General features: G+C 33.7%; 1 protein-coding gene across 1 annotated transcript; it reads left to right on the plus strand.

Annotated features, from left to right (window-relative positions):
• Positions 1 to 17,082: 17,082 nt before the first annotated feature.
• Positions 17,083 to 99,609, plus strand: FSIP2 (fibrous sheath interacting protein 2; the record flags this gene model as incomplete). Its single annotated transcript, XM_081261732.1, has 25 exons — positions 17,083 to 17,333; positions 17,643 to 17,768; positions 21,437 to 21,598; positions 22,534 to 22,623; positions 23,569 to 23,711; positions 24,814 to 24,955; positions 26,302 to 26,412; positions 29,995 to 30,134; positions 41,428 to 41,644; positions 44,319 to 44,394; positions 44,944 to 45,056; positions 48,487 to 48,544; positions 48,723 to 48,835; positions 50,994 to 51,060; positions 61,893 to 61,950; positions 62,966 to 63,002; positions 65,270 to 74,258; positions 75,520 to 82,319; positions 82,464 to 84,989; positions 87,556 to 88,053; positions 89,317 to 89,414; positions 92,269 to 92,315; positions 95,624 to 95,667; positions 97,949 to 98,018; positions 99,473 to 99,609. The coding sequence occupies exons 1-25, from the start codon at positions 17,235 to 17,237 to the stop codon at positions 99,607 to 99,609; spliced, it is 20,961 nt and encodes a 6,986-aa protein (XP_081117858.1). The 5' UTR covers positions 17,083 to 17,234.
• Between the last annotated feature and the right edge of the window lie 44,570 nt (positions 99,610 to 144,179).

Raw genomic sequence — 144,179 nt, forward strand, 5'->3', positions numbered from 1 at the left:
TTGGATTAGGGCCCATCCTAATGACCTTATTTTATGTTATTGTGTGTTTACAGAACCTGTTCTTCCAAACAGTAGCATTCTGAGATATGGTAGAGGTAGGAGAGCTAAACTTTAACTTATGAATGTTGGCAGCCCAGAACAGACTCCAGGGTTTCTAAAGATCTGATCATATATGCACTTGTTTCTAGGACATACCAAAATGCCAAGCTCCTAGAAAGAAGGCAGGTGATCAGCATAAACCACATCATTTCACAGATAGTTTAGACACAATGAACTGGTCTTATCAGTTTATAAATAATTCAACTGCCACATTCCCAGAAGCCAGCCAAGGAGAAAATTTGCAAGCCTGCCTTTCTACAATATAGCAGTCTTCAGCCTATTGTGTTAAACCATTTGAACAGTTAGGTTGACAAATAAAACGCTATTCAATTTGTAGTATATTTTAATTGCAATCATATATATCATGTTTATTGTGATTACTTAATTTTGATTTGATTATTAAAAGATACAAAAATTATAAAATGTTGAAAATTATTTCATAATAAAAAACTGGACTTTTACTAATCTTTTGTCCTTTCATTTATCATCTAAACATATAATTTAAAAAATATCCAAAAAAATTTCCAGAGGTTTTCCTTGAATTTTGACATGAGTAAAAATTTCACAAAAAATATAAGAAGTGAAAATTGGGGGAAAGAAAAAATGAATCTTCTTATCTCTAAAAGTAGATAAAGATTTAGATAGGGATAGAGAGATCCTTATCTATTACCTGAAACCACAATTTAAGAGGTAGGTCTATTCAATATGGAAAGAGGATGCTAACCCCATACACATACATTCTCTGATTTCCATTTGTAGGAGGTCAAATTAGTGTAACAGCTTTAATGAAATGCTGACCACATCTGAAAAAAATAAATATTGAAAAGGATATACACTTTAATCTAGCAAGCTGTTTTAAAAGGATGCTTACTATAAACTTTTGTAATATAAAATAATCTAAAAATTCATAAACACAAAACTAATTAAAAAATGAATTATAACACTACGTACCACATATGATTAAAAACTAAATTAAATCCCAGTATGCTCATAAGAAATCTTTGTCAAGGTATATTACACAGTGAAAAATGTAACATGTAGAACTCTGAATGTTGAATATTTTGCAAGATATGTTTGCATGTGTGTAATAATACACAATCTACTGTTGATTGCTCCTGGGTTGAAAACCTTAAGGTCAAGGATTAATGAGTAAAATATATTTCTCCTTACAGATTGGATTTTTGCCCAACATGTATATTATTTCACCAATATAAAACTGTACCTCCTTTACCTCTAAGGAATACAAAAATGACTGACTCAATCAATAGAAGAGTGAAATTTTAGAAGAGCCAACACAAAAATCAATATTGGAATTTTAGACAGCATAAAAGATCAGATTGATAATTGAGATCCAAAAGACTCAGAGATCTTATCTAGTATCAAGCTTTACTAACAATTTCAAGGACATTTGAAATTATGCTGTAAGCATAAGAAAAGCAAAGCAAGGTCCAGCTCCTCTGGTACAGTTCCCCAAGTACTATCATACAACATCATTATAATCTAAGTAAATAAATAAGATTGCTATGAGGTATGCTGATGCCTCACATTCACAGAAGCAGCTAGTTAGATTATAAAACATTTATGTCCTATGGTATACACACACACACACACACACACACACACACACACACTGGGAGGGGTTATACAAATTATATGGTATAACATTTTACTAGAAGTCATTATCCATAAATCTATGCATCCCAATGTGTCTACCTTAAGTAATTACAGACAATTAAGCACATTCTGCTAAAAGCATGCAGCATGAACCAATATGTTGCTAGCAAAAGCCTTAACTGTCATCATTGTTTTGCCTGGAGATCATTCATTAGTATGTTGTTAAGAGAATTATTTCATGCCACTTGCCTTCTTTCCTTTCCCTGGAGCACTCTCAGTGAAGGAAAAGAATGTACTGCAGAGCTCCAACATATCTTTTCTTTTCCAGATAGACAGATGAGCTCCATGGACCTGTTGATCAAATACATTTATATTGTATTTGAAATGAGGAAAGAGACAGGTAGTCAATCTTATGGGTCAAGAAAGCAATTAGCAACAAGTATGCATTTATTAACATTTACATTTTACAACATATTTATTTATATTCCTCTGTATTAAACGCAGAAGGTTACTAAAATGAATGCAAATAAAAATGGATTTTGATAAATAGATAAATGAGAGCAAAGCAGATTATTAAAGTATTTAAAATAGTTTAGGAATTGTATCTTTATTATCTCAGAAAGAATCAGGGAGAGATATCAGTATATCACTTCTTCTATAATTGTCCCTCATGTTTATTTCAGGCTTCATCGTGGTTATTATGCACACTAATGATAATGAAGCTCTATCTATGAAGTGGGTTTAATGTTGTTTTCAATTCTTTTTGGAAATTTTGTACTAGTGAAATCCAACATGATAAGCAAATATGTACAAGGATTTTTTAGAATATATTTAATCTGTAAGAAATCATTTTATTTTAAAACTTTTTAGATAGGCAGATGCCTTTATAATTAAGAATGACCCCTTGCAACTAAGCCCATTTCAAAGATTCATAATGTCAGTGAAATATTTTTCTCTAAGCCCAAAGTTCTTTGTAAATCAGAGTTTTGATAACTGTCTCACAATATTAATAAAAGTATTTACTGATGATCACCCTGTCAGTTGACTACCACAATGAATAGTACCCAGAAAGTGTTAGCTACCAGTTGCTATATAATAATTTGTCCAAATTTCATGACTTTAAATAATAAGGAGGATGGCTATGGGAGAATAGAGTTACTTTGGATTTGGCAGAGGGGAATAAAGGGTGCTAAGGTGGTATGGGGGTAAGAAGGATAGTAGAATGAACTGGACATTATTATTACCCTATGTGCATATATGAATACACGACTGGTGTGATTCTACACCATGTACAACCAGAAGAATGAGAAGTTATACTCCATCTATGTATAATGTGTCAAAGTGTATTCTAGTTTCATGTATAACTATTTAGGACAAATAAAAAAGAAAACAATGAACATTTAGCATATCAGTTTCTGGGTCTCAGGAGTCTGAGCACAGGTTAGCAGTAGGCATTTCTTACAAAGTTGCAATTAAACGGAAGGCAGATCTCAGGTCTTATATGAAGACCAAAAGGAGGAAGACTTTGACTCCAGCCCCAATTATATAATTGTAGGCAAGATTCAGTTGCTCAAAGGCTTTTGAATTGAGGGCCCCAATTCCTTGCCATATGGCCTCTCCACACATTGCTCCCAAATTGACATCTACCTCTGTAGAAGGAAAATCTTGGAAGTGATATCCTATCACTATTGTCATATTTTGTATTTTAGAAGAAAATTACTAAGTCCATACCACTTTTTAAGTTTTGGAGATTATATAACAGTATGAATAACAGAAGACAAGGATCACTGGGAAACAGCAGACCTCTGGAAATGAGAGATAGTATAATTTGTATTAATGCATTCATACTGAAACTTAGGTGTATAATAGAAAATCATCTGCTGTACATTCATACAAAGAATTATTAAGCAGAAAGAATTTGTGTGGTTTAATATTATTTTTGGAAATAAATAAGGTAAACATTTTTAAAAACAAAGTATAGCTATGTTACTAATAAAGCAAAAATATTCATTTTACTAAATAATGTTTTACAGCTATTTTTCAAACTTTCTCCCCCAAGCATACTTAATGCATAATAACAGTAAAATATCGTAAAAACAGTAAACTCTGACAAATAAGAGAAAAGAAAAATCAATAAAAATAAAAATTTTAAGAATCAATGATTGTCCCAACTAATGCTATTTGATCAAATAATGTTAATTAAAAAACTCCAATTGAATATCTCTTTGGAATTTGCTGTTTTTATCACTTTGACTCATTCAGAAATGCTATGAGATAGGTATGATCATTATGGTAATTTGAAAATAAAGAAACTAAAGCAAAATTTTGAAATAAGGAGGATTTAAAACCAGGTAATTTTACACCTGAGTCTGTAATTTAATGTTGTATTATATTTCCCTAATGTCTCTTACTACCAAGATATTTTCTCCACATGTGATGTATTATTTGTCTGTCTACCTTAATTTTTTATGCTAAAGCTACACATATATTTCAAGAGTAATTCTTATTTTATATTTTACTCTAATTTGTTTGTGCTATAACCTAAAGTATATATATTTGCTAGGAGCCACAAGCAAAATATATGATGTATGGCACCTTTGGTTGTAAAGCCAGCTAGCCACTGAGGTATTATTATGCTAAGATTTACATTCATATGCAAATTGCGCTCCTGCTGTTCACCTTGGCCTACTACTGGACTCATGTTACGGGGACTCATGGAGAGTTCCCATTGGTTGGGGAAGGATAGTAGGAGGAAATTCCGGGGGAGGTCCGGGGGACCCGGGGTTCCGGGAGACGGCGGTTCCGGTTAGACGCCCGCGTGGGAGGACCGGTTTTTTGCTTGCTGGCGCTGAGAGTGTTGGCGGCTTTTTCAAAATAAAGTTTTGTTCCTGCTTGAGTGGCTCGTGATTCTGTGCCCAGCCAAGACTGCGGCAATATTGAGAATACATGAATGAGTTAACTAACCAATATGCAGTTTGGGCTTTTTCTTTGTTTGTGGGTCTGAACTAATTAATCTGTGTATAGTATACATTTTTAGCATAATTTAAATAAAAAATGCTTATATATTAAAAGGCAATGCACAGTTAATGTAAAGTGCTTTAAAAGGTAAGGAATTATCAAAGAGCTATAAAGGAATGTAGTCCTTACTAGATTTTTAACCTCAATTTTTATTAGCTCTCGTGTAAAAATAAGTAGCTTAAAAATATCTGAAACAACAACACAGAAGCTATTTTACAGAAATATAAAAACTGGTTACTTGGCATTCGATGAATTATATACTTAGAAGATGGTTTACTTCAAAATCTGAGTCCATTTTTTCAGGAATATAAAGAGAGGTGGTTAATCAGAAGTAGTAACTCATCAGAATCTAGTGTTTATATGGCAGAAATGGACCACTGCAGGGAACATGGATGTGTAATATTCTTTCATGTTTCCTGCCTACTTTGATTGCATCAATTAAAGAAAGTGTGATGGCTTAATATAATCTGCTCTCTCTCTAGGTCCAGGGATTGTTTAGAAACCTGCATACATTATGAAGATTGTGTAACTAGGTTTTGTTATTATGATTCAGGTTCTTATGTTGACAATCAATATCTCGAACAGTCTTTCTTGATCCAGCAATATTAATCTAAGCCATCAAAAGGATGTTTTATAATGCCTTACTATATGGGTTCAACAGAATTCTCCCAAAATTCATGCCCAATGAGAACCACAGAATGTGAAGTTACTTGAAAATAGGATATGTACAGATATAATTGCACTAAAACAATGAAGCTATACTGGATTAGCCTGGCCCCTAAACAAGTGATTGGTAACAATTATGGTTTGGATATGAGGTGTCTCTAAAAGCTCAGGAGGGCAAGAAACATACTCAATTTATCCTGTTAGATGGACTAACTAGGTGGCAACTCTAGGCAGACGGGGCATGGCTGGAGAAGGTGGGTCACTGGGAGCATGACCTGGAAGGAGTCATCTTCTCAGTGGTCCTTTCCCCACCATTCTCACTGCCTCCTGGATACCATGAGCTGAGTAGCACTCTTTTATCATATTCCTCCAAAGTGTTCAGCCTCATTTTGGGCCCCAGAGCAATGGAGTTGGCTGACTACAGACTGAATTGCTGAAACCATGAGACAAAATATACTTTCCTTCCTCTAAGTTGTTCTTTTCAGGCTTTATTGCTTACATTGACAAAAAGCTGACTAAGACAGAAATTGGACAATGAGTGGAATTTTTACTGTGATTGAACTATGTGGTTCAGAAGTATTTGGAATTGGCTTGTGGGAGGAATCTGAAAATGCTTGGAGATGCAGGCCAGAGAAGACTTAGACTATTGTAAGCAGAACTTACTGGATGATTCTTCTGGGAGCTCAGAAGATCAGAATGCCAATAGGAATGTGGAAAGTAAAGGATGCACACATGAGGTCTCAGAGGTGGCTGGGGACTCTAGTGGAAATTGGAGAACAGGCCATTCATGTTACATTCTGGCAAAAAAATTGACTACATTTTGTGCATTTCCTGACACTTTCTGTGAGTCCCAATTTAAAGGTGATGGAATAATTAATCTGATGGAAGAAAGTTCAAAGCAGCAAAGCATTCAGGCAGTGGCATGGATATTTTTAGTCAGCTTTATTATAAGAATGGGGAACACACAGCAGAGCTGAAGAATTTTCAAAACTTGCAGTCTGGCTAGAAAACTGCATATAAAATTGGGGTCAAGGAAGATGTTATTGTTGAAGCATCATAGGCTCTAAAGTGATGCTAAATAGGAAAGATGCTTTGAGGGTAACTCAGGATTCAGCAAGACCACATCTGAAGCCTCAAGGTATAGAAGTAAAAACATTTCAGGGTCCTTGGGGACATCCTTCTTGCACAGGGGTGTCTATAAATGTATTTCCCCGGGATTTGTTTCATCATGCTCAGCTACCCAGATAAAATCCAAGGCAACTCAGCTACTGCTCAGTCTGACAGCAGACCCGGGCATCATCCACATCCTGCATTTAGGATGTTGGACTTGGGGGTTCATGGAGGCTTCCATCAAGATTACAAAGGGAGGTCTGTGAGGCTAAACAAAATGTAGCAGGGTTGGAATCCTTGCAGACAAACTTTGAGAGAGTGATATATGAAGCTGTAAAGGTGTAGCCAAAGTTGAAATGGAGACCCCAAGAATTAAGAAATGCCAATAATTTGAACTTTTTACAGATTACAGTTAAAGAAAATTTCTGGCTGCAAAGAGAGAGGCTAAGAGAGAGAGAGAGAGAGATCATGTGGCCAAAGGGATGGGGCTGGCTAAGCCCTTTGGTGATCACATCTCAACACAATGTGCTCCAGATGCTCCAAGATTATTTTTTCAGGTGGATTTCAGACTTGTTTCATTTTCATCTCTTCTTTCTATACCCCTTTTCCTCCCTTTTGGAACAGGAATGTTTACTCTGTGCCATAGTATATTGGATATATGTAACTGGCTTTTCATCATTACAGGGCTCACAGCCAAGAGTTTTCCTTGTGTCTCAGATGAGACTTAAGATTTGAACTCTGGGAAATGGTGAAAATGTTAAAACTATTAGGACTCTTGGAGACACACTAAATGCATTTTGCACTGTGTTATGGACATGAGCTTTTGGGAGTAAGAATATGAGGTGTGCCTCCATAGTTAATGTAGGAATATTCAGAGGTGAAATGATTATGAGATGTTTAACCTAGTTTTAATGGACAAACCGGATGGTAACTATGGCAGTTGGGGCATGGCTGGAGGAGGTGGGCCACTGGTGGTATGCTCTGGAAGAGTTCATCTTCCCTATGGTCCTTCTCCCCTGTTTCTATTGTTGGCTGCCATGAGCTGAGTAGCATTTCTCCACTATGCCCTTCCACCATCATATTCTGTCTCACCCTGGACCTACAGCAATGGAGTTGGCTGACTGTGCCCTGAACCTCTGAAACTGTGAGTCAAAATAAACTTTTCCTCCTCTAGTTGTTCTTATCAGGTCTTTTGTTCATGGTGACAAAAAGCTGATTAACAAGTCTAATAAGTAGCTGACTAATAGTAGCCTGACAAGGAAAGAAAAGTTTATATACAGAGACACAGAGAATATAGCCAGAGATTGATAGCAATCACCAAAATCTAGAAAGAGATAAGGAAGTTTCCTCCCAGAAAGCCTTAAAAGAGCATGACTCTGCCAACATCTTGATTTTAGATTTTTAGCTTTCAGAACTGTGATAGAGTAAAATGTGGTTGTTTTAAGACGCCCCGGTGTTTGGTACTTTGTAAATACTCCTCCCCCCAAATACTCAGGTACTTTGGTATTTTGTAAATACCCTGTAGATTTTTTAAATACCTTTGTAGACTTTTAGCTTTCAGAACTGTGATAGAGTAAAATGTGGTTGTTTTAAGATGCCCGGGTGTTTGGTACCCCTCCCCCGCAAATACTCAGGTACTTTGCTACTTTGTAAATACTCCTCCCCCCAAATTAGTCAGGGTAATATAGATCCCTTATATCTCCCTGGTGGGATCTATATTACCCCGCCCATTATTATACCTACCTATACATATTTTATGACTTTAACTGTAATCTGGTTAGCAGTCCACCTGCATTACTATGGATATGTTTTCCCCTTTTTCATCTCCTAATTATGTCTCAGACATTTCACATCATAATCATTGTTATAAATTTCTAGAAAGAAGCCTTAAAACCTTTCAAACTTTATGTCTATGCAGAACAGTATGTCAGTTGCTTTTGGGGGCTTCCATGAACAGGAGCTGAGCACAACACTTAGCCTTGAGCAATGGAGGTGTGGGACTGGCTTCCACTTGCAGTGCGAAAGCAGATACACCTCACCTTTGTTTGGCAAGGAATTACAGCTCTGGGAGTGGGCATCGCCCTATGGGACTAGGAGACACCTGGCTGAAACCCAATCTTTTGTCTCATTTGGGTGGAACTTTCTGGAGTGTCCCCCCCCAAAAAAAAAATAGGGTCTCAGGTGTGCTCTCTTTTTTGCCTTCCTCCCTTGCCTTCCTTGTGCAAGCTGGGGCAGAGGAGTCATCACTGAACACCCCCCAAAAGGTACTTTCTGTGTCTGTGTGATTACTCAGTGCTAACACAATTCACCTGGAGTGACCCTGACTGATTTACTTGCGTGTCATGGCAAGTCCCTAAAATTACTTTCATTCTACTTTATTACATGTAATTCTCTTAAATTATAACTTATTTGATAGCTTTTCTAAGAATTTTAGGTGTGTTCTACGTGCAAATATCCCTTAAAACTGTTAAATAAATTAGCAATTACTGCACATAATATCAAGAACATTTTCTGTTATCTGATGAATTTACTAATATCAATGATTTTAAAGTCAGTTTAAATGATAAACACAGGTGACATAATTTTAAAAAGAAAAAGAAAAATTACATTTAATAAGCTTCATCCTTTTTTGCAGTACTGGGGATTGAAACTGGGGTGTTTTATTACTGACCTTTTTTCAATTTTTTATTTTGAGACAGAATAATACTGAATTGCTGAGGACATTAGTAGGTTGCTGAGACTGACCTCAAACTTGCAATCCTCCTGTCTCACCCTTTGGAGTTACTAGGATTATAGGCATGTGACAACATGCTCAGAAATAAAGATTTAGTTTTTACTTCTAATTTTATTTAAAAAGAACTTTCTTAGGAAAAATGAGGTAAAGTTATTGTGAGACTGTCAATCTATAAAATATTAATGAAAATGAACAATATAAAGAAAGTTAACCTATCTTAATATAATGTTATTGGTTATATGTCAAAGACTAGTTTGAAGCAAAATAACTGAATAAACTGTTAAGCATTCAAGAAATTAAGAAGTACAATCAAATGACAGTTAGTGATAAATAGAAAAAGAAAACATTTTACCTAGATTGAGTCCAAATAAGGGAGTAACAATTAAATACAATATTTTTAAAGAGTATAACTTAAACTGAACTGCTTTTCCTAAAATGACCAATTCCTATTTTTCAGGTTCAGAAAGTAATTTGATTCAATGAAATACACAAAGAGTTGGGATCTGTGATGGTTATTTCTACATGTCAACTTGGCTGAGACATAGTGCTCAGACTCATCAAACATCATTCTGAATGTTTCTGTGAGGGAAGGTTTAGGTAGATTAACATTTAAATCAGTGGACTTGGAATATAATATAATTCTGCCCATAATATGGATAAGACTCATCTAATCAGTTGCACACCTTAACAGAACAAAATCTAATTTTTTCCCAAGAAAAAAGGAATTCTGCCTTTGGAATCATACTACATCTTTTCCCTGAGTCTCCCGTCTGCTGGCCCATCCCATTAGTTTTTGAATTGGCCAAATTTCCACAATCATTCGAAACACACACACACACACACATCATATATGTATGTGCATGTGTGTGTGTGTGTGTGTGTGTGTGTGTATGCACAGAGAGAGAGAGAGAGAGCGAGCACTCACACATGTGAAGAGATTCTGTGTTCTGTTTCCCTGGAGAATCATAATACAATATCCTAAAGATCTTAGATTTTTTCTTAACTAAGCATAAGGAGGTTGCAAAACCCAATCATTTGTGTCTTCTGCTGATATTTACATTAAGAAATTATGAAAATGAAGAGAAAATGGGACTACAGTGTATATTATATGAGATATGGTTTGGGACTGCAAACAGTAGAAGATGAGTTTGGTTATCCTAGGCAGAAGAAAACTTGCAGGACAGATTTGAGAAAACTCAGAGAATACATAAAAAGACTTGGTAATCAAGTAGAGAAAAATGAGACAAAGGTTAGGAAAAGAACTACAGATGTAATTGGATTAAAATGTTGTTGCTTATCTGTGGCTGACATTAGCTACCAGGGGACTTCATGGTCCTTTACAATGTGAGAGTCTTTGTATCAATTCGTTTTCTGGATAAAAGACCCTGCTGCCAAGGCATGCAGGGTGGAAAAGATGTCCACCTCTGGTTTCAGTTAAAAGTGGGGTTGGGTGCTTTCTAGAATTCATTCATGCAGGATTTTCACAAAATGAAAGTGTGATTGCGTGATTGTTAGCCAAAGAATTCAAAACTCTAATCTGCCACAACTGAAATTGAAATTGAGTTGTACTTCCTCTTAAGAAAGAGCAATGGGAGAGAAGATTAGCCTTCCTGAAACCCACCTGAAAAATATAAAGACATATTGTTTGAAGAAACAGTTTTTAAGAGATGGGCTATCAGGTGATTAAAAAGACAATGATCTTGAGAAATAATACACAGAAGAGGTGAGATATACTGTTGCCTCAGTTTACCAATTTGAAGGCATTTCTAGACTAAGCATACGGAGAGAGGATACAGATGGAGCCCATCTGACTGCTTGAGTTCAGAACATGTTCCCAGAGGTCAAGGAGACAAATACGCTTACAGTACAAGACAGAGAAGCTGAAAAAGGAGAGCTGAAGATGTCCTACAGATCACCTTTGAGGATTCTCTGTCTATTTAAGCACACTGTTTGAAGAAACTACCAGATGCCATAACAAGAACTATTCCAAACAAGATAATGCTGAGCTTTCACAAATAGCTGAAAACAGTGCCACAAGCCAGATTGGAAAATCTCCAGATTGATGAGACTTTGGGTACACAGTGGGGGTCGTGGCTCAGAATGGACAGTAATTAACTCTGGACTGAGGATAATTTTAGTGGTGCCTAACAAATCAAAAAAGTAAGAATCAAAAGCAGCATTGTGAATGGACTAAAAAGTTTTTTCTCAGCAAGAGAAACAATAAGAGAGGTAAATAGGGAGCCTACATCATGGGAACAAATTTTTACTCCTCACACTTCAGATAGAGCCCTAATATCCAGAGTATACAAAGAACTCAAAAAATTAGACAATAAGTTGACAAATAACCCAATCAACAAATGGGCCAAGGACCTGAACAGACACTTCTCAGAGGAGGACATACAATCAATCAACAAGTGCATGAAAAAATGCTCACCATCTCTAGCAGTCAGAGAAATGCAAATCAAAACCACCCTAAGATACCATCTCACTCCAGTAAGATTGGCAGCCATTATGAAGTCAAACAACAACAAGTGCTGGCAAGGATGTGGGGAAAAGGGTACTCTTGTACATTGCTGGTGGGACTGCAAATTGGTGCAGCCAATATGGAAAGCTGTATGGAGATTCCTGGGGAAGCTGGGAATGGAACCACCATTTGACCCAGCTATTGCCCTTCTCGAACTATTCCCTGAAGACCTTAAAAGAGCGTACTACAGGGATACTGCCACATCGATGTTCATAGCAACACAATTCACAATAGCTAGACTGTGGAACCAACCCAGATGCCCTTCAATAGATGAATGGATAGAAAAAATGTGTTATTTATATACCATGGAGTATTATGCAGCACTAAAAAATGACAAAATCATGGAATTTGCAGGGAAATGGATGGCACTAGAACAGATTATGCTAAGTGAAGCTAGCCAATCCCTAAAAAACAAATGCCAAATGTCTTCTTTGATATAATGAGAACAACTAAGAACAGAGCAGGGAGGAAGAGCAGGAGGAAAAGATTAACATTAAACAGAGACATGAGGTGGGAGGGAAAGGGAGAGAAAAGGGATATTGCATGGAAATGGAAGGAGACCCTCATTGTTATACAAAATTACATATAAGACGTTGTGAGGGGAATGGGAAAATAAACAAGGAGAGAAATGAATTACAGTAGATGGGGTAGAGAGAGAAGATGGGAGGGGAGGGGAGGGGGGATAGTTGAGGATAGGAAAGGTAGCAGAATACAACAGTCACTAATATGGCATTATGTAAAAATGTGGATGTGTAACCGATGTGATTCTGCAATCTGTATTTGGGGTAAAAATGAGAGTTCATAACCCACTTGAATCTAATGTGTGAAATATGATATGTCAAGAGCTTTGTAATGTTTTGAACAACCAATAAAAAAATGAGAAAAAAAGAAAAAATACACATGGAATTTTATATATATATATATATATATATATATATATATATGTGAAAAAAAGTTCTTAAACTTACTTCTTTTAATCAATATCATGTCACAGTGACATTTCCCTGAAGCATATACTAATCTGTCCCAATGATTTTAACAGCTATGTAATATTTCATGTGTTCAACATTTGAATACATTAACCCTTATATGGGAACTTAAAAAAAAAGCAGCATTGTGTTTCTTGGTAACCTTAGAAGGAGCTGTTTTTCCTTTTGGCCTTCATGTCTTCTATCATAGAGCAGAGATAAGCAGTTTCCTCTGTGCCTCTACTGAATACCTGAACAAGAGATACATTAGATACAATGAGAAATTATTATTTTGGGTCTCAAGTTTTGGGGAAATTACTCTTCTATAGATTATTAATGCATGTTGGTTTATAGTCTAGGTCTTCAAATAATTACAGGTAGTATCCAAGATGCTGCCACTAGATGCAACTGTAGATTACTACATAACTAAATTTTAAGCCTGATAACGATAATGAATGAGACTTTTGGTAGTCTTAGGAGGGTTGTTTGTTTTAAATATGGAGGGACATTAACTATAAGGATAAGAGAATGATTGAATTTTTGCAATGGTGACCCCCAAGGATAAGCCTTATTTTATCTGTGCCCTTGAGCAGTTCCCGTCCAGGCTGACTCTATAACTTACCCTCAAGATAAGGAAAACCTTAAATTGCCATGTGAAAAAAGCCTGGCCCATCTTATCAGGGGGTTAAAACAAACATGTGTAGAAGAAGTCCAACCATCTGAACCTTCCAGCCTTATGAGGGCCCAGTTATGTGGCTAAGGCATTCCCAGAATACCCTTCTCTAGCTAACCCAGCCAAAACCTAAGACTGCCAACTCACTTGGAGAATTGTGAGAGATAACCGATCATTGTTTAAAGGCACTAAATTTTATCACTGATTTATTATAAAGCAAAGACCAATAAACAAACTCTGAAAACACCATAAAGTTCATAAATCTCAGTCACACTCTCCTTTAACATCTCTAAGAAAACAGCAGATTCCCCTTTACATATAAGTAGCATAGGCTTCAAGCATCTTGATCTCTTCTTTTCCAACTACTTTCCTTAAAAATAGAGCTTACCTGTTTAATGTGGAGTGTGTGTGTGTGTGTGTGTGTGTGTGTGTGTGTGAATTCATTGACTTTCTGGCTTATCCATTCTCTCTGGGACCCAAAATTCTCATCCTCCCATCCTTTTTTCCACCTTGTCAGCCTCCCAAAACAACCATTCCCTGAAACTCTGTTCTTTTCAAAGTAGCTGAAATAAAGAAGAGCCCAACATTTTGACAGCTTAGCCTACTAACTGTCTCTAGCATAACTCTGTATGTGACTACAAATTCTGAAGTATCCCATGTCTTCTGTCACAATTCCATAAACCCACCTTCCATATTGCGGCCAGAGTGTTCTTTGAGAATGAGCATTTGTTAAAACTCTTCATTGGTTCCCATCTATAGGTTAGGACTACAATAAAATACTCACAAGTACTTTCTAGGCACTAGAATAGAGTATCAGCCAGCATAGTGAATCACCCTTGCAAGCAGAGTGTATCAGCCAGTCCCTGCTCTCAAGGAGTTTACATTCTAGAACAAGACTGGTGGGTCAACACATATTTCTGATGTAATGTGAAAATGCTAAGATGGAGGGCATGATAGAAAAACTGAATTTGTTAAAAGACTAGAATTTTGGGATGACTTCCCACAGATGATGACAGAGGCTGCCTTAAAAGCTGATTGAAATTCGCTAAGCAATGAAGTGAAAAAACAAAGACAGAGACAGTGTGGGCAAACACAGATTTATGAATCAGCAGGCTCCATGTAGAGAACTAACTACAGACAGTCCTGTATCATCTGAGGTTCAATTTTGAGAGATGGCACAGGAATGTTGTGTCTAGATAGGGAAGGAAGGTCTACAGTAAGCAGTATAATAGTACCCAAAAGACTTCTGCATCCTAATTTCCAACATTTGTGAAAACATTGCTTTATGGCAAGGGGGAATTAATATTGCTGATGGGGGCTGGGGTTGTGGCTCAGCGGTAGAGCACTCGCCTAGCATTTGCGAGGCCTGTGTTCGATCCGCAGAACCACATAAAAATAAAGATATTGTGTCCAACTAAAAAATAAATATAAAAAAAGAATTTAAAAAATATTGCTGATGGAATTAAAATTGCTAAATTAGTTGCACTCAAATAAAAAATACATTTTCCTGGGTCATCTAGATGGACCCATTATATTCACAACAATTTATTAATTGCAGAAGAGTAAGGCAGAGATCTGAATCAGAAGATTTGAATGGGCTATACTGCTGGATTTGAAGTGGGAAGGTGGGGAAACTTGTAGAAGCCAGAAAATGTAAGGACACAGATTGTGCCTCAGACCTCAAAAAGGAACATGGTGAGACAATGAAGCAGGAAGATAGACCACCCATAGGCAGATAAAATAACGACCTGGGAGAAGGAAAAGAGGGAGTGAGACCATATTGTCCTAGAAGGAGACATCAGGCCTGGAGAACATCCTGTCACTGCCTCTGAGGGCTTCAACTACAATAGCTCTTCCTTAGTTACCCCTACCTTACCCAGAACCAAGCACGAAATCTTCTCTAAAGCATTTCCACTTGTGCCAACAAGCCCTCAGCACCACAACCCCCTTTATATTAATAATGGCTTGAAAACTGCTTTCCCCAGATTTGTTGAAGAAAAATAGAGTTGACTAGTCCCTTTCTGAATCCTATCATACCACCAGTCAACTACAGGGACAGATGGTGCCCATAAAATCCCCTAGACAACAGATACTCCCCGCCCTCTTGGGGTCTCTCCTTTTGGGGACCTCTGCTATTACTCTAATAAATCCTAATGATTTGCTCTCACCCTGTGTCCATGGATTTCATTCTTTTGTGTTTTCCCAAGAAAAAGAACGCACCCATCTACACTCTGTGTATAATGGCAGTTCTAACACTTGGTTTAAGTCCAGTTAGACTCATTTTTGACTACTTTCCTTCATTACAATAAGATGATAATTCTGGTATTTTAAGCCAATGAATTTGTGGTAATTTATTAGATCAGTAATAAGAAACTAAAACACAGATTAAGTAATAGAGGCTGTCACATGCTTTTAGTCTTCCTTAATGTAAATGGAATTTTAATGCAAGAGAAATGGTCAGTTTGCCATCAAAGAACGGTTAGATAAAAGGTGAACCAGTGGGGTAAAAAGTTCTGTTGTAAGGTCACAGCAATAACATAAATAAACAAAAAGTGATAAGTTGCTTAACTGGGAGAGTAGTGAAGTGATAGATAAGAAGGGACAAATTAATTTTAAGGACAATCAAGATTTAAGTGTCCACCGTACATGGGCACAAGGGAAAAGGAAGTATCCATAAGTATCCTTCAATTAGATGAAAAATGCAAGAATGAGCCCTTCGTTTTATACTGGTGAAGGGTGTCTGTGTGTGCGTGTGTTGGGTGTGTGTACGTGTGTGTGTGTATGTGTTTTGCAATTTCAGTATATTGAATGAGTTGATTGTGGAACATCCACATAGAGAGCTGGCAATAGACTATATTGCCCAGATTTCAAACTGAATCCTATTCATACAAGTGAAATTAAAAGAGAGCAAAAGTAAGATTATACTGATTAAGAAAACAGCCTCTGGAGCCATGATTTAATAGTGATCATCATCCTTTCTCAATATTTGAAAAAAAAAAAAAGCGGATAACTATTGGCAAGGCTGTTGTTAAGAATTAAATATTTGAAAGGTGTTTAGCACAGTATTTCTAGGGGCCCAGAAATAAGGAGGAACAGTTGTGGGTCAACGAATCTCTGAAGCCAAGTCCTAGCTTCTGAGTTCAAATAGTATCTGCCCCAGCTTCATGATGCGGCTTAAAGTCAGGAGCCATTATGTCACACACTGTTCTAGGCTGTGCCTACCTCGGTGGGTGGAGCAAAGGAGGCGGGAACTTTACGAAATTTGACTGGGTGGTTAAGAAAAACAGAAAGAGGGAAACAGGATAAAGCAAGACAGTCCTAAAAGTAAAAGAGAAGACAGCCAGCAAGGAAAGATCAAGGCCAGAGGAGGGAGGAGGCCAGTGGAAACTGCAACACCCTGGGGACCTCGCGTAGAAAGAAGCCCTCAGAGCCTGGTCGCGGCTGGTGCCAATGTGTGTATGTGGCAGGTGTGGAAAGCCAGAACCCCTCGTCGACGCGCTCAGGAGACCTTAACCAGCCACCTCGCAACCAAGCTTTGTGGGTTTGGATCTTCTGAGGGGATCTGGACTGCAGTCGGTCTCTGGGACCAGGCCTGAGTACCGGTCCTCCCAACCGGAGGGTTCTGGCCCCTGCGCGAGCCGCCACCGCCCGCGAGGCCGCTGCGCTGGTCCGCGTCCTCGACGTTCTAGCGGGAACGCGGCGGGTGGGGCCTCGAGACCCAGGGCACTGGCCATTGCCCGTCGGGTCGCGACAGAGGGACGACGGCGAAGCGCTGCTCGGGAAAGCGAGCCCGGAGGGCGGCGGGGGAGGACCGGGGCCTAGCCGGCTATGGAGCTGTACCTCAGAGCCTGCTCCAAGGCTGCCAATGTCGCCGCCACCAAGACGGGCTCCAGCAGCGTGGCCGCGGACAGTCAGCAGTGCGGAGATGTGAGTGGCCACAAGCCCGGGGTCTTTGTTCTCTGCTGGGTCTCAGGCCTGCTGGGGAGGGCCTAGCCACACAGGGCCTGGCCTTAGTGTAACGGTCCAGCCCTGCGCCCCCTTGGCGCGCACCCGCGGAGCTGGAGCAGGGGCCCCCGCGAGGCTGGAGGGCTTCACGGGCATCAGGTGCGAGCACCCCTGCAACCCGGAATGAGAGGCCAGGGCTTCCTTAGTGGGAGTGGGAGGAGACTGGCCTGAACCAAAGGGGTTCACCCACGGAAAAGAGGAACAACTAAAGTGTCCAATTGTGCCTGACAGGGTGTACACAAGACCCAGTTTCCAGGGGTGGGAGCCTCTCAGCTACTGGATTTGCCCCTTGGCGTCAAGCTGCCTGTGATTCCGGGAAGTAATACTGTTTTCTTTACTACGAATATAAGTGAAAAGGTAAACTGATTTTTAACTGTCTTTAGTTTTCTTTTTCCCTTTCTACTTGCTCTTAAATTCAGAGGCTACAGTATACAAAGTCCATTAAGGGAATTTGCGTTAACATTCATGAGAGAAAACAACAACAACAACAACAACAAACAATCAAACATACATCTATCCAGAGGCATTATTTATAATATATGTAAAGCATTTTCATCCTATATAATTTGGACAAAATCACGAGCCAGAAAGTTTTTATTGAGTTCTGTCTTAATTTATAACTTATGGAAGTTTATTAACAGTTTTAGTAATAATGTTTCACATATAACAACATAATTAGTTTTTATTTGCTTAAATATGTATTTTGAATGAAAGGTCAAAGGCTGCTATTGTTTCTGTGTTATGATTTTAACCAATAGTAATATTGGTTAATAACTAAACTCTCTTTCTAAAACACTTTTTGTGCGTGTGTGTGAGTTTTGAGCCCAATGCTGTTTTCACACACAACGTGGAAAAAGATGGCCCTGCCTCTATGAGGAGGTGGTCCCAAGATTTACCCCAATCTGGCCTTTCAGTCAAATCTCCAGAGCCTTGGCTACTTCAAGTACATGTCTTTTATAATCCACACATCCATACCGTGCTTTTGTCCTCCAGTCTCCTAGTTTAACAGTTTTTCTTCTCCCTAATCTATGAATCTGAGTCATTCTTCAAGATTCTTTGTGATCCAGTATAGACCTTGACTAGCTTATCTTTACTTAGAATTCACATGTCCTTGGTTTGACTGATCTCACTCAACACTCAGACTGGATTATAATGTTTACTTCTCTCAAATATTTTCATGTTTCTAGTCCTCAACTCTATCCCTGTCTGAAAACTCCCCAGCTTTTATTGAGAAATTCTTGAGATTCGGTATATTCTTATTGAGTGGTTACTTTGATCAATATTCCAAAAAGTTCTCTAAAAGAATTCTAAATGAACTCAACCCTTTCACTATGATGTCATCAGAAATAAGTGGAGCCCTTTGATATTTTATACTTGCTGAATATATTAGTTTGGTTCCTATAGTAAAATACTATAGACTATTTATCTATAAAACAAAAGAAATTTATTTACAAGGTTCTGGAGGTTGGAAATCTGAAATGAAGGTGCCAGCATGGTTGGATTCTGTTTAGCACCCTCTGCTTATAACCCTTAAGTGGCAGAAAAAGAGTTGATGAGCTGTCTGTGGTCTCTTATGAGAGCATTAGTACCATTCCTGAGGGCTCAACCTTCATGACTTAATTACCTCCCAGGACTCTACCTTTTAATAACACATTGGAAGCTAAGACTGCAAAATGTAAATTTGGGGGAACACTTACATTGTGTAACACCTAATAAATATGAGGACATACTTATAAAATTGGGAAATACTTATTTCCCAAAATAAGTTTTATTTCTGACAAAAACATAATTACTTTTTGAAAGCTAATCTGTTCTACTTGAATATAGTAAGCTAAGATATAGATAGGAGAAAGAAGTTCTGTATTCTCTTGCACATATAGTGACTAGAGGTAATGATAGTGTACTCTATATTTTGTCTTAAAATTTTTTGAATGTTTTCACCACAAAGGAATGATGCATATTGAAGATATAAATGTGTTCACTCTGATTTGAACACTACACAATTTATGCATGCATTAAAATATCCCATGGTACCCCATAAATGTATACCATTGTTATGTATTAATTTAAAAAAAATAAGCCAACCTCACAAAATTTGTGTCATATCTACACAAATTTATTGCTAAATTTGCTTGAAATTTATTCAAGTACTAGTCATACAATGATATAATTTCTCTTTAGCATAGAAACTTAGCCCTGTCTTTTATCTGCTGCTTCTAATATGTTTATTACCATTTTTTCAATCAATAAATTCATTTGTATATTACTTTTTAAAAATATATTTTCTATTACTTATTCCAAAATTATTCATTTGACCATAATTAGGTACCAGGCCAGCTCCCTGAAGACTGACTTTATGAGATTATTTTTTCTCAGCATTATATATTTGATGAAGTAAATCTTTATTATTTTTATATATAGAAAAACCAGTTATTTCTATTGACAACAAAGGGTTACCCTGGCTTTAATGAATCATGTATTAAAAGGTAATACCTTTTCTTTGCTTAGGTAATCAGGTTTCACCTTGAGAAACATATGCCTGGCACAACTAAAAGTCAACAGTTGCCTTGTGCAGTGGTGCACACCTGTAGTCTCAGGGACCTGTGAGGCTGAAGTAGGAGGATTGCAAGATTGAGGGCAGCCTCATCAACTGAGACCCTTTCTCAAAATGAAAGAAGTAAAAATAACAAAGGGATGGGAAATGTAGCTCAGTGGTGGAGTACCCCTGGGTTTAATCCCAGTACCACCCTGGAGGTAGGGGGGAAAGGGGGAAAATTTAAAAGAAAAAATAAATAAATAAAGGTCAAAAACACCTAAACAAAATTGAAAACTAAATATCACCATCTAAAAGAGACAGTCCCCTCCTCAACTTATTATTATTGATTGTTTCCTTTACAGGAGAGATGTCTTTCTCATTGAATTAAAGACATTATGCTAGCAGATTCTTTTCTATGCTTTTCAGAGAAGCATTTTGTAAACAGGAAATTTGGTTTTCTGATTTGGCCACTTGGAAGGAATTAAAGTTTAGTGTTAACAGGGGGTCAGAAACTTAACAAAGAAGATTTTCAGTAATAAGGGAGAATTATTATACTATTATGGACCTCCTCTCTACCCTTTTGTGGAAGTCTTTGTAGGGTCCCACCCAGCCAGCCTTCTGAGTACTTATAAAAGTATTGAACAAAGTTATATCTGTAGTCAAATCTGTAGGTCACCAATCAATAGCTGCAGTCATGTGTGGATCATGCACTGTGTTGTGTGATAGTGTTCATGGAACTAGATGCCTGCAGAAAAGGCACATGCTCCCTGGTTTTCCAGCTCTCCCACATATTCCACTTCTTTCACCTGATTCCAAATCTGGCTTTTTTTTTTTCTTTTGACTCACACTTGTGTTGTTGTAGCCAAACTTAGATAGGATGCAAAAACCCCCTCATTTCCTATAAATATGTTTTAAAGTTGGCTCTTCGGTGGTTGAACTATGTAGATCTAGAGTTTGCTTTGAATGTAGAAGTTTCTTTCATTGAAGACCCAAAATACAATGACTCTTTAACCCCAAAGTTTTAACATCTGAGTTTTGCTTTTACTGTTTGTTCAAGTTATGTCCATTTAATTACATTGAAAGATTTTCTTTTTCAGATGTTGACATATAATTAATATAATTAATACTATCCTTTTAAATGTAATGCCATGATCTGATAGAGGAATTTAGAAAGGGAGGATCTTAGCATTGCTTTATGCCTTTAAAAAATTCTACACTTTACCTTTTCTTTTCCTCTCCTCCTGTCTTCTCTGGATTAGGGTCAGAGACTGATACAGATCAGTGAGTTTGGGTCCTTAGAATAATTCATGTAATTGAGAAAAAGAAGAGGATAATAGTGTTTAAACTTGCTTCAAGTAAATCTTTCCATTGGAGTTTCTCCTGTTCAGATTCTTCCACCGTGTTTTATTTCTAGTCATCTCAATAGGTTATTTAAATTTGAAAATGCACCAATTTTACATATGTAATATTTTTGAATCTGTGTTTGCAGCTCTTTCGACCATCCTACGGTTTTAACCTGACAGATCCTTATTGTCAGCTTTTGGAAAACCAGTATAAAAACCTCCATGATCCACATTTAAGAGCCTACTATAAGCGCAAAGATATCCTGAGGAGACTAAAGAAAGGTGGCTACATCACCAGCAATAATAAAGTGGGTTAAACTTACTTTTTGTAAATGAAAAAAAAAAAACTTAAAAATTTCATACATGCGTGCTTCTATACCTGCCTGGAGAGCTAGTATCACCTTTAACTTAGAATAGTCAGTGTTTGAGCCAAAGGAAATCAGACAACAGGTGTTTCTAAATGAAACTAATTCTTCACCTTTTTTTCTTTGAAATATCACGATTATAAATAAGTAATTTATGATGGTAAAAATATATTATTTGCCTCAGCTGTATTACAGTCTTGTTTATTTGTCTCTAATGGCACTGTACCCTTGTCAGGATTATGAACCATATATGTTTTAAGGTGATTCTTTTTAGTTATTCATAATATTATTCTTCATTTTAACATAATTCTAAAAGTATGAAATATAATTTTTTTTCTTATTCAGTCCCCAAAACCTCCCATTTCCCTCTTTTCCTTCCTCCCCTATTTCCCTTCACTCTACTGATCTTTCTGCTATTATAGTTTTTTTTTTTTTTCTTATTAGTTTCTTATGTATGTACATGATGGTGAGATTCACTGTGGTGTATTAATATAAAAAATTAGATGAAATAGGACTGTTCACTCTGTTTGAATCCCAATGGAATGGTCTTACTTGAGTTAGACATTTATAATTATAATCTGAATTATAATTAATCAGAATTACTATTTCAATAACTTCAATTAATTGTTAGTAATAAATTCCTTATTATATTATAGGTCATTTTGGATAGAAATTTTAAAAATATTATTTTATATTCTACAAATTCTTTGTATTCTACTTTATATTCAACAAATATAAGATACTATCCTTGATACTATTACTATTGATACCAAAATGTGATTAAATTTTATGTCTCTACTATTTTTCCTCTGCAAAGTGATTATTACTTTTATATATTATATATTTAAAATATTTATACATTTTTGTTTTTCTTTTAGATTGTGTGTACCTTGAAGGAATTAAATAAATACAGGCAATATCTCACCAGCTTAAAATTAGACTTTGAAAGAAACTATGTAAGGGAACAAGTAAGTTAAATACTTCAATTTGATTTCTTTAAGCAGTTTAGAAAAAAAAAATTTGTTTGTGTGTGTGTTTTTAATAACACTTTGACTTTTAATTGTTGACAAAGTAATTCAGTATTTTTCTGAATAAAAAATTAGAACAGGAATAGACAATATTTGTAAGTTGGCTATCTTTGACCAAAAATAGGAAAGGAATTAGTTCATGCATTAAATCACTAAAGGTGACTGACTTAATATGGAAATTAAATTTCTGGTCAAATGTGTTACTTCTGCTTGATCTGTGGCAAATAGGAAGTATCTTGTGACAGCAAGATTCTTAAACTGTAATCCAAAACCGGTTAAGCAGTAGGAAGAAAACAGTATGAAGAATTTCTATGGTGTCCTACAGAACATGTACACTGTGTGGTTGTACTCACGTCCATGCACCTGCATTTATTCTATCAAAATGTTCTTCTTAAAGGTGCAATGGAATTCTTGGCCATAGAATGAGCAGTTATAGGCAGTGACTTCCTTCTGATTTTTAACTCTAAGCTGTATATGGGGCACATCTGTGTTAGAGAGAGAGAGGGGGAGAACATTCAGGTTTTAGGGGCAAGAAAGTTAATTCAAAATAAGGAAACGTGTGTCTTTGTAAATTTAGAGAGTTGGATTAAAATGAGAATGACTTCCCTACACTTTTAAGTGTTGTGTATCTTTCCCCACTTGCCCTCTACTTCTCCGATGATCTTATTTAATTTCTTTAAAACAGGTATACAAATGAAGGGTTTATCTCTAATTTTCAGAGAAATAAATCTTCATTTTGGTTTGGTTGTCTTTGTGTCTAATAGATTCAAAATAGACTTAAGTGCAATTAAATGATTAATAATTTATGCAATTTAGAAATACTAATGGCTCTATTTCTGGGAAATATAAGAAATTACATATTTATAATATACATTTCTAAACTAGAAAATGATTGCAAAACAACTACGTAGACTGCAGGAAACCAATCATCTTCCTGAATGTTCTGAAATTGCACACTTCCAGAATTGGTTGTTACATGAGGGCGCTGCACAATCTATTAAGGACCAGGAGAGGTTAATAAGACACAGGTAAGACTGAAATTAATGCATATTTTTACATGTATATTATGAACTCAAATAAATTGAAAAAATACTGGAAAACATTGAAGGCAAGATTTTTTTTCTTTTAAATAGTAGATACTACTTAACTCCCTTATAGTCCTTAGTGTGGAAAGGAAGAAGGTGGGGAGACAAAGAGATACAGGGATTGGGAACCTTAGTATCAAGGCTGTGAAAGAAAATTTAAGCTTTACCAGAGAAAATAAACTTAAACCAAGAGGTAAGCCAAACATATGACTGAAGGAAAAACAGGTCCAAAACCCCCCTCTATAGAAGGAGAGGAAGGGAAAATATTTTTAGCACATGTTGAAAACAAGTTTTTATGATCTATTTTTAGGGTCTGACAGCATTAAAGGCAGTTAATACAAAGCCCAAAACTTTCTAGTTTAAGATACCTGATGCAAAATATGAACATAAGCTATCTTTAAAAAAATTAAAAATCATGTAAATTAATTCAGATATTACTCAGTCATTAACATTCCATTGTCAAATCTGTATTTTTAGGTGAAGGTGGGTGACATTCTTTTTCCTTCACTAGGAGTTGAAAGATTAGACTGTATTATCTGAATTTTACTTTTTAATTTTTATTCCACAGATATATTTTGCAATAATACCATAAGATATTTATGTACCAGAGACCCAGACTATAAATGGAAGATTTGTTCAAAGATATATAAATTACAAGGACTCACTTTGTTTTCAGAAAATTCAATTTTTTTTTCTGGATTTGAAGTTGCAGCTTCATTTATATCAACATTCTTTCCAACTTCATATTGCTAAACCTACTGAGTTTTGAATGCTTACTGTGCAAATGCTTTAATTAGTATGATACACATTGTCCCATTGCCTTGGCTATGACAACATATACAAATGGAATAGGAAGACTTTAAAATGAGTAAAATATTATGAGTCAAGCTCACTTTAAGGTCTGTGAACAGGACTACTGGAAAAAAAATTCTGTAGTTCAAAAAGTGAAAAGCAAGCAAAGAGATGATTTGGGAATATCAAAACATAAGATACCATAGTGCAGGAAACATCCAATTCACTTCATGATATTTGCACTCTTTCTCAGGTATCTGGATATGATATGTAGGGAATTAGAACAAATAGAGCGCACAGCAGAAGAACATCGCCTACTCCAGAGAGATAGAGAAGAGAGGCGTCAGCGGGAACACACAAGAAGAAAACTTAACCTTCGCAGAAAAATGGAAGAAGTGAGACATAATAGATTTAAAATATTGAGAGGAAAAATTGTGTACACTTTTCTCCATTTGTAAATAATGTATGCCATAATGCATGAAGTCAGTTCAAGTCATTTCACTTCTAAATAATTTATACCCATTAAACTATTTTCAGAATTATAATGTATAAATTATTACATAAAAATTAAGGCAGAGACCACACACTATACATATAAATCAAGTTCTGCTCCTCTCCTCTTTGGGGACAGGCATCTATGTAGCCCAGGTTAGACTCCTACTCCTGGACTCAAGGTATCCTCCCATCTCAGCCTCCTGAGTCTGGAATTACAGGCATTCACCACCACTCCTAGCTTAACTTCCGCAGTGTGAAAGAGTTACTGGACACACTTTCACTTTCCTATATCACTCTGTGTGAAGGAAAAAATTTTGAATTTATATTTAGTAAAAAATAATTATGGCCCATTGTGGTGGTACATGCCTGTAATCCCAGGTACTTAGGAAGCTGAAGCAGGATTTCAAATCCGAAACCAGCCTGACAATTTAATTTAGCAGGAGACTGAACAATATTTATTCACCAGCCAGCCTGGCACTAGCTGGTGGGAAGAGGAGGCAGGCTGCAAGTCTACACTGTTTGACCCCCTCCAGAGGTTAGAGCACACCTTCTAAAGCATATCAGTACTTTATTCACAAGTGGCTATTGCTATATTTCAAAACTAAAAACAAACATCATAAGATCTAAGATCATAAGTAGAAGGGGAAGTGGGTAAAAATGACTGTAGTTGAGTACAAGTTGAAAAATGGTTACTATTATCTAGGCAAACATTAACATTTTATGTAGTTAGGGTGCACAAGTACAGGATATAAGAATAGAAGGAACAATTTCATCATTTTGCGTTGCCAATATACTATGCTAAGCAAATGTTGATAGGTACAAAGGCAGGGTTTTCCCATGGGAGAAGCATTTCTTACATGACATGGAGTTTGGGGATAAAATGGAGTCTTTTGGTCATTGCCTATATAGCCTGGCCATAACAGTGATGATACCCTGTCTCAAAATAAAAAATAAAAAGAGCTGAGGGTGAAGCTCTTATGAAGAGTGCTTATGCAAAGCCCTGGGTTCAATCCATAGTACCACAATAAACAAACCAACCAACATGCTACCTGCTTTTATAAAATAGGAAACATAGTGGGGGGCGGGGAAAGCCCATTCCAAAGCCACTGTATGACTTTGCTTATGCTTGACCAGAATAGATGCTTGTTAGGCCCTTGAGTTGTCTAATTTTTGGGGTGGTGGAACAAAATTAAGGTATCCCTGGGAAGGGAACAAACACCAAGTCTAGTAACATTGTGCTCTCTAGGAATGGAAGACAAAAGAGATGTTACTTCTGACAAGGATTGGAGAAGATGTTAAAAGAGAACAGAGGGTAGAAGAACAGCGGCGTAAATATAGAGAAGAGAGTGACAGAAAGGTAGGGTGAACTCTAGTTGGGGCTGTTTGAAGAGAGGATTTTTCCAACGTAAAAATCACTGCAAGATGACCATGGACCAGTTGCCCTAGATAATATGCATTATACAAAACTGAAATTTATAAACAATTTTTTGGGGGACTTTGTCTCACTATGTTGCCTAGACTAGCCCCAAATTCCTAGGCTTAGATAATCCTCTTGCCTTAATCTCCTGAGTTACTGAGACTTCAGCTGTGTACCTCCACACCTGCCTATAAACATTTTTACTATATTTTAACTGAAATATTTTTCTATAATGTACAACATATTGCTCTGTTATTTGATATAATTACCTTTGGCTTTAGCTTTATACCACATGCTGTAGTTATAATTCTTATAAAAATTAAATAACCAATTTAGTTTTTCTGAGAATGAGAAATTCTTAGTAAAAGTTTTGATTTTTTTCTCATCAATTTATTTTTTAAGCTTAACTGTTTTTAATGTTAATAACATGTAATGAGTTGTGATATAAAGTGTAAATTAGAATAAGAAAAGAGATAACATCCATAAACTAATTATAACCTTATTAACTTTTTAGCACACACATAGACATATACCCATGCATAATGTTTCCATGAATATTTGTTTATTTCAACAAATAATTAAATATATGGTACTATATCTTACAGACTGCTTGGAGATTGTCTCTTCTTTTAGTGAAATACCATTAGCAACTTTCCGTGTCAATAAGTATGCAATTTTTACCACTTTCTTTATTTTTTTTTCCTCATAGAGACTATCATTCTTTTCTGAGAGCAATAGAATGCTACATTTTTTTTAAACTTTTTGACTGATATCAATTCTATTCAAGGAATCCTGGTCACTCCAACTTTCTTTTGATTAGCATTAGCATGACATTTTCTTTTTTAAATTTTTATTATTATTATTATTTTTCTAACTTTTAAAACTCTATTAATTCACCAGGCTGGGCATGGTGGCACATGCCTGTAATCTCAGCGGCTCAGGAGGCTGAGGCAGGAGGATCATGACATGAAAGCCAATCTCAGCAAAAGTGAAGCCCTTAGCAACTCAGTGAGACCCTGTCTCTATAAAATGCAAAATAGGGCTGGAGATGTGATTCAATGGTCGATTGTGCCTAAGTTCAATACCCAGTAACCCCCCCCCACCACCACCACCAAAAAAAATCCCTCTATTGGCTCATTTTCTGTGTTCCTTGTTTGGACATACTTCTCATATAGAAGGATTTGACTATTTTATTCAATCTGAAAGTCTCTGCCTTTAAGTTGTTTAATGCATTTATATTTGATATTATGATTAATATGTTTAATTTTATACCTATAATCTCAGTATTTGTTTTCTGTTTGTCTAATTTTTTCTTTATTGACTTATTCCACATTTTCTGCCTTCTTCTGTGAATTTTTAAATTTTAATTATTTTTAAAATTAATTTTATTGGAATTTAATTTTTTTTCTGTTTTATAATTTGGTGCTTTGTGGCTTAGTTGCTCTAGGAATCATGGTATGCTATTATTAGTGTACACCTTACAGTGCTATTACTCTACATACTATAAGAATGTTACAGTAATATACTTTATTTTCTATTTTCCTTTGGTCTTTATCTGTTTCAGTCATTCATTTTACATATATATATATATATATATATATATATATATATATAATGTGTGTATATATATATGTATGCATATATATTATTTTTAGAACCTGAGCCATATGTATATATATAAATCTCATAATACATTGACATATGTCTAAACAGTAATTTATATACTAATATCATTTAAATAGTAAATCTTATATATTTAGCCATGTGCTTACCAGTTTCAGTGTTCCTCATTCTTTTTTGTATATCTATATTTTCTTCTGGTATCTTAACTTTCTTCTTTCTGAAGGGTTTTCTTCAATACTTCTCCTAGTCAATTAATTTGTATGTCAGAAAAACTATGTTAAATTTATGTTGAAAGATTTTCTTTGGATATATGTTAGCTCATATTTCAATTAATAGCAGATAGATATAGAGTTCCCCATTGACCTTTTGTTTTATTTTAGACCTTAAAATATGTTTTCTGCTCTCTTTTCTACAGCTGTTCTTAACTTTGTTTCTATGTAACATAACTTTTTTTACCCCTGGCAACTTTTAAGATTTTCTTTTTATCACTAGTTTTGAGAAATTGGATTATTATATGCCTGATGACATTTTAGTTGTTTTCTGTTAAATTGGTTATTTGGGCTTCCTGAGCCTGCAAATTTATGATTTTTATCAACTTTGGAACACTATAGGTCATTATTGTTAAATATTTATTTTATATTGTCTTTTCTCTTTGCAGGCATTAAACTGCTTGAAGCTATCACATGTCTCTGAAACTTTTCTTTTTTTCCATATATTTACTTTTGAATAGTTATTCTTGCTGAATTCATGTCAGTTTCTTTTGTAATATCTATATTGTCATTAATGTATCCTTTCCATTACTTAGCTCATATATCATAATTTTATCTTGGCTTATATTACATCTGCTATGTCTCCTATTTAACTGGTAAACACACAGGATGCAGTTACATTTACTATATTAATGCTATTTCTTTAATTCTAACATTTGTGTCTTTTATGAGTTGATTTTAGTGCATTGATTAATTTTTTCTATGGGTTATGTTACCCTGCTTTCTTATATACCTTTCATTCTTTGACTGAATGCCAATTATTGGGAATTTTACTTTGTGTACAGGATATTTTTCCATAGGTATACATATTCCTTAGCATTTTTCTTATATATATGTAATTTATTTGGAAAGTTTGATTATTCATGTCTTTCTAAAAATAAATTTTTAGACAAAGCCAGAGCTACATTTGATCTAGGACGAGTTAGTTCTTATTACTGAGGTAAGACTCATTTTAGTACTCTTCCCAATGTGATTTGAAGTCTTTCCAGTGCAACCAGTAAAAATAGATATAATTTTGATCTTAAGATTGATGCAATTACTACTCTTTAGAATGCAATTTCATTCTTTAGAATAGTCCTTTATGCAATCTTAGTTTCATTATGCATATGTTCTGATCCATTTTCTTGCTGAATATAAAACTCTCTGAGGATCTCTGGGTTTCTTTCTCATAAGTTATCTTCTTTCCGCTACATTCATAGCCTATACTAGCACAGAAATTCACAAAAAGAAATCACATTTCATATATTATGTTATGTTTGCCTGTGGTAAACCGAGGTGATGTTTGCTTAGGCCTCCAGGAATCTTCTAATTAAAAATTATTTAATTAGAAAAATTATTTAAGTTTACCAGGATAAGAATAACAGACCCTATTTGAAGAGAAATTGTACTAGTTCCCCAAAAGTGTGCAATGAGTTCAATTGTATCTGAATGTTAAAAATGTTCTTCATACTTGACCACAGATAGATGTGTACCCCTTACTGCCCTCCCACTTTTGTGCTTAGTGTGAACTTACAAGTCACAAAACAGATTGCACATTTCCAATATACAGTCATATTTTAAATAGTATTTTTGTATCTATAAATGGCAAATTGATGTTAACCAAATTGATGTTATTTTTGAAATGTTTTAGAAACAAGTCCTGCTAGAGAAAAAAATGGCTTATCATTTACAAAAAATGCATGATACCGGCTTTAAAGAAGATATAGGGAAAAGTACGTTAGAAAACAGTGGACAAGATGGAGCCATTTATGAATGTGAGGACATCAAAAGGCAATGTAGCTAAGTAGGACATAATTATCTATGTAAAAATCCTTTTGTAGTATTTTGTGTGCTTACACTTGGTTCAAGGGTCTAACCTAATAATTTTCATATTACGGTTTAAGTTGAATGATGGATATTTATGTGTAAAATATATAGCAAACTGAAACAATGTTATGAAGTGACTCAAGAGATGAGTTTTCCTCTACTGTAGTTCCTATACTACTGAAAATATAGAATTGGGTGTGTGATAACTGCTATTGTGATAATTGTGTGTGTGATAATTGCTGGTTACCAACCAATGAAAATATACAGCACCAGGAAATAAAAAGGGGAAGATAAGAAAGAATGTAGGATGTACACAAGCAAGAACTTAAAAAATGAAGTGTAAAGACGGAATACAGAATATAGAGCAGTGACATCACTATGCCCAATCCATACCAGATTCGTTTTTATTTATAACATTATAAAACTAGTGAATTCCATCCCTCATTTGCTGGCTCAAATGTAAAAGAGTATATGGGTTTTAACTATCTATGACTACGTAATAATATTACATAGGAAAGAACATGATGTCAATCCTGTTTCTTTCTTATCCTATTTCTCTGTTAGAATCTCCTTGTGACTTTCCAGCAGATTGACTGACTAGTTTCAGCTGGCTCTTTTTTTTTTTTTAATTGAGTACAAATCTATTGTGTGCACTGTTCCCCAATTGCATTTAAAACTCTGTTCTGATGTTTTCTTCTCCTGCCCCAAAAGCTGTTGCCTATTAAAAGTAGCTCAGACTGCTTAGGCAAGCATTCATTGCTAAAAGGAATCCATTCCAAATTTTAAATTTTAATTTTTATTCCACACTATACACTTTTGAAGATGATATCTATGATTTAGGGATAAGATGAACAGGTTCTGGAGCCAGACTGCCAAGGTCCAACTCATTTTATGGCCTTGTAAATGGCGTGAGCAAATTACTTAAGCTCTCAGAAACAGTTTAACCATCTAAAAACAAAGATAATACCTCAAATAATTTCTATAAAGAACCCCCACATTCTGGCACATAGTAAGCAACATTTTTCGTTGCTGTTTTCATTTGTCTGTCAAATAAGACTACTGACATTCCTAAAATACAGGTTACATTTCCTGCTTCTCTGCCTCTTTACCCAGTTTTCTCAGTTTAGAATGATTTTCTCACTCTAATCAAAATCCTACAATACTTTAAGCCTCATTTTAAGCCTTCATTAAGTCTTACTTGATAACCCAATGGTAAGATACTTCTCTTTTGAATCCCTTCAATAGTTTGTAACATTCAAAATGCACTTATTACAGACTTTCCACTGCCTTAATCACTCCCACCTTTTTGTGTCACAGAGCTTCAAGAAAAATATATATGCTAGCCAGACATCATGGCACAAACCTGTAATCCCAGCAACTCAGGAGGCAGAAGGATTACAAGCTCAAGACCTGCTTTAGCAACTTTGCAAGGCCTAAGCAACTTAGTGAGACACTGTCTCAAAATAAAAAATGAAAAGGACTAGGGACGTAGCTCAGTTGTATACCTGGGTTCATCCCCTGGTCCCAAAAAGAAATTGTATATTAAATGTATATTTGATAAATGGGTTGATTCAGTCTGTTTAATTCTTTGAGGCAATGATAGCAATCTCATGCTTCAGATAAGAAATCACTTTAGTAACTCTATATACCCCAACATATTTGTCAACTATCTCATTTAATAGGAAAAGAATGTCAAGTGTTACCTTAAATACTTATTACTTCACATCTTTTTCTATGAACTGGTAGTATATTATGAATTTATAATAATATGACAGAAGAACAATAATATGTATTTCACAAATAAAATTGTTTTATACCACTATAGTAATGTCATTTTCCACCAAGTTGAAACTTTCAGAGGATGGAAAGGAGGGAGTATTAGAAGATTCTTCTTCAATGGTCAGTGAGGAAACAGATCACTCTCACATTTTACATCTCTGATGTAAACTCATTGAGCACATATGCAGTCAAGTTATTGCCCACCTAAACAGCTATAAAAAGAAACTCTAATTATCTCTATCAGAAAAAAAGGAATATATATATATAGATAGATAGATAGATATACATACACACACACATACATTTGTGCATTGTATAAAACAAATATTCTATCTTCTTTTATAATATACATTTACATTTGCTTGTGCCAGACTATAATGCAAATCCAACAATTGCAGTAATCACTGTAGGCTGGTAGATCTTCAGCCCAGTCATTATTCTGGTATGCATTCTCATGGTAGAGAAAATTATATGTTCCAATAGACTGCAGTATGGATTTTTCTTTGTAACAGAAAAAAATTCTGTTTCTGAAAGCATGTCCCATTTCATATCTCTCTCCATCTTCTCCCATATCACCCCACAATCCTGCATATAGATTAGCAAGTGGCTCATATCCTGGACATAAAACGTATAAAGTCTATCTGGTACTTCTGTTATCACTGTGATTAAAATCCAATGTTTTGTTACATGTTTTAATTAAGCTTCTCCAAAGAAGAAAAAGACGACTTATGATGATATAAAAGTAGTTTATCCAGTTCCTGAGCAGAAATCACAGAAAGGACTACCTGGTAATTGAATCTTATTATAAGAAATACTAAATGCTAAGTATAATAATGTTTTGGAGAAAGACCAAACTTGGTAATGACTTCTTTCACTTAAGTGCAGATAAATTCTCTGTATCTTTTGACAAATGATTGATTTAGAGTGGTACTAGCAACTACACTATTTATAATACAGAGTACCTATCTAAATTGCAAAATATTTTTAATACTAAAAGTAATTTTAGGAAAACTGAAATGGTTTAGAAATTACTCTAAAGCCTCTGTGAACTTTATTGAAATGTCAACTTTTATATTTCTTATACTATGTCATTTCATGTTGTCCATTGGAGCTCAATAGATTAGAGTGTGAGTCCAAACAACAAAAATGTTTTCTAATAATATACCATAAAAATGTGAGACTTAAAAATTAAACAGTGTGACTCACCATTAAATTTAACATTTAAAATTAATTAATTTATGGACATTAAATCACCTGGTTCTTAAAGACTAGAATCTAAAAAGAGCAAATCCAAACCCTTTCTTCCTGAGTATACAGTATGCTTATTTCACCAGAACTGAGAAACCTGAATTATTTCATTTCCAGATATTAATGTGTCATTCCATTTCATTGTTATTTCATGAATATGATGAGGCACCAACAATATTTTGATTATCATTTTCCTATAAGAAATACTACCATATTTTTTCTCTGGTTATTTCCGATTATTTTTGGAGGGTTTTAGTTTTCAACAACTTATGATGTGTCTAGATGTGAATGTCTTTGTTCCTAGTCCCCTTCCACTGGATTCTTGGAACTATATAAATTTATATCTATTATAAATTTACATAGAATAGACTTACCTCCACCAACAAAAAGAACTGTCATCTAATTCTGGTGATCATCATAAACTTTTCTAGAAAATACATTTACTATATCACTTATTCTTCAACTACTTATATATAGATATAATATAAATACCATTTTAAGATATTTTAATACTAATATATGATATTGTATTCACTCTTCATTTTTCTGTTGATGACTGTATTAGATAATTTAAACAATTTATGATTCACTGACTATACTTGTATGTATAAATCACCTGGTAAACATGGACAAGTGATTCTTTAGGGATTCTGGGCCATCTCTTCTCTTATGAGAAATTACCATCTCTTGTCAGTTTTCATCCTGGATTGATTTTATTGGATTTAGAAGAGTTCTTAATCATGTTTGATACTCCTCACTTATTATACATGTATATATGGCATAGCAAATATTTTCTTAAAATTTATGATTTATGTCTATTTTTGGATATATGGAAGTCCAATATAATAAAATTTAATCTTTATAATAAAATAATTTGTATATTTTATTATGTTTTATTTTAGATTTATTTGGATGATCTCTTTTTGACGTTATAGAGACATGAGTCTCTTAGTTGTGAAAAATATTTTCAGTTATTAATGATATTCTTAAAACTTATTAAATATATCAAATATAAACCAAAACACACAGAAGAGGATAATGAACCTTTGTGTGCCTATTATTCATTTTCAATAACTCATGGACAATCTTCAATCTTGCCATTACCCTCAAACTCTATACCTGTGGCCATATTGTTTTTGTTTTGTTTTGTTTTTAGATGTATTATTTTTGAGATATGTATAATATTATTTCATCCATCAGTATATCAACATATAACTTTAGAAGATTAGGATTTTTTTGCATTTTTTTAAAATTAGAGCTTAATTGTTGTATATAGTAGTTGGGTTCATCCCAACAAACTTATACATGCATGGAAATCAATTTCAGTTTATGATCTCTCCTTTCCTTCCCCCTTTTCCTCCCTATCCCCCCCTTCCCCTCTTCTTCCTCTGCACTACTAGACTTCCTTTCACTTGTCTATTAATTTGTATTTGATTATTTTTTAATAATATTATCCTTCCCTCCTGCTTCCCTTTATTTTACTCTAGCTTTTGCATATGATAGAAAATATTCAACCTTTGAGTTTCTGCGTTTGGCTAACTTAGCATGATATTATTCATTTTCATCTATTTACCAGAAAATGACAAAATGACATAGTTTCATTCCTTTTAATGGCTGGATTGAACTCTGTTTTTTGTTTTGTTTTGTTTGTGTGTGTATCTGTGTATTTATGTGTCTGTGTGTGTATGTATATAGATATATACCCACACAGTTTCTTACTCCATTCATTTATTGTATTATTTTATTTATTTATTTTTTTTTTTGGTACTAGGGATTCAACTCATGGGCACTCAACCACTGAGCCACATCCCTAGCTCTATTTTGTATTTTATTTAGAGTCAGGGTCATACTGAGTTGCTTAGCACATCACTGTTGCTGAGGTTGGCTTTGAAAATGCGTTCCTCCTATATGAGCCTCCCTAGTCACTGGGATTACAAGCATGTGCCACCAAACCCAGCCCTATTCATTTATTGATGGACATTGGAGTTGATTTAATAATTTAGCTATTGTGAATTGTGCTGCTATAAACATTGATATGGCTGTGTTGCTGTAGTATGCAGATTTTAGATCTGTTGGGAAAATACCCAGGAGTGGCATAGTGAGGTCATATGAAAGTTTCATCCCTCGTTTTTTGAGGAATCTCCATACCGCTTTTAAGGCTGGTTGTACTAGTCTGGAGTCCCACAAATAATGTGTAACTGTGCCTTTCTCCCTACACCTCATCAGCACTAATTGTTCTTTGTATTCTTGATCTTTGCCATTCTAACTGGCATCAGATGGAATTTTAGGATAGTTTTCATTTGCATTTCCCTGATTTTTATTTTGTGTTTCTTTTACTGAGAAATGTATGTTTAGTTTTTCTCCATTTATTGATTTGGGTTATTTGTAGGGGTTTTTTTGTGCTAATATTTTTTACTTCTTTGTATATTCTGGATACTAATCCCCTATTGGAGGAGTAGGTGGCCAAGATTTTCTCCCATTCTGTAGGCTCACTCTTCCTTAGCTGTGCAAAAGCTTTTCAGTTTAATGGCATCCTAGTTATTGATTGTTAGTTTTATTTTTTATACTTCTGGGATCTTGTTAAAGAAGTCTGTGCCTGCACCTATATGATATAGTGTTGACCAGATGTTTTCTTCTATCAATGGTAAGGTTTCTAGTCTATTCCTAAGTGTTTGATCCATTTTGATTTGAGTTTTGTGCAGGGTAAAAGATAGGGGTCTAATTACATTTTGTACATAAAGCTATCCAGTTTTCCTAGCACTATTTATTAAAAAAGGCTTTCTTTTTTCTGAGCTATACTTTTGGCACCTTTTGCCAAATATCAGATATTATAGGATTTTGTGTTTGTCTCTGTGCCTTTTATTATGTTTGTTGGTCTATATGTCTATTTTGGTGCCAATGCCATGCTGTTTTTGTTACTGCATCTCTGTAGATCAAGTATTGTGATTCTCTTGCTTCACTTTTCTTGATTAGTATTGCTTTGGCTATTCTAGGTCTTTTATTCTTTCAAATGAAGTTAAGAAATGTTTTTTCTAGGGGCTGGGGATGTGGTTCAAGTGGTAACGCGCTCGCCTGGCATGCATGGGGCGCTGGGTTCAATCCTCAACACCACAAAAAATAAAGATGTTGTGTCCACTTAAAACTGAAAAATAAATATTAAGAAAATTTCTCTCCTCTCTCTCTCTCTCTCTCTCTCTCTCTCTCTCTCTCTCTCTCTCTCTCTCTTCTTTCTCTCTCTCTCCTCTCTTTCTCTTTAAAAAAAAGAAATGTTTTTTTCTAATTCTGTTAAGAATGTCATTGATGGGGATTGCACCAAATCTGTATATTGCTTTTGAAAGTATGGACATTTTGACAATATTAGTTGTGCCTATCCAAGAACATGGGATGTTTTTAGATCTTCTAGAATCTTCTTCAGTTCCTTTCTTCAGTGTTCTGTAATTTTCATTGTAGAGCTCTTTTATATCCTTGGTTAGATTAATTCCAAAGTATGGCTTTTTTTAATGTATTGTAAATGGGATGGTTTTCCTGATTTCTTCTTTGACTGAATCACTGTTGAGTATGATCTTGTATGCTGATATTTTGTAAATTCATTTATAAGCTCTAAAGCTTTAGAAGTCTTTTGGTGGATTTTTTTTTTGGGGGGGATCTTCTAGATATAGGATCATATCATTGGCAGAGATAGTTTGTATTCATTTGATTTCCTTTTCTTGCCTAATTCCTCTGGCTAATGTTTCAAGGGCTATATTGATAGTAGTGGTGAGAGTGGGCATCCTTGTTTTGTTCCTGAATTTAGTAGAAAAGCCTGTAGTTTTCTCCATTTAGTATGTTGTTGGTTTTGGGTTTGTCATAAATATCCTTAATGGTGTCGAGATAAGTTCTTTCAGTCTGTTTTTTGTCAACATTTTTTAACATAAATGGATTTTATCAAAAGGCATTTTCTCTATCTATTGAGATGATCATGTGATTTTTGTTCTTAATTCTGCTTAAATGATGAATCACATTTATTGATTTGTGCATGTTGAATCAACCTTGTATCCCTGGAATGCAACCCAGTTAATTATGGTGTATTATTTTCTTGATATGTTTTTTGAAATGCAGTTTGTTAATATTTTATTTAGGACTTTTGTAGCTATATTCATCAGGAATATTGCTATATAGTTTTCTTGATTCATCTTTGTCTGGTTTTGGTATCAAAGCTATACTAGCTTCATAAAAATATTTAAGAGAGTTCCCTGTCCTTCAAGCTCATGTGATAATTTGAAAAAGACTGGTATTAATTCTTCTGTAAAAGTCTGATAGAATTTAGCTGATCATTCATCAGGTCCAGGGCTTTTCTTTTTTGAAAGGCTTTTAATCACTGTTTTAATATCAGTACTTGATATTTATCTGTTTAGTGCATCCATATCTTCAGGTTCAATTTGGACAGGTCATATATGTCTAAAACTTCATGTCTCCCAGAGTTTCTAGTTTTTTTAGAGTATAAATTTTCTAAATATGATCTGATAATCCTCTGGATTTCAGAGGAGTCTGTGGTGATGTCTCCTTTTTCATCTTATTGATTTGCTTCTCACTTTTTCTTTTGGTTAGTTTGGCTAAGGGTTTGTCCATTTTATTTATATTTTCAAAGAACCAACTTTTTGTTACATCAATCCTATGTATTTTCTTATTCTCAATTTCATTGATTTTGGCTTTGATCTTAATTAATTCCTGTCTTCTCCTGGTTTGGGAGTTAGTTTGTTTCTCTTTTTCTAAGATATTGAGGTGGACCATAAGCTTATTTATTTGGGATATCTCTAATTTTTAATGTAGGTACTCAGTGCTATACATTTGCCTCTTAAAATTTCTTCCATACTGATCCAGAGATTTTGATATGTTGTATCTTTGTTCTCATTCATTTCTAAGAATTTCTTGATTTTTTTATTTTTCCCTTTGATTTATTCTTCATTGAAAGAGTTTATAAGGTTTGTATTATTGCATGGGTTTATAAGGTTTGTATTATTTTTCTTGCTGTTGATTTCTAGTTTCTTTATCATCTGATAGGATATACGAGATTATAGCATTTTTTAAAATGTTTGCTAAGATTTGCTTAGGGGCCTAGAATATGATCTATTTTGGAAAAGGTTTCATGTGCAGCTGAGAAAAAGGTTAATTAAACTGTTTGAAGTATTCTGTAATTATTCATTAAGTCCACTTGATTTATAGTGTTATTTAGGTTGGAGATATCTTTGTTGATTTTTTGTTTTGATTAACTGTCTATTGGTGATAAGAGAATATTGAAATCCCCCACTATTATGGTTTTGGGGGTCTGTGTAAAATCTAATGTCATAGAGAATTTTTTCCATGTACTTGGGTTTGCTGATATTTGTGATGTACATATTTACTATGATTATACCTTCTTTTTGAATTGTTGCCTAGTATATAATGTCATTCTTTTTTATATACTAGTATATAATGTCCTTCTTTTTCTCTTTTAGTCAACTTTTACTTGAAATTTACTTTGGTCAGATCTGAGAATAACTAATCCTGCTTGTTTTCTTGGACCTAGAATATTTTTTGCCATCCTTTTATCTTCAGCTTGTGGGTGTCTTTGTTTATGAGATGGGTCTTTTGTAAATACCATATAGTTAGATTTTGGTTTTTTTGATCCATTCTGATAATCTGTGTCTTATAGTTGAGGAGTTGAGATTATTAACATTCAGTGTTAGTATGGGTATGTGTTTGTGGTATCCTACTATTTTGTTTTTTTTTCTATAGTTTACCCTGTCTTGATTATTTTTCTATTGAATTTCCTCTGTGGGGTTTGGGAATTGTTTTTTCATTCCTCTGTATGAAGTTTAAGTATTCTTTGTAGTGCTGGTTTGGTGCTCATGAATTCCTTTACTTTTCTCATGGAATGTTTTTATTTACCTTTAGAATTTGCGACTGAGTTTTTCTGGGTATAGTAACCTTAGCTAACATTTGATTTTTTCAGTGTTTAGAATATTTCATTCCAGGCCATCTTTGATTTTAGGGTATGAATGGAGAAATAAGAAGTAATATTTACTGGTTTTGCCTCTAAGTGTGACCTGTTCTTTGTCTCTTGTAACTTTTAATATTCTTTCCTTGTTTTGTGTTGGACATTTTGATTATGATATATCTCACAAAGCTTCTCATTTGGCTTGAGTCCATTTGGGGTCCTATAAACCTCCTGTATGTGGATGTTTATCTGATTTCTGATATGGAAGAAATTTTCTGTAACTATATCATTGAAATTTTCTTCATATCTTTAGTTTGCATCTTCATGTCCTCTTCTATCCCGTGATTCTCAGGTGTGGTCTTTTAAAGTTATCTCAGAGTTCTTCTATATTCTGGTCACATTCTATAATCTTTCCCTTTATTGCTTTCTGTGTATTCAAGATCATTTAGCCCTGTCTTCAATGCCTGAAGTTCTTTCTTCAAGGCCCGAGGTTCTATTTTCTATACTATCTAGTGTGTTATTGATACCTTCAAATGAGTTTGTAATTTGATTGATCTTGTCTTTCATTTCTGGGAGTTCTGCTTAGTTTCTTTTTAGTATTTCTATTTCTTTACTAAAATGATCTTTCATCTCCTGTAATTTTCCTTCCTTATATTTTTTTTTTTTAGTTCATTGAATATTTTGATAATCAGTTTTTTACAATCTTTTTCTGAGTTTTCATCTACCTCACCATCAGTGGGTTCCTCTGTTGGGGGATTGTGGATTTTGTTTGCCTATTTTCTCCTGTTTTTAGAAGGCTTTGTCTTGTGCATCAATTGAAGTGAATTCCTCTACCTCTTTTTTTTTTTTTTTTTTGTAAGGCACAGTCTTCAGTTGCTGAAGTATAATAGAGTGATCTGCATTGAAATCCCTTTGTAGATGTGGTGTCTACAGTCTTTCTATTATTTCAATCTATTTCTACTATAGCTGTTTCTGCTTGGGGCCTGATTGTTAGTTTGGGTTTTTGTCTTTTCTGTTCTCTGTATTAAAGTGTAGTTGAAGATTGAATATCATTAATTTGTGTGTGGAGGAATGTACACTGTCTTTTGTTTGAGTTCAGCAACAGAGTTGAGTGTCTATCCTGTAAACATGAAGTGCCCCTGTAAGTCCAGCATTTCACAGATAAGGGGAAAAAGTAATAACAACAAACAATACAAACAATATACAGTATTAAACTAGTTACTTGGTTACTACTCTGACATCTAGAGTGTTAATTTCCACAAAATCCAGAAATGGTAGGTCAGTATTTACCATCAGCAAAACAATAAGTATCCATGTATTATATCTTACATTAAATCAAGCAACAAGCATCCACTATGGGATCCACAGTAGTAATAATTTCGACAATATTAATGGTGGGGGCAGGTGTTATATGAATCACTTAGTGCTGAAAGATGGTAGGAATGCAATTAAGAATAAAGAAAGTATGATAGGAAGGTAAAAAACAAATTTACAATTTCAAAAAGCAAACAGAGAAAGCAGAAGAGAAGTAGGGTGTGGTGGTTATAAGGAAAGAGAAAAAAAAATAGAAGTAAAAAAGGAAAGGTGAAAGAATAATTGAATTTAGCTGTTAGCAAAAGAAAAGAGAGAAAGAGAAATAAGAGAAACAGACAAATGAAAAACAGTAAAGAAAACCAAGATATACATAAAAACCCTAATGCCCAAAAGGCAAGTCAAGGAAAAATAAATACATTTTGAAAAATGAGCACGAAAGTAAAGGCCAAGGGTTGTTAAACACTTCCTCTCTTTGTGTTGCTCACCAAGTACTCAGTTGAGTTCAAAAATTCTCAGCTTTCCTTCTCACCAGTATGAGTTAGGATGGGATAGGAAGTACTGTCAGCTGGAGTTTTGTCTGAACAGACCAGGTCCATGCACTCCCAGGGTGGGGCCTCTACAGTGTTCTATAAGTGAAATTCCCACTGGCTTGGGTCTAATCAGGCCTCAGGGGCTTTGTGGGATGGCAACTGCTCTTGAGAGATTAGATCAGTAGTACACCCCTAGGGCCTGGAAGTTGCCAATCTCTGCTGGAATTCTGGATCCCTGAATTCTCCCTAGGATTCTACTTGTGGGTAGGCGGAGCCAATCCTTCACCCCCTCTGCTGTCTACACACACAGTGTTTACTGTTCAAACTCCTGACCCACTTAAGCTGGTCTTAATAGCTGCCAGAAAAAGGGCCCCCTTCACTTTTTCAACTTGAATCCCTCTAGGTAAAATATTCACTTTCATTCTCCTAGGTACAGCCTAGGGCATACAGCAAGCACTTGCCAGGCCCATATAACCATCTTTGCTCAGATCTCCTGGCTCCCTCAGCAACAGCTGCAGTATGGCCGCCTCATGATGGCTTCAGCTTCAGCAATCTGTGGCCAGTTGGGAAACACAGATGCTTTTCATACACCCATGTACAGTGCAGCCTCCGGATCAGCTAAGGGAGGCTTCTTTTCTGATCTCAAGGTTTTCAAAACTAAATCTGTCTATTGTATTTCTCTATGTTCTTCCTCCCTCTATGCTGAATCAGCCCTGGTATTACTGCTGCTGCAACCAGCTTGGCTCCAAAATGTAGTCTCTTTGTCTTTGTTTAATATACCCAAATTTCTGAGTCTCTAAGACACTCTGTTCAGTATTGGGTTGTAGTGAAATCCCTCTTTCACTTACTTCACAGAGAAGCAGTATTTCTGCTTCCTGAATCCTGGGTCAAATAATGCAAGCTTTCTCTAGCCCAGCATCTTGAATCTTCAAGATAAGGATTATTTTAAAAAATACATACCAACAATGCCATTACATATTACCCAAATTAATAATTAATAATTTCTTTACATCATCTAATAATCAATTATCATCTAAATTTTCAACAATGTTGTAAATATATTTTGTTATTAGTTTGAATCTACACTAATCAGCTTATCAATGTTCACTGTGATATATTTTTGAGTATATTTTAATCTATAAGTTCCTCTTCCATGCATTTCTCATTCCTGCCTTCTTTTTTTATGTTTACAGTTTATTTGTACAAAATTGAGTTGCTTATCTGGTACATTCCTTATCTATATGATACATTCCGTATGTTCTTTCCTCTGTGTTTACTATAAAGTACTAGATCTATTTGTTTTCAGGTTGACTTTCTTCAGTAAGACCGATCCCAAATGGTGGTGTACCTTTCATTCAGGAAGCATGTAATGTCTGTTTTTTTCTCCATGACCTCAGTAGTCTTTTGAGTTCAAGGCCTAAATCCATAAATTAAAGATTGCAAAATTGAGTTATTTTAATTCTATCATTGCTTCTGCACAGATTAGCTGGAACACTTTTGTAAAAATAAATTTGCCCTCAACTTCAATTTGCTTACATATGGTACAGAATATTTAGGAAAAGTAGACTAAATATTTAATATTTTATTATCATTCAACAATTTCAAAATGGTGAATTATTTTAGTAACAATCTTCAAAACATGCAGTTAGTTTTTTTAAGTGTCATGAAGAACTCCCAGGTTTATGTACTTCAACATATGTAGCTGTTTAAATTTGTGAATTTGTGACACTTAACAGCATGTGTTATTGTTTATTAATGCTGATGTTGTGACAGCTCTGGCCAGTGGATACCCTCTAAGATGAACCTAGAGTTCTTTTGTGTCTAAATGTTGGTATAAATTTGGTGATAGCTATCTGAGAAGATGGGATGAGACAAGTTTATTTTCTATATATAGAATTGCATAAACACCACTAAATTGCACTGGTAAATTTAGTTATAGATAAGTGGTTCTACTTATAAGCATTCTCTGCTCTTCTGTTCATCTGTTTGTATGTAAATATAACATCCTATTCATTGTTGTAGGTTTATAATAAGTCTTGAATTCTAACAGTTTGAGTCATCCAGTGCTTGTTGTTTTCTACCTTGACATGATTATCCTTGTGCACTTTCAAAAAATAATTTAGAAACAACTTGGAAACTTGTAAAAAGTAGCCTGTTATGATTTTATTTAAGACTAATTTTCATTTCTTTTTTTTTTCTGTATAGTACTTCTGTTATGACGTTAAACAGATATGGCAGTTGTGTTCATTGTGATGTTATATTATATAACTTAAGGAAAAGTCATCAATATTAGTGAGATTATTGTAGAAATTTGAAAATAGCCTTTATAAGATGATAAGCATCCCTCTATTTGTAGTTCACAAAGAGGTTTTAACTTGAAAAGTTATTGAACTTTTTTGTTTTTTCCCTCATTTTGAGATAATCACATGAATTCTTTCCTTTTTTCTTTTAATGTGATAAATTACTAAGTGTGTGTGTCTGTGTGTGTGTGTGTGTGTGTGTGTGTGTGTGTGTGGTGCTGGGGACCAAATCCAAGTTCCCTTACATAAGGCAAGGCTCTATCACTAAGCCAGTAAGGGGCTAGGGCTATCCCTAGCCCCTTACTTAGAGTTTTAAATGTAAACTAGTGCTTTATTATTGGGATAAACTTCATTTATTCATCATATTCATGATGCATTATTTTTATTATATATTGTTGGATTTGATTTATTTTCTTCATAGAGAAATTAAGGTTTTATTTTATTGTAATATCTGGTAAATGATATTTTGGATCACTGTGATCTTAAAATAGACTTATTCAATCTTTGAAATTCTTTGAATTTCTTTTGATTCTTTGAAAGAGTTTGTGCAGATTTAGTTAATTTTTTGCTTAGAGATTTGTCACTATGCAGAAATGAAATTATTTTAATTAGTATGGAAAGTTTTTAACTACATATCCAATTTCTTTAATAGAGGATTCTTCCTATTATCTATTCATGAATAAGATTTGGTAGTTTGAGTTCTTCAAGGAATTTGACTCTTGCATAACTTTTCAAATTGATTTCTATGCAATTTTCATTAGATTTGTTGTTAATTTAGTAATTATCTGTAGAATCTATTGTGATGATTTATGTCCTTTATTCCTGATCAATCCAACATATCCCTTTTCCTAAGCTTTAAAGATTTGTCTGTTGTTTTCATTATTTTCTCCCATTTTTCTATTTCTACCTATTTTTCTATTTCATTTTACTTTGATTCTATTTTTTTTTTCTGCTAAGTTTTGGCAAGACATGAAAGAACTGAAATTTTGATGTACTGCTGATTGATGTATGTAAAAATTAGGTGGTCAGTTTGGAACTAGTTGGAGGTTTCTTAAAAGTTAAACATACTTACCATATGACCCAGGTATTTGCACAAGGTAAATGGAAAAAATATATACATCCCTATAATATTTGTATCTGAAAGTTCATAAAAGTTTTATTTATAAAAGGCCTAAACCAGAAACAATCCAAATGTCCATCAACTGATGGGTAGATAAAAAATAGTGACATATCCATACAATGATAAAAAATGAACTATTAAAACACATAATACTATTATGTTTAATGGTAGAAAACAGGCCCCCCCCCCAAATTATAAAATGACAAAAAAAGCAAACAGAAGAACATTATGTACGTATAAAATTCTAGAAAAATGCAAAACAAAATGCAAAGTAATCTTTAGTAAGAACAAAATCAGAAATCATAAGATCAAATGTTGGGGGATGGGATTAAAGAGATGGCTAGATTACAGTGGGGCATGAGAAAGCTTTTATTGGTAATTAAAATGTTATCTTTATTGCAGTAATGGTTTCAGAGCTGTATATATATTTAAAAGTTTATTAAAAATAAAGTTTATATAAGTACAACTTATTGTACCTCAATTATTCTTCAATAAATTTATTTTTAACTTTTTCATTTACTTTTAGGACAGACAACAAATGTTATTTATCAGTCTCTAAGTAGTTCAAAGAATATTACCAAAAAATCAACTTCAATTGTTTATCATCAAGATTTGCAGGATAATGGTATAGAACTAAAGGTAAAAATATTAAGTTTCAAAATTTTACACAGTAGTTATTGATTTATCTTCTTAATTTTTACTTCTGTGAGCTATGATAAGGCACTGATTAGGTAGGAATGTTGGGTTATGTTCATGAGATCTGATCCCTTTCCCTGTCAAAGTGTTGAGTTAGTTGTGTTCTCAATGTACTGTACAATTTAGCAGAAACTGATCCAAACAAATACTTAGCCATTATAATGATATTAGCTAGTATTTATTGAGCATGTACTGTTAATCATACACTGTGCTAAGTCAGAAGGATGAAAAATAAGGAAATTGGGTTACATAGATTCCAAAGATAAATAAGACACTATCATTGTCTAGTGAGGCAACAGACACAGAAAATGTTGTAATAAAATAAATTTTAAGTAATTCTAAGCAGTGTTTTCAATAAACATTGAGTTAGAAAGGGTATGAATTGCTAGAGTTGGATTTTTCAGAGACAAATGACTCTGAACTTTTTAGATCCAGTCATTTAAGGGATCACCATACCTTTAAACAAAATATAGAATACTGGAAGAGAACATTGCTATATATTGGGCTCTATTTTAAACTAAATTTGAGACCATGTGGTAGGTATCAAAGAGGTTGATGATTATATTCTTCCTGACACAACTTTTTTTTTTTTTTTGGATGAAAGGGGAAAGCATGTAGACTCATTTTGTTGACTGATAGAAAGGAAAATCTCTTTCAGAAGTACGGTTACTCATGGATTTGTTTTTGTCATTATGTTGTATCATATAGAGAGATGGAATAATGAATAAAAAATCAAGTATTACTGATGAGAGAGGTAAGAAATTGGAGAACATTCATATTTTTTGTTATTAAATACATAATTATAGTTTGTTTTTTAAATATTTTTTTAGTTGTAGTTGGACACAATATCCTTATTTTATTTTTTATGTGGTGCCGAGGATCGAACCCAGGGCCTCGCACATGCTAGGCAAGCACTCTACCACTGAGCCACAATCCCAGCCCCATAATTATAGTTTTATCATATAGTTTTTAAAGTTGTTTTGCTTAATTATTAAATGTATGCTTATTTTGAAAAATAAAGGATGCTACAAAATTATTAGTGAATGTAATATTTTAATGAGAACATTTACTTAAGTTACAGTTAGATGAATGTTCCCTTTGTCATTCGTGAGTGGTAGAAAACTCTCTGCTGTAGCTGTTTGTAGTGGAAGGTAGAGTAAGTTACTAAAGTACTATGGTTTGGGAGGCAGCAATACAGTTGTCCTCATATTCCACTACCATTCATCCCTGAAAACAATACATCCAGTTTCCCATTTTCCCATGATATATACTTTACTTAAAAATGTTGTGACTTGGGCTGGGGTTGTAGCTCAGCGGCAGAACACTTGCCTAGCATCTGTGAGACACTGGGTTCTATCCTTGGCAACACATAAAAATAAACAAATAAAATAAAGGCATGCTGTCCATCTACAACTACAAAAAAAAGTTGTGACTTGCTATGTTTGTACAAGTCTAAATACTAACATACTAAATATGCTAAAAATACTCCAATGTATGTCCTAAATACACAGGAAATATAAGACATCTCCATATAGTGGCTAATAACCACTTGAAATTTAACATAACATAAATTTATCACCTTCATGAATCTCCTGTTTTCACTCAGGGACAGAACCTGAATTATCTGAGCCTTTCTTGTTATTTTTACATCTAAAAGTTTCTACTTCTGTATAACTGTATTCTTACTTTATCCTATCCTCTTTATACATACATATACCTTGTGTGTGTGTGTGTGTGTGTATATATATATATATATATATATATACATATATACATACATATACCTTATTTAATAGAATCCATTTATTAATTGTAACATCATTTAATATATGTATGTGTATTAATAAAAACACATCTATATAATAAAATAGCAATTTTCTGATGTATAAAGGCTGGATTTCATATTGTTCATACAGAAATGGGTTAAATATTTTACCAAGAACAATCAGTAGATTTGGATTTAGCAGTAATTTTATGTATCTTTGGACTAAACCTCACAACAAAAAGGATATTCAAGTTCAGCTCTAATAGCCTCAAGGTGATGAGAGAACTCAGTCAATCTTGCTTATGCTCATCAAACACTAAGTTCTTAACATTGTTTGATTTTTCTTCTAATACCATTTGATTCTTATTTTTAATTCAATGTACAATCTGTACCACCTCCATTAGACATGAGAAACTTCCTAATATTTTCTATAGAGCAAAGGGATAGATGCCTACATTGAAAAAATAGTGGCTTATCTAAATGTTTCCCTGATATATTAAATATTTACTAGTTTCTACAAATCTATCATTTTACTATGTTTTATATCATAGTTATAACCTGTTCTAAATTTTTATAAAAACTATATTGTAATATTTTCACTGTCTTGTTAAATTTACCTCCAAAATTATATTATTATATTAAAATTCCATAAGCAATATAGAGGAATTCTTAATTCAAAACATCCACTATACCATCTGATTACATCATACCTTACATTTGTTCATGGGGGGTGTATCCAAAATGTTCTCCAAAAAAGATTTTATTTGAATATCCTACTAGTTTTTCTGATTATTAGCTATGTCAACCATTTTGGACCCTTTAGGATCTTTACATATTTCTGTGAATTTCCTTTATGACCTCCTGAGACTGAGTTTGAAGAAAATAACAATCCTCTCATCTAGCAATCTCTAGCCCACTACTTCTGTCCTTGTTTCTCCATGCTTTACTGTTGAAATAACTTTCCTCCTATAATTTCTTCATCTTTTAACCCACCATACATTTTACTGTGAAAGCAATCTTCTTAAAAAATAGTTTTATTTATTCTCCTGTATGAGTCATATGTTGTTTTCATTACCAACTGAATGAAATGAAAACTGTTAATTTTAGCAGTGAGCTATGGATAGTTTCATAAGAATAAGCTGGACTATTAAATGAACTAGGGTTAGAAGTTAAGAACTTCAAACTTGCCTTTGAAGGAAATGATGAGCCATTGAAAATTTTAACCAGCATTACAGTTTAGATGTAAGATATCTGCCAAAACTTCAGGTGTAAGACAATGCAAGAAAGTGTATAGGTGAAATTATTGAGTTTTGAGAGCCTTAAGCTAATCATTTCATTAGTCCACAGATAAAGATTAACTGGCCAGTAATTAGGCAGGTAGGGTGTGGCTGGAATAGGCTCCTATAGAGTATATATTTTATTTTTGTTGAGCAGAGCTCTGTCTCTGCTTCCTGGTACTATGTTGTGACCCGCTTTCCCCCACCACACTCTCCTACCATGATGTCATGCCTTACCTTAGGCCGAGAGCAATGGAGCTGGCCATGTATGGACTAATATCTCTGAAATCATGAGCTCCAAAATATACTTTTCCTCTGCTAATTGTTCTAGTCAGGCCTTTTGGTCACAGCAGCGAAAAAGATGATGGTAACAGTAAGCATCAAAACAGGCAAGTTGTTCTTGGAGATACTTCCTTAACTCAAATAAATTCTTGATTGTGGTAATTTCTGCTATTCTGACAGTTCAACAGAGAAAATGTGCAGCAGGGAGAATGTTGTAAAATAGTATTTGCCCTTTTCCCAGCAATATTATCTTCTCATGTTTAAAGGAATCTCTTCTTTCTCTAGGAGGTATAAACATATCAGCTCGAGATTCAGTTGTTTCAGCTCAAACTTCACCCACAAAAGGTTACCGTAAAACTTCACAGACATTTATAGGGACTCCAATTCAAAAAGAAGAGGTATGTAATATTTCTTTTCTCCAAATACAAACAGAATAAGTGAAATATGGTCTTTGTTCATCGTTTGTACATGAAATGTCACTCTTTGACCTTATGGAATAATTCTATTCCATGAAATTAATAATACCTTAATAAAAATGTTATAATCCTAGGACCCTCTGTCTAAATGTAAGCCACACGATGGCAGTTTACAATGTGTACCTGTAGTCTTCAAAGTAATCAAATTACAGTTCTTTGATTAGGCTTCTAGTGTACTAATATAGAACATTGCGACCAGTGAACAAGTACTTGCTGTAGAAAAGTTGCAAAACATATTCAGGATACTGCCTTACATATGAAATGGATCATTTCATTGGGTGTGGCAGCTTGGGAGTTTGAGGCAGGAGGATCACAAGCTACCGTCAGCAATGTATTGAGACCCTGTCACAAAATAAAAATAAAATGGGCTGGGAATATGGCTTAGTGGTTAAAAGCCCCCAAAATGTTAAATCCCCAGTACCAAAAAAAAAAAAAAAAAAGTAAATGAATTTCTTCTGTGGATTGTCAACTTGTTATAAGATGAATCAAATCCATAGTTTTAGATTCATCATCAGCATAGTGTTAACTGGTTAACTATGATAAGGAATAGAATGATTTGAAAAATTTTTATATAAACTGGGTACATTATTTATAAATAAAGTCTCTGAAGTAACAAGCTGCCACATTTATTCTTTCATAGTAATTGTTATCTATATAATTATTGACAGTCAAAATCATACATAATTCTTAAAATGTATAGTTAGCACAATACGCTTCTCTACGGTATAGTTCATTACAAATAATAATTTGACATTACATAATAATCATAGTTCACTGTTCTCTATATCAATAGCCATATTAATTATGCTAAGAATCAAAAAATATATTTCTTAGCAACACTGACATTTGCAGTGGTCATATTGTCCAACATATTTCAAAGGTTATATTTTTAATTATAAAAAAGAAGAAAAATGCCTTTAAAACTATGTATGTGTTTTATCATTTCCTTTCTGGGTAATGGGTATATTATTAAATTAATATCCATATAAATCTCAAATGAATATCAGATGTTAACAGATACCTAACTTATTATGAAAAACAGAATGAATATTTTTAAATATTATAAAATATTTTCCAGTCTACCATTGTCAGAAAATGTATTTCTTGTAGCCTATTTTTAGCTCTTACACAGGATAAGGGAAAAAAAATAAAAAAGAAATATATTGCAAGGAATTTGCTTCCCTGGAGTTGTTTGGGCTCCTAGAAAAGTCTAAAGAACCAAATTCCATGTTTTGAGAGAATCTATTATTTGCCTTCTAGCTCTACTTAAATTTTTTCTGTTGTTTTGTTAAAAACAAACAAACAAACAAAAACACTCATTTTCTTCCCTTTGAGAGGATTAATTTCCTTGTTAATTAGTTCATTCCACAAATAGTGAATTGGAGGTTATCACTGAATATTACTCTGCAGAAAAGAGATAATATAGCAGCCTTGGAACTACTATCTTTAAAGGAGCCTTCTTATATGATTGGCCTTTGACTGGTGTTTAGGAAGATGACTGGGGAAGCTTTACTTTCATTACTAAGAAGAGTGGTTCACTGTACCTGGAAAGTGAAAACAATATGATCTTGTATAGGGTATCTATAGGACGTCCTTTAAAAAAATCATCAGCTGATAAATTTTTTATGTATTTCCTTGGGTAGGAACATTGTAATAATATTATTATGTTTTTTATTATTAGAAAAAGAATACACTCACGTTTATCTTCTTACAAGGGAGAAACATAAAATAAGGAAAATTGTGCGTGGATTTCTCTATACTTAGCCCTTACTTTTTCTGATGTGTGTTTTTTATTATAATAAATCCTAGATGTGAGTTACAACTACAGGCTGAGTCTCAAACTCATAGAAAATTATTAATATATGGGTAGTCTTGTGGGTACCCTTCGACAATAATAAATATTATAGAAACATAGTAAAAGGTGCACATTTCTTATAAATTGATATTTAAGATAAGTTTAAAAATTTTAAATTCTTAATATAAAAATTTAAAATGTATGCATAATTTAAATATAGAAATAATAGACAATGTTCAAATTCTAGAAAAAAGTTTTTAAGAATCTATATTTTTGTTTATGTAGAAGGAGATAAATACTGATTGGAGTGTAAGACCAACCAAGAAGAAATCAAGCTATATCTCTGAATCAGGTAACTATCAGCAACAATTATTGAATAAATAATGCAATTTATTTACTTACTCTGTCTACTAACATTATTGTTCTCTTGCTAAATACTAAGTCTGGCACTTAACATATAGGGAAAATATTCCTGATTCTTGCCCAGAGCTATCAGAGTGTATAGTTCTGGGAAGATAGTAATGGCAAAAATCACAACTCAGTATTATAATCACCATATAAAAGTAGGTGTATATAAATGTCAGAACATGTAAGAAGACAATGCCTAGGTCTATCTAGGGTCCTCAGAGAAGCCTGCACAGAAGAGGCTTGAATGAATAATGAGAAAGAATTTTAATAATAACAAAGAATTTTCCATATTCTTACCTTTTATTTTTATTGAGTTAGTACTAATGTTGACAATTAAAATTGAAAACTATTGTTGAAATTTGTGCTTATATTCTTATATCTATTGTTTTCTCTTTGTAACTCCTCCCCACAAACTTTGAGGTATAGTTTACAATGAAATTTATAAGGAGGACTACAGCTTGATAATTTTATATTTGTATGCATTATAAAAAATTCACCACCATCAAGCGAGTTAACATATCCTTCACCTCACATGATTGCACTTTTATGTGTGGTTGGAACACTTAAGATCTACTGTTTTAGCAAATTTCAAATTTACAATACAATATTTTTAACTATCACATCGCAGATCACATAGTTGCCATTTTGTGTGTGTGGCTGTGTGTGTGTCGTTAGAAAACTTAAGATCTACTCTCTTCACAATTTTTAAGTATACAACATAATTTTGTTTACCTATAGATGTCTTATATATTGGATCTCCAATACTTAACCAATATTGTATAAATAAAACTTATACCAATTCACTGTACTTTCCCAAAATATTCTGCCCACCCCCATTGCCCATGCCCTAGTAAAGACCATTCTATTCTGGGTCTTTTGTTTGTTTGGTTGGTTGTTTGGTTGCTTGATTACTTAATTTTCTTAGGATTTAGGTTCTAAGGCCTTTGATTTTTATGACCAGTGAGAAATAAGAAATCCCTTTTACCAAAATATATAGAATCCTTTGAATTTTATTGTTTTATGAGTTTGACATTTTATATTCTACATATAAGTGAGATCATGTGTGTTAGTCAGATGTCATTACTATGAACAAAATAACTGACAAGAACAACATAAAGCAGGAAAAGTTTATATTGGACTCACAGTTCACGGGTTTAGTCCATGATTGGGCAACTATATTACTCTGGGTCCTATGTTAAGCAGAACATCATAGTGAGAGGGTGTGGCGGAAGAAATTTCCTCAGGTCATGGCAGACACAGAGCAAAGAGAGAACGTGGTAGGGACAATAGAAAATATAAGCACTTGCTCATGAGCCCCTAAAAAGATTAAAAGCAATTTACATATATCCAGTATTCAATGTTAAAGAGTAAATATTCCCATTTCAAAAAGGAGAAATAGAAAGAAGGGATGGGACCAAAAGAAAACTAAAACCCAGTTGGAAAAATATGTCTCCTGTAATGCCATGTTGAGAATTCATGGCACGTGTTGGTAGGATATAAACTTGAAATTTCTTGGGCAGTCCTCCACTTTGGCCTTGCCTGTTGCAGAATTCATGGTCTCTCACTTAGGCTGGCTCTGTCTTCAGCCAAGCCAGAAGCTTTCCTGAGCTGATGTTCCTCATTATGAGCATCTGTTAATCAGGGGTTTCTTCACCACAACTTGTAGGGGTTCTGTGTTTGAAATTGAGGTCTCTGATAGCTTCATGACTGTTGCATGCTTGGTGGCTAGGAAGTGTCTGTGCAAAGACACAGAATGCCTAGCTGCTGTAGCAATGTCCTTCACAGGGAGGCTCTGTGTTAGAGTCTTATCAGCCTTGACCTTAATCTCAGAATCTTATCAGTCTCAACCTTGATCTCAGGCACACAGCTCCTGGAAATAAAGGAAATCTCTTGTTAGACAACCACAGTGTTTCACTGAGCCTAAACCTGCCCATATAACAGTAACTTTATACAATGAAATTTCTTGAGAGCTACACAAAGCTCCTAGCATTGCACATTGCAATTTAGTATGTAACTGAAGAATAAGCTGCATAATATTGCTAAGTCTGTAACCTGCCTAGTAATACAATGAACAATATGTACTAATGATGCCAATGAGCTAAAGTAACCTATTGATATAAATAAAGCTTGGCAGTTTGGCCCCTGTGTCATTCTGCCATCTTTCTTTCCTGCCCCTGCATTTTGTCTCTGTGTCCCCTTTTTTATTTTCCTTACAACAATTTTGGCTTGCTTCTCATAGCTTCATGTATCACCCACTCAGAGGCTGCCTGCAAGGATTTTCACTCTGATGCATGTTGTCTTATTTATCAGGCATTTCTTTGAAATCTCACCTCACCTGAGCCCCTAACTTTTAACAACCTGCATTCCTACAGAACTAGGACAATGTAGATGATTTTAAGGTCTGCTGCCAGCTCCAGCAGTAGCTATGACCCTAGTACCAAGGACATAGTGACCTCTCAGTGCCTAGGTGGTAAGCATCGTGAACTGAATCCTGGAGTAACAACCTCTTTGGAACCCCTGTATGAGCAGGGTACCCACTGTATTTTATGAAAGTTTTTCCTTTTACATCCTTGAACCTGTGATAGGTGTGGTCTTGTTGATTCCTGAGATACTCTCAAGGCATTTTTTCCGTTGTCTCTCTGCAAAGTACTTAGCTTCTTTTTAGTGGTGATAGTCACTTCAAAAACATGCCTTCATTGATCCCAATTTTACATTCATTTTTCTGGAAAAAGAAATGCAAGTTTTTAAAATTTTTCCTCTCTGCTTCTCACTCCCAATTCTCACACTATATCTGACTAAAAGCTACCCAAAACACCCATGCCATTGCCAGAATGTTGTGCTTCTTTGAAATTTCCCCCACCAGATTTAGTCAATCAGCTTTAGATTCAGGCTCACAGAAAATCTCAAGACATGGGAAAAGTGTAGACAACTTCTTTGCCAGAATGTAACATGAATGTCCTCTAGTTCCAGTTGAAAAAAGTTTCATTCCCCTCTGAAACCTCATTCATCAACAGACATTTAGATTTGGCTTTGTATTTGTTCTTGTTATGATTTGGATGTGAGGTATTCCCCAGAGCTCATGTGTGACACAATGTAAGAATGTTTAAAAGACAAATGATTGGGTTATGAGAGCCTTCACACAATCAGTGAATCAATACCCTGACTGGGATTAACTGAACCATAACTGAAGGTAAGTAGGGTGTCACAGGAGGAGGTGGGTCATTGGGGGTGTGCCTTTGAGGTATATATTTTGTGTCTGGCAAGTGGAGTCCCTCTCTTACTCTGCTGCCTGATCATCATGCTAGCCATTTTCCTCTACTATGTTCTTCTACCATCATATCTGCCTCACCTCAAGCCCCAAGGAATGGAGCTAGCCATCTATGGACTGAGACCTCTGAAACTGTAAGGTCCTAAATAAACTTTTCCTCCCCTAAAATTGTTCTGGTTGGTATTTTAGTCATGACAGTGGAAAAGCTGACTAAAACAGTTGTTATTACAAAATACAACTATTTGGACTGGCTACTTTCTAAAGAAAAGAAACTTATGTAGATCACACTTTGGGAGCTAAAAAGTTCATGATTGGCAGCTCCACGTGTTCAGTCACTGCTGAGGGCCTCATGGTGAATGGCAGCATATTTGGAAGAGATCCTATAGAGAAACAGGAACCAGAAGGATTTAGGAGTCAGGCTCACTCTTTTTTTAATGCTCTGCTTTCAGGGTAACTAACTGTTGTTCCACTAGAACTTCTCAAAGGGCAGTGCTCCCAATGATCTAATCACCTTTCACTGGATCCCATCAGCTCCACATAACCTGTCAACATCACCACATTGAGGACAAGCTTCCAGAACACAAGTTTTTGGGAGACACACTTACACTATACCTAAATCATAGCAAGATGTTTCTATGAATTGACTATTGTGACTATTCCTGCAATAAACAGGGGAGTGCAAATATCTTCTCACTATATCGATTTCATTTATTTTAAGTGTATAGTCAGAAGTGAGATTTCTGGATTATAAATAGGTTTATTTTTAATTCTTTGAGTAAACTTCACTCAGTTTTCTGTAACTATTAAATGTATTCACATAACCACAAACAGTGCTATCAGCATTTCTTTTTCTCTATAACCTTGCCAATACTTGTTATCTTATGCCTCTTTACTCAAATCCATTTTAACAGGTGTGAAATGTTATCTCATTGCAATTTTGATTTGTATTTTCCTGTTGATTACTGATTCTTGAGCATATTTTCATATAACTTTTGGCTCATTTTATGTCTTGTATTTGAGGGGGGTATACTAGTTCTATTCAGGTCCGTAACTCATTTTTAAAAATTTGGTGATTATTTTGCTATTGAATTGAGTTTCTGTATTTTCAATATCAATCTTTTAGGTATGTGGTTAGCGCAAATTTTGCACAAAATATTGCACAATTTTGCTTGTCTTCTTTGATGTGCAAAAACTTTCAGTTTGACATAATTTTATTTGTGTACCTTTGCTTTTTTTTTTTTTTTCATTTGCTTAGGATGCCATATTGTAGGCTCACAGAAAATCTCAAGACATGGGAAAAGTGTAGACAACAATCTCTACAATCCCTACAATCTCTTCTAGTTGTTTTAGGGCATAAGATCTTACATTTAAGTATTTAATCCATTTTGTGGTCTGTTTTTTTTGTTTTGGGGTTTTTTTGGAATATGAAGTGAAATAAGACTCAGATTTAATTATTTTTATGTTAATATACCATTTTTCTAACAATATTTATTGAAGAGAGTATCTGGTCCCCATTGTGTCCTGAGTAACTTTTTCAAAGATCAATTGACCTTACATGTATGGATTTATTTATTTTTGCTTCTATATTCTTTTATAGTATGAGAAAAATTTTTTAAAAAAAGCTTTTGGCTTTTTTATTCCAGTGCCATACTGTTTGCATCACTACTGTTTTTAAATGTATTTTGAAATAGGTAGTGTAATGCCTTCAGCTTTGTTATTATTCAGGGTTGCTTTAGTTTCAGCCTACACTAATCCCTTGTGATGCCAGGATTATGTTTTCCTATTTCTGTAAAGAATGACATTGGGAGTTTGTTATGGATGCAATGAATGTGTTTATCACTTTGGGTAATAGGGACATTTTAAAAATATAAATCTTTCAACCCATTAACATGAGATCTTTTCATTTAACTGTGTTTTGTTTAACTATTATCAGTGCTTTATAACTTTCAGTTATATTTCCTTAGATTTATTCCTAAGTAAGTTTTTTTTCATGGATATTGTGAATGTGGGATTGTTTTCTTAACTTTCCTTTCAGTCAACTCATTGTGTACAGAGATGTGATCGACTTTTGTACGCTGATTTTGTATCCTGATAATTAACTGAAATCCTTTTTTGGTGTTTTGTTTTGTTTTGTTTTTATTTTATTTTGTTTATGTAGTCTTCATTGGTTTTCTGTGCATACAGTCCTTTCATCTGCAAGTAGAGGTAATTTCACTTCTATATACCAAATGTACCTAACAGATATATACAGAAATTTCTACCTAACAGCTGAATACCCATTCTTTCTAAGCATATATAGAATACTGATTCTCCTTTGATCAAATTTAGGTCACAGTACAAATTTAAGAATGAAATCATTCCAAATATCTTCAATCACTGTGGTACGAAGTAGAAATGAGTAACAGGAGGAAAAATCATAAAATTCACAAATGCAATTTTGAATAACTATTGGGACAAAGAGGAAATCAAAAGAGAATTAGTAGTTTCTCAAGACAAATAAAAACAAAGCCAATAAATATCAAAACCTCTGGAATGCAGCAAAAGTACAACTGTTAGGAAAGCATATAATGATAAACAGTTAATATTTTAAAAGAAGAAATGCAACACTCTACCTCAATAATTTGGAAAAAGAATAAACTGTCAAAAGTTATCAGAAGGAAGGTACTGATAAATATTTTAGAAAAATCAAGAAAACTAAAAATTGATTTTCTTTAGAAAATTAACATATTTTGGCAACTTTTAGCTAGGCTAAGAAATAGAGAAGAGTCAAATAAATGTAATTAGAAATGAAATTGGAGATGCTAAAAGGTGTGCTTCATGGGGCTGGGGATGTGGCTCAAGCAGTAGCGCGCTCGCCTGGCATGCGTGTGGCCCGGGTTCGATCCTCAGCGCCACGTACAAACAAAGATGTTGTGTCCGCCAAAAACTAAAAAAAAAAATAAATATTAAAAAATTCTCTCTCTCTCTCTCTCTCTCTCTCTCTCACTCTATCTTTAAAAAAAAAAGGTGTGCTTCAGAAATAAAAATTATTAGGGGCTATAATGAATAAAAAAATATAATGAATAAAAAACACAAAAAATACTAAATAACCTAGAAGAACTGGATAAATTCCTGGAAAAATAAACTTATGAAAAAGAAATAGAATATATGAACACAACAATACCGAATGAGGAGACTGAATTAAAGATCTCTCAACAGAGAAAAGCCCAAAATGTATGTCTTCATGGGTGAATTCTACCATTCAGAGAAGACTTAATACCAGCCTTTATTATACTTTTCCAGAAAATGGAAGAAAGAATGCTTCCAACTCATCCTAAAGCTTGCATCACCTGAATGCCAAAACCATTCAAAAGCAGTATAAGAAAATATAATTATAGACCCACATATTTGAGGAACATACAAAAAAAGTTCTTATTGAAATATTAGCAAATGAAATTTAATGGCACATTAAAAAGGTCATCCTCCACAATCAAGTGCAATTTATCCCTGGATTGCAAAGATTGTTCAGCCTACACTAATCAATCAGTGTAATATATACCAATTAAATTAAAAACAAACATATGATCACCTTAATGGATGCAGAAAAGCACATGACAAACTTCAATTCATAACTTTAATTTTCAAGACAACATGTATAGAAGGAGCTTACTTCAATACAGGGCATATATGAGTTGCCCACAGCTTAAAACAAAATCAGTGAGGAAAAACTGAAAGCCTTTCCTCTAAGATCATATAGAGAATTAGTAGTAGGCAAGGATGCCAGTACTTTTCACTTCTCTTCACCATAGTACTTGAAATCCTAGCCAAAACAATTAGCAATTAGACTAAAGAAGAAAAAAAATTAAAAGATTCTATAACAGAGAAGAATTTTTGTTTTGAGAAAATTGACAGTTCTTTATATTAAGTGCTACCCTTCATTGAACACTAAATGCTTTCCCATTTGTCTAGAAGTTGTCTTCAATATCATTTCATAATATGTAATCATATTCACGTATGCAAGACACATTTATTGATGCAAGTGATATGGGCTATATAGTGGTTATCTACTTTCTTATTTATTCCTGACTTCTCATTTTTTGTCTATTTTATTAATAAAATACTTTCCCACATTCATGTGCAGGCTTTTCATGCTAGAGAAACCCTAAAGTTCTTAAACTTATATCCATTGATCATACCAAAATTTCTTATTGCTCTACCATTTTTTATTAACATTTCTTATTTTTCTTGATAAATATTACATAAGGGAATTTCTTTTTTAATTTTCCCCCAACATCTATACCCATTTAATATCTTGACTAATTACAGTTAAAAGAACTTTCAATGTTATGTGGCCATAATGTTTGCAACATACCTGTGAAATTCTGGTTTTTAATTGATATGGAATTGGTGTTTTGCCATTTATGTTAGTATATGTTGCTGTTTTTTGGTAAATGTATTTTAAAATAGTATTTTTACTGTTTTATTTGGAGTTTTTCTTGCAAATGTCTGATAGTAAATATGAATTTCATTTTATGAACTAAAATTATAAAAATTTTTGTTTAACAGGGATTGAACCTAAGGGGGTGCTTAGCCACTGACTCAAATCTCTAGCACTCCCTGTTTTTTAATATTTAATTAGAGACAGGGTCCTGCTAAGTTGTATAGGGCTAACTTTATGAGGTTGGCATTGAACTTGCAATCCTCCTGCCTTAGCCTCCTGAGCCACTGGGATTATAGGCATGCACCACTGCACCTATAAATTTTTAAAAAGGCTTTTCCAACATCTATTGATAAGTGATTTTATATGGATTATATTTATCCTTTGATTTATAAGAGTTTTGTTTCTAAATTTAATCATATTTTTTTTTCTTTTCAGAAATAAATCCTGTCTAATCATAGTGCACTTTTTTATATTTTTAAAGTAAAATATACATTTAGAAGATGTCACAATATATGGTATAGCTAAATGGATTGTCACAAAAAAATCCATATAACCCACACTTAAGTTGAGAAGTGTAATATTTGCTCATATTATCAAAGTCCTTATTGTAACCATTCCAATCAAAAGTCTCTCCCTCCTCTCCAAATGCTATCATTAACTTAATTTGTGAAATTATAGTATAGGTTTTATGTCTACTTGTGTAGATTTGTGCAGTAGCACATTACTATAATTATTACTAAGTTAATGACTATCTTAAATACTAAAGGCTTTTAATAAATCTTGATTCCAAGAGAGCAAGTAGAGTGTTTTGAACATCCTTAACCTTTTTATCTCTACATGTAAATTTTAGAAATATCTTCTGAGTTTCACAAAAAATCTTTCTGAAAATTTTAAGATCAGAATTGTATTAATTTAGAGATTCATTTCAAGAAGATTGGCATCTTTAAACCATTATTTCTTCTGCTCAAAGGACATAGTATATAATTTAAATTTCTCTCAGGGTTTATAGCATCGTGTGTTTTGTAAATTTTACATATGAGTATTCCAAGCTACTTCATTTTTAATGCTACTTTAACAGGATACCTTTTAAAATTTCCTTTTATATTTACTATTATATTTTTACTAACATAATATTATATATAATAATTGGGTACAATGTTATTTTTCAATACATGCATGTATGGCACATTGATCCAATAAAGATAATTAAAATTTTTCTCCTCCTTATGATTTGTGTGTTTGAAGGCTTTGAGCTCTTCCAGATCTATACAAAATATATAAGTTTATTGTGAACTATAGTCATGTGCTGAGAAATTCCATAATTTATTCCTCTGTTTAACTGTTTTGGTAGCCATTTTCCAACTTCTATTTCCCTCTCCTTCTCCCATCATAGCTTCTAGTAATCACTATTCTACATTCAAACTTCTGTTTAATTGTTTTTTATTTATTTTTAGATGAATATTTCAGTGAGGGTATAGTTTTTTGAAATCTTATATATTTTTAGGAGCTTTTATTTTGCTTTTCAGTTGTTTTTTTTTTTTTTGAGCTGGATATATTGTTTTCAATCCTCTTGACTATGAATTATTTTTCCAAGTGTAACCACTGTTCACAGGGTAGGGGCGTCAACTTCAATATTTGCTTAGAACTGTAGATTTGCTTTTCCACATTTTTATTTATCCATGTGTCTACTGACAGGCATATCTAGACTGTTTCCACAACTTAAATGTTGTGAATTTCACTACTATAAATATCATTATGATGCATGTATTTCTATAGTATTCTGACTTTAGTTTTTTTGGATAAATATCAGGGAGTGGGATATGATGATTCCATCCCTAGTCTTTTGAGAAATCTCCATACCACTTTCTCAAGTGATTTTATTACTTTACAGTCCTATTAACAGTGTATAAGTGTACCTTTTCCCCTATATCCTCGCCAGCATTTATGGTTATTTGCATTCTTGATGATTATCTAGGCATTGTTTTGTTTTATTGCTAGAATACATATGAATATTTATTGGTTTGTTTTAAAGTTAGCATTGTCTTCACACTTAATTTCTCAGGTCTGGACAATGTTAATGTCAGTTTCTCTTCAAAACTGAACATACTCTAATATATCTAACAAACTCAAAAAAAGTTAAATGGAGTTAAGACTCTATATACATTATTGATACTTTTGATGATTCATTGTTTAGGAAAAACATAAATAACCAATTGAACTTACTTCGGAATCGCTGTAATTACAATTACTAATACAACTTTTCTCTGAGCAGAGCATTCTATTTAGATTTTCACTCATTTGTGTAGTTGCATTTGTGTAGTGGCAGACACAGATCCACACGGATCAAATCCAGTATTCAAGTAGAGATATGCTGCACAAAGACTTCCTATGTCATTATATGTCCAGAATATTTACCAAAATGAGGAAAAACTTTTTGTAATATTACAAAATTAGATAATATTTCAATGGGAAGAGATAAATGATAGCCAGATCAATGTACAAATACTAAGAAAACATACAATTCAACAATTTCAACAAATATTTGTTATTGACTACTCACTATGTTAGGTGCTAAGGACATAGTGGGGAAATTATAGTCAGGGATACATAAAAGTAAACAATTAAAATAAATCATAATGAATTTTATAATATAAGCATAACAGTGCTTTGGCAGCAGATTTATTTAGGTGGGTTTCATGTCATAGAAGACTTTCAATAGGAGTTAACACAAGGTTAATAAGACAGCAAGTTAAGAGAGGACAGAGAGTACTAAACAGGAAATGGCAATATCAATGGTCCAGAGGCATAGAAAATATTTCTTTAGGAGATTGTGGTATATTCTGTATCTCTGCCACACAATACATATGAAAAACTAGCTATATACACTGGAGGGGTAGATAAGAATGTCAGACTTACAGTGTATTTTATGCCTTGCCAAGGACTTTGGATTTTACTATGGAGAATCCCTAAAAGCTTATAAACAAGGCAGTGACAACCAAGAATATCAATCTACTAGAGGATGTATTTACCATTTATAAAGTTGCTAAGGATGAAATATAAATTATAATTTTGTTTTCCTAATATATAGGACCTCAGGGTAGAGCTACAGCCACAGGTATTTTTTCTTCTCCTGTTTTCTCAAACACGTAAGTATCTAAAAAATTTATGTGTGAATTATAAATTAATATTTTAATCACTGCATAATAGCGCTCTTCATAAGTATATTATTGCATGGAAAACTCCCTTCTTGTAGATCTACTTGGAATTAGTGAAGCTTCATTTTTTTTCAAACTTTCAGAACTAACCTTAAATTGAAAACAAAATAAATAACTGTTTGTCCTCTTTCCTATCTTCTTATCCTTATGGCTGTTACATTCAGGGTCTTGTACGCACAGTCCCCATTCCCTGCCCCAGGAAATTTCTCAGGGTCTGAATTTTTTCCTACTTTTGGCATTCCTATACCCTTTGAGATTATTGACTTCCTATCATTTTATTCATATAATTTACTACACAATATTAATTAATCAGTTATTTCCTTCATAAAATATATTTACAGTGTACTCCACAATAATGATCTCTAATGATGTAGCCTGTCGAAACTTCCAAAATATGTTTTTTTAAACCCCAGGGTCTTTTCATTGCTCAAATCTTGGTGACTATCTATTTTAATGGTGCTTATTTTTTCTCAGCTTGAGAAGAGTCCCTTCATATTATTAATCCATCAAATAGATTAATCCATCGATTATATTACAGCTCTCATGATGTAACCATTTCACCTTTTAATATTGCTACATTTTCTAAAATGAGCTTTTTGAAGATACCTCATATTCAAACCATAATATCTCCCTCCCAATCCTGTGTCCTTCCCCAGAGAATCATAGGCATAGCTAAGGTATGTCAGAAGCAAACAAGCAGACAGGTATATTGTTTATAAAACAGCTATAACTGTACACCCCTGAATAATAAGACACATATCTGAATCCAGAGGCGAATATCTAAAGAGGAGGTGAAATAAGAGAGTTGGACAAAAAAAAGTGTATTCTTTTTTAAAAATTTTGCAATGAAACTGTCAGGGAGAGACCAGTTAAATTATTAGATATTTTGGAAAGATTTTTATAAATTCTTTATCCTAAAAGTGATCAACCTTTCTTGGCTTTACAGACAACAGAACCTTCTACAAAATTGCTTGCAACAAAAAGTATGTATCATAAGAGTCACTGAAAAATCAGCATATTATATCTTATTATGTGTCATAATAGGAAAAAACTTTGTGAATCCAATAACCAGGAATCATATATTGATTGCTCATCTTCTCTGTTTGCTCTTTATCCTCTTTGAAATTTATCTCAATTAATTCTCAGATTCTGATGTGGTCCACAGTTGTTATAAAAAAAAATGATGGTGTATCTTCAAGAGGGAGTCCATGAGTATAAAATGGGGAGTATAAAGGAACCTAGCCTTCATGGGAATAGCATGGAATGCCACAAGCCCATCTCTCATGGGAAGCCATTAATCATCATGTTTTGCATATGTTGCTGTTGAGCTCAGAAGCAGGTCAGCCAGTATCTATCTCCAGGAGTCGTCATGGGAAAGAACCTGGTCACTTCTGAGCCGAAAGTTGGAATGAACAAAGATAAGAGAGTTTTTGTTCATTTGTATTTTCTTAAGACCCAGCTTTGGGTCTAGATAGACCAGTCAAGAAAGATGAATCTGTTGGGGAGTAAGCACATACTGCACATGGATACCTGCTCAATTCATAGAATATGCAGCCAAATACAGAAGCTTTGGTTCAAGGGAATATTTTCAAATTTATATTGCATAGAAAAAAATTGAAAAACAGGATTCTATTTGACTTATTTCACTACAATCCAAAACTTTAGAAATGTCTCTTCTTTCATATAATGAGGTTGAAAACTCTCCCATACTTAGCCTAAGAGTAATAATGTAGGTCTGTTGTTCATTATCTTGGGTTATAAAAGGTAGTATATATTGAATATTTTAGTTTATATTTTAAATGTGCTGTTGATTTTGAATGATTATCTTCTCTGTTAAACTTTAGGTTTTATTTTTATGTAAAACAAGTATTGTATAATATATACTGTCATACCAAAATGTGTTTTTCAGATCACCAGTACTGTCTATAAAATTACTATAAAAATAGATAGATAGATGGAGAGATGCAGGGCCATGGGATTTTAAGAGCTTTGGGGAATGAAAATTTAATAAAATGAACTTTCCTAGAATGCACCCTGAAAACTCACAAATTGATCAGGAGAAAGGGTACTACATAGTGTTACTTTTTCTTTGATGGTTTTCCTGAAGCATGAATAATTTTGGACTAACTTAAGGTAACATTATGGGTTAGATAACCCTGTTACAAGAATCATATTATCATTTATTGTTATGCTTTAAAAAACAGACTTCCAGCTTTGCTGCCATCTATTGTGTTTACAACCTATATGTTTTCAGATTGGTAATAATTTTAAAAAGACTACATTTTATTCTAAGAAAGATGACTTTTAGAAGAAAATATATGTGCAGTAAATAAGTAGAGGTTTAACTGAATCCTGTAGGTACATTTTGTTTCTACTGCAGTTCAGTCTAATTCTATGAGAGCAACATTGACACTGTGGTCATTTAAATCTGGTTTCTGAACTTTCAGTGCTGGTTCAAGTTGAGGAATATTCCAAATTTCCTACATTTTATCATCCCTCCTGGATCTTAGAGATCCAGTTGAGCTTATCTTCTTATGTTCTTTCTAAATTAATTTATTCCTTCACTTGATCATCTGTTTTCAGCTTTCTTATTTAAGGCAGTTTGCACTGATACTCTTGTGGGGTTCAAAGACATTCAGTCTCTATGAAGTATTAGCTTTTATTGTAGCCTATCAAATAGTTGTTAACAGTAAGCTTATTTCATATATACAGACCACAGATTGACCCTTGCAGCAGGGAATGGGGATAAGGATGATGTATTTTCCATCCTTATACCCCAGTGAGGCAGATCGATGCCTCTGAAGGCACACAAATATTTGGACGACATCTGTTTGAAAACTAGTTAATTGGAAATAATTTAATATACCTTAAAGAATTTTACAGGGTTATGAACACATTTCTTGTTACAAAATAGTTGCATGATACATGTCTAGGTAGCAATTTCATGGTTTATTTTTAAACAGTCATTTAGGTTAGTAATGAAACCTAGGGAAAATAAATTTTTAAAAATTTCTGAAGGAAGACAAATAAATGAAATATTATGCACAAAATATTTCTCTGTTGTAGATAATAGACTAACCAAAATAAATCTAAAATTCTAAATAAATTTTCTACTATGTGTTTTTCACAAACCATGCTGGTATTCTAGCCATGCATTGTTTGATATAAAAAAAATAAATGTTCTTCTCTGTTCCCTGAGTATAAATTATTACATGATTTTCTTTTTTATCCCTTCTTATTTATTTTCCAGGTAACTTCTGAAGAACTGACTAGTATAATTCAGAACATAATGACCTGGGTTGTAGCTACAGTGACTAGCATATTATATCCAGCCATCACAAAGTATGAAGAAAGGTTGCAAAATAATACCTATCCAGTGTCTGAGGACTCTGTCCTTTCTTCAGATAGTTCAAGTTTCTGTAGCACATGCAGTGAAGAGTTTACATATGGAAGCTACACATCTGCAACAACTAAAACATATCAGGCAGAGCCTTGTACATTTGCAGTTCACACATCAGTAAAAAGAACAAACACACCCTTAGAACCTCCTTCTTCTCATGTGGAAAGAAGAGTTGTGGGGAAAGCATTTCACCAGAAAGGACAGTCTATAGCCTCTGAACTCAAATATAACAAAGCCAGCTTGATGTATTCATACCCTAAGCTCGGAAGTTCTAAATCAGATAGTCATCTTTTAACACCATTGGAAACAGGCAGAAAAAAATCTAAGGATGCTACCACAGAAACAGATGGCTTAGTGAATGTGAATCCATTGTTTTCTGATCAAAAAGCAAAAGCCGTGGATGAGATAAAGAATTTAAAGAATGTTTTTGTTAACTTTAAATGTCACTTGAAAGGGGAAACTGAACTGATTTTAGAAAGCATTTTTCAAGAACTAATGTCTGATTTAACCCAGGCCATTCCTTCTCTTTCTTCTGTAACCGCTGAAGTTTTTGTTGACCAGTGTGAGTCTGACAAAGAAGACTTGTTTTCCAATGTTGATATCTGCTCTGTAGCTTCAGACATTGTGGAAAACATGCTTGAGAAACTAGAACTTGCAGTTGAGAAAAAATGTGTTGAGGTATTTTCACAAGAAGATTTGTCAGTCGACCTTAAACCAAATTTAACAACCAGTGACGAGTGTTTCACATTATCAAATGGAAAACTTTCAGAAGAGTCATTACCGCCGTGTCCTTTGGAACCTATGTGTGATATTGCAGAGGATATGGTACATGTCATTTTAGAAAAGCTGAAGACTCTTGCATCTTATAAGAAAACTGAACTTCCTCTTGAAGACAAAACCAAACATCAAAAGCAAAATAAGACAGACCCAACACACACAGTACCTCAAAGTGATGGCAGAGAGAAATCCACTCCTGATCCTGATAAAACTAATTTAAGTTTCAAAGAAGAAATACAAAATTTAATATCAGGTATTTTTTCACAGTCAAATTTGATTGGTTATGTAAAAGAAGCAATCGGTACTATACTAGGTTATGTACAAACTGAACTTAATAATGAGAGACTTGTTGCATCTGAAGAAACAATAGTATTCCTTCAACTACTTGATGATATCTTTACACAGCTCCGCCAGAAGCCAGTAAAAACAGGTGTACAAAAAAGAAGACAACCTAGAGTGAGAAATATTTCTGACACTGAAGTAAAGTATAGACTAACTGGCACTAGCTTATCTAATGGACCTATGCCTAGAAAACCATTTCCACCTATTAATGTCCCAGGCATGGTCCTTTATTCTGAAGATGATAATGAAGAGATTGACCACATTGTGAAAAGTGTGCTTGATTCATCCTTCAAAGAAGAAAAAGGAAAACCACAAGACCAGATTTCTAATCATCGGTTTGCAAAAGGAAACACTGATTTTCAAAGCAAAAAAATCAGGAGACCACCTACAAAGTCTGCTGCTCCAAGCAAAGTTGCACTTCATGATTGGGAATTAAAGACAGAGCTGCCATCTTTTAGTAATGAAGACATTTTAAAGGAAAAACCATGCCTGAATAAAGACATTCCCATTTTCACCAAAGATCAAAAGCATCAAATTCAAAAGACTTCAGAAAACATAGTTAAATGTATTTTAACAGAAATGTTCAAGGATATATTTTCTTCTTCTTCTGATTACCTCAGCAGCAAAATTGGCAAAGAATCTTCAGCTCTTGTTACAGAAGAATCTCAAGGACTGTCACGTCAAGAATGGATAAACAAGATGTTTTCTGTGTCAGAAATTACTGCAGTGGCTAAAGAAATAGCAGATTCTGTGTTAAATATACTTCATAAGGCATCAAGCTGCATTCCCGATATCACTGAAAGTATCATTTCATCATCAGTTTGTCAAACTTTTCTAGATAAATCTGACAGTCCCCAAATAGTCAATAAAGCACCAAATAAAAAACCATTGAAAATATGGTTTGACAGTGAAAATAAAATGAAATATTTATCACCCCTTGACGTAGATTCTAAAAAGCCTTACCGGTCAAGATCTGAAGAAGGTACACTTAAGAATGTAGATGACATTAGTAATAAGATCATTGATACAGTTTTTAAAAAACTGAAGCTATTGATTTGTCCAAAATTGCAAAAGAGAGTCAAACCTTCACTTCCCAAACAATCTTTATTACAATCTCAACTTAGTACTTATACGACTAAAATAGTAAACATTGTTTTGCATGCTATCCAGAATGAAGTAGAATTCAGTAAGAAAAACTTACATCTTACAGAGATAGACTATACTAAACCCCCTACAAGGAAAGGATTTGTTGCCCATAATGATGAGAAATTAGAATATCTTGTCACAGATCTCAATGATGACATTATGACCAGTCCATTATTAACTTGTATTTGTGATATGGTATCAGGTAGAAATGAAGATCAAAGGAATACTTTTCTCCTTTCAGATAAGTCAACATCTTCAACGTCCTATGGATCTGACCACTTTGACAAACAAAACACTTTGTCATTTAGACAGGATAAAAAATCTTTTCTCAAATCTTTGGCTACTCCTTGTGCTTTCCATAGTATCAAGAACGGAAAAGACCTCAAAGAGAATAACAAATTGCAAGTATTAGATAGTATTGGGGAAACACTACAGGAAATGTTAAGCCAACTAGCATGTGTCTATCCTAACTCTCAACCATCCTGTAGTCAGCAAAACAGAAAGAAATCAAACAAGAAGAAGCAAATGGCCACCGAACTGGTATCTGATGTTCAGTTCATTTCCAAAACTATTTTGGAATATATCATTGCAAAACTATGTGGTGTTGATATGGATACCAATTTAACAAGTTTTAAAGCTTCATCAGAATCTCCTGACATTGACAACTTATCGTTTGCTTCAATTATTGAGGAAATGGCCAAATGCACCAGTATAATCTCTGACATAATTTCCAAAATGATGCAGAAAAATAATAAAGATCTGACTAAAAGCAAGGCAAAAAATGTTGCTCCTCTGTCTTCCAAAATAGAGAACTCAAAACTAACACATCCAAATGCATTGAAAACTACAGCTTCAGACATTCTTAATATGGTTTTTGCTAATTTGGAAGGGTTGGCCAATGGGAATTTAGATACTCTAGGTGTTACTAATGATTACAGTCAAAAAGACAGGGGGGTGGACTGGGAATGTGAAAGTACCAATGCATTCACAGATATCTGTGAAGAACCATTGCGGTCTACTTTATATACACAAGCAAAGAAGGTATCAAGTGCTCTTTTGAAAACAATTCAAACTGAATTAAATATGAACATGTCAGATTTGAAGACAAGTATAAAAAACCCATCACCTGAAACACAAATGTTTACAAATATAGTTGATTTAATTTTAGATTCAGTGTCCACAAATACGTTCAGTGAAACTGAATCTGAAGACAGAGGCATTGAAACTTATCGATACCAGCCAACTTATGGAAATTTTCTTCCTGGAGGAGCTGACACAGAGTCATTTATAGAAGATGAGGCACCTGCAGAGAAAGAATTAAGTGGAGAGAGAACATCACTGAGAGAGGAAGCTAAAACATATTCTTCTAAACAATGGATTCTAGAAAGAACACTGAACAAAATTGAAGTGAAACTCAGAGAACCACATAAATCTCCAATTGTTCCAATTATAAAAAATATCTTGAATGAAATTTTTCAAAGTAATTTAATCAATGAATTAAATGTGCTTTCTCCCTCTCAGACTCATTTCAGTGACATGCCTCACAATGTTCATGAGTCAACTACTCAAACATCTGTTCAATTTATGAATAAGGTAATTGGTCCATTAGTTTCTGACACAGATGTAACAGTAGTGGCAGATGATGTGGTTAGAATTGTATTCCATAAACTTTATTCAGCTGCCATGATAGAAAAAAATGTAAGTGAAAATAGTTGCAAAACTGTCACCTTTTCAGCAAATGTTTCTTTTCATGAACACACCTATGGTCAAAACTCCTCTGTTGCTGTGTTGGATGGAAATCCATGTTCTCTACAGTCCAGATTGACTGTTGAAAAACAAAACAAAGTAAATGTAATTGAAGATATTGTACAGACAATATTAACCAACTTAGAAATTTTTACTACATCCAAGGTAAAATCACTCTTTTACCCCCAAGTCAACTTCACAGTGCCAGTTACTTTACCCTATCCACATGATGAAAGTGCATTGAGCAAAGCATTATCAGCCAAAGACTCACAATCTGATGAACAATATTCCTGTTGCTCAGTGGATCATATTAAGTCAGGACAGTCCAACTCCTGGTGCCAACCATCTTTGTCAAAATTAAATATTTATGCAAAAGAAGTGGCTACAAAAATACTACAAGGAATCAAACATGAGTTAGATAAAGAAAGGGAGGGTCGTTTCTTGACTCAAAAAATTGTGGTTTCTGAAAGTATTGCAAGTCAAGTTGTTAGCACAGTGCTAGATATTGTATCATGCAAAAGTAAATGTGACAAACACAGTTCTGACAAAGAGATTAATTCAGATCAGCAAGAAGGTATTATTGAAAAGTTGTTCAATAAGCCTGAATATCGAAAAATACTTCAGTTTCAAATACAAGATACCATAGAAGGTATCTTGTGTGATATTTATGAAAAAACTCTGTTTCAGAACAATCTCTCCTTTGTCACTCCCTCTCTGAAAAGTAGCATAACCGGTAAATATTTGAAACCAAATTCTGAAATTTTCATTGAGGGTACAAACAAAAATATTCCTGAATTTTCAGTTCCTAAGTCAGACGTCATTTTGTTCTCTAAGGATATAGTGGATATTGTTCTTCATAATCTCAATTCTGTTGTAATGCTTGGCATAAATGCAAAGGATTCCACTCTTGCACAATTGACCTTTTGTGATACATTTCCAAAAGAAGAGGGTCATCAGTCCCTTCTTGTGGTTTCAAAAAGTGAAGAAAAGACAGAGTATTTTCCATATTTTAAAAAAAAGAAATCAGCTTATGCTGATAATAATCAGATAGCTGTAGAGGGGAAAGAAGACACCAAGAAATCTATTCCTGACCCTTGTGAGGAAAATGCTAATTCCATCACTAAAACTATTTTCAATCGGTTATACTCTTTTGCCACAGAAAGAATAGATTCATTAATTACTCTTGCTTTACAGCCTAAAGCAAAGTCATTTGTTAGCCCAGAATTGGAAAATTGTAAACAAGATGATAGCATTTTTTGTGAATCAAGCCAAGTGGAATCTGATGTGAATGTCTTGAAAATATCAACAACTAAAACCATTCTCAGCGAAGAACTTACAGAGCACACTTTTGCCAGTTACAGAGAAAAACTTGGATCCACTATTCATTTACCAGAAGCTAGTCTTAAGGAATATGCTGATATTATTGCTAGCACCATTTTGAAGTTTATTAAGAATGACTTAGACTTAGAAATCAAAAAAATGCATCCATTTCCAAATAACATTTTATTCCAGAAAAATGTCTTTGTGAATGAAATTGTTGACAGTACTTTAAAGATTTTATATAATAAAAGTTCTGTAAAGGAAATTAGTTTTTCCTCAAAAGAGAATCATAACTTTTCACAATTAACTGTAGCAAATGAAATATTGCTGGAACACAAAGAAAAAGAAAAAAGCACTACAATATCTCTGTTTACAAATTGCCCAGTAGAGCAAAACCAAACGACATTGGAGAAGGAAAGCCAGAAAAATGCTTTGGAAAAAATATTTATGAGAAATGGAGAATCAAAACAAAAAGAGAAAACTGAATTACTCAGTGCAGTAGAAGATCTTTTGAATAACTTGGATCAAAGAATAATGGAAGTCCTAGGATGTTTGCCTCCATATAATGAAATCCCCACCTTTATGTCTAATTATAAAATTAAAACATCAGGTATAACACAAAAAAAAATTTTTCAGTCACATATTAACAGTGCTGCAAATGATATAGTTGAAAGTGTTTTGGAGAAAATGTACCATGTTGTTATGACATCATTATACAAAAACAAAAGGGGAGAAGTAGAGATATGTGACAATAATGATACTTTACCAATGAAACTACCAAGCTTTAGAGAAACTAAACAAGCAGGGAAAAGAAATAATGCCTGTAGATATGGAATGCTGCAGGTGTGTTCTTCTGCAAAGAGTCAAAATATTTCTGTGTTAGAAAACACTTCTTTGCAATATTCACCATTGCACATAGGAAAAGATTTAGTCCAAATGGTTCTTACTATGATCACACAGTTCATCTCACTCCATCTAGAAGAGAGTTTTTCCCCTAAAGATTGTTCTGATGAATTGCCACCTGTTAGACTAAGTAATTCTAAAGTTAGCCCTAAGAGCAGCCCTAGGCAAGGTCTTAAAGCAAATTTAAAAGGAAGATCAAAAATTACCTCTTTGCCTAAATTTAAAACAAAACCATACCTAGGACCTACTGTTGCTAAAGCCAAAAGCAAGATCAAGTTAAGTACTGGAGAGAAGACTTCAATAGATAGTTGGTCCAAGACTTTCACTGGACTGCCACACATCCTATCAACAGGAGATGCCAAAAACTTACTGGAATTAAAATTGCCCACTTCAGAACTAAAAATGTATGCCAAAGATATAACAAGTAATATTCTGGAATCAGTTGTGAAAAAATTTGATAGAGAGATGAAAACTAGAGCAATGGTAAATACAGAAGTTTCACCATCTGATCAAATCATGGAAGCAAGTAAACTAGTTAATACAATTTTTCGAGAATTATATGCTACAGATAACTACAAGTTGTCTTATCCAATCAAACTCTCATATCTGGATGATCTCAAACCTTCACAGCATGATTTATATGCTGGATCTTCTGCCAAAGAGCAAGCATGCTTTTACTTAGAGAATGTTTCTTCACAGCTAGAACAGATTTTTCCAAAGGAAGGTATATTTAAAAAAATGTTTGAAAAATGGCAAAGTGAATCAAATGACATGGAAAATGAAAAATTTAAGCTACTGATGACTGCTGAAAATGTTTTGACTGAAATTTCAATAAAAGCCAAAGATTTAGAATACTCTCTTTCACTTTTAAATTTGCCACCTCTTGAGGATTGTGAAAGCAGGTTCTATAATCACTTTAAAGATGGTTCTACTAGAGCCGAGGATACCAAATCACAAATTAATATGTTTGGAAGGGAAATTGTTGAAATACTTTTTGAAAAATTACAGCTGTGCTTCTTATCTCAGATGCCCACTTCAGATAGTAAAAAAAATCTAACAAATAGGAAAGAACACATCTCTAGTAAAAGCAATCATGGTTTTCCAACAAAGCATATCCTCAACAGTTTACCAGTCTGTAACATGAAAACAAAGGATTCAATTTCTATAGGCTCTAGCAACCAGATTATTCGAGAGATTATAGAAAGGGTTATAAATATGTTAGAGTCGTTTGTAGACTTGCAGTTTAAACATATCTCCAAATATGAGTTTTCTGAAATAGTGAAAATGCCTATAGAAAACCTTTTCCAAGTCCAACAGAGACTATTAAGTAAAAAGATATTGCCAAAATTACAACCACTGAAAAAAAATTCTGATGAATCCAAGCCAATTACTATTTCTAAGGAAAACACACAGAACACCCTGCTACAGGTTCATTCATTTCATTCAGAATTACTTACATATGCTATTAATATTGTCAGTGACATGCTTGGCACAATCAAGAACAAGCTAGACAAAGAAATAAGCCAAGTGGATCCACCTTCAATTCCCACATTGAAAGAGAACATTGTAGCAAGTGAGATCATTGGCACACTAATGGATCAGTGTGCTCATTTCAAAGAGTCTTTGATCAAAAACCTTCCAAAGGAAAGTTTGTTCCAAAGAACTGAAAATACTTACATTGTTAATCAGGTTGAATTAGCAACTAATGTAAAAACACCCTCATCAAAGTTAAAAGAAAATAGTTTGAGGAATAATCCTCCACAAAGAAGTGTACCTGACTTGGTGTTTTATTCAGAGGAAGATATGAATACAAAGTACAGGGTTTCATCAAATTTACCCTCATATGTCAGGTCCTCTGTAGAAGACACAATTAAAAGATCAGAGTCAGAGGAACTTCATTCACAAACTATGCCATCATGTTCTAGAAGTAAAGTACAATATCACAGTCCAAGGAAACCTAACTTTGGCCGTTTTGATGAAGACATGAAAAGAAATAGCTCCCTTCCTGAAGGCAGTGTCTTACAAAAACTGTCTCAGAAAGCAAACGACTCCACAGAAGCATCATTAAAGCAAGTCATGTCATTTATGGAGATGGGAAAAAGTGAAAATCCAAGAGTATTTCATTATGAGACCCTAAAACCAGTTGGTGAGCCAAACCAAATTCAGACAAGTGTTTCTCCACTTAAAATATGCTTAGCTGCAGAAAATATTGTCAATACTGTACTGTCAAGCTATGGCTTTCCAAATCAACCACACACCAATGAAAGCAAGGAAACAATAAAGCCATTTTTCATATCAAAACAAAGCCCTCTATCTGAAATATCTGGACAACAAAAGAATACGGAAAACTTGTTTAGAATGTGGGACAAAAAAAATAGCTGTATGCCTGAAGAAAACAGCAGAAACCCTGATGCCTACAAGGAAGATTTTTCCTTATTGCAGAAATGGAAAAACAAAAACCCAAAGATAGATAAAATAATAACTCTGAAAGAATTTGAAGTCATGGTTTTTGCTGATCATGAACTGGGTCCAAATGAAATTCATTTGGTAGCAAGACATGTCACTACCTCGGTGATCACATATTTGAAGAACTTCAGAAGTAGAGGTAAGCAAGAGATAATTCATTTTAAAAATTAGCATAATTTTTAGAAAATGGTAAAAAGGTATGTTTAAAGATCTTCTGTTTAAGAATCTGCATTCTCTATTTTTCTGAAAAAAAATATTAGAGGTGCATTATGTTAAAATAATATATATTAAAGTCAAAAAATTTTTCATGGTTTGAATCTAAAAGGTGTATTCAGGTGAGGTGGTACATGCCTATAATCCCAGCAACTCCAAAGGCTGGGTCAGAAGGATTACAATTTCAAGGTCAGACTAGGCAACTTATCAAAATCTTATCTCAAAAATGACTATGGATATAACTCAGAGTATCCCTGGGTTCAGTCCCTAGTACTTTCCAACACACACACACACACACACACACACACACACAAATGAATCTGAACTATATGTTCAGTTTTTTGTATCTGCAGGTAAAAAAAAAGAGATACTATTTTAAGGCAGGCGATGTTGGTTATGTATGAGGCATGAATTCCAAAACTTTAAACACACCATTGCAGTCTATCACTAACCTTTCTAGAGTTGTCACACTTTTATTTTAATCAAGATGATATTACTACCAACCTCTTAGCATCCTAAAAGTAAAGTATGGAAATGCATTATATGTTTTGACTAAAAGTATTTTTAAATAATTATATTCAGACTTTACATATCACTGGAGACAGGATAATATATTTAAACAAAACTGGAGATATTTTCTCTGGCCTAAGATTTTCAGCTTGTTAAAGCTCGTAACTATCCAACCAAAAAAGACGTTAACACATGACTTAAATATTTTACTTGGGAGAGGGCAGGAGGCTTATTAACATATATAATACTTCTTCAATTTATCAATTTTTTGAACAACTCCCTTGAGTCTGTCATCTTCCATTTAACTTCAAGCATTTCTGATGTCACTGAAGAGGGTAGAGAAAAAAACAAAGACTAGGAAATCCAAAGTGCAGCGTTTAACAAGATTATTTCAGTTCATTCTGAAATGTATGAGAGCAGGTCAATTTCTATTGGAGAACCTGCTTTAAGTATTTCTAAAATTATTGAACTTACTGGCTAAAACTGAGACCCACAACATAGAGAAATAAATATTTGAAGAAAATCCTGTTTATTTCTTTATTAGGGTTTTGAGGGTTTTCTTTTTCTTTATTGAGGTGCTCCAAAAGTAAGAAACACATGTAAATGATTTCCAAAATATTAAATTTTCCATATTTCCTTTGATGCATGCTAAAAATGGTAATGTTTCCTTTTTTCAGTTTCCAATGAGGAGAAGATCTCTCTTATTTCTACACTCTCAGGGAAACAGAATGAATTAACACAACCTCTAAGAAACATATATAATACTTCTTCAATTTATCAATTTTGTGAGCAACTCACTGAGTCTGTCATCTGCCATTTAACTTCAAGCATTTCTGATGTCACTGAAGAGGGTAGAGAAAAAAACAAAGACTGGGAAATCCAAAGTGCAGCATTTAACAAGATTATTTCAGTTCATTCTGAAATGTTTGAGAACAGGTCAATTTCTATTGGAGAACTTGCTTTAAGTATTTCTGAAATTATTATTGAAATTCTTTCTAATGGTAACATTATAGAAGCTGAAATTACACAGCAAATGGGTTCCATCAAAACAAAATACATATACTGTCCACAGGTAGCTTCTCCCGACTTGGATGATTTCTTTCAGGATCTCTTAACAGGAGTGATTCATGTAATCTCCAAAGAAATAGGAATAAATCATCACTTTGAAAGTAATGGAAGAAACAACTCGCTTTCAATGCTTAGAAGCAATAGTGGGTCCTTTTGTAGCAAAACCAGTATAGTGGAAAGACAGATAAGTCCACGAGACTGGGAATCATCTACTCACAAAATTGATCAACTTGTTAAAAATAATAAGTTAAGTTATCTGGCAAAAAAGTTAGATAGATTTGCTGGTAGCCTAAAAACTAATGAATCCAAAGAAGTAGTCAATAAGGTGTTCAATATTGTTGTAGATTTATTTTTGCCAGATGAATTTCCAGATGAGGCTATGGAATCAGGAAAACTACCAAGAACACTTTTCTCCTGCCCAAATATTCAACAAAGTAATTTCACACTTTCAAATAACCTAGGTCTTTCCCCAAAATCAGTTTTTCTTCTTAATGTTGTGTGTGAGAAACTTGTTAGAACACTTTTGGAAAAATGCACAAACACTGTCTTTGCTGATGATGGTTCTCTTTCGAGTGAAATATTTGCAGAAGAATGTCAGCTTTTAAAAATACTTCAAAGTGAAGATGATGGTGATTTTGATTATTGTAAGGGATTGATGGGCTGTGAACAACTTCAAGGAGATTACATGTCAGATCTTTTGGAAAATCTGGCAGACATGGATCAAGACTTAATGTCTTCAGATAGTATGCTTGCTAGTATTTCCCACAGCTTGGTTAAATCACTGATGGACAAACTATCTCACAGCTTCCAACAAGCTCCTGAAAGTCCACCTTTTGCAAAAAAACATTTGAAATACAGAACAAGAGAAATACAGTCTACATTTTGCTCAAAAGCAGATGTACCAGAATTAGTAAAATTAAGACAAGATAAAAACTTTTTAGGATTCGTGAGTTATGACAGTAATTCTTTGACAGATGATCTGAGTAATCCCAGTGTGACTAGTTCCAAAATACAAGCACCATTTGGCAAGCAACATACAGTAAAATCTTCTTTGTCACTTCTTAATAGACAAGAAACAAAGGAAATGGATAGAATAGCCGTTTCTAACAAAGTACTTCGAAGAGGAATGAACACCACAAGTGTTTATTCAGCCACATTTTTGGAGGAAATAATTTCAGAATTGTTTTGTCATCTCTCTATATCATTGTGGGAAAAAAATGCAAACATCACTGAGGCCCATCTCAATGAGATGAATATATTGTTTGTCAACAATATAGTGAATGAATTTAATAATTCTCAAATCACCGTTCTACGGAATGCTGAGGAAAGGCTATATTTTCCACCAATTGATAAAGAAACTCTTAGTAAGATTGTTAACTCAATTTATTGCAGTGTTGTAGAGCAATATGAATTGAATGTGATGTGTGGCAATAATCTGTTATATGGTGATAGTTCAATAACAGAACAAATAGCTGATAGAATATTCATAGAGATTTTAGACTACCAACTTCCATCTTGCCATAGAGGAAAACTTGTTCCTCATTTATATTACCCTCTCAAAGCTGAAATTATACTGCAGAAGCTTCAAAATAACTTGAGAAAATTTACTTTCCAGCCCAGGCCATCAAAAAGCTATAGCACCAGGTTGCCACACTCATTTTTAGAAGATGTCATCAGAAGACTTTTATCTCAGCTCAGTCTTCCATCCATCAATCCTTCCTGTTTGGAAACAAAAAACTTAATGAGTTCAGATTTTAATGAAATGTACACATGTATAATAAATAAGGTTATGTCAGCCATTTCAAAACATAAAATCTGGTTCACTATCTATGATAATCAACATCTAGCTACAGGAGAAAACCTTGAAAAGATGGTGGATTCTATTTATAGTAGTATTTTACAAAGGTCTGGTTCTCTTATTTCAATACAGAAAAATATAGTCAGCAGAAGTTCAATTATGGTTGACCAAATAGCCAGTTTTATTATCCAGGAGACTTTTGAAAACCATCTTCAGCCATTTTTAAGTGGAGAGGTTTGGCCTTGTTCAAAGACTCCACATGATGCTGTGTCTAATATGGTCAAACAGGTTCTCAATGAAGCTACAGAATCATATGGATCCCAGAAGCCATCACCTTTAGGTATTCGCCCAGACACACTTGTAGGGGAGATTGTTACCAGACTTTTATCAAAGATTTTTAGCCCAAAACCGAACACTGAAGTTGAACTGGAAAACATGACCCATAAAATTATAAACTCAGTGAATAATCATTTGGACAAAGCTAAAATTCCCATTCCATATGATAACAAAGAGCAATCTTTTCCCACTACAGATACAGATATTGTGGATGAACTTGTCACCTCAGTTTATAGGAATGTTTTAAATCAGCATGGGCTAGACCCTGATATTGATAAAGAGTCAGATGATAGTACTATTTTTGTGGAAAATATTACCAATTTAATTGTGGCAGCCATTTCAAACTATCTTTTTCATCCACTGTTTTCTGGTGATTTGTCAGCTTCTTCCTATTCTGTTTCAATGGCTGAGAATATTGTTCAAGACATCCTCAGTAACATCAGTAAGTCTATCATGTCAAACCAGAGTTTACCTCCATATAATACTTTACTGCCATACACATTTTTAGAAGATATGATCCGAGTACTATTATCTAGATTCTTTCCTCCTACATCCAGCCTGGTTCCAAACAGAGAAACTCCAAAAGATAAATCAAGAATGAATTTTAATGAAATTGCTTCCAACCTAATCAGTGATATTAGGATGAAAATTTCCCAGCATGAAATTCGATTTTCAAAAGATGAAGAAGTAAAGTCTGTTTATTCAGAAGATGATGTTCAGCATCTTGTTGACTCAGTATTCAAAAATATTTTACAAAACTCTGATTCTCAAGCTTTAGTGCAGCAAAATATCACAAACAATAATGATGTTTTTATTGATAGAATAGCAGGTTTTATCATTAAATATATCTGTGAACAACATCTTCAGCCATTTGTGCATGGAACGTCATTATCATCTTTATCAGATGAGTATATTGATGATATCAGAGAGCAATTATTTTACACTGGTGCTTATTCCTCAACTTTTGTGGAAGATGTAGTCTCTGGGGTTTTAGGCAAAATATTCCACAGAGTGGTAGGCATTGTACAAATGAAGTCAGTGAAAGATTCAGAAGATGAACTGTTTGATAAAGCTGAAAAACTCATCCATTTCATAGCAGAAGAATTCTCAAAAGCCCAAGTGAGGATTGTAGATAATGCTGAGGAACAATTGTGTTTGCCCCCAGTGGAGAGAGCTACAGTCAAAAACATTATCGACATGGTATATAGCAAAGTTTTAGAAGAATATGAAAGGGAAATTATGCCTGATAAAGATTTCTTAAATGACTTAAAGACATTGGCTGCAAGGGTAACTAAAATCATTCTGACTGAAACATTTCATTTCCAAATCCATTCGGATCTTATAGCAAATCTTCCTTTTAAGTCACATTCCAAACTCAATGAAAATGTCTTGGTAAATAGAGTTCAATATGACATTAGTAAATCAAGATTCCGGAGACAGGCTTCAACAATGTATACTACTATGTTATCTCATACTCACTTGGAAAAAATAGTCACTCAGCTTATGTCTCAGATTAGTCCATCAGCTTCCAGTGTAGAACATACAGATATTTCCCAATCAAACTTAAATAATACAGTCATAAAACTTATAAAGGAAATTATGTCAATAATTTCAAAACATGCGATATGTATTACTAAACATGGGGATAAAAAGCAAAGTATGATTTCAGAAAAAGATATACAGTCTATGGTTGATTCCATATATGCTGATCTTTCTCATTCAAATCTATACCAGTCTCTTGCAAAAGATCAAAAAGGTATAAGTAACATACCTGTTTCAAAAATAGCAAGTTTTATAATAAAAGAAATCTTTAACCATCATCTACAGTCATTTTTATCTGGAGATAAAACTTTCTTTTCAGTTTCAGCTGATCAAACTTATAAACAGAAAGCAATAGATCCTAAACAAAGAGAATTGTCCTTTGTTGTGAACTCAGCAGCATTTTTGGAGGAAGTAATTTCTGAGCTTTTATGCAAAATTCTTTATGCATTCACACACAATGTCTTGGCTGCTGAAAACCCAGATGGAGCAAAAGCCAGAATTACTAACATTGTTACAACATTAGTAAAATCAATCATTCTAGAGTTCACCACATCAGAGATTTTAGTTGCAGATAACTTGGATGAAAATTTGTGTTTTCCAGAGCAGTATAAAGAAATGGTTCAAAAAACAGTCAATCCAATTTATGAAAAACTATTAGATGAATATAAATCTCTAATTCAAATATATAGGGCTATACAAAGTGATACTGCTTCTTTTGGAAGAAAAATATATCATTTACTATTGGAAGAAATTTATGATTATCAAGTACAGTCATTAGTTTCAGGAGAATTAGTGTCTTCTTCCTATTCTTCCCCTCAAGCTGACAACATCATCAGAAATGTGCTTAGTATCATAACGAAGGATAGCAGTGGCTTGCCATCATGTGTTACTGTGTTGCCTCGTTCTCTTTTAAAAGATATGATTTCTAAGCTTCTAGTGCATATCGTCCCTTCAACTGATGCTGAAAATGAACCAAAAGAGGAAGAGGTTATACCAGATGATAAGTCCGTGGACACAGCTTCAAAACTGACTGATGACATTATAAAAGAAATTTATGAACATGAGATTCGACTTTCCATAGCAGAAGAGAATTCAGAAAGTGTGCAATTAGAAGCTATTGAGAACTTCATTGACTCCATATGTAATAATATTTTGAAAAAATCTGAATTCCAAGCTGAAGTACAGAAAGGAGCAGACCAAAAAGGAGGTTCATTTCTCAGTAAGATAGCTGGCTTCATTATGAAGGAAATTATGGATCATCACTTACGACCATTTTTATATGGTGAAGAATCATCTTCCAGTGACTTATCTGGTAATGATTGTGCTTCTATAATTGCTAAATCTGATAAGAAAAAGAAACGGCATTCTCTGTATTCAGCTACGTTTTTAGAAGATGTAATTGTTGACCTTGTTAACAAATTTTGTCCTTTCCCAACTATTACTGAAGATTCTAACAAAGAAATTCCAGAGTCAGATATTGTGGGGTTGGCTATCAAATTTGCAAACTCACTCATAGGCGAATTTAGGAAAAGTGAAGTTAAAGTTTTACCACATGCTGAAGAAATATTTTCTTTACCACCAATTGATAAGAAGACAATTGATAATATATCTAATTTTGTATATGATGAGTTCATAGGTAAATATGGATCTAAGGATATTCAGAAAGGTGATAAAAGTAGCATTGTTATAGAAATGATTGCCACGTTAGCCCAGAAGGCCATCTCTGCATTCAAGATTCAACCACTATTCTCAGGAGAATGGTCTTCTACCTTCTTTTCATTTCTAAACCCAGACAACATTACCCAAAGGGTTCAAAACCTACCACAACAAACCTCTATGAAGATAACTAGATGCTTAAAAGATCAACCTACTTTACCAGAACAATCACACAAGGACAGTTCTCAAAGCTCAGATCAGAAAAATGTTACTGACATAGATGATAGAGTTGCAGTGAGCAGAAAGAGTGACATCCAAGATTCAATAATCAGCTCTATAAATGCCATTATGGACAGCAATCTGTTTAACCTAGTATCAGAGTCAGCTGCAGGTGTAGCAAATAAAAAGAAAGAGAATCAAAATAAACTGGGAATTCATACTAAAGAACATAGTGAGAATGTATCAAAAGTTACTATTCCATCCACCACTGTGAAAAGGAAGGAGGCTCAAGATCCACATGTAGATAAAAAACTTAAAGATAATGAAATTGAGAAGAAGAAAAAATCCACTGCAAAAAGTGAGCAGCAAGGTGCTGTTGTGGACACACAATTTTCAGTTGCTACTGATAATAAAGAATATGATAAGTATGTACATGGGTCAGACCGTAAAATAGACAATGAAAAGAAGATTGACAGTACCAGGGGAAGTCCAAAGGAAAAAGTTGACAAACACTTTCAGGCATCTCCTTTCAAGCCCAAGGCAAGAAGTATGGAGACTATAACAGACAAAACTTCAAAAATAATCCAAAAGCCAGGCAATAAAGAAAAGAGAAACCCTTCAGCTCATATACATGTGGATGAAATACCATATTCAGGTTATGAATGTGTTCAAAATGTCATTGAAAATATTTATGAGAATGTTTTAGAAATGTCATCTCTTCAAGAACCATTGGATTTATCAAAACCCGGATATAGAAAAAGCTCTCCAAGTGATAAAGCACTGAATATAGTTCAGGTGGTTGGCAATGATTCTGAACAATCTGTTAAAAAGGGTTTACCCCCTTCAATTAATGAAAAAGTCCTTAACAAAGAGAAAGAAAAGAAAGAAGGAGAAAAAGTTAAAGAAGGGGAAAAGGAGAAAGAAAATGAGAAAAAGAGAGAAAGAGAATGTGCAAGACAGAAAAATACTGAAATTAAACCTAGTAAACCTGACCATCCTCAGCACCTACCAAGAAATAAACCTGCAGTTTTTCCGGCTAACTTTTTAGAAGATGTTATCAGTGAAATTGTTAATATATTGGTTTTTTCTTCCTCACCCGAACCACAAATATGTGATAAATGTCTAAAAGCAAATGATGATCAAAATCAGGCTGAACTCTATGAAACCGCTATGAAACTCATTGATTCACTGTTAAAGGAGTTTTCAGATGCTAAAATTAAGGTGTTCAGGCCACATAAGGGAAATCAGTTTCTCCCACATGCTGATAAAATATCTTCAGATCCGACAGGACTTCCTAAGTGTAAAGAACCAACTACAGATGAAGCATCATCCAGTATTAAGGCTAAAAGTGTAGATAAAGTGTCACATATGCATAAAATGACTGAAGAAGCACGTTCAGATAAGTTACCTTCCCTAGAAAAAAGCCAGTCAATTGATAAAACATTAGTCAATAAAGTTGTTCATTCTTCTGTTTGCAATATTTTGAAGGAGAATAGATCTCAGGAATCCATTTGTAAAAAAATCAACAGTAACAGGGAAAATTTAGCAAGAAGTGTAACTAGTGCAGTGATAGATGAAATTTTTCAACATCATCTTAACTTGATATTTTGTGATGATGTTCCAAATTCAGCATGTTTTCCTCTAGAATCTAAGGAAGTTGTCAAAAAAGTCCAAAAGGTGGTCCAAACAGCCAGCAAAGAATGTCAAACATCATCACCATATACCATAATGTTGCCTCATAGATTTTTAGAGGATGTGATTTCTGCTCTTTTATCAAAAATTTTCAATTTTCAATCAATATCCAACAGCAAAAACAAAGCAAAATCACCTGAGGGAAAAAAATCCACAGAACTGGATTTTCTTCAAATGAAGTTAGTAAATACAGTTGCAGAAGAAATCTCTAGAAATGAAAATATGGTTGTGAAATACGTAGAATCTTTACACCCCAATGATGATGAGATCATTCAATTAGTGGTTCAGTCTATTTATAATAATTTGTTGCCACAATTTGGAACAAGAGAGGTCATACAAAATTGTGTAGCTAGTGGATGCAGACTCCTTTTAGAAACCATAGTTGATTTAGTTCTACGAGAAGTTGCTGGCAATCAGTTGCAGAACTATTTTTGTGGAGAGTTAACTCCACATCAGTGTGCAGAAGTTGATAGTACTGTTGAAAATATCCTTAAAGATATTATTCAAACTGCTTCACCTCAATCATCACAGGCTCATAAACTGTCTTATAATGTAATAGAAGAAATTGCTATAAAATTTTTATCTAAGTTATTTTCTGTGTTTCCAAAGGGAGGCAAAGAAATAACCAAATCCCTAGAAAACGAAATGCAAAATATAACATTAAAAATATTAAAATCATTCCAAGAATTTATCTCTAAAAGTAAGATTAAACTTGTATCACCAACTAAGGAATCACCTACTGTACCTTTAGCTGACAATGCATCTATTGAAAACATAGTCAATTCTGTTTATGACAACATTTTAAAACACTCTGGCTCTCATACGTCTGTTTTTAAAGATTTAATGGGTAAGAGCAATGTCCTTTCTGATATAATAGGTTTCTTAATGGTGAAAGAAATTTCCAACTCTGAATTTCAGCTGCAAGGAGGGGAAGAAGTATCAAGCTCAGAATTAGCTCTGGAAGCTGTACAAATAATGGAAAAAGTGGTCAAAATTATCGATGAACTTAAGTCCCAGGAAAAGTCTTCATCCAGAAAAGCTTCTATGTTACATGCCAAGGTTTTAGAGGAAGCACTAGCCTTGTTTTTGGCTAAACTTTTAAGATTGCCAAGTGCATCAAGCAAAGACACAAACAACTTAACAAAGCCAGAGTTAAGTAAAATCGCATCTCAACTGACAAAAAATGTAACTGCTGAAATTTCCAAAAGTAATATTTCTCTTGTAGCTGCTGATTCTGAAGAACAGTCTTTAGAACCAGAAAGCATGGAAATGATTTCTCAGGTTATTGATTCTGTTTATAGCAATGTATTTCAACAATCTGAAACTAATAAAGAATTTTATGACACCAAAGATACAAGCATAGTCTTTCCTAAGAATGTGGCTAGTTTAATTATTGATGGAGTTTCAAGTGTTTCATCAGAAAGCATTAACACAAAGAATTCAAACTCTCATTTCTTTGGAGAGCTGGATGTTAATAGAATTGTTGACAAGGCACAAAACCATGTTCTCAAAATTATGCCTGAGTTAGATAATGAAGAACCAGATGAAGAAAACTCTACAATTAAAATAGTTCCATATCTTGGGAAAAAACCAATCAAAATAGATCCAGAGATTGTTTCAGAACACTTAACAGTCCTTTCTGTAAAAACCCAACCTCTTGAGAAGCTTAAAATGGAATGTATAAAAAGAACTGGACATAGCATAGCAGAACTGAGAAGAGCATCAATAAGTGGGAAAAGTTACTCTTCTACAGAACCAATTGATTCAGAAAAGAGACAGAAAGAAAGACGAACCACACTGAGTAAGACAGGACGAATAGATATAAAACCCTTGGAGGTAAGTGTAAAGGCAGTGGTCAATGAGACACGGTGATTCTGTGATTTCTTTAGTCTGATAGTTAAATGGGAATGCATGTTTGTTGTTGTTGCCTAGCCTAAAAGGGAATTGGTTTCACCAGTTCGTCCACACAGTTATCTGGTTTACTAAGACTCATTTGATACCTTGACTCACTCTAAAGGTCTCAGGCAAGTTTTCCTTAAAAAATTCACTTAAACTAGCTTTTTATATTATAAAGAATGGGAATATAAAGACATGTCCTTAACAGTAGTACTACACTGATTGAAGGTACAATTGTCATTTGAAGAGTCAGAAGAAATATAGTCGTGTATAATTCTTTTAATTCTTCATTGTGGATATATAACAGTATTCTAAAGGACAAGTTAGTGGAATATCAGGATACCAGAAACCATTTAAAATAGTTTTGATTTTCAAATTTAAGTCTCCTAACTAGTGTTACTTTTCTTTTCACAACATTCTTCAGCAAACATACTGCTGTTAGATTAAGCTTGTTCTTATGATTTCATTTAATTACATTGGCCCTTCACATTTGCCCTATACTGTCTAGATGTACCCAGATTTTTTTCCCCTTCTATCCCTGCTGTAGACCCAACTGTCCTAATGTTGTTATTTTTAGGAAACTGTTCCCATTTCTGTGGATGTAGTTCTGCCCTGGAGTCTCATATTCATGCCTCAAATATATTAAACTTAATGGGACTTCAAAACGTCAAAAATTATGTACTTGTTACAAGAAAACTATTAATGAATATAACAGAATTATTTTGCCAGTGGATATAGTTATACTAACCCATTGCACATTTTGCTTTTCATCAAAGCTCCTTGTATAGATAGTTATGCATTTGTAAAAGAGCTGTGACTGCTTAAGGTTGTAGTCTACGAACTGGGTACTTAACAAAGATTTATAGAACCATGTACCCTGGAACATAAACTCAGCACAGTTCTGCAACTCACTGAACTAAATCTCAAGCCTGATAAATGAATCAGTAGATCATTTGTGTTTTCAAAGCCAAATACTGAAACTATCGTGTCTGAGACTCTCTAATCTTTATCCTTAGGTTTTGGAATAGGTGATGGTTCCTTTGAGTTGTAAAATGTTCTTTTCCATCTGAATTCTCATCATTAATTTAGCACATACATAGTGACATTTTTTATATATAAGTAATCACTTGGAAATAAAATGTGCATAAACAGACTAAATACCATTAGCTAAGATCAGTTTTTAATTATCTATAGAATTTTTTGTCACAAATCCTACTCTTAGTTCACAACTCTCTTAAGTAATAAAATCATAGAAAGCCATAAGTTACTGACTCTCTTAAGGAATAAAACCACAGAAAGCAATGTTTAAACCAAACTAATGCCTCTGTCCTTTTAAGAGAAAGAAAAGAAATTTGTATAAACTAACCAAACAAAAAATACCCCAGCATCCCCAGGGACTTTAATTAAGGTACATAAATTATAGATTTTATGCACCAATCTGAGATGTATGTTGTCTATTTTACACAAAACGACAAAGAAACAAAAGAAGAAGAGTAGATCAACTCAGATAGTACAGACAATTTTTGGTTCTGCCTCAGAGATTAATTCTTTGTTTTGAGATACCACAAGTTCTGAACTCACCAGACATATGATTTTAAAATAACATTCAGTAGCAAATACCAAAACTATAAAGAATGATTTGGAATATTTTTTTAACCCACTCTTTTCCCCCACCACAAAGGATAATTGATTGTTTTCATTTCTTAAAGAGTTGCTTCTAATAGTTTGTTTTTATAGAAGATATTCCTTTAAGGCATCATAATATGAAAAGCTGGCTTGCAATATTACAAAGGAAGGTTGGGTTCAAGATTATTAATTTAGAGATTCTATGGCCTGGTCAAAGGCCACAAAATGGATGTAATTTGTTTATTTAATTATAATTATATTTTTTATCTGTCTTTAACATTTAAAATAGAACTTAAGATTTGACTAGGAAGGAGGAAAATAATGAAGGTTTATATTTTGAATAATCTTTTGGAAAATATGTCCAAAGGATCAAGAGTGGAGGAGGGAAAAGCGAAAATTCAAAGCTCATAATTTTGTCTACTCATTATTTCTACGAGTGAAGTTCAAGCAATATCTTGCCTTTTTTTTTTTTCAGTATCTGTATTTAGATTTTCTAGGATTTCCTACCTAGGATTTAAAAATAAGTTGTTATATCTTCTTCTATCACAGAACTTTCAAGAGAAATGAGACAAATTGAAAGTAATAAAATTATTTTGCAACAAAATATAACATTTAAGCAACAACTCATGTTAAACCTGCCTTATGGAATGTTATAATAGTTTAATCTCAATGTAAAAGAAATGATAGACACCAATAAATATTTCTTATGATTTTTATTTGTTTCTTCTTTTTAAAATACTGCTAATACACTAGTAAGTGGCATTAGAAGGTATTACTTAAATTGAAACTAGAAATTATAAGAAAAGAGCAATATCACAATAGTACCACAGGAAATGTGATTGAGATTTGTTTCTAATATATGTTGTACCTTTAATTTCAGGCTGTTTGCAGACATTCATTTCAGAATATAAAAAAGCCTGATATCACCACAGTAGAGCTTTTAAAAGATGTTCAAACCTCAAAAGATCTGATCATTCGGTTAGTAGCCCATGATATTAATCAAGAACATCCAGGAAATAATGTAGCCGAGGAAGTAATTTCTGATGAAGATGAAATTGTTTTAGGTGAGGTTGCTGTTCAAAGAAGCTTAGGAGAACTATCTGAAGATCAAGAGAAAGAATTTGGGATGACAGTAGAAAGCAAAGTTGCTTCTTCCAAGACAATAATAAGTGCAAGCAACCTGAAAAAAATCTTATCAATAAGCAAATGTTGTCAGACTACAAATGGTGTGAATACTGAAAGTATTGAAACAACCCCAAATCTGATACTAGAATCTCATGACACAGAAGTTCAAAGAACTGCTTCTGAGATTGACATGCCCTTTTCAAAAACCTTGACTGAAACAGACTCTTCTCCACAGAAAAAGATACAACATAAGGTAAGTGAGAAACCTGACTATCAGTAAATAGAAAGGATAGGGAGTTTCATAAACTCTGTCCAAGAATGTACCTTAAGTAGAAAGAATACTAAAATGAGCTCATTATTCTTCTAAATCTATAGATATTTAAAGTATAGGGAGAATTAATATAGAACTCAGAAACTGAACTGAGGAACAAACGGATAATGGAAAGAAATCTAAACTAATTAGAAGCTCCAGGGAAACAGAAAATAGAAACCAGTTAAGAGAAATGCAAGCTAATTATTTAAACAATAGATTCCAGTCCTTTTGTATTTGAACTGATAATCACTTATTGAACATCTTTTGTGGAGGGTGATTGTTGTAGAGGAAGTTGAAATGATCCATAGGAATTCAGAATCCCAACTAGTATGAATGATGCCTTAGGTTCTATGCCCAGCACTACCACCTGCCCCCAAATAAAAGAAAATCAGATAGTCTGAGTTTGTATATTGACCATCACTTAATAACTATCTAACCTTTAGACAAAGTACATATGAACTTCTTAAATAATCTTTAGCCCATTTTCCAGAATTTAACGAGTTAATAAATGTATTTTGAATATCTATCACCTTTACAATCAGACATTAACTTCACTATCATCATGGCGAACATTTCATGTTATTCTTTCCAAATCCTCAAATGATAATCTGGCCTAAATGACCTTTTGGGTTTGGCCCTGCCCAAAAATTTCTGCTATTTTTATTTGGAGAATATATAATTTATGATTCCCTGATGAGACAATTCTCTTGATTAGGCATTTGATGTGATTGATGTCCCTGGTTAACAGAAAAACTGAGGTGAACCAGAGAAAATGAAGATACAACTTCAGTCAATTCAGAAGCCCATGATTTCCCCACAGATAGATCAGAGTATATTTAAAGATGATTGACCTCACAAGTTTCTGAATTGTCCAGAGTTATATCCGAATTCTTTTACCAGTAAAATATGGCTAAAATGTTTTTATAGTTTAGAAATAGAAAAGTATATCCTTCAAACACTTTACTAGGTTTATGCTTAAAATCTATTCAAAAACCAATATAATAATTTAGAACATCTCTCTGAGCCATTTTAAAAGAATTATACTGAAAGAGACATTTTAACTAAAGTGATAGAGTTCACCAATCTTTTTAGTAATTCCAAAACTTTTTTCACTTAAGTGTAGGTTAGACTGCAAAAATGCCAATAAGATGAAAAAGTGCATATCAAACTCATATTTGTAACACCTTATTTGCAATTTTACAGAAAGAAGAAAAGACTCTAGTTACTGAACCAGCACATTACTTCATACACAGAATTATGAGTACATCTTCGTATAATCAAGATCTCATTTCAAATACAAGGTACGTGAAATTAAAACAATATGGAGTATCATCACAAAATGTCAATTACATCAGATAGGTATTTGCTAATGTGTTATGGTATTGTTTAACCTGAGAGATAGGCATTGGGTCAGCAATAGAATATGGAGCATCATCACAAAAGGGTTTCTGTTCAACTCTGGTAATTAAGCTAAATTTCCTAGTATATTGTGCTGCCTGAAAGAACAATTAAAGGAGGAGAGGAAAGAATGTAAGTGGGAAGATTCGGAGATGAATTCTAGAACGCAATAAATTTTGTTGTGTCTTTTAAAACTGGATATCATTTACATGACAAAAAGACAAATCCAAATTTGTATTGCTATAGGAACAAAGTATGTGAGTTATAGCAGTTACAGAGTACAGAGAGAAACAAAGTCCACTGTAGGCTTAAAATCTGATTAGTAACTCTGTTAATAATTCTTAAAATTATTGTTAAAACGTTGTTAAGTTTATTGTTGTTACATTTATAACCACAAAGAGGTGTTATTTTCTGTCTGCAGAGAAGAATTGGGTATACAGAGAAAACTATCTGTTTACATGCATAATTAGTAATTCATGCACCTTTTATTATTTGTATATGTGAAGTAGAGAAGGAGCACAGATAATACTAAGTAAAAAGCAATTTAGAGTAAGATGGTCCCAAAAGAAGTCTCAGGCCATGGGAACAAAATAAATAAATAAATAAACAACTATAAACAGACTAAAACAAGTTTTTAAGAACTCTATAAACCAGTCAAATATCTGCAGCAAACAAATGAAGGGAAAAACCACCCTGAAAATAGAGAAGAACAGTTCTATGGATATTTTCTTACTTTTACCCAACCTCCTCCCATCATGGGAGCAGAGTCCAGTTACATTTCTTCCCTCAGAGGAAATGTGTTTTCAATGTTTTGTTTTCTTATTTGCTTTAAATGTTTTGACCTGTCTATAGACTTCCTGAGAAAATTATTCTAGAAGTTCTGATAGACAAAGGTGGAGTATTTTTTGGATCTAGGCCTAGAATCTATGTAATATACCATTTTAACAGAATAAAGGAGAAACAAACATATATGCCTATCTTAATTGAGGCATAAGAAAAATCTTGAAAAAACTGAACATCTTTTCATGAGAATGGCACCCAAAAAACTAGTATTAGAAAGAAATCATCTCAAGAGCACTAAGGCTATATGTGAAAAAATCTACAGCTAATTTTGTCCTCACTGGGGGTAACAATGGAGATTTTTATTCCAAGAACAGGAATAACAAAAGCACATCTATCTTTGCCATTTCAACATAATACATGAAGACACATCCAGAGAAATTAGGCAAGAAAAAGAAATAAAAGGCATTCAAATAGGAAAAATAAGAGTAAAATGACCTGTTTCCAGATGATAAGATTTTATATATAGAAAACCCTAAAGAATCTCCTCAAATCATATTGGAACTCATAAACAAATTCAACAAAATTGCAGTCTGTGAAGTTAATACTAAAAAATGGTTGTTTTTCTATACATAGACAATGAACAATCCAAAAAGAAAATTAAGGAAAAATTGAATTTACACTAGCATTAAACAGAAAAAAAATACTTAGGAATAAATTTAAACAAGGAAGAGAAATGTAATAAATCAAATAGGACACAGATAAGTGGGAAAATATCCCATGCTCATGGATTGAAATAACAATATAATTAATATGTCAGTACTACTCAGAGTGATCTACAAGTTTAAAAGAATTATTATCAAAATACCAATTTTTTTTCAGAAATAGAAAACTTTAAAGATTACTGAAAGCTTAAGAGAACATTAACAGCCAAAATAATCTTGAAAAAGAACATTGCTTTTTTTCTCACTTCCTGATTTCAAAACTTACTGAAAATCCACAGTTATCAAGCAGTCAGTACTAATGTAAAGATGAACATAAAGAGCAATGGAATATAACCTCAGAAATAAATCATTGACTGTATAGTCAAATAATTTTGACAAGGATGTTGATACCATTTGATGGGGAATAAGTAGACTTTTCCAAAAATTATACTGGAAAAATTTACCAATATGCAAATCAAACAAACAACAACAAAAAAGAATTAGTTACACCATTACTTTATATCATATAAAAAAGACTCAATGTTGTTTATAGATTCAACATAAGAACCAAAACTATAAAACTTTTATAAAAGGCCATAGAAGAAAAGTTTATGACATTAAATTTGATAATAATTTTATATGACATGAAAAGCACAGACAAGAAAAGAAATAATAAATTGTATTTCATCAAAATTAAAATTTTTTCATGTTTGAAATGACATATCAATAGAGTGAAAATTCAACACAAGGAACTGCAGACATTATGTTATGAACATGTCAGTCACAAAAGGACAAATATTACATGATTCTAACTATATAAAGGTCTTGGATTAGTCAAATTCATAGACTCAGAAAGTAGAATAGTGGTTTCTGTGTGATGATGAGAAAGGAGAACTAGGTTGTTTAGCAGGTATAGAGTTTCAGGTTGGGAAGATGAAAATGTTCTGGAGATACATGGTGTAGTGATGGTGGAATAAAAATGTAAATGCACTTAATACTGCAAAACTGTGCACTTAATATGTAATGAAACAGTTCTAATAAAGAGAAATTAAAAATTTTTGAGCTGATAAATCTTATGTATATTTAATCATACCTTTAAAGGTGATATAAAGACTATTTAGAAAACACTTTCTTTCATTTTGAAATTTAAGCAATTATACTACTACATGTTTGTTCCCACATGAAGAATGAATGATTGCTATTTTCCTTAACCAGTAATTTTTTCATTTATTAAATATCCAAATAAAAATGATGATTTTTTTTCTTATTTTAGTGAAGGAGAAGATTATAACCCATATCCAAGTGCTAAAGTATTACAAGGTTTGACATTTTCTTTATTGTTTAAAATGAAACTATTTTTTTTCAGTTTGATAAATTAGTTGTTCAATATTTCAGTAATTATTTAGGTATCAAATTTGAAGTTAATATTGTTTTTCTTCCTTTGAGCATTTCTACTTTTGGAAAGTGATCCAAAGTGATGTATTTTTACATCACTCACATGTTAAAATGAACCAAAATACTTATCTGAATTGCTATTCATATTTCATTAATAATTTTGATATCAAGTATATGATGTGATTTGTGAATTCACATTCATCATGGTCCTGTGAGAGAGTAAAAGGATGTATTGTCAAACCAGTTGATATCTGAGCAAGAACTCATAATACTTGGATGTAAAGCACAACCTTAGTTGTGCTTCCTTTGTGTCATAGTTTAGTCCTACCAAAATGTATAAAAGGCCTTTTAAAGCTAAACTTATTTGCTTATGTTAAAATCTGAATAGTATGGACCTTCTTTTTTTTCTTTTTTTGAATTGATTTGTGTATACCCCTTAGGACCTTTTTTAGAACCTTTTCATTCTCTATTTGTTCACACCTAAGAGGATAAATTTAATTCTAACAATGACAGTGTAAAGAAAAGGTAGAGTAACTTGTTTACTGTAAAATAGCCTTGAAATTCAAACTACATGTTTATCACCATCATGCAAACCACTCAAGAGTCAATTTGAAAGTGGGAATAATTTTCATTAAGATAATCCATAACACAGCAGTAGTCATTCCTGGATTCCATGAACATTCCTTAACCTATAGGTATCACAGTAACCACTGACATGTTTTCTGCACTTTGGAATCATAAGCTATTAGTTGCAAACAGAAACTGTCTAATTCAATCCTTTTCAAAAACATAGTCCTATCTTGACCTCATCTTCTGCCCTTAAATTCCGTACATTGTTTTGTTTGTCCAACTTTGTTGCTGTGATCAAGCTTAAGTTCTTAAATAATTCAAAATACCGTGACTGTCCAAGCTACTCATTTATCTATTCATTCATTCAAAGTTACCAAAAACTTATTTATCTATATGTTCATTCACTCTTCACTGAGCATCTCCTTTTTGTTATGACTTTATGGGTTAACAAGACTCACAAAGTCCTTGCTCTTGTGGAATTTACATTTTAACTTGGGGTGAGGAGTTGAAGAGTAAGGACATAAGATAATTCCAGACATTAAAAGTACTTTCCATCTGTGACAAAATCACAAAATCATTACAATGGCTTACAAATCATCAGCTGAGCACTACCCTAACCTCCAATTGCCTTTATAACCTCTGTTAGACTCACTGAACTTTCTGTTCCTTGGCCCTTTCAGAAATATAGGGTCTTTGCATTTGCAAATACTTCTGTAGGGTTCTTTCTCCTATATCTGTATTGCTTTTTCCTGGCCATAAAAATTTGCTCAAATGTCACATTCTCCATTTTGCTCTGAACACACTCTGAAACTGCAATCCATTTCTTTCATGCCCTACTTTTCCCACCTCATTACTTTCCTTTTCCCCAGCATTGGCAAACTGTATATTTTAGTTACTGTCTTTCTCTAAAATGTAAGTTTCATGAAGGTGGAGATTTATGTCTGCTCACGTTTTGTGAGCAAACCCAAAGCAGTATGTTGGCATATAGTAGAGGGGAGTAATTAGTGAGACAGTAGAAACTATAAGATGAGCTAATGGTATAAGACGGAGAATGTAAACGTTTTGATTACATTTAGATTGAGGTATCCATTTGCTACTCAAGTTGAGATGTCACATAAGCAATTGGATGTAAAATCTATAGAGTTCAATAAAGAGATCAGGCTAGATCATATATATCCCTACATCCATAGAATCCACAAAAGCATCTCAAATAAATTAAAGCTAAATACTTGGGTCACTTAAATATGAGGAGTTTTTCTGCATGTCTTCATCAAAAGAACTTTCTAGCTTATGTAGGAGTTATGATACCTATATAGCTTAGAAATTTAAAACTTATTTGGAATGATGGCCCTGGCATTAAACCCAAATAAACTCAGTCACTTTATAGTCAAGTTTACTTAAGTGCAATATAAAGTTGATTCAGACACTTTAAGAATATTGATAATCAATCATAAAATGTTACCAATTTTTGGCAATTTATTTAAGTTTTCTCTTTCATAATTCAGTTAATTGGGATTTTACTCTTTACTTCTAGAATATTCAGTGGACTGAAGAGTAACTGTTGACTCTTGAAGATTGCATGTGTATAAACTTCATAGTTTTTGCATGTTTTTCCTTGTATTCCCTTGTAAGATGGGAATTTCACTTCTGTTCTCTATATGAGAAAACTAAGTTAAAGAAGTTATATGCAATTTGCCAGAGTTCTCATAGCCCTAGGGAGTGAAGCTAAGACTCAGGGGGCAGGTTTTTTGACCCCTTAGCATGTTAGCTGCTTCCCTAGGTCTTTGTAAAACTTCTCTTGTAGTGATATTTATGTCAGCATTTTACTCTTTATTTCAAGGATCTTTTAATTAATTATGCATGAAGAGAGTTAGAGTTGGAAGGGCCTTTAGGAATCTTCTGCAGAGTAATCCCTCATCACCTGATAAACAGGGTCATAAAGACAGAATGATTTTGAATATGTAACATGGAGTGTGGGGTTGGGTTCTTTGATGAATTTGAAGATTAAAATCCACAAACGCAAAGATATGAGCAAAGTAACGGGACTTATTAGAGTAATAGAAAGAAAGAAGATCTCCCAAAGAGGGAGGGATCCCAAGAGAGGGATACCAAAGAGTGACTACAGTCTAGCAGTTTATATAGATCTATAGGTTTAAGGAAGTCAGTCCCCTGCCCAACCCCTGGTAAGGCATTCAGTGTATTCATGTAGGTTTTAGTCCAATCAGAACATTGATCAGGTATTTTTCCTTCTTTGGAGAGGCATAGACCTCCCCAGTCACATAGGTCTTGATTTAAAAGCAGCCTTTTTGTAGGTTTCTAAGCAACTATTTGCAGGTGCTATTTGTTCTCTACTATCCAGGAAGTTACCCAGGAGCCCATCTTCCTATCCTTCCAGCCTTATCTCTTCCTCCTGAGTTATACATCATGCCTCTTCTAGTACATCACACTTCATCTTTCATAATCCCTAAGACATACCTCAACATTTGAGAACTCTCACCTATTTCAGCATTGAGCTCATTGTCTATGTACTTAAAAATCATAATTTTATATGCCTAAATTATATAATTTTGATAAAAAAAAATGTAATAACATGTTTGTGTCAACAAATACATAAGACTCAGGGGGGAAAAATGTCTGTTTTTCTTTGTTTCCCCCTCCTATAGCAAGTTCTCAGGAACAAAAGCCAGAGAATTCAAGCAGCATTAAGGTAAATGTTTTCCATTAGCCTATAATTGGTGCACAATAGGGTCTAGTTAAGTATAGCCCAGTTTTAAAGGTCCAGACACTGTGTGGTATGATATGGGAAACTTTAGGAAGCATTCAGTATTCACAAATTGTCCCCTCTGGCTGAGACCTGTCCCTAGCATCTGAAAATCACTTAATGAAAATCTTCACTCCCTAGGGTTAAATCATCATTCCTTCTTTAGGTGCAAGATAAAGCCACTGGCTCTCTCTAGCACCTAAATTCTTTCCCACTGATTAGCTCTGTTACTTCCATCTCTAGAGAGAATCCTAGAGGAAGTAAGTCATATAGCTCTGGCTAGAGTGGGTAGACCCCAGGACTTGGTGGAGGTAGGGAGAAAGGAGCACTTTCAAAGATGGAGGGGCAAAGATTTGCAGGAGGCAAGTGCTTATTCCACCTACTTCTCTGTATTCCCAAGGACAGATTCTATGTAGACAACATCAGCCCCAGTGCAGTCCAGGGAATTTCCTCTTCCTAAATCCTCCTTGTTTCTAATAAGGAATAAAGCAACAGATTCTATTTTCTCTCTTTTTTACTCACCTTGTTTTCTTCCTGGATGAATTTAATTAGCTTTGAAGTAGGTCCCCTACCTCCATAAATGCACAATTTGTCAATTTTCTAGTCACTTCTCAGTATCAAAATACGGCACACTTTTCAGAAACAATTATTAAAATCTTATAACTAATACTTAAATTTCCAAACATACTAGATTAGTTCTCAGTCATCCTAATTTTTATTTATGAATAGATACATCTATAAAAAAAATCTCAGACTTCACTTAGGCCACACTTTCTAAAACTGAGACTCTAATCTGAGAATTTATTGACACTTCTTGTGCCAAATCTGAATTTCTAACTAACCTGAACCCTTTCCACTTTGTTCTTTCTCTCATTTTCTACTTTTTCCACAGTAAAACTTGATTAATTAGTTTTCTAGTCCAATTCCAGCTAAAGTGGAATAAGCACAGTTCACTGTATCTCTCATTGAGTACAACTAAAAACCCTAAACAAGTACTGAGGACCTGAAAATAAATGATAGCAGGTATTTGGGCCAGGAAGTAAAACTCAAAGAAAAACCAATATCATTGTGAGTTTCTTGGCCTTTTTATTCCTACATTTTCTTGTTTAGAATTGGAGCAGTTCAAACCTGGAATTTCACAGAGGGATTAGGTAGAAGAAAGTTTTAAGCAAAGTCATTTCCTTCTAACCTGAGTTAGAGTATAAATACCTGTAGAGACTGTGTGTGGGGTAGGGGGACTCTGCTTTATTTTCCACTCCCCTTTTCCTTTGTATTTGGGTTGACATAAGTTTCAGTTATGAATCTGCATGTCAGCAGTGGAAGAGGCTGCTGAAACGCAACCTAAAATTGTGAAAGAAAATTTTTCTCTCATGCCAGAGATATTAGGACCCTCAGGAGAATGACGAATATTGCATAAACCTGTTATTTTTGCCTCTGCTTTCTCTTTTTACTTTACCATGGTGGTAGAACGGAGTCTTAGGAAATGAGATAGCACATACAGGGAGGTTAGCAGCACCAACGTTCTAGCCATAGAACCCGAAAAGGGGAGGCTAAGCATCAGAAACTCTGAGGCAAGAGATAAAAAGGAGGGACACTGAAAAAGGGAACCCCTAAAAATATCGTCTCCCCTGAGTTATACACAGATAGAAATGACTTGAAATTACATAGAAAAAAAGCTTTGAAAACTTGAACTGACGTCTTTATAGTGGTTCACATGCTGTCCTTTTGGGATAAATGCTGCTCCTGCATTCAAAGAAATTACTCAGGTCTATAGAACAAAACAAGTATCTGAGCCATGATCCCAGCTAATAGGTAAACACAGCCACTTGATTGCTACAGACGCAATGACTAAGATTTCCATAAAAGGTAATTGAGAGTTAGGAAATGAGCATTCTTTTCTTTCTCCTCTATTATTTTATCTTTTCTCTAAAAAAGATTTGTAACTTACTGCAATTAACCCAAAGGAGGAATTAGGAAGATGGAGCTGACATTTTTCATTATTTAATATGGCTGAGCCTTGAGTATCATGCAGTGGTACCCAAAGTCTACATTCATAATAAAGAATAATCCTAGGAATCATCACTGGCAAAAATTATGAACCTAACTTTCAGAGAACAATGGTTTTAGGGTGCAGAGTACAGATTTTATTTACATAAGATGACATAATGGTTGTGCTGTATCCTTTGTCCAAAGAAGAGTAGGATAATATGTCAATTTGCCTTGGCAGTTTATCAACATCTTTGAAGGATCAAAGAATTCTGCTGGTAAAGCATATCCCTCAAAGGAAGTCATTGCAGGTACAAAATATACTATCATTTTAACAACTAAATAAAGTTCCCAATTACATCATCTCTTGAATTTAGAGTTTTTCATCATTTATACTCTTGGAAGTAATGGCCCTTCTCTCTGTGTTAGCAATTTAGAATAGAAATATTTATATAAATGGTAAAATTATATATAAATTGAGAATGGCCCTTCCATTCTCTATTAGATATAGTTATATAACTGATTTATTTGATTTAAAGCCTATTGGGCAGTAATTTTTCTTTGAATTCACACCCAAAGGTCAATAGACAGTGCAACTAACATTTATTCATATTTTATTAGAGGGGGAAAATGAGAATAAATAAGGAAGAATATTATTACGGTATGTTCTCCAAGGTCACTTCATGGCTAGTAAACTGTGGAGCTGTGATGCAAACACAAATCTGCTTTGATTTCAAATCCAAAGCTCATTTAGCATCATCATAGTTCATATACTCAGCAAGGTAGTAATGTAAGCAAAGCAGTAGGTTGAATAAGAGTCTGTGACTCACTGGAAACAGCATACTTCCTCTGAAGACCAGAGCTTCAATCACTGCCAGGTTTTCTATTTCAGGTCTTACCGCTTCTCAAGCATAACATGAAAGCTTTATATTTTTTAAAAATCCTGATTTTTAAATATAATATACTGCAATAAAGAAATTATGGATTCTTGGTGCCATGGGTATTTTCATATCCTATCATGAAGATCAGAAAAGCACATTAATGCTTCTTTTTCCTCCTATGTGTGAAATAATAGTTTTGTTAAACAGAAATATGATATTCTCTGAGAGAACCATGTGCTGAATAAATGGTACAAAATAAATGAATCAAAATAAAGACTTATTGCATATACAGTCCTCTCTTACCTGAGCCAAAATATTACTGGAGACTTGTCAGCAGAAAATTTACCCAACATGGGTGAGAAATCATAGCATTTTTAATGCACTTCTGCTTTCAATTGACCATTCTGAAATAGATACTCTCAATGTAGAGCCAAAATTTATTTTCCAATTCTGCTTTTTGGGCAGTTTCAGTGAGTTTGTTTTTTCTGGAGAAAAAGAGAGGGGCTTTCCACACCTGACTGGAGATGCCTCAAGGTGAAGTATGCCTAATGAGGCCAAGAGAGTCAGGGAGCCTGGATCCTACTCCCAGCTTTGAACAATTTTACTCATATGATCTTAGGCAAGATATGTGACCTTGCCAAGCTTCAATGTCTAAAAATAGAAGGTCTCTTTCTCCCTGTTCCTTCATAGGAGTGTCACAAGGGTCAAGTAAAAACACTCCTTGCCGATGTTCTTTAAATTCTAGAAATTATTTTGTAAATATCAACTTCAGAATTCTAGAACACCATTGCCCTAATATAACTGTATCAATTAAAATATTTAATAAACATCCATATTGCATTCATTTATTATTTGTTTGTTTCTTTGTTTGTTTTTGTCCACAGAAACTCTGAAGTCCAGTATTCCCAAACAAAGATCTAAAATGCTGGCAAAGGTATCTTCAGCTCTGTCCAAGGTGTTCTCCCGGTCTAACAGCAATATTCCCAAATCTTCCTCACCACCTCACCAGGATGAACACTGAATCTTCCATACACTTCATATGCTTACTTCCCTTAGAAAATAAAATGACTTTAAAACGTAGCCTGGTGCCCTATGATTCCTAAAAAATGAAAATAAGCAAAAGAAAATACAAAAGACCTGGGTAAAAGAATGAGTTGATAAATACAACTTACTTTTCAAAAATTTTAACTGTTATGTATAAACATTAAAATCACACCACTTATTAAAGGAATAACATGATATTTAAGCACATGTATATAATGTGTAATGTTGAAACCATTTTAAGCATATATATTTCCTCAAATATGTCATTTGTAATTTCTTAATGGTTAAATTTAATACTTTCTTCTAGCTTTTAAATATGTACAGTACATTATTGTTATATATTCTCATCCTATTGTACCACTACAATATAATCCAGCAATCCCACTACGGGATGTTATAAATGTTTTGGGTAAGCATTTTGTAATAAAACCTTAAACAATATTATTACCTATATACAGTAAATAAATAAAATTATAATTAGTAAAACAGACAACACACAGGACCCAGCAGAAATAAATTTGGATTTTTCCTGTTAAATTTTTATAAGATGTGTTTCACCAAGATGGCTATCAAATCAACATAAAAACAAACTGAATTATAGACACAGTTATGAAACAGATTGTTCCACTGTCAAAGGCATATTAAGATGCTAAAATAAAAGTATTTATACCAGACAAATCTGATTTTATCAGCTGCCAATAAAGTTTCATTAGTTCTTAAATACTTCCAAGGCAAAATAATTCAACTTTAGATAAAGTGTCATCTGGAAATAAATAATTGTGGATAAAATAACATATATGCATAAAATAGCACATGTGATGAAAAATTATCTCTTTTCAGACATGGTACCTTAAGTAGATAAAATGTCCATAAAGAATTTGTTAATTTTTCAACCAATTGTGTGTTTCAACATAAATATAGATATCAAGACTGTAGGAATATAAAAAGTAATGAAGACTATTTAAAAAAGATAGCTAGGCAGTGCAGTGCTAAAGTTTTCTGTATCAATTAAACTGCTACTTTGAGAAATGATTCCAACTTCAGCATGTTTGTGGCTGAAATCTAAAGCAAAAAATATCCAAAGATAAAACAAACCGATAACAATGTCCAAGATCATTGCCATCTTCCCAAAGGCTGATGCATGAATTTTTGGAGAATGTGATAAACTGTCTTTTTAATAAATTTTCCGGACAATTGCCAGTGGTAAAGCAGAAATATCTGATAAAATTTTGTTTTACCAAATTGGATTCCCTTGGTGAAATTTTTCAGGTCAGTTATGACAGGGAACTTGAGAGGAAAAAAAGAACTGGTTATATATTCAAAAATGTATATGTAGTAATAAATTATTGAATTGATATTTTAATCTACTTCTAATGATTTCTCAAAAGTTGATGCTTTTAAAGATCATGTAATAGTGCATAACTTATAGATACAAATCTTTCTAACAATCAGAACTATCTGGAAATTCATTTCAGACTTATTTTCAAGAGACCTAACTCTGTATCAGTGTGCATTAATTGACAGTGTTATGGGAAGTAACCTCAAATCTGTCATTCAAGACATTAATGTTTCCCAGACTGATATATCTCATGCTCATAAAGCTTTCTTTCAAAATAACATATTTCCCTGTAAAAATTTAAAGCAATATGATTCACATACCTCTGGATTTAAAATTTAATATGTAAGAGCAATGTACTCTCTGATATAAGAAGAATTTATCATAAAAGAAGGATTTATTATGAAAGAAGTTTCCAGTTTTCTTCAAATCAATGAGAGAAAGAAGAAAAAAGGTCAGAATTTGCACTTGAAGCTGTCAAACTTTTGGAAAGTAATGGTTTAAGTGATTGATAAATTTATGTCCTAGGGAAAACTTTTATTCAGAAATATTTTATTTGATAAAATGTTTTATGTGAAACAATGTCCTTACTCTCCGCTAAAGTAGTGAAGTAAAGAAGATAAAAATATCAAAGATTGAATTGAATGAAGACAAATTATTGGAGAAAAACTTTAGTAGCTGAAATTTCCAGAAGTAATATTGACCTTCCATCTGCTGACTGAGAAAAATCCTTTTTAAATTCATAAAGCATTAAAATGGCATTTTATGTTTAGTTTTGTTGTTGTTGTTTGGTTTGGTTTGTTTTAGGTTGTACTGAAAAGGAAGTCAGAAAACTTTTATTGTGAAGGGTTGGATAGTATATGTTTTAGGTTTGTGGGACATATGATCCCTGTCAAAACATGTGATACTTGTACCACACAAGTAGTCAAAGACAATACATAAACAAATTAATGTGAATATGATCTATGTGACTTTATTCATGGACACAGAAATCTGAATTTTATGTAATTTTTGCATTTACAACATATTAGTCTTCTATTGATTTTTTAGTAATTTAAGTATATTTTTTAAAAGTTCTTTGATTGATCAAACTAGTGACAGACCAGATTTAGCCCAAAGGTGGGTGGGGTTTGGGAGGATGCAACTCAGTGGTAGAGTGTTCATGAAGCATGTGCAAAGCCCTTAGTTAATTGCCATTACTGTTAAAAAGAAAGGAGAAAAAAAAGAAAAAAAGCCCATTAATGTCAGTTTGCCTATTACCTCTGCACTTTGGTAATTTGTAACCCATGAATAAGTTTATTATGATATAAAGTATATAGACTGTCCCCCCCACCAAAAAAAAGGCTCCTATCACTAAAGGATCAAATGTTATTGCAAAAAAGAGTTCACAAAACTCAAATGTTGATCTCTTTAGTGATTTGGTTCTTAAGTATATTGTTGAGAAGTAGTATTTATTGAAGAGGCTATCCTTTCCTCATTGTGTCCACTGAGTGCAATTTTCAAAAATTAGTTGACCATATGTGTTTGAGTTTATTTCTGGGCTATCTTCTCTGTTTTATTCTGTGTTCATTGTAGCATTATTAACAAGAACCAAGGCAAGGAAACAACTTAAGTGTTTACTGAAGAATCAATGGCTGAAGAAAATGGAAAACTGTTGAGCCTTATAAAGAGATTCTGTCATTTGTCCAAAATAGATGGATCAAACACAGAAAGGAAAATATTGAATGATATAAACTTACATTTTAATCTAAAACAAACCAGAGGCTGGGGTATAGCACAGCCCTTGGCCAATACCCTACACTGCAGATTATGATGATGATGATGATGATAGTAATAACAAATAAAACAAATATGGAAAATAAAACAATGGTTACTATGAGTGGGATCTGGAGAGAGAAATAGAAAGACATAAGCTGAAATATACAAAGTATCAGATATATATGATCAGTCTAGAGATTTAATGTTCAACATGAGAAACATAGTTAATCAAACTGTAATATACTTCTTAAATGAATTGATTTTAGCTGCTCTAATCATAGGAAAATAAACTATGTGGGATAAGTAAATTTACTTCACAATTTATATATATATATAAAATTATGCTGTAAGCCTTAGATATACAGGATACATTTTATTTTTTTAAAGTATTTTTTATAAGTTCTCAGGTTTGGGTGAAGTAATATTATGTTTCATGAATTATGCTTTCACACTGGTTGACTTCAATTTAAAAAATCAACATTTAATTTATTCAGAAAAAAAAAGAGTCTTAATGAGTCTTTACCAACATTTAAACCTAGAAGTTTTTTAGGCTCCTTTCAAATCAATTGTCCCATCTCAATGGCAGTGTTTGATTTTCATCACTCTAGAATAATTTGGATGTTTTCAAAGCTTTACATAAATGAATTCATATATTATAGACTATTTTGTGTTGGATTTTTCGGCTCAATATCTTGATTTCACAACTACTTTTTAACATATTAAGTAATTCATTCTCTGTATTGCTGACTAGTATTCATTGAATAAATATACTACATGCTACTTATCATCCTCTTCAGGGACATGTGGTTTTTGCTTGTATAAATGTTTTGATGGACATATGCTTTCATTTATATTAGATACATAACTAGGAATGCAATTTCTAGGTCACATTGTAAGTGCATATTGATTAAAACTGCTTAACAGTTTTCTAAATTGGCTGAGTAATATTTTCCCTCCCAACAGACTCTAAATTACTAAATAGCCTTGCACATTGGGATGTATGTTGCATCCATTTAGATTTTAGTATTGTTTGGATAGTTTTTGCAACAATACACACTAGGATTTTATTTGGGATTGATTTTAATCCATATGTAAATTTGAGGAGAAATGGCTTTTAAACAATATTGTATATTCTAATAAATGAATATGATCTCTCTCTCCACTGACTGATGATTTCTTCTTTTTCCCTAAGTTCTATTTTGTAGTTTTGAATAGAGAGTTATTACTCAAATTTACTGCAATTTAACCTTAAACATTTCAATAATGGTATTAGAAATTTATTTTCATTATATTTTCCTATTGCTGGTATATAAAAGCATTATGGATTTTTCAATGACCTTATGTCCTGTAATATAAACATTAATTCTAATGTATACTGTGAACAAGCCTTAGCATTCCATACATAAACAGAAATATCACTTGTGAGTAGTATAGTTTTACTGCATCTCCTAAGCTTACATGCCTTCACTTTGTTTAATTTTGTTGATCTATTCCACTTCCTATTATCTGAAACCCAATATTGAATAGAAGCAATAGGACTGGATGTCAAATTTCATGATTAATTATGCTGACAGCTGAATATTTTTCACATATGTCCTACCTCAAACTTAGGGGGTTCTTTATTTTACCATGCTCATAAAATATTCTTCTTGGAAATATCCCTGTTAAGTGCTGGACTCAAACATAAGTTAATTTTCTTTTTTGGTGTTAAGATTTTTGAGTTCTTTATATATTTTTGAGGTTAGTGCTCTATATAATGTGTGTGTGGTAAGAATTTGTTCCCAATTAATAGGCTCTCTGTTCACCTCACTGATGGTTTCTTTTGCTGAGAAGAAGATTTTTAGTTTGAATCCATCCCATTTATTGATTCTTAATATTAATTCCTGCACTATAGGAATCTTATTAAGGAAATTGGGGCCTGATCCCACATGATGGAGATTAGGACCTACTTTTTCTTCTTATAGATGCAGGGTTTCTGGTTTTATTCCTAAGTCCTTGATCCACTTTGAGTTGAGTTTTGTGCATGGTGAGAGATAGGTGTTTAATTTCATTTTGTTGCATATGGATTTCCAATTTCCCCAGCACCATTTGTTGAAGAGGCTATCTTTTCTCCAATGTTTTTGGTGCCTTTGTCAAATATAATATAATTGTAATTACATGGGTTAGTCTCTGTGTCCTCTATTCTGTACCATTGGTCTACAAGTCTATTTAGGTGCGAATACCATGCTGGGTTTTTTGTTTGTTTGTTTGTTTTGTTTCATTTTGTTTTGTTTTATTTTACTATTGCTCTGTAGTATACTTTAAGGTCTGATAATAGTGATGCCACCTGTTTCACTCTTCTTGCTAAGGATTGCTTTAGCTATTCTGGATCTCTTATTTTTCCATATGAATTTTCATGACTGCTTTTTTCTACTTCTGTGAGGAATGTCATTGAGATTTTGATTGGAATTGCATTAAATCTGTATTGTGCTTTTGGTAGTATGGTCATTTTGACAATATTAATTCTGCCTATCCAAGAACAAGGTAGATCTTTCCATCTTCTAAGGTCTTCTTTGATTTCTTTCTTTAGCATTCTGTAGTTTTCATTGGAGAGGTTTTTTATCTCTTTCATTAAGTTGATTCCCAAGTATTTTATTTCTTTTGATGCTATTGTAAATTGTGTAGTTTCCTTGTTTCCCTTTCAAAGGATTTGTCACTTATATACAGAAATGCCTTTGATTTATGGGTGTTGATTTTGTATCCTGCTACTTTGCTGAATGAACATTTACATTTACTAGTTCTAGAAGTTTTCTGGTGTACTTTTTTTGAGTCTTCTCATATAGAATCATATCATTGGCAGCTATTAAAAATACAAACAATAACAAATGTTGGCAAGGATGTAGGGGAAAAGGCACATTCATACATTGCTGGTGGGACTGCAAATTGGTGCAGCCAATATGGAATGCAGTATGGAGATTTCTTGGAAAATTGGGAATGAAACCAACATTTGACATGGCTATCCTACTCCTCAATCTATACCCAAAGGACTTAAAATCAGCATACTAAAGAGACACAGCCACATCAATGTTTACAGCAGCACAATTGACAATAGCTAAACTGTGAAACCAACCTAGATGCCTTTCAGTAGATGAAGTGATAAAAAAAGTGGTTTATATACACAATGGAATATTATTCAGCATTAAAAGAGAATAAAATCATCGCATTTGTAGGTAATTGGATGGTGTTGGAAAATATAATACTGAGTGAAATTAGCCAATCCCAAATAAACCAAATGTCGAATGATTTCTCTGATTTAAGGATGCTGATGCTTAATATTCTGGGGGGGGTGGGGAATGGCAGAATTAAGTGAATTCTAGATAGGGAAAAAAGGAAAAGAGAATGGAGGGAAAGGAAGGGGGTATAGAGATAGGAAAGATAGTGAAATGTGATGGTCATCATTACCCTAAGTACATGTATGAAGACACGAAAGATATGACTCTACCTTGTGTACAACCAGAGATATGAAAAATTGTGCTCTATATGTGTAATTTGAATTACAATGCATTCTGTTGTTGTATTTAACAAATTAAAAATTTTAAAAAGTAGATTAAAATGTGTTCCACAATTTTATATACCAAGTCACTATAAGTCTAGTGTTATTTCTTTCTTAAATGATAGAATATATAAGTGAAACTATATGGATCTAAAATTTTCAGAGAATATTTTATTTGCTATGATAGATGGGGATTATCAGATTTTTTAATCAGTTTTTCTGTTTTAGCACAATTTTTAGAAATAATGTCTCTTTTAATTAAATTAATAAATGGATTAGAAATATTTATTACCATTTTCATATATTATTTGTGATATTTTTTGTACTCCTGATATAGGTAATTTTTTTGTTTTTTTTTTTCTTGATCAGTGGTGTTAATTTTCAATGTTTTAAATTCTAAGAATCAATTTTTGACTTGTTTGATTTTCTTCACTACTTGCCTTTTCTATTTGATTTATTTTTACATTTGTGCCTTATTTGTCTCCTCCTGTTTCCAATATTGAGTTTAATATGATTCTCATTATATACTACCTTAAGATTAAAGTATAAATTATTTATGGGCTGGGGATGTGGCTCAAGCGGTAGTGCGCTCGCCTGGCATGCATGAGGCCCAGGTTCCATCCTCAGCACCACATACAAACAAAGATGTTGTGTTCGCCGAAAACTAAAAAAAAAAAAAAAAAAAAAAAAAATTAAAATTCTCTCTCTCTCTCTCTCTTTCTCTCTCTCTCTTTAAAAAAAGTATAAATTATTTATTTAAAACCTCTTTGTTTTCCTTATAATTATTTAAAGCTTTCTTCCAAATTATATTTTAATCATATCACATGAAATTGTATATGCTCTATTGCATTGTCACTCAGTTTGAAATAATTTTTCTAATTATTTTGTGCTTCTTTGATTTATGAGTTTAAAAGTATTTTGTTTGATTTTTGTAGTGCTTGGAGTATTTTTATTATTTGTAATTTAAAGTCAATTTGATAAGTTTGCATATAGATCTGATTTTGATGGAATCAAATTTTTCAAGGTTTTGTTTTGGTTTGGGGTTGTAGATTTGTTTGTTTACTAAAAAGGTTAAGAATATTTTGTCTCATGATGCTTTATTACAAAATAGGCCCTGCTGTGGTTTTGATTAGGATTGCATTGGATTTTTAAATCAGTTTAGGAATATAAAAGTTTCTTTAGATCAAAATGCTGGGGGGAAAAACCATTAAATATATTGCAAAGAAAAATAATCTGACAGAATATCATATACTGGTATTGTTACAATTTAAAAATATGTAACTTTAAATATTTACAACATAAATATCAATTTAATTTTCCCATCGTGTGTACTATACACAGAAATACAGTTTGCATGCTCATTGTAAACTTGTGTTCTGCTTTATAATTAGTTAATTCATCAGTTTGTGTGTGTGCATGTGAATACATGTGTTTTCCAAACATTTTGGTCTCAAAAAAACTTCACACTCTTAAAAATTATTAAAGACATCTTAGAGCTTCCACAGGTTAGATTTATAAATATCACTGTACTGTGAATGAAAACTCTGAAATTTATAAAATAGTCATTATAAAATAATTTCAAAATAACAAAAAGTAAACTAGTATTTCAACTTAAACATATTTACGACAACACATCTTTACTAAAACATCAACTAAATTAATGAGAAATTTGCCACTGCTTTATATTCTGCTAACCTTTGACTTAATACTGGAAAGTTGCATTTTATATTATTTAGCCACTCTAATAGAAATGCAGTTGTATCTCATTATTTTAATTTGAGTTTCTTTATAATAACATCCTAATTTCTGTCTCTTTTCTTATATTTTACTATAAGCAATCTGAGAGACCAAACCACTCCTTCAATGCTTGACTTAGAATTCTCCTCAGCTAAATATACAATTTTATCATGCTCAAATTCTATCTTCCACAAAACACTAGAATTCAGACAATTCAGCCAACTACTTTCCCATTTATAACAAGGATTATCTTCCTGGAGGTTTCAAGATCAGAGAATAGAGGTCATTTTCTTGGCTGCTCTGTGGTGTGAAATCAAGAAAGCTGATAATTTCTAAGCAAGGGGGGGGGACATTACTGGGATTTAATACTACATATTCAAAGCAGATCAGGGACTTAGGAGGTTGGATGCAATAAAATAAGGAAGAAATCCCCAGGACCATTTCAGCTGCCACATCTTTCACTATTTAATTTTTTAGTTCCTGTCTTCTCTCCTCCTCCCTCATAATCATCATATCCTACATCACTTCTGTTCTCTCCCTTTTCACCATTTGAAATTATAAAATTATTTGCAAACTTACTGTTTTTACTGTAGGCAATACTGATAATATTATTTCTGTTTATTGTGACAACATTGTAGACGTTTAAGCAGGAACTATTTGGTTTAATGCTGTATATTGTATTCATTCATTGTCATTATTATTTGTCTTCCCCTAAATGGTGAGATACTAGAAACCATCAGGGACACATCGTGTACAACCACAAGAATGAGAAGTTATACTCCATGTACATAAAATATGTCAAAATACACTCATGTATATCTTTAAAAAAACAAATTAAAAGAAGTGATAGGTAAAATGTTAACACGGATTAAACTTAAACATATTTAAGTTTTAAAAAAATTATCTTCCCTCCATTTTCCAAAAGCATGTTATGTTCCACTTTGCTATATGAAACTTCATCAGAATAACCTTTATTATTCATAATCCTACAAATTTTCCATTCATGACTATATGTTCTCTAGGACAGATGGTCACTTTTTACTTAGCTCTTCCCTTTTCTTTTTGAGCCCTCACAAGATTAACCTATAGAATTCATTTTTCAACATCTACCCATTACCCACTTCCAAACCCCTTTTACATTATTTGTGTCTTAATAATAGCATCCCACTTCTTAGTACCAAAATATCATAAACCTGGTGGTTTAAATAATAGAAACTTATCTTGCAAAGTTCTGAAATTTGGATGAGAAGCTCAAGATCAAAGTGCCAGGGTTGGGGTAGACCCAAAATGGCTAGAGTTAGGCTCTCTATGTTATGTTTTTAATACATAGCCAAGTCAAATTGGTTATGTATGGTTAGTGTGTAGTCAAGTACATAGATACCTTGATTCAACATACATGTATACCCTAATTAAGCAAATATATACTTGTGAGCATTTGCCCACGTATGTAACCTGTTTGCGGCATGCTTTCTTTGTTTAGTCTGTATATAAAAAGATCTATGGAAAAGACTCTTGGGACTAAATGGGGATAACTAGTTGTTATTGCCACCTCAAAAGAAAGGATGACCAACATTCCCCCTGTGTCTCTCATCTTTTTTCAACTGCTGGATCCCTGACCCTTGCTTCCAAAGCTTGAGCCTCATTCGTAGCCTGACAGGTAGCCAATATTTTTCCTGGTGAGGACTAAGTGAGATGTAATTTCTTATGAGGGTATTTATCCTGTCATAGGGGCTTCACTTTCATGACATAATTATTTCCCAATAATTTATCTTCAACTATCATTACATTGAAGATTAGGAATTCAACTTATGAATTTTGAGAGAAAACAAACATTTCATCCATAGTACTATCCACATACATGGATTATTTCTCCACTTATTTAGTATTTTAAAAATTATTGTATATTTGTTGCTTTCCTAAAATAGATTTGGAATGTATTACGATGGATTAGTGCTGAATTATTACTTTTGTTTTGGTACTATTGCGTTTTAACTTTGAAGAACAATTTTTTAGTGCAGATATAAAAGAAAGTAACAGATCTTTTCACATAAAGTTTGAATTCTGCAAACTGTCTATAAATGGATATCAGTACCAGGAGATTTTTTGTTTTTGTTAACTTGGGACCTTTTCTTATGAAGATAAATCATCTGTTAACAAAATTTTATTTCTTATTTCCCTTTATGTGTATCACTTGATTCATTTTATCATTTAAATTCACTAACCAGGACTTCCAGTTCAATGTTAATGGAAGTGAGGAGAGAACATCTTTGCCTTCTTCTAATTTTAACTCGAAAACTTCTTATCTTAACCATTAAGTATGGAGTTAGCTGTAGGTTTCTGGGCAGATATTCCTTATCAAATTGAAGGAGTTCCTTTTCATTCCTAGTTTTTGATAGGTTTTATTTTTTTATGAATGTGTATTGGATTTTATTAAATGCTTCTTAAAATATATTGATGTGATCATATGAATTTCATTCTTTGACCCATTGATATGATAAATATATCAATACTAATTTCAAGTGCTGGAGCTTCCTTGAATACCTATAATGTAGTTCACTTGATTATGATGTAAAATTGTTTTATACAATTCAGTTTAACTTTTTTTAAGGAATTTTGCATCAATATACATGAGACATCAGTTGGTTAATAGTTTTCTTGTAATGTTTCAGTTTGGGTTTTAATTTAATGTTGGCATCATAGAGTTAGCTATGGATTAATTACTTCTATTTTCTGGAAGGGGATCTTAGAGAAATGGTATAATTTATTTTTTAAATGTTAATAATAATCATCATCGATGAATTCCATTAGCATATCAACCATATTTCTTATTCCCCCTTTGTTTATTGTCCCCCCCGCCACTGGTTGCCCTACAGATTTCAATATGCCTTTATAAATTAAGCAATGTTCTATTTCTAATATTATATCATTTCATGAATAGTGCAGATATCTTATATTGGTCAGGTATTTCTAATTTTTAATTCGTCCTCCTAATCACTTATCATATGTAAGTTCTGAGTACTAATCTCTTACAAAAAAAAAAATTTCTTGATTTTAAAATTAAAAGAATTTAATCTAGTAGAAGGTAAATTTTCTTTACTTATTCATCAATTATATTCAAGTGTGTTTTCAAAGTTGAGCAATTTGATAATTCAACTTCAAAATTTTCAGGCATGATTAACCATAGAAGCACATGAAATAATGCTAAATTTATCAATTTAGGGAGATATTTATAGTACAATGTATGCCTATCCAACACATTTGCCTTGTACATCAAGTACATTTGTGCTGGGATATCTGAAAACAGGAATCTTATTTTTAACTTTCTATATTCTGTAGAAGTACTTAGTTTCTCAGTTGTACTTGGTTTCTCAGTTGCTGAGAGCCATAGCCAAGTAGGAATGACGCATGGCAATTTCCTTGTCCGCCTACCCAATGTTGCTTAGAGGGAGGACTCTCCATTGTGGAAATGGGCTTGCCTTGGACCCAGGTCATTTGCAGTGACATTGCATGAAAGGTGACCTTGCTCAGGGATTAGGGCGGATCCGGGTTTAGGGGATCAGGGTTTAGGGTGGATCCAGGTTTAAGGTGGATCTTGCTGGGAATAGGGCGTATTCTGCTGCTGCCTCAGGCGCCTGCTCCTTGAGTTCCAGTTGAGTTCTCCCGCGGGATTCAGAGGGTATTTTGGTACGCAGAGCCGGGTGGAGGTGGTGTATTTTCCCAGAATGTGCAAGTAGAGTGCCGGTGAGAGTTCAGGAATAAAGAGTTGCTGTTGGAATCTACAAGGCTTGTGTGGTGGCTCGGTTATTTTGTGCCCAGCCAGACTGCGGCACTCAGTTGTATTATTTCTCACATCTTAGGTTATACAATCACATGACAGGAAAATTTCTTAATACATCTCTACATTTGTAGACTGGATTTGATAAATACATCTTCCCCAGAAAAATCAACATTAGAATGAAAAAGCAAAATAATTTCTAAATCCCTGATTAATATTAGTTGAATAGTCTATAATACTTTATGAAATAACCACATTTTAAACTGATTCATACATTTTAATGGCTATTCTTCTATAATGTGCTTTAAACAAGATGGGAGTTTATGTTTAATTATTAAGTAAAAGAATATAAGGTGATATGTATTGCTCTGGTGTTTATTACAGCACAATAATCATCGTGGTAAACTCATATACACAAAAATAATGTTTCATTACATTTCAATTAACAAATTATAAATATTTTTAGATTAATATTTCACATAAAAACAAATTATTGCCAATAATTTATTCTAATTTTTAACAATTTTACAATTGCAAGTCATGTTTGGAAATACTCCTCTGATGAATTCCTGGTAAATAAGCAAAATCAACACATTTAGAAATCTTTTGACAAGTTGGAGTTAAATAGAATATATGATCTATTATCAACATACCTTCATTCAATTTAGTTAACAAATACTACGTGAGATAAGCACCAATGATTACAGGATGAGTTCTGTTGATGTTAACATCTGACTTTTAAAATTGTTCTTATCAAGCCAAAAAACTGATTAAAATAAATAACAATATTATTCTATATGGCTGGGATTAGAAAAAAACAATAATGACACATATAGAAAAATATCCAGATGCCAAAACAAGAGATGAAAGTATAACATTTTACGAACAGCATTTACAAAAAGTTTCTGTAATGCTTGGCATTAAACACTAAAAAAATGTTTAAAGGTGTTAGGGAAGATTTGAAACTTTTCTCAATAATTTTACCAACAACAAAAAAAAATGTCCAATCTAGAAATGAAGGCAGCATAACAACTTCTCTACACTCTGATATAGACTACAACTTGACAAACTAGCCAAAGAAAAAGTTGCCGATAGAAAATCTAAACATATGCTGAAACTAAACAATGGTGAAAACCTTGTAAGATAATTTCAAAAGAATTCAATAAATGATTTATGGCTGAGTTGCAATTCCATTTCTAAAATAGCATTCTATAGATATTTAAATAAGTTTGAAGTATTTTTTTCAAGTTCTTAGTGTCTCTGTAAATATCTATAGAATAAAACTTGACTAAGTAGCAAGCCAAAATAAACCAATAATAATTAAATTTAAATTATTTTTATTAATCATCAAAATACAGCTAACTCATAATGGTTTTTGTTTATTCATTTGGCTTTGTTTTGTTTTATTATAGTGCTAGGGACCAAATCCAGGGTCTTGTGCTTACTAGTCAGGTCCCATAATGTATTAAACAGAAGATTTACCAAGCCTCTTGGAGGAAATATGCATCCTAACAAAGAATTTGAGAAAATATGAAAATAAAGGAAGATAGACAAAGGCTGGTCCCCAGCTTAACATTTTTTGGAGATGGCAGAAACTTTTACAGCTGGGGCAAAAACTAGGACGTCTTTTGGTCACTAGGGCTGTAGGTTTAAAGAGGATTGTAAGAAGCCAGTCTCTCTTTTTCACTTTGCCTCACCATCATAAAGTATGCAAGTTTGCTCCACCATGTTCTCCTGACTTGACATTCTGCCTCACTACAGACCCAAAAGTAACACCACCAATGAACATGGACTGGAACCTCTAAGGCAGTGGGCCAAAATAAACCTTTCTTTTTATAAGCTGAGTATTTAAAATATTTGTTATAGTGATGAAAAACGAACACAAAAATAATAACACCAAAATTTTATTGTAGGGGGAGAAAAGAAAAAATACTGTTGAGTCTCATTTAGAAAGAAAAAAAGTCAAACTTCCAAATAACATATTAGGAAATTCAATTCAATACAGTGTTATGAAAGAGTACATACTGAATGGCATGGAAGCAGTGTTGGTGCCTTTAATTCGTAGGTTAGACCGAATCCCCCATGTGAAGATATTTACAAGTAGGACCTTGGGAAGATAATTAGGTGGCACCATCATGAATGGTATAGTGTGCCCTTACGAGCAGAGACAAATGGGCAAAAGTGATATACTTTCTCTTTCCCTCTCTACTATATGAGGATACAGAAAGATGTCTATCTGAAAACCAGGAAGAGGACCTTCATTATAATTTGGCCATGCTGGTGCCCTGATCTTGGACTTTCCACTCTCTAGAAGTAAGAGAAATAAATTTCTACTCAAGCGATCCAGTCCATGATATCCGTTATAGCAGCCCAATTGACAAAATTACAAAGTCAATTCTCAGGAATATAATGTTGCGTTACACATTGGAAATTCATTAGTATACATTAAAAATAATAAAATAAAAATTCACTATTGTTTCAGTTGGTTAAAAGTCATTTAAATGAATTCTAATAATCATTTATTATAAATAATTTCACAAGCTGGAAAAATTAGAAGCTTAAAGCCATAATTTCTTACTTTGTTCTATTTGGGCAAAGATCAAAGGGTATCCTGCATAATATTCATAGTTTATAAATTGGGTTGGGTTCACTCAGTGACTGGCTGTCACTGGGAGAAGAGTTGGTGCTGTGATTATTTCCTATGGACAGTTCCTCCTAATGAGATGGCTGCCTGTGTCTGCCTGTCACAATGAGGATCCAAGAACAACCAACAGGAAGCCATCACCTCCATAACAGTATTAGAATGCACATAGATTCTATAAGAGGTATTACATATCCTATCTTTCAAAATAGATTATCTAAAAGTTACATGGTAAGAAGAGTATATAGGATAGTGACAATTACTGTTACCATTTTTGGAGAATAAAACTTACCACAAGTCATATATTTATATGGTTGTTAATAAATAAATATCACATTTATATGCTTAATTTTAGTGCAAATAATATAAATGAAACTTTACAACTTTGTTTTATGACACACTGTCAGCAGTAGGCTAATTTTTATTTTTATGTGTTTTATTGTCAACATAGCTAAGGTTTAATACCATACAGGAGAAAGCCATGAAAATAATCCAATTTCCAAGACTTCCTAGAAGGGTCCTTGAATCTAACTGAACAGTAATTCTATACATGTGTAGGATAAATCTACATAATTTTCATAAAAGAAAACTAAACAAGAGAAAAACAAGCTGAGTGTGGTGGCACATGTCTGAAATCCCCGTGGCTCAGGAGATTGAGGCAGGAGGAATCAGAAGTTCAAAGCCACCTTAGCAATGTAACAAGGCCAACCAACTTAATAAGACCTTATCTCAAAATAAAAAAAAATTTAAAAAGTGCTGGGATGTGGCTCAGTGATTAAGCACCCCTGGGTTCAATCCTCAGTACCAATAAATAAATAAATAAATAAATAAATAAATAAATACAAACAAACAACAACAAAAAAAATCAATTTAGGAATTATAAATTATAAATAGTGAAGAGCTCACACCAAACTAGACATAGGGAATATTTCAGTGGCTACCTCTTGGGTGCTAATAACTCCTATAATACTGATGATGTTCAGCAGGGACTGTAGAGGTGACATAAAAAAGTAAAGGATAATCTAGACTTATTCAAACAAAGCCTGAAAATAGACCTCCAAAGAACAAGCTGGGGAGTAATTAAAGTGAGTTCTTGTCCAAATCCTACCATGTTTGAAGAGAAAAAGGTAATCTATAATATACTAATCTTAAAATTGGGCATACAATGATAATTAAAATAAATGTGAAAAAACAGGGAAGTTCAAGCCATGCTAAGGAGAAAAATCAGTTAATAGAAACAAACCAAGAAATTTCAGTAAAGTTTAGATTAGAACTATTAAAAGGACTATTATACATTAGTATTAAATATTTTAAAAACATAGAAGAATAAGATGAAAGAGAATTTTATATAAAAGAACCAATGAAATATCTTAAATGTCAACTTGACTATATGCTTCACAACAGGTCAGACTCCAAAGGAAGTGATAAGTAAGCTTTACTTAGAATAAAAACTACACAAATTACAGAAGGATAAAGAAATGCTGGAGAAAATATATATATATATATATATATATATATATATATATATATATATATATTTTAGATATATACATTTATATATATATGTTATATATATATATACATATCATGCATATATATACACACATACATACAAAAAGTATGTGTATGTGTATGTATATATATATATATATATACACATATATATGTGTATATATATATATATATATATATAGAGAGAGAGAGAGAGAGAGAGAGAGAGAGAGAGAGAAATTCACTGATCTGCAGGCCATGCCAATTGTTTATTCAAAAGTGAATCTGGAGTCCTAGGGTAAAAAAAAAATGGTACGACAGAAAAATACCTGAAGGAATAGTAGGAAAAACTTTTCCAATTTTGAGGAAAATTCAAACACACATATACACTGCTAAGAATCTCAATAATCCCCAAGTAAGATACACACACACATACTAAACACAATTTTAAGATAGAAGGGATCTAATAAATATTTCCAAAGTGTTCACACATACACACACACACACACACACACACACACACACACACAACCCCACAGTATTCTCAACAGTGCAAAGCAGAAGAAAACTGACCATAGTTTTAAAGTCCTAGAAGAAACATCACTATCCATGTATGCCACTTCTGTATCTACTGAAATATATTTCATGAATGAAAATGAAAAAAAAATCATTTTTTACAAATATAAATTAGTTTACAGGAAACGCTTCACTATAAAATGGGTGAGAAAAAAATATTAGGCCTGTAAGAATAAGATAACAAGATGGAAACTTTGATCTACACAAAGAAATGTAAATTTCCAGAATTGCTAAGGAAATTAATATATGTAGGCTATATTTCACCTCATTTTTAAGCACTTTGAAGACCAATTAAATTAATTTAAAAATAACAGAGCCTAGTGAGATTTGTATGTAGAAATATAATATTTTCTTTCTTAAAAAAGCACTAATAATAATATTTCTCACATTTCAAAATATTTAAAGACAAGAGGCTTTTGAAATAGACTGAAAAAAATAGCAGAGATGGGGCTACATTTCCAAAAATAGCAAGAGATAAGAATGTGTTGATGCTTCTCATAATTAAACTGTGGGCCACTAATGTAGGAGGCACAAATGGGTACATTATAAGTCCTACACAGGGAATTCACAGATAGTCCATCAGATTCAAATCGAGTTATTATGAAGTAGAACATTAGAAACCCATAGATAGAGAGCAGGAGTCAGCCAAAAGAAACTCTGAGTAATCATGATAATTGCAATGTTCAATAACTCATTTAAAATGTTGATGATAAGATTCAAAATCAAAATACCTTTTATGATTTCTCTTCTCACCTTTCCCACTTAAGAATGGAAAACCTACTGAATGTATATGGGTATATATTAAATTATTAGTGCTTAGAAAAATAACAAGATATATTAGGACCTCAAAGAAAACTTGCAGCCTAGATAAATGAAGTAGAAATAAATATATTTCCTTTTCTACTTCATCAATTTCCACATCACCAATACCAAATCATTATTCATAAGGCAGTATAATAGCCCAGTCTACATTTTTCTGTGCATGATGTATATTGAAGACCTATTATTAAAGTCATACATATTTAGGATTATCGTGTCCTCATAATGAACTGACAGCCATAATAAAAATATTTTTTTCTGAAATCTACCATATACTATATTCTGATATTAATATAAACATTTTGTCTTTCTTTGAGTGTTTTCATGATATATATTTTTGCATCCATGTTTTATAAAGTGGTTTTTCTATGGATAATACATGAGTGACAATTGTTTTGCTATTCAGTCTGACAATCTCTGCCTTTTATTGGAGAATTTAGGTCTCGTGGCTTTTTGAACTTTTTCCCAATATTGGTTTTTAGTTACACATCTTTAGTTTTTGCTTTTTTTTTTGGGGGGGGGGCGGGGGTTGTTGTTATAATGTTTAGAATATGTGTCTTAATTTTAAAACTACATATTCCCATTTATGCTTCCTATCTTTTATTCTATTGATATCACAAAATTTAATTCTGCATATCTCAAACTATAAAACACATTCTAACATTTTGATTTTGAACAACCAGTTCTTTTGGAGATTAGAAATATGCATTTACTGATGTATTTAATATTTCATATGTTATTTATTTCTTTGTGTAGATATTTAAATTTCCTTTGCTCTTATTTTCCTGCTGTCTGAACAAAGTCCATTAAAATTTATTGCAGTGCACATCTAAAGGTGATGCTTTCTTCAGCTTTTGTTTGTTTGAAAAGTGTCATTTGGCCTTTATTTTTCAAAAATTGTTTTTGTGAGTAAAAAATTTAAATTGAAGGCCCTTTTATTCAATTTTGTTATTGGTACTGGAGATTGAACCCAGGAACTCTCTATTATTGAGCTACATTCCCTAGTCCTTTTTATTTTTTATTTCAAGACAGTATCTCCCTACACTGCCAAGGCTAAACTCAAACTTGAAATCTTCCTGCCTCCGAGTCCTGAGTAGCTGGAATTCTAGGTTTAAGTCACTGCACCTGACTTTATTCAATAATTAGTAACATACTATTTCTGGATCATTTTTAACAAGATGTGTGCTGTCAGTTCATCTTTCTTCACAATAAGTGAATTTATTCTGGCTTGTTTTAAGATTTTTCCAGTTAACGCTGGTTCAGGAATTTGATTATAATTTTCCTCTTTTTTTTTTTTTTGCTTTGAACATAAAAAATGCAATTTATTTAAAAATAGTTATTACAGTGAATGTTTTAGTCAATTTTTTTTTTTTTTTTTGTCATTGGGACCAAACCAACCTGAGAAGAACAATTTTAGAGGAGGAAAAGTCTATTTGGTAATCACAGTTTTCGAGGTCTCAGTTGGTAGATGACTGACTCCATTTCTCAGTGCCTGCGGTAAGGCAGGACATCATGGAGGAAGAATTATTTTTATTTACATTTATTCTGTTTGGAATTTATTGAGCTTATTATTTGTTTGGGAGGTTTCTTATTTCAATAATTTGGAGAAATTTTTATTTATTTATTTTTTGTTATTATTCTCTTCTCTCAGATTTACCAAATCTACTTGTATTAAACCTCTTGACATATTTCATGGGACACTGCTGCACTCTAATCATTTAAATATTTTTTTCTGTGCTTTATCAGAGTATTTTCTATAGCTATTTTGTAGAATTCATTGAAATTCTTCTACAATGGTGTATTTTTATCTCTACCATATACCTTCCGTTTTTCTCCTCATGACAATTATGTTTGTTCTGCTTTGAATACATTGAGCATGTTGTATAGCAGCTATCTTAAAGTCTTTGCATGCTAATTCTATCATTTATCTTATTTGTGTTTCTCTTTTAACTGATCGCTTTTTATCTTAAGTATGTATTTTATTCCCGATTCTTCACTTATTTCTGGTATTTTTGATTGGATGTCACACATTATGAACTTCAATGTGATGATTGTTCATGCACAATTATGCACAGACCAGTACCCAGTCAAGGTTCTAAAGGATCTCTTTGCAGATCTTCAAGAGTGTCTTTCACCCTCTCTCTCTTCCAAGCTCTCCAGGATGCTTTGAAACTATGGTAGTCAAAATTTCACCCTCTGTTCTCTGAACTCAGCGATGCATCAGGCTTTGTTTGGGTGTTCTTTCTTTTACTATAGTAAGAATACTGTTTCCAGGCAATAATTTGGGAGAGCTCAGAGAACTCATCTTGTTTTGCTTTTTTCAAAGATTTTAGACTTAAATTGTACTTTATTTATGGCCTGAAAACACTTTTTTAAATATATTTTTGTCTGCTTCTTAGCTTTGTTTTTCTCAAGGAAATAGGGTAAATCTATTCCATTATTCTGTCATGGATGGAAAGGGAAGATATATACATTCCTTATTTTGCTTATGAATTTCCACCCAATAGAAATTCAGCAGACCTGAGTAAAACAATTAAGAGGGTATGTCCAAGTAAACAAAATAAAGCAAATGTATCTGAATTTAGTTTATTATTGACCTAAAAGTAATAATTAAGTTATTTTTTGGTATTTCATATCATATCATTAGGAAAAATTACAGTTTCAAATTTCAAGTTTCCTACTATTGATGTGAGCAGGATTTAATATAATTAAATATCTCTAAGTCAATTTTATATATGACAACCTTTTGTAATGTCTATACAAAAGATTCCATAATTCTCAAACTTCACCTTCCTTACAACTTTTAAATATGACATTTTGTGTATCTTTAAACCAAGAAACAAAAGTTTCAAATTTTTACTGCAACACAATTAGGAAAATTGATCATTATCAATATATCTTAGTTTAAATTATGTGTTCATTTTCTGAAAATTATATATTTCTCACTTGGTGACAGCCAAATTTAAATACTGAACAAACTTTTATTTTCTAATATATTTCTCCAACAATTTATCTTTGATTGTAATGTAAGGAAAAAGGAAGCAGCTGCATTCTCCAGCTGTGACAAAGTGTTTCAATAAATGAGGCAAGCAACACTAGCAATAAATAAAGCAATTTACTTCTCTACAAAAATGATTATTTCTATCTAAAATAAAAATGTAACTAGTGGTAAAGCCTTGCAGCTGGTAAACTGGATCTTCACTGGGAAATTAGGTTGCCACTATATTAGCTGTATTATACTGAGAAAGGCATACTTAGATTCCTGTGGAAAGAGCGTTCCTTCTGAACTTACTACCAAGAAACTATCTTTCTTAACTTTGGTCACTGATACCAGTTGAGTGACAGAATACAGTCCGTGAGTAATCATGGAAGTTCCGTGAGGAACTTCCACTTCCTACTGTAAGCAGAGATACCATATTACTCTTTAATGATAGAAAGAAATTCATAAAATAGATCAAATTCACATCAGAAGCTTGCAGGAATTCAGCATTTTAAACACACACACACACACACACACACACACACACACACACACTTCTGCTTGTCAATCATCAGAGGGTAGACTACTCTAGCAAAATTAAAATTTCCTCCTGTCTCCAGAACTAACTGAAATTTTAGCAATTACTAAATTTATTAAGAGCTACAGTTAAACTGAGACTCCTAATGTCGTTATGCACTGGAGAAACCACACAACTATGCAATAGTGACATCTCAAATCCCAATCTGGAACCATATTTTCACACATATATTTGGATAATAGAAATGAAGTCATCATCTATTCAGAGCTCTAGGCATGTGCCTTGAATTTACATATAGTAATACATGAAGACTAGTGTTATGTTCATGTTTTATTGAAATATTTATAGCTTATATTTATATGCCATATTATGATTTACATTTCACTTTATATGTATGTTATTTTATATATAAGTGTATTTAATACTATGCAATATATAACAGAGAAGTTGTGGTCCTACTTGAGATGATACAACTAATTTCAGAAGGGTAAATAGCCTAATGCTATCTATCTAATCAATTGCAATCTTTATGTTAACTAAACTTTGAAAAAGGAAAAACTGCACAGAATAACTGACAGAACAAAGTCTAAAGGCTCTGTAATGATAGTCCTTATTTTCCTGGTTTTAGTAACCAGTGTCTTCTCCTTTGGTCTTATCAATTTTTCTTCATTATTTTGTTTTCAATGCAAACTACTCAGGGCAAAACACAGCAAAAACAAATTAGGGTTCCAAATGGTAAATTACATATTTTAATTCATCATATTTGTCTAGATTAAAACTGAAATAGCATGTTAGAGAAGATATGTATTGCAAGGCATTGATAAAATTAATGACTAGAGAACAAACAAAACTTTGAGCTGCCTCTCAGCCAGAGTAAAAATAAACATCAATTGCATTGCTTTCTTTGAAAGAATGATGAATAAAAAGCTTTTGAGAAAACAATGTTTTCTTTTAAAAGCCAAATTTCTCTTAGTCTGTAGTTTGATATGGTGATTAATAGTGCAGTCTCTGAAATCAGACTGCCCAAAGTCAAAACTTCTCTCTGCCACCTATAATCTGGCAGTTTCTACCCATAACATGGAATCCTTGTCTGTAACATATATTTAAAATTCTTAACATACACCTAGGAGCTGAAACTTTTAATATTTCTTCAAGATTTATATGTATAAAATTTATATGCATATAAAACTTGAATATATAAAATGTATCCATATATATTATATTCATATATATGATAGATAAGAGAAGAAAGAGAATTATATTTGTCCTCTCTATTCAAGATTATATAACAAAGACTTTCTTGAAAGAATTTTTTAAAACAAAAATAAATGATTGTTGATTATTTTAGTCTTGAAATAATTTTAATAAAAGTTCAGTTCATTACAAAGTGAGTCTCAATGTATGGAACATTAATGTGGTTCTAAAAGAATATTTCAAATTCTAAAGTTTGTAAGTATAATTGTGTCTGTGTAGTGATTTTGCAAATCCACAGCAATACAGTGTTCAGTCTCTGGTGAGAAAGCAGTTTGAGGTCATCATAAATCCAAGGTTTATATTATCCATCGCTAGCACATACTGAGTGTACTGAGTGCAATTTGACAGAGGACACAAAGAAGTTTGGCTCTAAATGACTAAAAATTTAAGTTATATTGAAAATAATTGGATATAGAAAATTATGAGTTTGATGTTGGTGGATTGTTAAGATAATTATTTAGACTGCTACGAAAATACAAATGCCATAAGGTCAATATGCAGAGAACATATCTGACTCATTCATATAACAGACTTTCATGTTCATCAAGTAATGTGAACAGAGATTGTTCAGAGGCAACTTAGCAATCATGTACCCTGGTTAAAAAAAGATCCCTAAAAGATAGTTCCACAAAGAAAATACCATATACACCCCAAAGCACACACATTTATACATATACAGAATTTAATTGGTGTGCACACATATTCATGTAATAAAATTAACCCTAAAATAACATTTCCCTATTAATATATTCTGATGATTTAAGTACATATGAGATATTATAAAAAAATTTAAAAATGCAACAATTGAATTGCCTCATCCAGTGCTAAAATATAAAGTGTTCACATTACAATATTGGCAATCATGAACACTATCTCTTCTCTCTCTTTTTAAAAAATATGTCATTTCTGGGGTGAAGATTTGTTTCAATTCTTTCAGCCATTAAAACAAAAAGAATAATCCTCCAATTGTATGTTGTGAAAAATGAAACATGTTTCACACATTTTTAGATAGTTTTAAGTTTTACTCTTTCCATGTGGCTTTCAGAGCTTACATGGTGACTTTTGAACAAACTTATTGTCATGGGCTTGAGCACTCTACCTGAGAATGAACCACTGTAAAATTATCACCTAAACTGTATATTTAGCAATATTGGAATTTGAAAAATAAAGCAAAAAATCTTACCAAATCTAATCTAACCTCTGTTAAGAGAATTAGATTTTAAAATAGAAAATTTTTATTTAGTAAATAGTTCCCTCATTTCTCAAAATGAAAACTTTTTGCTAATTACCTTCTGAATAAATAGTGTTTGTGGTTTTGAATATATATAAACATAAAGTTTTAAAGCTTTAAAATATATGTAAATTTCAGAAATTAGTCTGAATAGAATGTATTTAAATACACTTTAATATTAACATTGAAATAGGTTGAGTCATCAGTGAATTTATATTTAGTTTCCAGTATGAATCTCTAATTAGACCAACTATATTTTGAGCATAGTTTATGTTTGCAACTAAGAATGTGAATATTTTGCGTAACTGAATCATAAATTTCATCCATTATACCTGGACTTTACATCTTTATCTTTCAAAAAAGCTCTAACATTCTTAATTGCATCCAGCACTGTTTTTATAAAATAGCATTTTTTATAGATTTATTGCATAATCATTTCAGACATCATGAGGACACAGATATTGCATTCATTTTGTAAGCATATTTTTTCTTGCCATTTTGTTTTATGGTTGAATAGGGACTCATGATTCTATATTTCATGTTTTATTTGAATACTGGATAGCACATTAATTTAGTTTCAATTTTTTAAAAAATTGCAGCAGTCTAGAGTGAAGAAACTTGTTTTCAAACTATTTGGTGTATTTGGAGATATTCCTGCAGATTCCCATATCAAGGAAGAGCTTACTGTCCATGCATGGGTAGGAAACCTGGGGCTGTCTGAACCAGTAAATTCTGTGGTATTACAGAATTCTCTTTGAGCAGGACATTGCCAAGGCAATGGAGCAGTCTCAGATGGGTGAGATGACACCAAGAGTTGGCCAAGGGGTACAACTTTGCTTAGAGATGGCTCAGACAAGCAACAAGCCCACAATTCATTCATGGCTCCCAACAGACAAGGTCTCCTGAGAATTCCCTAAAGTTTAACAAAGGCTTTTCTTGAACTTTCATTGCAGTTTGAATCTTCCTCTATATGAGTCCCATAGAGCAGTATCAACATCAACTAGAACCTTTCTAAGTATGCAGATTCTTGAGCTTATCATTGAACTATTCAATGAGATATTGTGGAAGTGGATATCAGAAATTTCTGTTTTACCAAATGCTTTGGGTAATTTTAATAGAAGCTAAAGTTTGAGAAATACTAGTCTCCTTAATAATTTCTTTCCCTTCCCATGTAAATGTTAACCTCTAATAAATATCTTATAACCTAACACTTTGGCAGCACCTGCTTATGGGGAAACCAATCTATAACAACTTTGTTGTACAGTACCTGAATTAACACTATTAATATCACCCTGAAAATACATACATATGAGTTCCTAAAATATTATGGTCTGTCAAGACTTTAGTTACCTAAAAGCATTACAATATTCTGTTGTAAAGGGTACTTACTTTTTGTCTCTTAACCAACTCCACTGAAAGTGGATATTAATCTCTCCTAATGGTAGTCACTAGTGGAAGATAGAAAGCTGAAAGTGATAAGAATTTCAGATTCCTGTTCTGGTAACCTTTCTGTAGTTAGGACAGATATGTCCAGACTATAGCTTCTTTTGACACAGCCACTGTATGTAACTACTTCTGAGTATAAATAAAAGCTCAAGAATATTCACTTTGGATTTTGAGTGTTAAAAGCATAAAGTTGCCTGAGTGTTTCCTCTGCCTTCTGGGCATAGTCAAACCAGGGCTCCTCATTAAAGGTTGGCTGCAAGAGATATTTGCTGAAGCCCTCTCATCTCTCAGTTGCTGCCACTAATTCGGAAACAAACCAGACCCTGCTCTCTGATGAAGAAGCAGTGACCCAGAGGCTAGCTCAGCATGTTTATTATATAGATTTCATCAAAAGGTTATTTGTGGGGAAGTTTTAGCAAAGCAAGCAATCTGAAAGATGCAAGACTGGCAAGACATTAGGGTTATCTTGTTATGTTCTGGATCCCCCAGAGCTGGTGCCTGAGCTCAAGGTCTTGACTGTTAAAGCTGCACACCTTTGCACATAGCCTCTTCTGACTGGCATCACCACAGCAACTGAGCCATCTTGACCTGTACTTCACACAGAAAGTTCCCAGCCACGAGATAATCAGAAAGACCATGATTCAAATCACCACTCTCCCCAGACACCTTCCTCAGTATTCAGACAATTTCACCTTTTTCTTTTGGTTTTCCTCCCAAGGATGGTGGGAGTTTTAAACAGCTACAAATCTCATTCCCTCATTGTTCCCTAATTATTATTTTTTTTTAGTCTTCACTCATAAAAATAATTCCTTATATTAAATTGCTTCTCTTTTCTTCTTTACTAGATCCTGATTGATGCCAAATGTTTTTTCTGAACTGGGTCTAATTTCTCTAACATTAAAAGTCTTTGTGCTTAAATATAAGATTGGGAAGACATATTGGAAAAAGAAATGGCAGCAAGAAAGCACAAGTCAAATCTTATAGAAATTCCTATATTGTAAATTAAACAAGAAAACCAATTTAACAAGATCATAATGTTTTAAGTAGTGGACCTCTTTTTTTTTAAGTGCATACATATACAAAACAAAAGCTAGAAGTAGGAAAAAAAGGTCAATTTACTTATATCTGATAATGATATGTTAAATTATCAGTTAAAAGACACAATAAGAAAAATTTCCATGTACTTAAGATCTATAGTTTCCCCATTAAGACCTGAAGTATAAAGTATTTTTTGTAAAACTTTGGGATTATTGACAAATTTTAATCAATATAATGAACAGTTCTAAACCGTTATTGATATATATATATATATATATATATATATATATATATATATATATATATATATTTATTTATTCAAATTTTGAAGTGTGCAGCCTTAAAGATGCTTCCACACCCAGTGACCCTTGTGTGCTGGTATCCAAGCCCTTGTATAATCCTCTATACCCTTGATCTTAGCAGATCTTTAAAAGATCCTCTTATTTAGAAAATAAGCTTGAAAGTGAATCCTACCTTAGTTAAAATATGAGGTGACTACAGTTCATCTGACACATTGATTGCAGTCTCATGAGAGTCCATGAGGAGAAACATCTACAAAAAATGCTCCTGGCTTCTTGACCCAGAAAAACTATTAGAAAATAAATGTTTGATCTTTAAGTCAACCAATTTTGGAGTACTTTATTAAGCAGAAATAGATTACTAGTATAAATTTTGGTGCCTGAATATGAGGGTTGCCATTACAAAAACATAAAGCAGTGAAGATTTTGAAATTGAGCAGTGGACATTGATCACGGTGTTAATGACAAAGTGACAAGTTGAACACATTGTGTGTAGAATTTTGGAATTCAATGGTGCTATGGGTAGCAACATACAGAAGTGAAGAAAATCTCTTTGAAAACTGGAAGAAGGTGAATTCTTGTCATTTAATGGAAGAAAGACTAACAATACTAGATAGGATTGTGTTAAAAATGAGAACTGAATGATATTTCTAAAAGATGTATCTAAAGAAAGGTGCTTACTGGTTCTTTATGCTGCTAATAGTGAAATGCAACAAAAAGAAATACGTTGAAAGAATATATTTTTAAAAAGCCAAAATTATCGTTAAAATATATATATTTTTTTCCTGGGCTGGGATTATGGCTCAGTGGTGGAGCACTTGCCTAGCATATGTGAGGCACTGGGTTCAATGCTCAGCACCACATAAAAATAAATAACATAAAGATATCGTGTTCATTTACAACTAAAAAAAAAAAATTAAAAATTTTTTTCTCAGCTTCTCCAGACTGCAAATTTTGCTAAAATTAAAAAAGCACCAAGTGTAAAAATCTTAGGCCTTCAAATTTCTGCTTGTAGGAAACAGGCTAATACATTTGATTATAAGGGGCCAGGAGCTAGATTTCATTAAAAAAAAAAAAAAAGGAGAGAGAAAGTAAAGATCAGTGCCATAGAGATAGATTAAAACTTTTTATAGATGAATAACTACTTTCTGCCTTCCCTTTTCTCCCTTTATAAAAACAAGACTGCAGCAATTATCTTATGTCCATCTAACCATTGCATGCTATGTATAATGAGGGTAGATAACTTATCTTTTTAGTTTCCTTTTTCTATACATTTAAAGGAATTATATTGAGGAGCTGTACATTAAAAACACACCTGAAAAGCCTCATTTATGTATAGACATGATTTAGTAATGGGACTCTGGGTTTTGAACTGATGCATTTGTAATAGGTTAAAAAGTTTTGAGGCCTTGAGTATAATACATATGGGAGAGACCTGAATCACTGGAGATGGAAGGGTGGCTGTAGAGGTTCTATAACAACCCACAATATACTTTGCCTTTTGGAATTCATACCCATATATAATATCCTCACTTCATGTGTGGACTGAGCTTGCTGAGTCCCTTCAAATGAATGGAATAAAACCAAAATCATGATGTGTCACTCACAGATTAAATTAAAAAAAAAAAATCTCTGGTGAACTCAGTTACCAGATCTTGAGTCAACCTTGGGGAGAGAGATGCAGATGAACAAATCTGCAAATAGGGTTTTTGAGGCTTTCTAACAACAGCAAGTTAATTTGGAAACTAATTCATTCCCAACTGTAGCCCTGGCTCACGATTTGATTGTAATCTTATGCGCAACTCTTTTTATGTGGAAAAGTCTACTAAATTGATCCTGTATTTTTGACTTAGAGACACTGAGGTAATGAAGGCTTCTTGTTTGCCTGCTAAGTATTGGGGTATTTCATTGAATAGTAATAAATAAATAAGACAATTATATTGGGAAATTAATTAAAATTTATTAATTTGATATCTAGAATTTATTGGTACATGAGAAATGGAAAAAGCAAATGGCAAATACAACAATGAAATAAATATTCATTAAATTTTACACAATTATTTGAAAATTGATTAGAAGTATGTCAATATATGATAACATGGGCCATTTATTGTTATTTTTGCTTTATTTTCATTTTAGAAGCACACTTTCCTTCTTTTTGCTACTAATTTCTCATTGTAATCCTTGTAGCCACAGGACACAGTCTTTTTGATTGATTTCTTGGTACGTATTGAGATTTCTTAGGTGGAATAGACAACTGAATTTTGATAATTTTTCATTCTGTTTCTCAAGTCTAAATTATAACTTTAAATTTCATGCTTTTTTTTAGAAAAATGATAAGCAAAAATAGTAGGCAAAGAACATGGAATCTAGAGCTATTCTCTCTGTGACCAAATCACAGTTCTGTACTTATTAACTGGGATTTCAGAAAGCTTTATTAAATTATCTCTATTACATTATTCTTATATTTAAGTTAGAAATAGTTATTTATGTCATATTTTCTATGTAATTTAAATAAGTTGATATAAGCAAAATACTTTGAATTTGGAATAAATGCTACATAATGAATGATATTTTTTTACTCATATAACTGTGGTTTGTATGCTAGGTCTTTAAGTTGTTTGGAGTGTATTTTTTTAAATACTTTCTTCCATTCTTGTTTGTTTTTTTCTGTCTATTGAGGAACACCATAATATTAATTTAGAAAACACTCCATTTATTGTTTTCTATATCGGAATTATTTCCATGTGTAGTCCAAGAAATCTTTGCCTAACCCAAACCTAAAATTTTTCTTCCTTTCTTTCCACTTCTTTCTAGAAACTTTATAACTTCAGTTTTACATTTAGGTCAATGATCAATTTTGAATTAAGGGTTGGAAATGGTACAAGTTAATGTTGACATGGCTTCCTCTCCACCAACTGGTACAGCCAGCCTACTTACTGATCTCATTGAGAAACAGGAGTAGAGCATTGGAGTAGCACAGCAGTAGCCCAGTTGGGCTGGAACACAGGTGACAAACTTGGGCCACGCTTCAAGGAGCTGGGCTGAGGCGCAGTGGGTCTGAAGCAGTGGGTCTCCACAGCAGATGAGCCAAGGTGTACTACCTGTCATCCCACCGCAGCTCTGCCAGGCACAATTACCCATGTTAGCAGGGCAGTGGCTCCAGACCTACACACACACACACACACACACACACACACACCCTAAGCATGAGCAATTCATGGACCTCAACTTCTGGCTTTCCAAGAAGCACGTGGGGTGGAGGATGGTGGAGTTAGAGGATGGAAACAAGGTAAACCTGAACAGGATTCAGGATTAACCAATGTTGGGACCTTTCCAAACCCTAGTTAGCATAATTTTGGACCAATAACACTGGTACTTTGTCAAACTCCGATTAGCATAAATTTGGACAAATAGTATTGACCCAAGAGCTAACACTCTAGACTAGAGTACTCTGTAGGAGAAAAACCTGCTATTGGTCACCTCTTGCACTGCAAAAGTTCTGTTCCTATTTCTATTATTCAATGAATCCTACTATTATCCTCATTATCCTGGTGTATGGATTTCATGCTTCAAATGTGCTAGATAAGAACCTAGAAAGAAAAAATTGATGGTGAGCTACTGGGGTCTGCTGTAACACTGGAGGGTATAGCCCACCATTAAGAGCTTCAGAGAACTACAGCTTGTGTAGACCTTATCAGCAGAAGCAGTGAATTGAGTTTTATCTCAAAACTTTTGTTTCAATATTTTACATCTATTTTTTTTCTTTTATGGACAATTTTCCCATCACTTTTTAAAAATGCTATCACTTACCCCCTGAATTTCCTTGACACATTGTCAAAACAGAAATAAACACAATAAGTGTACATGTACTCCTAAAGTCTTTATTTTGTGTTACCAATCTATAAGTTAATACTAAACTTAAGTAATACAACAGTATCTTCTTTATTATAGTTTAATGATAAATCTCATGGTGTACATTCTTCAATTTTCTACTTTTTAAAATTGTTTTGTGAAATATTAGTAGTATATAGAAGAAATAAGTTAACTTTCAAAGTTATCTATCCTAGGAAAATATAAATTATTCATTATCAATATGGAGAAACATCTTGTCCAGTTTTTAATTAACCATTTTCTTCATTAAAATATATAAATTCAGAAATAAATCTTTCTTAGATAAAAGAACTATAATATTGTCTAACCCTCTTTTTAAACTCTTTTTCTGAATTTATCTAAACTACATCATTAAAATATCTCCTTTAGATTGCAAGTGAAAATTAAAATGTTAGTACAAAAACAACACTTGCTGTAATAAGCATAGGAGAGATCCTTCTTAATTTTCTTAATGTTCATTAATGTGACAGCAACATATTTTACTTATGTAGTATTATTTATTTGTTATTATAAACATAATTAACACTCATTTTTGTCTCAGCTGCACCAGTTAATAATTTGATCATACAATTCTCAAGAGAGAATAATATATAGTTCTGCATGACTAAAAGTTTAATAGTTTGTCTCTGTAACAGACTCAAAACTGCATTTAATTATTACAAACATATTCAAACTCTATTTAAATTATAGCATACCAATTTAACAATACACATAAAAAATTAATATAACTTTGTGGAGTTAAACAGACAATGATAAAAAGTCACAGTATGCCTGCCATCTCTTTTGGTCTACATTTATCAATTCATATGCTTAACATGTATTTAATGCCTTCATATTGGACACTTTAGTGGCTGGAATGACAATAGGAAATCATGTAAAGTGAAAGCTTGAAGAAATATATTTAAGCATTCTGTTTCCCTGGAATCTGATACCTCAGCCTACTGAATAACTAAAAATGGAAGGCAGGACACCCAGGCAACTGGAAGAATCAGTGTTTGTAGGTACATTAGGTTGTCAGTCTTTACAGATGATCAATCTGACATAGCCAATTGACTAATAATCTCTGTTGGGATGTATCTGGACTGATGTATCTATTTGAAATTCCAAACCTATATCCACTGCAGCTGACTTTTTTCACCATTATTTTTCACCTGGATTATCATAATAGATTCCTGACTTTTCCTGGAATTTCTGCTTTTCAGAGAAAGCCTTTAACATCATTACTCTGATCATCTCATTCTATTATGCAAAACCATTCAGGGGTTCTCCATTTCCCTCCAAGCAAAGGCCAAAGTCCTAACAATAGCCTATATCATTCTCCAAATTCTGTGATTCTCCAAATTCTGAGAATTTTGCCCATATTTCTTTTTTTAAATTATTTTGAAATATTCACTCTATTTCTTATACACTAGTTTAACAGTTTTCCTTATATGTATTTTTGTCATTATATTTTTTTCAAGAAAAGAAAATTTTCTTTGAAATTTTGTATGAGAGTATTGAAGACTACAAGATTGAACCAATACAACTATACAGTTTGACATGTTTCAACTTAGTTCTTGAAATTTTCAACCCCTGTAGGCTTCTCTCCAACCTCAACATGCACACCACACAGAAATATCACTTAACCAGCAACTTTACTCCAAATAAGGATTAGCAAATTCCCACTTATATGTTTTTCCCCAATGACACAAGATTCTCATACTTTAGAGGTGTAAGGCTCACCACTATCCAAGTGTCAGAATTAGTATTAGTATACTTGTGAATACATAGGATATCAATATATCTCCAATACTTCCAATAAAGAAAATATGATGCCTGTCAAAAGATAATATGAGAAGGGATCATGAAGTCAGGCCTTTTGGATTTTTTTTTTTTTCTTCAGTGCTAGGTGTTGATCCCAGGGCTTTGTGAATGCTAGACAAGTTCTCTGCCAATAAGTTAAACCCCCATTTCTTTTAATTCTTTTTCCTAAGTGTGAGTCTCCTTTCATGACTTTTACAGAGGGACTTCCATCATTCAAATAGGAGAAAGCACCTACTGTCACATTCTCTTAGGGTAACCAGTTTAGAGGGACCCCCTGCCATTCATGTTTTTTCTTTTTTTTTTTTTTCCTGGCAGTGCTAGGGATGGGACTCAGGGCCCTGCATGTGCTAGGCAAGCTCTGTACCACTGAGCCACATCCCCAGGCCAAGCCATTTTTAAAATTAGTATTAAAGTTTATCTCATTGGTAATGTTGAAGTGTTATCCTCAATTTTTTGACAGATGCTACCGTAGAAAATTTACAAGTGCCTTGATTAGGGCCTTTGTTCCCCCAAAACTTGGAGGTCTGAATACATTGCCTCACAGGGTGTCTCAATGTGTAAGAAAGTGATTCTCCAAAGAGCAAATTGCCGGTAAGTATGGTTAAAAGGAGAAATGTCCCATGGTGTTTTGCTGTTACATAGTGTGTTGCACTGCCGTGATAAGATTTGAAAGCTAGTAACATTTGTTGAAGGCAAATTCTGCATCTTTGATTGAAAAATGATTTCTACCCTGAACATGAATACAACACTTACATAGACGATACTAGCAACAGGATCAGAATTGGAGTTTTGCACCTAGACACCATAGCGCACACCTGTAATTTCAGTGGTTCAGGAGGCTGAGGCAGGAGTATCATCAGTTCAAAGCCAGTCTCAGAAACTTGGCAAGACTCTGAACAACTTAGGTAGATCCTGTCTCAAAATAATATATAAAAAGGGCTGGCAATATGGCTCAGTGGTTAAGCACTCCTGGGTTCAATTTCCAGTACAAAAAAAAAAAAAAAAGAATTGGAGTTTTGCTCTCAAGAAATTGTACGCATAACACATACCAATAAGAAATCCAAGGGGTTACCGCAGTATTTCCACAAATATAACATGACTTAAAAACCAGTCACAAGTAAGACTTAAAATTTAAATTTCTTTACACTGTGGACAAACTGAAGTGACAATTAATAGAAAGAGAAAAGGTTGTTAAATTTAACAACAACTTATTTATTAATAGGATTTTCAATATAAAAATAACCAATGATAGGAAGAAGACATAGGTTTACCTAATAAAAATAGGTAAGAATTTTATTAGAAATTTTAAAACTTGATTAAAATACATAAAATGAGACCTAAATAAATGCACATATATTATATTAACAGAGTGATCAAAAGCATCAATATTATTAAAATGCCCTACTTTTAAAAAGTAATTATAAATTTAAATCAATGTAACCCAAAGTATAAGCGTGTATAAAGAGTTCTGAAAGTTACATGGGAAAATAGATGCCTACCATGAACTCAAGAAATTTTTAAAAATTCACATCAGAATAAAAAAAGGAAAATGTGTTCTTCCAAATACTAAGCTATCTGAAGCCACTGAAATTCAAATATATGGATGGAACTCTTGGAGACTAATGGTCCAAATAGAGTCCAGAAACAGTATGAATTTATGTAGAGGTATCATTACAAATAAATGTGAAAATAATACAGTGTAATAAATCATTTTGAGAAAATTTGACTCACTTTATTTAAAAAAAAGAGGTTTTCATTATTACCAACTCACATCACATGTAGAAATAAGCCCCAGGTAGATTAAATTCCCAGATATGACAGGCAAATTTACAAAACTCAAGATAAATCTAAAGAAGATTTTTGTGGAGTGGAAAAAATTTTTTAGATAGGATCCCAAAAGCTACAGATTCTAAGAAAAAGTTAATGAATTTGGCTACAAAATATAACTATAAGGGGACCCAACATGGCGGCCAGCGAGGAGGCAGCACTTTCAATGCCTCCGCGGTAACAGGATCAGAGAGACTCATCAATACACCTACATGCGTCCTGCTGAGAAACTTCTAGCAAAATTCCGCTGAAAGGAGACCTGCCGGGAACTAGTAAGTTTAATTGGAGGTGTCAGCTTGTCCCAGACGCAGAGCAGGGGCACAGTCCCGCCGGCCGCCGCCAAATGGCTGTAGCCCACACATTGCAGTGAACATAGGAGCGGGCGCTGCCTGCCTGGGCTGCCGCCAGCCCGGCTCTGGGAACCGCCGCCGGCCCCCGCCAAGCAGCTGCGGCCCACACGTTGCAGCGAACGTAGGAGTGGGCGCTGACCGCCTGGGCCCCCGCCGGCCCTGCTCTGTGAACGACCGCCGGCCGCCGCCGGGCGGCTGCTGCCCACACGTTGCAGCGAATGTAGGTGCGGGCGCTGACCGCCTGGGCCCCCGCCAGCCCGGCTCTGTGAATGACCGCCGGCCGCCGCTGGGCGGCTGCTGCCCACACGTTGCAGCGAATGTAGGTGCGGGCGCTGACCGCCTGGGCCCCCGCCAGCCCGGCTCTGAGAACCACCGCTGGCCGCTGGCCGCTGCCCACACGTTGCAGTGAACTTAGGAACGGGCGCCGCCTGCCTGGGCCCACGCCAGCCCGGCTCTGTGAACTGCCGCGGCAGCCGCCGGACAGCCACTGCCCACACGTTGCAAAGAATGTGGGAGCAGGCGTGGCCTGCCTGGGCCCCCACCGGCCCGGCACTGTAAGCCGCCGCCGGCCGCTGCCGGACGGCTGCGGCCCACACGTTGCAGCGAGCTTGGGAACGGGCACTGCCTGCCTGGGCCCAGGCTCGGCTCTGTGAACCGCCACCGGCCGCCACCCACATGTTGCAGCGAACTTAGGAACGGGCGCTGCCTGCCTGGGCCCATGCCGGCCCAGCTCTCTGAACCACTGCCGGCCGCCACCGGACAGCCGCTGCCCACACGTTGCAGCCAACGTGGGAGCGGGCACTGCCTGCCTGGGCCCCCGCCGGCCCGGCTCTGTAAGCCGCCGCCAGCCGCTGCCGGACGGCCGCAGCCCACACGTTGCAGCGAGCTTAGGAGCGGGCGCTGCCTGCCTGGGCCCATGCCGGCCCGGCTCTGTGAACCGCCGCCAGCCACCACCGGACGGCCACAGCCCACACATTGCAGCAAGCTTAGGAGCGGGCGCTGCCTGCCTGGGAACCCGCCGGGCCGGCTATGTGAACCGCCACCGGCTGCCGCCAAACGCCCGCTGCCCACACGTTGCAGCGAACGTGTGGCCGGGCGCTGCCTGCCTTGGTCCCCGCCCTTCAGGCTCTGTGAACTGCCACCGGCTGCCGCCAAGCGGCCACTGCCCACACGTTGCAGTGAGTGTGGGAGCGGGCGCTGCCTGCGTGGTCCCTGCCGCCCAGCTTTGTGAACCGCCTCTGGCGGTTCGGAGCTGCAAACGACCACCCCCCACCTGCCAGCCCGGTCCCCCGCCGGGCTCTGCGAAAGGCCCCGCCCACATGGCGAACAGCAGGAGTGGAGACACGCCCAGTCCAGGAGGAAGAACTGCTGCACAGTGATTGACTCCCGCCTACTGAGAGGAGAAACTTGACCCGGTGGGCATAGCTCCATCTACTGGAAGAACAGTTAATCGAACTCGAGGACTGCATTTATAAATTTTCTTTTTGCTGTCTTTTTAAATTTTTTTTAATCCATTTTATTTTATTTTATTCTTTTTTTAATTTCATTTTTCATTTCTATTATTATTATTTTTCTTTAAATTCTTTTTAATTTTCTATTTTTTTCTCTTTCCTTCTTTTCTTCAGTATTTACATTTCTTTTCAAGTTTCTTATTCCCCCTTCCTTGAATTCTACCTGCTTACTCTTATTCTCTTTAGTGACTTCCTCCCTTCCCTTCTAATACCTTTCCTCCCAAGCATCAAATAAATTTATAGGAGTAAACAGTAACTCAGCAGTCAAACAGAACAAGAAGTAACATGAGCAGGATGAAAAAGCAAGGAAGAAAAGGAGTGCAAACAATGCAGGGCAGCCTAAATATTCAGGAGGATATAGAGTCATCAGAAAAATGGTCATATAAAGAACTCAAGGAACACCTTAGACAGATGGAACGGAACCTTAAAGAGAATATGAGACAGCAAATTCAAGCAGCGAAAGAACACATTGAGAATGAATTACATAAACAGCTAAAAGAAGAAGTTAAGCATCTTTATCAGGAGATAGAGATTATAAAAAAGAATCAAACAATAATCTTAGAAATGAAGGAAATTATAAACCAAATTAAAAACTCAAATGAGAGTATCACTAATAGAGTGGAGCAAGTAGAAGCCAGAACGTCAGATAATGAAGACAAAATATATCATCTTGAAAAGAGTCTAGCCAACTCAGATAGGCTGGTTAAAAATCACGAGAGAAACATCCAAGAGATATGTGATAACATAAAAAAAAGAAATTTAAGAGTCATCGGGATAGAGGAAGGGATAGAGATTCAAACCAAGGGAATGAGTAACCTGCTAAATGAAATAATGACAGAAAACTTCCCAGAAATAAAAAAGGAAACAGATATACAAATTGTAGATGCATACAGGACACTGAGCATACAAAATCACAGTAGACCAACGCCAAGACTCACTGTTATGAAGATATCCAATATACAGAACAAAGAGAAAATATTAAAAGCTACAAGAGAAAAGAGGCAGATTACATTCAGTGGTAAACCAATAAGGTTAACAACGGATTTTTAATCACAGACGCTGAAAGCGAGAAGATCCTGGAACAACGTATTTCAAACACTGAAAGACAATGGATGCCACCAAGAATTCTGTATCCAGAAAAATTAAGCTTCAGGTATGACAACGAAATAAAAATCTTTCATGATAAACAAAAGCTAAAAGAATTTGCAGCCAGAAAACTAGCATTGCAAAGAATCTTGAACAAAACACTACACGAGGAAGAAATGAATAACAATAACCAAAGCCAACAGTGGGAAGTACCTCAGTAAGGACAGACGGTGGGGGGAAAGCTAACCATGGAGAAACAAACTAAATTTAAAAAAAAAAGAAATAAATAATCAAACATGGCTGGAAGTACAAAACATACATCAATAGTAACTCTAAACGTTAGTGGTTTAAACTCTCCAATAAAGCGACATAGGCTGGTAACAGAGCAATAGTGACAAAAACAGCATGGTACTGGTACCAAAACAGGCGGGTGGACCAATGGTACAGAATAGAGGACACAGAGACTAATCCACGAAGTTACAACTATCTTATATTTGATAAAGGGGCTAAAAGCATGCAATAGAGGAAGGATAGCATCTTCAACAAATGGTGTTGGGAAAACTGGAAATCCATATGCAACAAAATGAAACTAAATCCTCTCCTCTCACCATGCACAAAAGTTAACTCAAAATGGATCAAATACCTTGATATCAAATCAGAGACTCTGCATCTGATAGAAGAAAAAGTTGGCCCCGATCTACATATTGTAGGGTCAGGCTCCAAATTCCTTAATAGGACACCCATAGCACAAGAGTTAATAACAAGAATCAACAATTGGGACTTACTTAAACTAAAAAGTTTTTTTCTCAGCAAGAGAAACAATAAGAGAGGTAAATAGGGAGCCTACATCATGGGAACAAATTTTTACTCCTCACACTTCAGATAGAGCCCTAATATCCAGAGTATACAAAGAACTCAAAAAATTAGACAACAAGATAACAAATAACCCAATCAACAAATGGGCCAAGGACCTAAACAGACACTTCTCAAAGGAGGACATACAATCAATCAACAAGTACATGAAAAAATGCTCACCATCTCTAGCAGTCAGAGAAATGCAAATCAAAACCACCCTAAGATACATCTCACTCCAGTAAGATTGGCAGCCATTATGAAGTCAAACAACAACAAATGCTGGAGAGGATGTTGGGAAAAAGGGTACACTTGTTCATTGTTGGTGGGACTGCAAATTGGTGCGGCCAATTTGGAAAGCAGTATGGAGATTCCTGGGAAAGCTGGGAATGGAACCACCATTTGACCCAGCTATTGTCCTTCTCGGACTATTCCCTGAAGACCTTAAAAGAGCGTACTATAGGGATACTGCCACATCAATGTTCATAGCAGCACAATTCACAATAGCTAGACTGTGGAAACAACCCAGGTGCCCTTCAATGGATGAATGGATTAAAAAATGTGGCATCTATACACCATGGAGTATTACGCAGCACTAAAAAATGACAAAAATCATGGAATTTGCAGGGAAATGGATGTCACTAGAGCAGATTATGCTTAGTGAAGCTAGCCAATCCCTAAAAAACAAATACCAAATGTCTTCTTTGATATAATGAGAGCAACTAAGAATAGAGCAGGGAGGAAGAGCAGGAAGAAACGATTAACATTAAACAGAGACATGAAGGGGGAGGGAAAGGGAGAGAAAAGGGGAATTGCATGGAAATGGAGGGAGACCCTCATTGTTATACAAAATTACATATAAGAGGCTGTGAGGGGAATGGGAAAATAAACAAGGAGAGAAATGAATTACAGTAGATGGGGTAGAGAGAGAAGATGGGAGGGGAGGGGAGGGAGGATAGTATAGGATAGGAAAGGTAGCAGAATACAACAGTTACTAGTATGGCATTATGTAAAAATGTGGATGTGTAACTGATATGATTTTGCAATCTTTGTTTGGGGTAAAAATGGAAGTTCATAACTCACTTGAAGCTTATGTATGAAATATGATATGTCAAGAGCTTTGTAATGTTTTGAACAACCAATAAAAAAAAATAAAAAATAAAAATAAAAGGCCAGCCTCAGCAACTTAACGAGGTACTTAGCAACTCAGTGAGACCCTACCTCAAAATAAAAAACTTTTAAAAATTAAATTAAAAAAAATATAACTATAAGTGAATATTCACTTACTTGTCATAAATTGGTGTAAAATGTCTACACATCCAATATAAACTTACTTATAATCATCAAATAGTTAATAATTTAAAATTTAATAAGTGCTGCTGACAGTATAGAAACTAAATTAAACAAAAATATTTGTCCGAGGAAGTTTGACATGTGCATTAAAAATTATAGTTTCAAGTAGAATTTGATAGGAAATTTTGTATAACTGCAAATTACTCATCATTTTTTCCCACATTGTTTGTTTAAAAAAAACACATCATTGTATATATGTTATCATGTCCCTATTTCAGAGAATTAGGAGTAAAGGATAAGTTCAATAATATTCATGTGAGATTTCATTTACAATATTCCCCAGTCAAGCTCGATAATACGTTTGCAAAGCTGCTTTAAATGTCTGTTCGTTTTCACTTAACTTCAAATTAACCAGAATAGAAAAATGTATTAAATGTTTGCAATAGCTTTTTGGTTAAACAACCTGTTGCTTTAAACATCATTGTGGAATGTATATAGACTTTCCTCCTTGTGATTATATTATGCAAATTTATACATAAAATATGTACTATATGAACCATAGCAGAGAAAATTCATTTGATGTGTTACAAAAGACTACTCTTCTCTTTAATCAGGATTTTAATGCTAACAAGTTAAATCCCATTAACTACTGCATCCTGAGTTAGTGACAAAATTATTAACTATACAGCTTACATCTAATTAAACATTTCATAATACCTTTTAACCTGGCAAAGTTGTTTGCTCATTTCCTATGTCGAGTTATATGGATAGAATGGTAAACAGCTAATAAATATGAACAAGATTTATAATTTTTATATCCAGAAAAATTAAATGTTTTGAAAATGTGTTTTTGATTATTTGGAAATAACCTGAAAGTGATATCGGATTTTACCTGGTAATATTGTGGTATCCATTCTATGTTATATTTAAGCATGGACTGAACTGGTAGTCTATGTTAAATATATAAAATGTTCCAAAACCCCATAAGAAATCATATGAAGTAAATGTTCAATCAATATCTTCTTTTTATTGACTTTATCTTAAATATATCATATATTCATCGAAAATTATAATATTATTCTAATTGTAGTCCCTGGTACCAGCTTCTCTCTTATGATTTTGGCAACATTTTCTTGCTTGATTATGCTTACAAAATCACCCTCAAATGATTTTCCTGTTCATTTTCCCACTCCCTCTGGGGAAAATGTTTACATTCATTACATAATGTCTTTTACAATCTTGCTCAAATAGTATACAACTATATTCCCCACTAATGTCCTGGGTATACAATAATGGCGATCCACAATGATTACTTTATTTAATCCTAATCACCTCCTCACGACCCTACCTCTAAACCAAATATTTGAATTAAGTTTCCATCCTCTTACTGATTCACAATATGGGTTAAATTTCTACACATGAACTCTTGGGAGATACTCAAGCCATATCCAAACCATTGCAGAAGGGTTTTATCATTTTTAAAAGTCAGCTTATCTACTTTCCTTAGAACATCAGATCTCTGTTGGATTTAAGTAGCAGTAAGATTTTCTTTTTACATTGTCTGACTTTTTTTCTCTTAGAATAACATGATGTTCCTTTACAGTTTTCAACACAGATGCATAAGCAGAAATTCTTCTAGTGACTTTTTTAATTATAGGAATTTTTAGAATGTTTGAACTGCCTAACACATTTGCTCTTATTTAAAAATGTAGCTCCCCCCCCACACTTAATGTAAAGAATTTACAAGTAGTAACAATAGTAATGTAAATCCAGTAATCTTGAGTCATTTCCAGGTCTTGCATAAAACTTTTAAAATATGTACTTGTCAGCATGTGTGCTATACATATGCTGGCTATCACTCTGCTCCTTCCCTCACAAACCCAGAGCTGTTTCCTCTACTTAAAATTCCTCCCTGGCATTCACAGCAGCAATCTTCATTCTTTATATTTTAGCTTAATGGTAATTCTTTAAGGGTGATTTTCCATCAAAACTGTGACATCACTCCCATTTTGCTACTCAGTCTCAAAACACTGACAGTTTCCTATAAGTGCCTATGTAATTTTATGTCTTCCTTAAGAGTATCTTTTAATGCATCTTATAAAGCTGTTCTACTGGGGATGGGTCCCAAGGTTTATCTTTGTGAAAGTTTTCATTTGACCTTTCTTTTTAAGCATAATGTCATTGGATATGGAATCTTTGGTGGGTGGAATAGTACTTTTGGAAAATTCTCAACCATTACTTTTTCAAACACTTGAACTCTAGTAACAATGGTTCACTTCATGCTTTGAGTACAGCACTTGCTGCTCTAAAACAGACTTGAATTTTCTCTCCTTCCTGATCTTCTTCTCCCTGAACCTTTCTTCCCAGATATCTCCTCCCTAATCTCAGGAAACAGAGATCACCTTTGAATGACCTCTTTTAAAAAACCTCAGTTCCCCATCATAGGGAGAATTATAGACTCTGGTGTGGGAGGCTATCCTCGCACGCGATTTGAGTTACCTCCCTGGCTGGGTGAGAGGCGCTTAGATACAGCTGTGTTAGAGCCTTCCCGAACCTTTTCCAGGTCCGAGGTCTTGTCCGTGCAGAGGCGTTCCTGGCCACTGCCCTGAAGACCCAATCGTAGCCCCTGACCTTGGGATGCTGCCCCCCTTAACCTTCATTGGATGGGATTTTCCCTTGAATTTTTTGTTCCCCAATAAAAGCCCACTCCCTGGCATGTTCTTTCTCTCTCTCTCTCTCTCACTAGTCTCTTCTGTAAACCTCGACACCGCATTAGGTGGCTGGAGGTGGGAGCTAGGAGAAGCCGTCCCGGATCTGGTATTAAAGGTAATGAGAGTCTTGTCTCTTTAATTTAAAACTCCCTAGCAATTACTTATGAATCGAACCTTCTTTCATGAAGCCAGCGCTGGTCGCGTGGCAGACTCTGGAACAGTAGTTCTCTCTGTTTTTCCTTTCTAGCAAAGCAATAAAACTTTTTTTTTTCCTCAAAATTTTGTCTTCATTATTGGGCTGTCATTGGGGATGAGGTCTGAACTTTCATAACATTGTCCTTTTCTTCTCCTTCTGCTACTCCCATTACACATATGTTGTATCTTTTGTTAGTGTCCCACAGTTCATGGTTGTTCTGGCTTTTGTTTACCTCCAGTCTCTTTTCGCTTTGTGTTTCAGTTGAGGGTGCATCTATTGATATATCATCAAGCTCACTGATGCTTTCCTGATGCATACTTTAATTTTTGCTAGAGTGATTTTGATTTGTAGGATTTCCTTTTTAATTTTTGCTTACAGTTTTCACCCCTCACTTAAAGAAACCATTGTTCTCCAGTGTTTTCTACTTTTCATATTTGATCCTTTAACATATAGTCATAGCTATATTAAAGTCTCTGTCTTACCATTCCAACCTCTATTTAATTACTTGAACACAGCTATGTTTGCTTTGACTCTTAAGATTATATTTTATCCTTGCTTTTAATATTCCTTGTATTTGTGTGTGTGTGTGTGTGTGTGTGTGTGTGTGTGTGTGTGAAAGTCAATTATAAGGTATTTGAGTGATTGAAACTGAAGAATCTAGGTCTCTAGTGTAAGGTTTTTGTTGACCTGGCTGGGAGTTCATCTTTGTTTAATGATTGTTGTATTCATACCTTTAGCTTGCTCTAGTGCCCTAGTTATCTTTTCCTTTGACTTGGGCTTCCCTAAGCACATCTCATCAGGGAAAATCTTGCACCTCTATCTGCTGTAATCCAACATAGTTAAGATAGAAACTTTTGATATGGTGATAAAACATGAATGATGGGAAATGTCTTATATTCATGTAGATAAATTTCAGTTCTTTAGTGTGCCTATTACCCTGGTTTTTGACCCTACAAGAGGTGTTTTTATTTTTTTAACCTTGGTGAACTGTGAAGATTAAAGTAAAATCCTAAGGAATGAAGCTCTGGTAAAGTCAATTCCCTTAGAGAGCAGGTCTTTCTTATTCAGAATGCTCCAGGCCATTTCTCAATAATTAATCTTCCCTTAACCTCTGTATAGTTCGTGATGGCATATTTTCTGGGTCTTCACCATGAAAACCTAGTGGAGCAGGAGAACCACACAAAAACCTGGGTCAATATTAAGATTATGACCCCTATATCCAAACCATAGCATACCATTTGCTACTCTTACCCTTCTCTACTTTTGGTCTCCTGAAATTCATCAGAATTTGTACTTAGAGTTTCTACCATCTTATCCTCCAGTGTATTTTGCTTCAGTAAAGTAGACCTCAGCTGTGATTTGCTAGATCTAACTTACTGTTTAGATTTGGGGCAACAGTTTGACATGAGATATGTTTTCTGATGGGCCTCAGAAAAATCTTGGATTTTTAAATTTGTTCAGCTTGTTTCTTGTTACAAGGATAGGAACAACAACTTCCAAATTTACATGGCAGAGCTGAAACCTAAGTTCTTAAGCTTTTATTTATATATTTCTATTTCTATAGTTTTCTGTTCAAAAATTATAAATTTCTTGAGGATAAGGATCATGAAAGGTGTTCACTGTTATGAACCTAGCTCCTAGCACAGTTTTTTGCATATAGTGGCTCCTCAAACAATAATTTTAAATTGATAAAAATTTAATATTTCATATAAGAGAAGAATTTCATGAACAGTGCATGTCTCCATTGGCAATTTAAACTTAGCAAGAAAAACATATAAATATTTAATAATAATCACATTTACATTTATAAATTTGCATTTATATATAAACATATAAATACGTAAATTTTATTTATAAACTCTAGTTCTTTTTCCCATGCAAAACTTTTTCATGTGTTGCCACATTGATGTTTCCCTTTATGTGTATGCTCAGTCAATAATCTATAATTAGATATTATGAATTATCATTAAAAACTGTGGAAAAAGGCATCTTATAATAATGTAAATATTTTAAACTTAATAATTAACATCTGTTAGTCACCTTTTAATTGGTGAGATAAAACACCTAATAAAAACAGTATAGAGGAAAGATATATTTTGGCTCATGGTTTCATAAATCTCAACCCATTATCAGCTGCCTCCATTTCTTTGGGCCTGAGAGGAGACAGAATAACATTGTGGAAGGGTATGGCAGAAGAAGCTTTTCAGCTCAAGACAGGAAGCAGAAAGAGAGCCAGGAGCTGAGGAAAATATACCTGAAGGGCCTATTTCCTCCAACTAGATTCCAACTCCAACAGCTGGATCACTTACCAATAGTTGATTCAGATTATGAATTAATCAGTGGGTTAATCCACTAACATACTCATGATGCATTCACTTCCCCATTGCCTCATCTCTAAACATTGCTGCATTTGGGACCAATTGTTGCATTTGAGACACATGAGCCTTTGAGGACATTCCAGAAGCAAACTATAGCAATATCCAATGAGTTTAAAAATTAAATCATCAATCTGTTCCTTCAAAAACCAGAGTAAGCAACTGTAACACAAATAAACATTTCACATTCTTTGATCT

The sequence above is a fragment of the Spermophilus citellus genome (genome assembly GCF_964194105.1).
Source record: "Spermophilus citellus genome assembly, chromosome: 11".
Taxonomy (NCBI): Eukaryota; Metazoa; Chordata; class Mammalia; order Rodentia; family Sciuridae; genus Spermophilus; species Spermophilus citellus.